The following is a 140,890-nucleotide window of genomic DNA, read 5'->3' as shown; positions in this document are numbered from 1 at the left end:
CACAACGTAACACAGGCAACTATAATGCACAAATGTACTCGCATACATACAAAATTAAGCTCTGTAAAGAGAATATAAAAAGGTGCGAGCAAAAACTTTCGAATGGTCTTGTCAGTCGCAAATAATCAGAGTTCGAGATGTGTAGCGGAAGAGACAATTATTTGTTTGTGTGTGTAACGCGTATGTGTGTGTGCTCGCGCGCGAAGGCGCGTGTGTCCTGTAAATATGAAGAAGAGGCGAGAGTCGCAGTCGTCTAACCAGAGAAGCGTGCGACTCGCTCACGGCTCGGCACCGCAGTACCGCGGCACAAAACATATAGTCACGACTTACGCGCCGTCATAAAACAAATGCCGCCCAAGCTCTTGGTGTGCAGCGGGTGAGCGCCCATACACAATTCAGCGCGCAGTTGTGACCTATAACACAAACGTACCGCACAGGTAAAAATGCACAGTACGACGCGCATATAATATTTATTACTTGCAACCTACGATACTAGAGTCTTTAGTCTGTAAAGAATCCGTTGTATCAAGTACGAAAACAACCAAGACGAAAGTAGTCGATTAGTTCGATCGTTGGAAAAAAAAGCAAAATAAACTGGTAGAAGTTTGGAAAATATCGGCGTTGAAAATGAAAGCAATCGGACACTTAAGGGTAGCAGCAGCCGATAGGTTGCCTTCGCAACTAGGTATGAATAATTTATTAGAATTATTGCAGCTCCCGAGGAGGAAATGAAATATTTGCAAACATCGATCAAAGTCATGCTTCGCTTAAAACCTAATTGACAGCGCGCGCGCTCGAGCACGCGGACCTGTTTATATGGGTAAAAGTTGAAAGCAGCAATGCGCGTATACTCCTTTTTTCTCTTTCTCACTCGTGTGCCGTGTGCAGCAGTGTAATCTGAAGGAGAGCGCTTTTGGTAAAAGAGATCAACGCTTTAAGTTATGTTGGCACGTAGTCGTGTGTGTGAGAGAGAGAGATTTGGAGGGAGGTCGAGGTAGCAGCAGCAGCAAGAACGAGGGAGACAGGCAAAGAGACTGTGTATGTGTGTGTGTGTGGAGCAGCTCGATTCCAAAAGCTGAAGAATATCAGCAAACGACGCGTGTGCTGCTGTTAGCTGTAGCAGTGAAAACAGCCTAGCCAGAGCCAAGCCAGGTCGTATTTCAATCAGTTTATCTACTTGTCGACGCGTGTGGTCGCTTGTGCACTGCTCTCTTGAGCACGCCCGCCAGAGCCTCATGCAAAACGAGCAAGCGAGCGAGTGAGCGAGCAAGCGAGAAAAAACGACCCCGAGAGAGAGACAGACAGAGAGCGAGAGAGAGAGAGAGAGAGAGAGAGCAAAAGAGAGAAAGAGCAATGCACAGGGCGACAACGAGGATGTGTCCCGCTCCTTTTCACAGCCGTAAAACTATATTCACTCGGTCGCGTAAAAGCAGCCCAAGCCCTCGATGGCGATAACTCAACGAGCATTGCGTTTCTCAATTAACTATATATATATTCACACGTGTGTGCACACACCAACACACGTACACATATAGATGCTCGTTTGCAACTCTCACCTCTCTCGCTCGCTCGCTCGCTCTAACGTAATTTCATATAAATCAGAGTCCCGTCGGATAAGTGGGAACGAGCCAGGCGACAACTACATGCGCCCGCCTGCAGCACCTATATACATATACTTGCGCACACCTATATAGCACATATACATATGGAGACACGTGTGTAAGCTTGCCTTTCTGCGACAATGTAAACTGTGCACGCAGCCTTGCGAAAGCTCCTTCCTCCACGATCCTTCTTGGCACGCGCACGCGAGATCTCGGCTTGCCTGGCCCATGCCACCCGAGGCTTGTATATATGCCTGTATATATCTAGCAACGTTTCTGCCTATGAACTTCATCGCAATAATGCTCGCCCCCCGAGAATTAACGACTAGCTGTTTTGTTGCTATCACCCCGAAACGCGACTCGCAGCGCCTGCTTGTATAGGTACTGCGTGTATGCGTTTCGACCCTTTATTAGTTCACAATTTCGTACCATGTACTTTGGCCGGAGATAGCAGTTCCAGCAAAAGTGCAATTCCAGACAAATTTGTCGCAGCTCTTTTACACTCTTCTTTTTTGCTTTTAACCGGATCGTATTATTGCCACCTACAATGTAAATCTAGTATTGCCCGCATTTTTATTGATTTATCAAACAAATTTTATTTTAGCAATTCCAAAAACTACGAAAAAATTTGAGGATAAAATTGGAGTGATAATAAATACTGACGCAATCAAGTTGGTGGATACTACTCAATTATTATTTAAAAAGGAGTGAATCCGCTGAAAAAAATTACTCTTATCATCGAGAAAGTGCAATCATAGGGTGCTAAATACTATCAGTTATTAAGGTCATTTTAACATTACAAAATATATAGTACGCGGAGAAACCTAAAAATTAAACATTTTTTAGTAAAAGTGTGACATCTTTGACTTATAACGATAGTAAAAATTACCAAAAAATAAGAAAAATTACGATAATAATAGTAAATGTTGTCATAAGTCAAAGATGTTATACTTTTACTATATAATTAGCGATTTTTCCTATAAAAGTTTCTCCGTACTATAGTAGTGAAAATGAAAAGCTGTGGCAAGTATAAAATGGCCTCTAAAAAGGAAATAACACGCGTATCGACCGTTAACAATGCGCTTCGTTGGCTCGAGAGAGGGAGAGCGAGAGAGAGAAAAAAAGCTGCAAAAGTCAAAAGGCTAGCCTGTAAACATATAATGCTATATACACACATTCGCACACATGGAGGCAAGACAGGCTCTGTATATTTGCAACTCAGCGCTTTGTCCACGGCTAAAAATGTTTGATACAAGGGAAATAACGTACAGTGTAATTTACGACGCGTAATAAAGCGGCCCGTATTTACATTCTATATTGCGAGGCACGAACAACGAGCCTCGTACTTATACACAGACAGAAAACAGCTCGGCTCGAGCGAAGAGCCGTATATGCGGTATGGGTCGTACAGGTATAGGTACGCGCAGCTCACGCACATGTAGAGAAGTAAGTGCAATCCTATACGTTGCACCGCCACGATGTGTCTATTGTATCGCATTCGCCGCCGCCGCCGCCGCCGTTCGGAGAGCAGCGCACGCATAAAACTCGCGCACAGCCCCGAGATCGGCACAATCTATGTTTTCAAGGGCCCTTAACCTACAAACAAGCTGAAAAGCTGTAGCTCGAAAAATCGTAAATAGCCTGTACGTACTACGTAGATCGCTATCGAGCCCCGCGCGCGAGTGCATAGAATTTCGACTCGTCGTCGTCGTCGTCCTTTGCATTTCATCAAGCTTCGCGAGCGCTTGTATCATATAGGCCGCAAAAGACTCGAATCGAATGGAAAAAGTTCCGAGGCTCTCGGGGATCGGGCGAAAAAAAAAAAATAATGTGGCAGAAAATGCGTGCCGCGCCCGTAAATAATCAGTTCGATTTGGCCTTTCGACGACAGCCGCGCGCGCGTACCCCTCTCATATGTACTTATATACCTGTGCCCCCTGCGGTTCAACTCTCAACTTTGCGTAATTCACCCTGTCGAATTAAAATGTTCCTTGCCTCGAAAGAGCATGTAGTCGAGCGAGCCGCGCGCATGTTAATATGCGTGTATATAAAGCATACCTATACGTACGTAAGAGAGCTCTGGGGCCGCGATCGGGATGGGTCCAGACGCCGCCGCCGCAGCCACAGCCACGGCCGGTCGTTTATTAATTTCTCGCTCGATACGAGCTATATAAGATGCGAGCCAGCGCAGAAAAAATGTAATGATTATTAATGACTTATATCGGCTACGACGACAGTATTTTGGCTAGAAGCTTAAATTCATTACACAGATGAAGATGTTACTTTGCGCGAACGAGCCATTTAATCGATTTGCCACGAAGCGCGCTTTAAATCAAATCGCATGTCCAAACAGCTGTTCGTGGAAACAAGGTGTTAAAAGCTACCAGCCTATCGATATGCTCGTTTATATACACGACATATAGTTTCAGGGAAAATGTACCTGCGTAAAGCCAAGCTCGCTGGCTCGCCTCTCTACACGTTATTAATGATTACCCAAATCTGACAACCGGTAAGTTGAGATAGAAATTTTATGGAAAAATTTGAATGTTACGTCGAAAATTACGGTTGTATTTTTTCACTTATCCGTGTATTCTCGCGCTCGTCGTCGTCGTCGTCGCCCGTTACGAGGTCCACGCTTGTGCGAGAGGCAGGCGTGTGCGTATAGCGGCGACGTTTTTTCGCTCGATTTAGTCGATTTTGCCTGAAAAGGTACCGCGCGCCGAATTCCACGTTTCGCGTAATTACACATATTTTACAATATTACAAAGAGATATACATGTCAACGTATCGGTCAGTGTATCAATTTAAAAGAAATTTATAAACGATACGGATAAACGAGGTTATTTCGAAAAATTCAAAAGATTTCAGGCCTCGCGAGCATCCTTTCGATGAAGTCATGAGAATTAATTAAAAACTGTATAACGTAACGTGGACTAATAAAAGTGCTAATCTGCTGGCTCGTAAATAATTTTTTTTTGCCAAAAATGTCGTCTGGCTCTTATGGCGGGAGGCAGCCAGCGCCGATAGTAGTATTGCCTTACAACAAAAGCACATTTTGACGACGATGGTAGCAGCCGAGTATTTATCTCGAGCGAAAAAATCGCAGAAGCAATAAATAAATTAATCGCGTCGCGAATTAGCTATATCGAGATTTCCCATACCAATAAATAACGCACGGCTGGCCGAGCGTATATGCGCGCACCCACACGCGCGTATACGACTCGACTGTCGCAGGCCACGTACATGTGTATAATACACGCACAGATGCAGCCGAAGCAAATGTGTAAAAACCATTTACGGCGATTGACGCTGAATTATAGTATCGACAAAAATCCGAAAAACAGCTAAGCACGTATACGGTGCCAAAGATGCGAGAGAACGAAAGGAAGAAAAACAAAAAAGGCAAGCAACTGCCGCTGCGAGATAAGAGGCAATCGCGGGCGCAAATTTTTTTGCCGGAGCAGCGAATAAATATCCATAAGTGGATAGAACATTAAGAATGAGCCGGGAGAGAGAAAGAGGCAACGAAAAGGAGAAAAACTCGCTATTAAAGTGGCCGATACGGCTCGTCGAGCAGGAGCGAGCTGCAGCAGCAGCTGGTCGCGCGCGAGCCGAGCTTATATGCGCAAGGGTAGCGATTGAAAAAGCGTGTTGTCCGTACACACGGAATCATGTGTATATATAGTCGGAGTCGTCGAGCTCGATAGCCGTCATCGTTAAGTCTCTCTCTCTTTCGAGCGAGAGAGAGAGAGCTGAAGCGCAGTTTGCAGATATGGGCAAGGATCACTCGCGCGACTGCATAAGAATTGGCTACGCGGATGACGAAGCTCGAGGAGAGCAGCGCGTGGTCGCACATCATAGCTATAACTTACGCGCCTACCTTACGTGTGCTGCTCGAGAGGAGCCTCCAGCCAATGTATATAGGCCTATAGCTCTCTCTCTCTCTCTCTTTCTCTCTCACGTTCTATGCATGTATATATAGTTGGCCGCTTCTCACCGACGGCCCGTTCCCGAGCGTCGTTCGCTCGCTCGCTCTGCTTACCCGCGCGCCCGCACCGATCCATAATTTACCGCTCATGACGCCCGCGCGTGCACGGCCGTTTGACGCTCTAATTTATGTGTTTTTAAAGACACCACGGGCTATATCGACGCTCCTGCAGGTATAAAGGCTTACACGGCTGCTGCTGCTGCTGCTGCCGACTCCGTTGCTGCCGCTGCTGCACGCAAAAACCATTCAATTTCCAAGGCGCGCGCTATGCTACTTTAGAGCGCTCGGGCTGATTTTCGCCACTGACGCGCGCAAGATCGCACGATATATTTTACGACGCGTAACTCCTACCTCGTATAATTCTGCAATAATATCATTTGCAGCTCGGGAGAAAATCTGGAAAACGAGCCGAGTGCGCGGTGGCGCAGCTGGCAAAACCGGTCGCCCCTGGGACACGTCTATTGGAGGCGACGCCGATCTCTCCGCGCTCTATACGGATGCGGATGAGCGCGAGGACGAGCCGAGCAGTAGTCGATCGATGCTTACAAGTTACATATTGCGGCTATATGTGCGGGGCTAGTCCACGCATTCACGCATTCACGCATTAGTCGTCGTCGTCGTCGTCGCGCTGTGAGAGCGACACGCGAGTTCGCGAGATAGCCATCTCTATAAACGGATTCCCTGATCGGTCAATTTGCATTTTTAATGGCACGCCTGTGTCCAAGGCTCCCGCGTATAACTTCCGTGCGATTTTACGTCATGAAGCCAACCAACGGGCTATTTCGTGCTCTGACCACCACGGCTTTCGCACTCTTATAACTATCTCGACGCACGCACATCTCCTCTCGGCTATGGAACACACGTATCTCTGAGAATACGTCCAGCTTGTCTGGCTGATTTTCTCGACTTTGCGACGAATTAATATGTGCCATGAGAGCTAAATCGTGCAGCAGTGAATATGTTTCTCTGCATAGCGTGTATTCGGTATAATGTATATGCTGCAGCCGACGAGCCTTTCCGTAAACGAGTAATCTTTCGTTCTTTGCGCGCGTTCGCTTAGCCGGGGATCAAGTGTCAAACCCGTTTTTCAAGAAACGCCAAAGACAATCGTTATGGACAATTTTATTGTTTATCGAGCTTCGCGAGGCATTTGACGATCCGAGAAGGCGATAGTGGTGTAGAGGGAACGTTTGAAGAAAAATTGCCATTTTTTGCGCCTGCGATTAATCCAGCTCGAGCTAACAAGAAACGTATAACAAGATTATCGGATTTGCTAGTTTAAAATCCGATATAATTAGCGACTACTGTTTTTGAATAAAATTGTTGAAACTAATTTGGAGGATCGGTTTCTCGGAAAACGAGTTTCACGTTCGAGCTCGATATATGTATGAATATACTCGGGCTATGATCACTCACGTCCCAATAGTGGCATCATATCAACTTGATTCATGAACGAGATTATACGTGTTTCTTTTAATCGATCGGATTTGTTGCTGCTTTGTTGACTCACACTCTTCCAATTAATTCCGTGTTTACAGAGATCAAGGCAGATTCTGTCTGCTAATCGAACTGCCGAGGCAATGGTAACAAAGCCATTAAAAGGTAAACGACTCGAGATCGGACCGAGAATGGTAATTAGTCCCGGCGCTAAGTCGGATTGCGATATATAAATTCGACCCTAGGACGTGCTTGCGTGCGTGCATACACGCGCGGACGACGATTCCCGATTCGATATATATGAAAGATTCGGCGCGCGTATATAAACATAATTGCCGGAGTAGACAAATAAAGGAACACGGGGCGCTTTATTGCCAACGACACTTTAACGGGGATAAATTAACTCCGAGTGCGGATAATTTAAAGCTGCCATGAAAAAAGTAGCGGGAGACCTTTAACTGTATAAAAATCATGCTTTTATAGATAGCTGATCATACGTAGGACTTTTTTAATATGTACAAAAAACTTTTGCACGACTGTAAGTGCTGATGGTAGAGCATCGACTCTTTTTTCTTCTTCTTCTTCTTCTTCTTGTCCAATTTTATTCTTGCCATAACTCAAGTCCGTAATAATGAGATGACTCTTAAACCGCAACTAACATATTATTCGGGCGCGTGAGCCTGCGTAAGAGTGCGTCTATATATATACGGCGACCGTACGAGTTTGGAAGCATGTAAGCGCGCAGGCATGAAACGACGACGACGACGACGAGGACGAAAAGCCGGTTGCTCGCTCGCTTACTTGCGCCGCTCATGCTGATGCTGCTGTTGCTGCTGCTGCCGTTGCTGCACTCAATGGCCAAGGTTATAAATGTGCGTGCAGCCGCCTTGTAAGCCCGTATCAATGGATATGAGGCTCGAGCGCGCGACCAAACGATATTTATCTATAGTTATATTGTGCATGCTATATGTCGCGTATTTATCATCTCAAAAGAAACGGATAAAAGTTGCTCGCGTAAAAATGAATGATGGAGTATTTATTCAGAAACGTCGCGCGCCTGCCTCGACAGTCGGCGACAGATTCGCTCGACGTATCGGGCCCGGAGCTTTGTCTCGCGCCTCTTTGCCGACCGCGTACGAGCATATGCGCGCGCGGCACGTCGCGCATTCAACTGCTATCATCGCTGCATACAAATGTCCTATCGTTGTTCCTGTATGAGCAATTCTACTATGATCTTTGGTCAAATTTAAGGCCTAAAATTGCGTTTCAACATTTTTCCTTCGATGCCTGTAATGAACTTTCATAATTGTGCATTAATGGTACCGGAACATGAAAAATACGTAGCAATCGAAATAGGTTTTTCTTTCTTGCATTAACTAAAAGGGGCGTTTTTCGCGAAAATTACCATGTATTCTTCTTCGAGTGTGCTTGAATTGTCGTAATCAATCGATCTTTTGCTTTTGATTTGCAAACATACGTGCCAACATAATTTTTCGATGTAAAATGTCGTATCAGTGACTCCCGGGTCAATTGGGTTACTCGGTTACAAGTCAAACTTACCAACCAACCAATGTAATTTTTTTATTAAAAATATCTCATCAGTGACTACTGGGACGTTTGGGTTATTTGGATTACCTGGGCTAATCTGCGAAAAATGCCCTGTTGAACGGTTTCAAGCCAAACATACCTATACCAACATAATCTTTCGATGAAAAATGTCGTATCAGTGGCTCCTGGATCAATCCGAAAGAAGAAAAACGTTGGTTTTCCGCATGCTACACATGAAACAATTACGGTAAAGTCATAATTATTCTCTTTCTTTGGCTATATCTCGCTAAAATCTAGAAACCCCTCTTCGGAAAATGTCTACATCAGGAAAATTTCCGGTCTCTTTGATCTTGACTTATGAGAAAAATCTTACAAATGAAGTTTTTGAGATAATCGACTTAATAGTTTTTCCTGGTGTATTTCCCGAGAAAAATGTGAAAATTTGAGAAATTCAACCTAACCCTCGGAAAACAAAATGCCATATATACCTCAACCTTTTTCTATAATAAATAAAAATAAAAGAAAAATATACTAATTTTCTGAAACAACGTGAGCAGCAGTGATTTATAGGTATTTTTCACTAGTTATAAGTTTTCACGACGCAAAAAGTTTTAATTATAGTTACTTTTGCCATTTTATTATTCAGATTTTCATTATGTATTGATAACAAATTTGTTAGTCAGGTTACAAGGTAATTTTTAAAATTAATTACTTACACGTGCCTTGTCACTATTTGGCTACTTTAATTTTCCACACTTCAATGTTAATGTTATGATACATAAATATCACGTATCGTCACCCGATCTTTGAGCCGTCTTTAAAGTAGCTATATTGAAATACTGAACGAGCATCGAATGACTAATGCATAGGCGCCAGGCAGAAGATAAAAAAAATCGCCCTGGGAAGTTATTGTTTACATTAGTTATGATCTGTTCCACAATCAACAATATATCAAACTTTTCAAGTCCACTTGATCTATACACGTGCCAATGCGGCAACGAAACAGTTTTTTTTGCTTAATGAACATCGAACAAAAACGCAACAACGGGCAACGTGCGCGACGCGAGTCTTTTATATTTATATTTTATTTTTTATATTTTTTATAAGTCGATGACTGTGTTGCGGCCTTTTTAACCATTTATAATACGTGGTAAAATTTACATTTTTATTGAAAAGTTTAAATCGAGGGAGGGGCGTGGCTGTACCCGACCACCAGGGGGGCCGCCGAATTTGCTGTTTTCCCACAATTTTTGGGAGCAACTCGCGATTCTCAACCTTTTCAAATTATAAATTATTACGTTTGTTTTACGTGAATTCTGGAACATTTAAAAAATTGCCTTTTATTTCATCGAATCTCATAATTAATTTCATATGAGCATATAAGAGCAGAGAAAAATTTCTTGCTATGTACACTTCGCAGTAGGGGCTAATTTGTAAAGATTCCTTATCGAAAGCGGGCATGAACACTGGCTCGATCAATTGAAATGCCATTACACTTTTTTCAGACATTGAATCTTTTGATTCACTTTTATGGCGGAATATTTGTACATGAAAACGTATGACATTATTGATACTTGTAATAATATTCAAGTACAGTTAATAAAATGATAAATACATAAAAATGAGTGTCCACGTGCTTGTTTGGATTTCTCGTAGCAATCAAATCTGCATAAATCTTGTCATCGGGAAAAGAAGTCCTCAATAAGGAATCGTAGAAGGACAGACATAAAAATTCAAAAGCCTAGCTCGAGCTTTATTTTACTATCGCATCGGTAAGAAATGAAAAAAGAAAAAAATATATCCGCAAATATGTATGTGAATTATAAACGTGGACACGGCAATAATAGAATTTATGCATTTTGCTTGCGTAGCGTTTCGGCAAATCACCTTTTTAGCGCGCACAGCAGTTAATAATATGCAGTTTTAACATGTTTGTCTTTCATATAATTAGTTGAATCGATTCAAGCCATAAATATGAATTCCTGTGCATCATTTTATGCCAAGCGGCTCTTCTCAAATACATATTTCTACGAAATATATGAATCAATTAAAAATTCTCATAAGCATATGTTAAACATCATCTTTTGTACATTTAGAAATGGTCTCATGGGATCGCTACGTAGGTAGAAATAGGTAGCGGCTATTTTTTTTTTTTTTTTGCTCCTATTGACTATAAAGTGTTAATCAGGGGTCGCGGTTTACGCAGAGTCTGGGCCACGAGCATATAGTAACGCAAAATCGAGTGCCAGGCGAAGTCTCTACGAGTCTGTGAGGAATAAAATAAACCCGAAAAAATCGCTCGGACTGGCAAGAGCGATCCGAAATCTCCATAAGATCGATGATATTATGCGAGCAGAGTAATGAAAGACGGGAGATGAATAATGACAATAATTGAGTAGCTATAGCTACTTCATCGAGGATTTCGTACCGATCGCTCGTCTTGCCGAGCCGATTACCATACTAAATCGAAATTTGTGGGATTGGCCGGTTTGATGGTTCTCGCTAATCCCAATCGTAAAACTTTCAGCAGACCACATAGCCGCGTGCGCCAACCCAGCTCGACGCAATACCGAAAATGTGCCATAATTTTCCGAAAAGAGCGTCGAGTTAAGCAGTAAGCGATGCAGTAAAGATGGAAAACAGTTAGGAGCGCGTAGGCCAGAAACAGTTTGTTTACAGTTCAAATTTGGAGAATCGCGAGAAAAACAATGCAGTTGAGCAAGCGCAGCCCCTCAATTAGGGCGACCACAAGAGCGCGAAAGTCATTTAGCTTTTGTCCGCAGCTCTTGGCTCCTATCAGTCAGGTCTTTTGTGGTTATTTAAGGAAGTCTGCGCCGGTAAAAGTGCTATTTACAATAACATGGCGATAGACGTATAAAAGTTGCATTCAGGAAGCCGCGAGTCGTAACGCACACTGCGCGCCGCTGGCTTTTCGGCAAGCTCGCTGCAACTGCTGCGAGCTGATTGTAAGTTTTTGCGCTTGGCAAAGTGTATCTCCTCGAGTTCTTGCGTTTCAGGCGTATATATATGAATGCACGCGTATACACTCCGAAAAGCAGTAATAACGCAATACAGTTAACAACCCGGGCTTTTTCGGAGAGCCAATTAAAAGACGAAACGTCAAATTACCCTGTAAGGTTATGACTGCTCTTTCTCTCTCTCTCTCGCTCGAGAGAGAAGCCTGCAACATTGTTGTATAAGCGCAAAGAGAGCAACTTTTTAGCTATTTTTTTCCTCGGACTCGGCCGGCAATGGCAGCAATAGCAGAAGAAGCGAAGAAGTTGCTCCTCTTTCATGCCACACCGCGTTGCAGTCTCGTTCCCATGGTTCTTCCGAATCTCTTCCACCCGCTTACATGTATATGTTCATATGATGCTCCAGCTTATCGTATTCTGTTATATTTCTTTCTTTCTCTATCTGGCTCCCTCTCGGTTTGTCTCTCTCTCTTTCTCTCTCTCTCTCTCCCTTTCGAAAAGGTACTCTTGAAATTTTTACGCCTCCGTAAAGTTGATGCGAAAGGCCCTAGGGCTGTCGTATATTTTGTATTCTGAGTAGGCATACGACCGAAAATGTATCGGAAGTCAAACTGCACGGGAGGCTTCGCTGCGAGACGGCATAAGGGAAAAAGTAACGCGCGTACCAACAAACATGGTTTTTTTTTTCCTTCAAGAATGCTGCTTTATGCGCGGACTCGTAAAACTTATTGACTGTAATTAGAAGCTCTGATGAACACATTGCAAAATATCGCGTGTCTTGCCTCAATTCGCGCCTGTTACAACATTTTTATTATACCGAGATTTAGCTTCTATAATTTTGGCTTATTTATTAAAAAGAATTTCTACGACGTTTTATTATACTTAGTACTCTATTTGAGAATAATTAATTTGCTCAATAAATCGGCTCGCCCCTCGGGCCAATTATCTTCTGTTTTGAAATTATTTTAAAAAAATGTATACGATTTCAGGATTTAATCAAATAAAGAAGGTGTGACGTTTTGTCGTTAAATAAATCAATTTGTTCTTGAATCAATAAATTCTTTCGCCTATGTAGCTTGTCAGCACCAGTATATAAAAATCCAAAACATAACTAATAAGATCAGTCATTCTCGGAAACTTTAAATATAATGCTTCGCGGTTGTATTTGATGTACGAATCGACTGGCTGCGATGGCATACTCTCAGTGCGTCGAGCAAAATTTTGCCAGTAATTCATCATTAGCAGCAGATTTCATGGCTTCACAGAACTAAAACATTTATTACGCCGGTATAAATATTGGCATAAAGGCTCGATCAATATAAAAGACATAAATTTATCGGAACATCCTAATTGTCGAGCGGGTAAGAATAAACTTGTTGTTCTAAATGCCAGACGATGACAGCACGCAAAGACGTTGTTGGACGCGTCAAGTACGACAAACGAGTTGGCCCGTTTCAGTGCTTTTATGCGCTCATCTGCGTGTTATACTCGCTCAAACACACGTATAAAGTGAATAGAAGAGAAGCTCCGTGGCTTATTAACAACTTACGGAAGCTAAAAAGTATAATAGCTTTAAATATATATTCCGACGAGCATTAGCTGATTAATACATATTATATATTCGGTAAGAATTATTGGTACCTCGTAGCTCGGAGCATGTTGCATTATAGGCGTGTTAAAGTATCATTCGAAAGCGCTAGGCTCGGTCGTGGGCAAGCCGAAGCCCGGTCGTATAGACACTAAGTGGTAAATGACATGAAATCGAGGACTCGCTTACGAGCATTTATGTAAATGGTCTTTGCCAAAATATCATCGATTCACCTGCACGTAAACGCGCTTTTCAATGACCAGCTATTATTAATTTATACTTACCAGCGCCAAAATAGCCGCCTGGCACAATATGATACGCATTACGAATCGTCAGCATGATGCTCCGAGCATGACTCTAATAAAAAAAACTGCCTCAGAGGCATCTAGGCTGTAGCATTTCTCTTTCTGTTTTTTCCTTCCTTTTTTTTACAAGCCAGAAGGCTCGATATACGATTATTTAATTGGCGAGCTTGTGAACTAGGGGCACCTTAGCACTCGAGAAGAACAGAAGAGACGAGCGGAGAAAATCACATAGCGACTTTCGGGAGTTTGGCATTTTTTATTGGCGTGCAAGAGACGTGTCAAGGACTAAAAGTCTCGACTCTGTGAGAGCGTGGGTGAGTCGAGTTCTCCTGGAATACACTTAGGGCCGAGGCGCGTCCGTGCCTGGCTTTGCCGCAGATCACAGAGGGCGTGGGCGAAATAGACAAATTTTTAAATCACCCAAGTGCTATATATGCGGAGGAGCTGCCGTTCTCAAGCGAAACAACTAATCTGCCGGACTCCCTGCGCTTTAACGCCTTGAGCTATGATTCCGTCGGTCGAGCTTTATGCACTTGTTCGTGTTTAGAAAAAAAAATTTTTTGTCTCGGCAACTCGTTCGTCCTTTTTTTATTGGGCCTCGAGGCTTAGACAAAAGTAGACCAAAATTGAGAAGCAAATAGAGGCATGAAGATTATTTGGTGCAAGAATAAGTCCAGTGCCAAACGTCACTCATAATAACCAAGTAGCATAAGGTATGCCTACAGAACAATCTGGTTCCGGACTTTCCGAATGATATATCCAGACATTAAATCTGACTTGAGATTTTTGAGTCTCGAAAATCAGTTTTCGAGCGTAGCAGTGACGATAAAGAATAAAATGCATAATTCATTTTTGTTACAATTATGGGTGTATAATAATTATGAAATTCTTCTGTCAAGCAACATGATTTAGGAAGTAGGGTCGGAAACTGTTCAAGCTTCTTGTATTGAAACTATATAGAAAACAACCGACCGATTTCTTTTTTTGTCGTGATTAATCGAATACATCGGGAAGGTGCCTTTTTACGGTCTATATTTTGGTAATAAATCGATATCGTGCTGTAAACAGCCGGAAGCCATAATTGTGCAAAAAAGCCTTACAACATTTATTATTATTTTTGATTAGCGCACTCTCAAAGTTGAAGAAACAAGATTGTAGACAATAAATCATGTCACAAGGAAAAAAATATCTACACGTATTTGTCACTTGAAATTTTGTTTATTAACAACAATGAAATCTTTGGTACATCAGTGAATCGAGTGTTTTTTTTAGTTAAAGGGAATTTGTTGTTGATGAAAAGAATTTTTGGTGCGATTGGGCCATTGGCAACTGTATTCGGTCGTTTAAAGCGCGCTAGACTATTCGTTTAGTCTATGGTAATAATAGAGTTTCACGGAATCGACGATCAAACTTTAATAACGTATTGATCAGCGACGTCTTATTATATTTTTCATTTAGGGTGTGCTTGAACGTTGAGTTTAGCTATATAAAGCCGTATCAATAGCAGCAGCAGTAGTAGTAGTAGTAGTAGTGGCATTGGCAATCGGGGGAGAAGGGTTCATGCCATACCGAGTAGCAGTTGATTTGACCGGTCGAAAAGCAAACCACAGATTAGAAGCGTTTATCCTGCACTTGTATATTACGAGAAACGGAGGAGCAAGGAAAAGAAAGAAAAGCAATCAGCGTCTAGGATATTTCCGAGAAGCTATACACTACGCTGATCCTTCTCATTGCTCTCTAAAATCGCACTGCACTTAAAAGTCGTTTCTGACCCCCGGTTTCTGGCTCGAGCTTCCACTGCAGTATAGCATTTATTCTTGCACACTCGTATATAATATATAAATACGTACACGCACACGGCTCAACTCGTGTGTACACACGTATATTATACGGAGCAGTGGTAGTCGTGGCAGTAAATGGTAGCTGTGGTGTAGGAGTACGCCGCCATGCGCTGGGGCCACTACTCTCGGTATGTATCGCACAAAAAAAAAAAACCAAGCCGAGCGTAGAAAAAAGGGCACGAGGCTGTTACGTACGCAATCTATAAATTCAGTGCGCGCGGATAATGCGGCGGCGATTTTCTGTATAGGCCCGACTCTCGCACACGTTTGTTTCATTCGGCTCGATTCTATACCCGAGGCGACCGATTTCAGTCCTCTCTCTATACTCGTCGAATTCGAGTCTCGGCCGAATTGTTCTTGTTGCGCGCCAAATTGCTCGTCGATTTAACACAATTAAATGCGAGCTGCGGGCCGCGCTAGAATGGAACGAGGTGGCTATAATGGAAGGGTAGCTCTACTAGAAATCAAAGCTCGAGCTGTGCGTTGAGTGACAGCTTCTCTTATCCACGCGATTTTTGCGCATTTTTCTCATCGCTCGATCCTTGACCGACTCGCTCTCACTCTCTCACTCACTTACTTGGCCGCAGTAACTTTCTGCACGGGCAAAACACTTAAAATCATCGTCCCTGTGCAGTCGTCTCCTCTCTGGGATATTTCGGTGTTCCATCGATGCCGCAGAGCTACGCACGCGGCGGTGTACACGGTCGCGCTGCCGCCGGTCGCATCGCCATCAGCTTCTCTGAACGGTATTCTCGTCGAAAGGCTAAGCTGTAATTTGAAAAAACTTCCAAACAACTTGATCTTAGTCAAATTGAAGCAATCTTCTTTACCGGGAAAGACGAAATCGTCCGAGAAAGATTTGGGCGCAGCTCGCATTAAGGGAGGAAAGTTTTTATTGCAGAACTACATTACTCTTTTCCGAGCCGCTAAGCCCGGGCCTTACGCCGCGCGCGGCTACGAGAATCGCCGGCCGGGGTCCGGGGGGATAAGACGCGTCCGAAGCAGCGCGAAAAACTCCGAGACAGCATTATAAAGTGAGGCAGTAGTAAGAAGCCAGGGGCGTGTCGGCGGCCCACGCTGTATCCATTTAGTGTTCAATCGAGCATTCAAGAGGGAAGGCCTGAGCCCATAAAAGAGCAATGCATCCGTAAATTAAAAGGGAAGCACTCGTTCGTCCGAGCGTCAATGAGAAGAGGCAGTACGCGAAAAAGCCGAAGGATACGATGTATTATGCGAGACACTATCGCGGGCGGAGGCCCGGCCAGCAGAGCAGAGGCTGCTGCAAACGCACACACGCGCGCAGCCGCGATCCTCCACAAAAGGTAGCAAAGCGTCGTAGTCACCCTCGTTCCTTCATTGAGCCACGACAATGAGCCTACAAAGCCATCACAAAAGAAAATCTTCGAAACTCGTTTGGCATTTTGAAATTATTTTTCCGGATCAGCGGAGGCAGCAGCGCGCAGCACGCAGCAGTGGCCCTGCTGCTCGTGGCTGGACAAAGCGCGACCGAGGGAGATCAGGCGCGGCTCGTTAAAGCGATCTCGCCGAGGACCGACGCCTCTAAAGTGCCTCGCCAATACAAGCATGAACAGCAGCAGCAGCAGCAGCAGCAGCAGCAGCAGTTCAAATGATCCTTTAACAGCTTAAACCGCAATGCTCGCGCCCCCTCCCCTTCCCCCCTGACCCCCTACTATATACACGCACACTATGTGCGTATAAATACTCGTCGAGGCGCACACGGACGAAAGCTGCTCCGCTCTGCGGCTATATCAAACAGGAAACAACATCGTTTTTCTCGCTTGCTGCTTCTGAATTGACAGCAACACACTGGCCTCGATCTTCTGCCTCGCATGCCTCTATATGCTCGAGAAATATATTTGCACCTTTTCCAAGACTGGTCCATGCGTGCCCGTACACGTGTAAACACAATGAAAATGTGCGTAGGAGCCAAAGAAACGCACCAAAATAGCTATTGAAGCTAAACGAATAAAGGCGTACAAGAGGTATTTGCAACACCAGTAGTAGACGACAATACACAATACTCGCGTCATTTTTTCCACAAACGTTTCTCAGAGAGCGTGCCAGCGGTGTGCCGAGTTTTTGAGCCCCTGACGCCTGTGCGAGCCTTAAAAAAGCCAGCGCAAGCCCCCGTGAATGAATAGAATAGAGGAACATTCGATCGAGGCGTCGAGCTCTCGTGGCCTCTTCAAAAGGAATTAATATATCGTTCTGTTAAGTGAGAGAGAGCGTATAGTAGTAGGCCGCGCCGGTGGTCCATGCGTAGCTGCAGCAGCAGCAGCGCCCAGGCTACGCACTCTCGCGACGATCGACGCGACTCGATATGCCTCGACTATCGCTTACACGAGAGCTGCTGCCCATTGTGCGCTCGAGGAGTATCTATATAATAAAGGTATACAGGTAGCGATACATTACGCGATCGAATTACCGAGGCCTCTTGGAGCTTGAATATTTCGAGTGGCCGAGTCGAGCAGTTTCGAGCCAATTGCAGCTTTTATCCGCGACAACGAGCCACTGCTGCGGTGCTGCTCGACGCACCGACTCGAATTATACGGGCTCTCGAGCTGTTGGCTGCTTTTATTGCGCGCGCATATGCCCGTACGTGCGCACAACTTTATGCACTCTAAAAACCTCTCGTGTTTACCAATTTGAGATGCGTTGCCCGCAATGCCACCTCCTCCGCAGCGCGATGCTGTATGGCATGCCGCTGCTGCTGCTGCTGCTTTAGGAACCGCAGGTACAGGCGAATGCGTTTTTGGCGTTTATGGCGTACTTTGCGCGCGACACCTGACAATTACCCTGCTGCACGCAGCCAGTGTACATGTGCGCAGAGACATAAAACTCGGAGCTGCAAAAATGAGCCTCGCTGCGATTCCCCAAAATTCACCTGGTCAGTGGCTCGCTCGAGCGATGCTTCACTATCATTAGGGCGAAATTTGGAAAATCGTTAAATCGAAATTGTGCCCGAAACTGAGCTCGGCTCTGCGAGCGCCAGCTTCTGCGAGCGCAAAGTGCCTCGGTACGCGCGCGACACCGACTGCGCTGAAAAGCTCCAGCAGCAGCAGCAGCAGCGACTATCTATATACTGCGCGAGGGTACTTTTTTTTCGTCAGCATTCCCATTCTTTAAGTTGAACAAGTAAACTGCGGTAAATGCCAGGTGTGAACTCAAGAGCGTGTATAGACATTCGGCCGTGTCTATATGGGAGGCGTCGTTATTTGGCATTCCAAATAAGTAGCACACATAATGCGCGTTCGCGACCACTGACGCTTTACGAATTTTTATTTCGGCCAGAGGTGACCGGAGCGATTTGGTGGAGCGCGTTTTGCGGCGAGGAGCGACGGGCCGCACGAGCGCCCAACAATATCCAGATGACTAAGTGAATGCGTTCCAATTAATTTGATTGGATTGAAAAGGGTGTAGAAGAGAAAGAGACAGAAGAGACGTGACTCGGCTGAGAGGGTGGACGAGATTCTCGCTCGCGCATATCGCAATATGAATAGAGCTGAATAGATTCGCCGTACACAGAGCGCAGGCCGTGTGTCAAAGAATTTTTCAAGGGCTTCGAGTTTGACATCTAACCGACAAAGGACTGCTCCACGCGACTTGCCATTTCCATTGAGCGGAATAATATACACCCGCACGCGCATACGGCTAAATAAACTCGCAAGAAGGAAGAGTACGTCTGCGAAATAAAAAAAAAAAGAAAAGTCCACGAAGGAAGAATAAAAAGAATGAGATACAGAGAACGAAAGAAAGAAAGGAAGAGAAAAAAAGACAGAGAGCGAGAGAGAAAGAAAGAAAGAAAGAGAGACAGTGAGACAGTGAGAGAGCGAGAAAGAAAGAAGGAAAGAGGAAGGTGCCGTCCGTGGTTGTTGAGCGAGCGAGCTGCGAGCGAGCCAACAGGGAGGGAAGGAGGAAAGGAGCAGCGCGACGCGCGGCGGGGAAAGGGAGGGATGCAGAGAAAGAGAAACCCCTATAATAGTCGGCGTCTTTATGATTAGCATTGCTCGCGCAGGCCGATGAATATGATTGTTGTTCGCACACAGAATTGGTTATATATGGTATATGGCCGCGCGTGTATGCTATGTGTGCGTGACTGTGTGTATATGCATGAAGCGCAGGACGACTCGACGACGACTCCAAAGAGAGAGAGAGAGCCGAGGCCGCAATATGTATTAAATACCTTTTTGGACTTGTATACACTCGTCGCAGCAGGATCACCAGGCTCGAGCTATGCCAGGCACGTGCTTGTTCTCTCCCAGCTTATGTACGTATATTTATTATGTAATATTGCGCTCCACGCATTTCAAACATGTAAAAATGGACTTATATAGCCGCGTGCATCGCTCTTGCTTGCGGCTGCTCTCCCAGCGACGACCTCTTGCAACGACGCGATCTTTCTTTCTCTCTCTCACACACACACACACAAGCAAAGTCCTCAGCGCGTCGTCCTTTGACATTTTTTATCCGAGCCATGCGCGTGTACTCTCTGCGCCGAGTCTACGAAACGCAGCAATGCGCGCGGCTGAAAATAAAAGCTTCGCTATTTCGATATTCCAAACTTCCGAATCAGTGAATCCAACGGGCCCCGATCGCGACCGAATTAACCGCAGCTCGAGTTAATCGATCCCCTACCGGCTATTCGAAATTCTATCTCGCTCGTTCGAGTGTCATTTTCCAAACTCATTAGTGGCCGTAAGCTTTTCGATTGACGGAAGAGCAAATAATTACGACGATCAGCACTTGTGTGTGTGTGTGTTATAATTTACTGATCCTCGATGAAATGCGTCAATGTAGAGCAAAGCATGTAAAGTAGCATTAAGCCCGTCCACGTGTCTACTCATACTTGCCATTGAAATTTTGAAATTTCGATTCTTCCAGCTGTCATTATAATTGGCTATTCAAGAGTCAGTCAGGTACCGGGCCATCCATTTAAGCGCCTGCCATATAAACGCGTAGGCTCGCGCGCATCCAATTTAAATGCGCATTATATCGAATCTATGAGTATTTTTGAATCATAAATGAATTTGTATACACGAAGAGCACTTGGAGGAAGGTATAAGTAGTGCATAAAAGCTTTGGGTTCTATATCCGCACAACAAAGAAGCCTCTGCGATCGAGGAAAGAAAGTGTCGAGGGTGTAATACACGCTAAAAAGTAAATTGCCATTTTTCAAAATGTTTGTCTAGTACCAAGCGACGAGCTGTTGTAGCGAAGCAACCGACTCGACAGAGAGCGGTTCCGAGAAAATCCGCTGAATAGTCGCAAGCTTGGAAAATTCATCGTACACGTTACGTACGCCAAGCGAGAACGAGGGAGGCACAATGGAGGATGAAGCGAAAAAAAGAGAAGAGAAAAAGAATTTAATGCAAAGAGCCGTATATGTATAAGTGGAAAAATATTTTTACCCCAGCGGGCCTTTACCTCATAAATCGGTGGCATTAATACGCTCGAACGTGGCTCGCACTCGCAATTTATTAGACGAAATTGATCGCGAGCGTTCGATGCTATAACGAAGGCGAAGATAAGGGAGAGTATGCACACGTCCGAAGAGCGCAAAAAGTCGACGCGAAAGTGTCGATGCCGTATGCATTGTGAATGCAGATTTCTTCATACATGGCTGCAGCTCTATACGGCTATATGGAGCTCTGACAGGGGACCACCCAAAATATAATACGCACGAAATGCGCCGTGTCTCGAAACGCGTTCTTTCGCTCTCTCTCTCTCTGTCTCTCTCTTTTCGTCTCTTTAGCACGGTGACAAACTTTTTTTCATCGCTTCGCGCTCACGTGCACGCGTCCGCGGATTCTCTTTATGTGTCGCGCGCGCGCGCGGGCGGCTGCCTTGTCTGCATTTTCAAATGCTCCATTGCAACTATACGTATACGCCGTGTAGCTTCATTCTGCTTGGCTCGCGTCAGAATTCACAAAGCCCTTCACGCCTCGCGCGCCTGCAATAATTCGCACGAGTTGGCCTTTCTTCGTCCTTCTCTCATCATCTTCTTCTCGTGCTACGGCGGCGGCGGCGGCGCAGCTCCGCTCCATGTGCAGTGCGCGCACACGCTTATAAATGAGCAGCTCGCGACGTGGCTCTTTACACTTAATATTACAGATGTAGCCGTGGCCTAACTGCTTGCAATAAATTCAAGACCTCGGGCCTATTTGTTTCGAGCGCGGCCACGAGTGCTACGCGCGTCTCGCCACTTGCGAGCCCTGCAGCCACTCGATCGTGCGTCCGCGCGCGCGCCAGTGCATACTGCGCTGCTGCCATATGACACACGCTCGACTTGAATAATTTCCGGCCGCGCAGCTCGGTTCGTATCGCGCCGCGTCGATAGAATCAATCGCGACGAAGCTTCGTTCGAGGAAACGATTTTGCAACTCTACTGCGAGTTGCAGGACGCTGTATCAGAGGTATATAATATATGGGCGAGTCGCAGTGGCGCTCTTAGTCGCGCGCAAACTAATTCTTGCCGATTCGTAAGTCGGACGCTGTAAGATCGATCGGTCGATCGGATATTTTCACCTTTTCAACGAAGCACAGTGGCGCGCGATTGCCCAACCGAATCTGAGTGTAAGCCGGGTCAGATATAGCCGCGAGCTCGAGCGCCCATGATACGCGCGTTACCCACATACTAATGTAATATTACACGGTCGTGCGCGTAAACACGTGTAAACACATCGTTCGCACGACTATACGTGTAATCCAATTTGAACAAATGGGATTAATTCTTCGAATATAATGAACTCGTAGTTGATTACCCGGTAGATAATCTATAAATTTTCAAGTGACGCCGCCGGTAAAGAGCTTGCCGACACGTTCGAAGAAAGTACTTGCTTGATTTATAGCCCAAGTGTGAAATACTTGGCTGTATTAATTTTTCAAGCGTGTAAGTAAGTAAGCGCTAGATAGGCTATGGTCGTATACGAGATGGAAGTGCAGGGATGAATAGCGTAAAATTGCGCGCTCGCGATCCGGCCGAAGGAAATTGAAAAAATAAAGCAATAAAGAAGGTGGCAAAAGCGCGAGCAGCGGAGGCATTGTTTCCTTTCGTGCTGCTCCAGGCACAGGCACGGCTGCTAAGCTGCGTGCTGCAGTGTCTGTTTTTTCGGAACACCTCTCTCGCTCTCTCACTTTCAAAAAAAGCAACGCAGCAAGCGACAGAGAGAGAGAGAGAGAGATATTGAGAAAGCCGAGAGAGACCGAGAGGAGGAGCGCGCGCGGTATCGTCTTGGTTTTAGTCTTGTATAGACTACTCGATTACCGGAGCGCGTGCAAGAATGACCCGTTCTCCTTTTGGCTCGCTGCCTTTTTTTTCCTTCCTCCTCCTCGCCGTGCGGACTTGTTGGCGCACGCAAGTGCAGCACACACACACATATGTATAAACGTATACGGGCTCTCTCGCCCACTCGAGTCCCTATCTCGGCAACTAACCTATATGCCATGTTTCGACATGGTTACATGGAACGCGCGAAGCAGCGGTCGGGTGTAGCCGCGACAAGATAGCCGCGCGCACATCGCCGGAGCCTATATGGCTCTCTCTCTTTCTTTCTTTCTTGCTCTCTCTCTCTCTCTCTCTCTCTCTTTCTCTCTCTGAGAGCTGCACTCGGAGCTGCTCCGAGCGATCCAGACCGCACACAAAGACGCGCGCGCGAGATCGGAGGCTCCCACGAGGGGCCCCGAACTCGACTCGGTCGATCGCGAGAGTCCCGCAGCCGTTGCGTCCAGTGGTGGTGACCGTCGCGGTACGCACTCTCGCACGAGCTCACGTATACCCTACCTATACCGTGATATCATTATGAGACACAGCGCAGTTTACGAGTCTGCTTCGGACGCAAGAGATTTTCGCGATCTGCCTCGCTCATTGTGTCCAGTCGAACGGATCGGCGAAATTTCGGCCTCGTGACAATCCGCTCGCGCCTCGGCCGCCCGCTCGCAGGCTTCTTTTTATCCCGATGATCGTCGACGATGCCTCTCGAGTCTCGCAGCCCCTCGTACGACCGGCGACTCCTTTTTTGATGTTTGTCCAGCCTTATGCACTTCGTCAATCGCGTAACCAAAATCTTGCTAATGAGTGGCTGCTGCACGCGGCATTCGGACCCGAGTTACATTTGCGACAAGGCAATCTTTATTAATTGGACGCACATGTTGCTCGCGCGTGCCTGTCATGCGGCTCCCGATCTTGCCAACTCGAGGCTCGAGTGTATATAGGACGGACTGCGTATAGCGATGTACCGCAGGTCCCGCAAAGGCAGCCAGAGCTCGTTCCAGGAAACACGGCTTTCTATACCAGAGCCGATACGTTACGTCTGCGCGCGATATAACCAGTTTGCGCGCCGATAGCGGAGCGAATTGATCACCTTTATTAATGAATCGTTTTGTGTTAACTTGAGTAATACACAATGATTCGAGGTTCGTGCAACACACGGCGCGTAGCAGATCGTTGGACGCGCCGCGGCCCTGTCAGAGTCGCCACCGCCACCGCCACCGACGCCGCGCCATCCGATCCTACAACCGAATGTCCTGCGAACGGATCGATGATTGATTGGCCCGAGATGAAAATCATTTTTGTTCGTAAATGCCGATCTAATGGCGCGCTCATCGCGAGCTATTTCAATCATTTCGGGTACACGCGCCTTACTTCGAGTAGATATAATATTACGAGGATATCTGTTCCGATATACGCGAGCGACCATTACATTACAGCGAATTATGCCCCGTGTGTGTGTGTCCAACTATTTGGCCGGTGTATCGGTGCGGCGGCGGCGGCGGCGGCGGCGGCAGCTCTGACACGGCCCGCACAAAATATTCATTGTCACAATGGCTCGCATAATCTCGTGAATCATCCGCGTGCGGTCGGAGCGCGCTAAACATTTACTCGTCGCGGCAATGACTGAGCCAAACCAACAAATAAACCGAGACGAATTTCGCCTGGTAACGCGTATTATTATCGATTTTTCATTTAATGTAACGCGCGTACATCAGAATTTTTAGTCTTAAAAAATGGCCCGATTTCGATTGATCGAGTGGAAGTCGCATCCGACTATCTGACGCATATTAGAATCGGTTTTTTTTTATTCTCTCTCGCCTGCCAGCCAGTCATTCGAAGCAATCCGGCGTACCTTTTTTCCGTATTATGCGCGTCGCGATAGGAACACCCAAAGCGCGCCAGCTCGCTCCGGCCATGCGTCGTAAGAGTATATAGCTCGCGCGCGCGAAGGAGAAGATGAGAGATACCGACCAAGATCAAACTTCCTGCGGAGTACTACACGCGCGCGGTATATATATACAAGAGAGCGCACACAGGACGCCGCGCGCGCCTGCATACATGAATATATAGTCTATAGGCGATACGAGCTCGACAATTATCCGCGCGCAGATGCAGTCGAATAGACAAACGCAGACGTGTGCGCGGACTGCACATGCGATGCGGTGCTGCCTGCATACATTATCCATACGCGAGAATATAATACGCATAGGTATATATGTACGTGTGTATGCTCGTTCGCGCGCACAACTATAACGGGAGAAGAAAGTCTAAGGAGTGGCAGCCGCTGCCGCTGCATCGCATCACGCGCGCGCGAGTTTCTCGGTTCGGGGTAACAACGAGAGAATCGGCTCGCGAGAGCAGCACCGCATCAACAGCAACGGCAGCACTAGAGCTCAAATAAGTATTACCTCTCACTTTTATCGCCGCGCGCGCGAGCGGGGCATGGGCGGTTTATATGTATATACATATAGTAGGCGCTGCTCGCGCGCTGCAGATAATTCAAAAAGTCCGGACGCCCCCGCAGCAGCAGCAGCGCATGAAACATGATTGTCAGTTAATGGATCCAGTGCTTACCTTACGCATTACGGAGCAAGTTTTTACTGCGCATTTCGCCTTCGTTTCTTCGTTCGTCCGTTTCAACTCTTGCCCCCTTCCCATCGCAGCTCGATGATCCTACTCTCCCGCAGAGTCTCATCTTAGTTTTTCCAACTTGTAAGTATAACGGATTCGCGTGCCGAGCGAGTAGGTACCTATACTCGATATAAATAGACCGAAAGCGAAAAGGCCCGCTCGACCCAGTTGCTCGATGAGTAGCTCGCCTCGCGATTAATATACATAAAACGATAGTTTATTTCAAAAGTCTAGACATTTTCATTTCCGCGTCTGCCGCTCGTCCTTTGATCGATCAACGCTACCGATCTCGTCGGATTCGGAAAGCCCGCGCGCAATCAATCGCAAAGCTATGATAAATCAAGTGGCCGTAGTAAGTTGCCGATTCTCACATCAATCAGCGCGAGCTGAGCTGCTCCCTTCGTATATATGTATATATGTGAAAATTGAAAAAGAAAAGTAAGCGCAAGAAAAAAAGTATATCGCGAGACGAAGATGGGATTACCGCGAGCGAGTCTCGGTGCGAGCAAGCCCCTCCGCCCCCGTCCCCGTTAAAGAGCTGCGCGGAACACACAACAACACAGAGAGGCCGAAGCGAGGTTTGAGCCGCGCGCGCATCGGCTTGCTCGCTCCGTAATATGTATATACACGGACGGACGGTTCCCACATGCGTGATGCTCGCTTAATTGATCGATCGATTACGGAATCTCATAGGGATCTTTGGCAGCGACTTTTGGCCAGCTTTTTGGCGCTCTAAGCCTCTGTTCTTACGGACAGCAGCAGCAGCGAGTAGCTCAGGTTTTATATATATACTTGCATCGATAAATATATACACACGCACGAAGATATTCCAAGGATCGTAACACGGGCCGCACACGACTACCATCGCACACGTGAGACTTACATCGGACGGGGGGCGATCGTTGCGGGGCCCGGCCGCCGCGCGTATCATCCGCACGAGCGTACCTCAGTTATGCATCCGCGCGATATGTGCCCGCGCGCTATATATATACGTATAACGTGTATTATACGCAACGCGAGAAGCGAGAAACGAACGATGCGCGCAACAAGAGCCGATTCAAGAACCGAATACTTTTCGAGATTATGACGTCAGGTTGCCGCTTGTTATATAGCTGCAGCGCGAGACTTGAAGCTCGTGCTATGTGCGGGCTGTTATATGCACGCTCGTGCCACCGCTGCGCCGCCGCCGTCGCTCTTCCAATGCACCGCGCTCGCACCTTGAACTCGCGCGATACTTTCTTAGGAGGAATCTTTTTTTCTCCTTCGACGCACAAAATACCAACGGCAACTCAATCAGTATATTGGACGTTTAAAGCACTCAGCCCAAGCAGCGACTCGACAGCTCGATCGACTCTAAAATATAATAAAGCTTCGTGTGCGAGTCTTCTTGGACGGTGCATAATCGGCAACTTCAATTTTCTTTGATCGAAAAAATGTACGTGTCCGCAGTGAATATTTGATTTATGTCGAAAATAGTGTTGGACAATTTTTGTAATTTATTACAATTCCAATCGAGTTCTTTGATTGTTGAGTCAAGGATTAGCCAGCCAATGTATGCGGAAATCGTGTTTTCGTTCTAGTTCGTAGATCTTAAAGAAGTAGCGATGTTTATCTTGGGTGCGAATAAAATATACATAATCTACTCTCGTGAGCTGGTAGAGATAGAGATAGAGAGAAAAAGAGAACTGCAACTGCGATCAAAAATTAAGTGCACCAAGTGTGAACGAAAACATTTTGGAGCGAACGAGCGAGTTGAGCTTTCAAAGTAAGCCTTAATTCTCGAATGTTGTTTATACATCGATAAGTCTTATCCAAAGTATTTTTAATTTGTATGCAGCTCGAAGATTCGAACAATCTACTAAAAAGATGTTGAATCGTAATAGAACAAATAACGAGAAAGTAAAAGTAAAGGAGTAAAAAAGTAAACGGGTAAAAAAAGGGAAAGAGAGATCAAGTGATCGAGCAAAAAAAAGGGAGAAAAAAAAACAGATGAATACAAGCCGCTTCGTCGTCTCCGAGGATCGCCCGGAGAGACTTTTGGCGACTTTCATTCTTCTACAGGTAATTTGATACCTCACTCGCTAAAACGAGTGTGGTGTGGCCAAGAAACATTGGATTGGAATTTTTTCATTTTCTTTTTGTTCAGCTAAAAAAGCCTGCTTGCCCTTGTTGCTGCTTCATCTTTTCTGAAAAGTCTTGCAATGATTTCTCCTGTTGGGACTCACGCACCTTGAATTAAAATCTAGCTTACTTTTGATTGAACCTTGTCTCTTATGTATGATTCTTTGACGAATTTTTTCTCCTTTTACACATTTTTTATATACCTGTTTGCGCCGTCAGAAGACAGAAAGTGTCAATAACTTATAATTTGCAAATAATCTGAATCAGCTCCAGCTTTTTTCAAAGGAAACCCACTTGCTTGCGTAATTTTCATCGATACAGATAAAGCTTGGCAAATGATGACGTATTTATTTCACCGATGCGTATATCGTAAAAATTTATATGTATGTGTATCGTATTTCTGGAGACTTTTCAACTAAAAATGATTGGTGTGATGCAGGACGATATGATTTCTTTATACTTATCCTTCTCAGCTATCGGGGAAATATAAAAAAAATTAAAAATGTTTCATAAACAAATATTATTTTGAATATTCAAAAAAGTTTATTTAAACGTCAACTACACGTTTATAATCGTTATTAATGCTCGTAAATAACCCTAGTTGAAATTCGTCAAATAGTTCCCACGAACCAAAATAGTGCGTGTATGATACCTGAGCAATTCTCGATTATCATGTATAAAATATGCATACTAAATTAATATTCATGCATTCTATTATAAGCTAATCCTCTAATTTATTGCTACTTTGTCTGTGAATGTCATCGAAGACATCATGTCATACATCGAACGTACATAACGTTTGCTTTTATTAATATATTTTATTACATGCGATTATATTATACACAAAAATGATATACAAATAAAAAAATACTTTTTTTGTTAGAGTTTCAATATTCAAATAAAATATTGATTGATAGATATAGAGGTAATTTGATGAGACAATCAAATAAAAATCTTATCTATAATTGCAAGTTCACGCCTATTCACCTTATATTTTTTGAGTTTTGATAAAAATAGGTACGAATGCGCAATTGGATATACCGCAGTTTAAAATGTCGGTAAACATTATTTACTAGTCATTTTTAATATCAATGACAGATCCATTCAATAAATATTCATTAAAAAATCTGTTGTGTAATATTTAATATATGTAAAAACTTACATCTGTAGTAGTCACTGAATAAATGAAGTGCGAACTGAATTATTTTTTGAATATTCATCAACACAAAACTTTACAAATTTTGCATGAAACGATCATATGTTGATATTTTAAAATCGGTAATGTTTGATAAAAAAGAGAAGGACAGCAGGAACCAGGTCCATAATTTTAAATAAAATATTTCATAAGTTGCTTATTATTAATGATTGTTAACTTTGAATTCTTCATGGAAAAATATATTTTGATATTAATTGTGTAGTTGGTAGATGCTACTTATCATTAAATTAACATTTCTTCAGATACATTCACACTTACTGTCTATGATGAATAATTCATGCATAATGTTAAATTTGCATCATAATAGTGAAATATTGAAAACAAAATCGAAATTAACTTTCATTTGTAAATACGGAAAGTAGAGATATGTCGATATTCCAGTAGAGTTTTAATTTTGTGCGCAAAACATACCCGACACTTATACGTAGGCATTTTGCACGCTGGGTGTTAACGCAGTTGAACTCATAAACGAGAAAGCAGCACGAAAACTACGCGCGTGGGTATATTATTGATAGGAGCAGTAGACTTGAGGCTGTTTTGACCCCTGACCCTCTTTTCTATCCAAGTCTAGCTTTATCGATGGCTTTTTGTACTTGAAAGCTCGCCCACGTTTGTTTGCGCATAATTACAACCAAAGTAAAATTATGAATGCGTGGGCACATCCTCTTCTCAATTTGATTATATGTATGAACAAAGCGTACCCGTAATATTTTATTTCATATACCTATTCACACTGAGATGAGAGTAGTTACTTACCCGATGGTTGCTTTCTTCTTGATGGTTTTATTATCTTAATTTAACAACAGCATCTTAAGAAATTTCTTAGTGTACGTTACTCGCTCACTGGTTTTTTCTTCAATTAAGGAAATAGTTTGAAATTAACAAAAATTAAGTTGAAATAGTCAAGTTATTGTGTTATCGTCTAATAAGCCTACGCTTACATTTTGTAATGATCATTTTTAATAAGGGTTTTTAATTTTAATTTTATGGATATTTTAAGAAAAAGCTCAATTTTAATTATAGTGAGGTAACAGAAAATTTCAACGCAGTATAATGAATTTAAATTGCAGCGTTAAAGTATTGTATAAAAAATGGAATTAATTTGTTCATTAAAAACTTTTGTTCATTTTTAAATTATTCAGTAAAATAAGTATAGATAATATTAAGTATAAGCATAGAAAAAATACTAATAAAAAAACAAAAAAATTCAGTACAGTTGTCTCAGCAAATTTGAATCATTTTAACAAATTAATTGGGTTCGCTGAAATAAAAGAACTTAATTGTCTGCGAGAATCAAGCTTAAAAATTTGACTACGTCTCTTGCGTTTATATATTTGTAGCTTTTATCTTAATTCCAATCTTTTGAGATTTTAGTCACTTCTGAAAACAATTTTGTGACCTGCAATGGCCGTTATAGACAATTTGGAGAGAAGGCGTGAAAAGCTTCAGATCTGATAAAGATTGTGACATGAGCAGCTCAGCTAAATATATTTATGTAATTACTGTCGTGTATGTGTGTGAGGTAGCCTACCACCTATATCGTAGTTATTTCCAGACAAAATTTATTGCTTAATACTGTATCAAATCAGTATTCATAAAAAACTCGTTGAGCCATTTAATTTTTATTTATTTTTCCAATCTATCTAAAAAAAATCTTATCTGATCATTTGACATAAAATTGATACACTTCGACTTACGTGAGTGAATTTGCTGTAAACTGTAACATACTTTGAAAAATGAGTTACTTAAAAATTACATTGTAATTTTGTCAATATTTCATGTAATCTTACCAGTTTTATTTACCTCTCGAATCGATATCGGTCGTAAAAATTAGTTGAACGCGCTCCTGAAATTTTTCATTCATGAAAAGCTATTATAATAGCGCGCAGTGATATTAGTAAATGTTGTAGTAGCATATCGCTATACCAGAGTTGAGTACTCCTTCTTCTAAACATAGACGTTAAAAATTTCAAGAAGTCGCATTCTCCTTGGAGCATATTTATCACAAAATAAAGCGTGGATATAGTAGTCTCGATAAAGTGTCATCAGTTTAGTACGTGCAACAGAATGGCGTGAGATTAAGAGAGGGAGCGAGAGAGAAAAAGAAAATAAGATGAGAAGGCATGGTGCGACTGAAAGAAATTCGGAGGATCGCTGAGTAATTTGTCGCGTGCGACCACCTCGAGGAATGTTCAAATGAATTACTCCTGCAAAAGTGCGAAAGACAGAGAGAGAGAAAGAGAGAGAGAGAGAGAGAGAAAGAAAGAGGGAAGGAGAGAAAGAAAAGAGGGACTGATGTGCGATCAGTGCAGTGAGAACTCTATCGGTACATGACATCTTGTTGGCGAATCTATGGGGACCTGACAACGGCAGCAACCGAGCCTACGAGAAGTTAAATCTTTCTTTCTTTTGCTCCTTGTGTATAAAGGCTATGCAGATTAAGAGACCGCACATTTCAATATGTATAAGATTACGAACAGTTGTGTGAGAGCCTTTACTTGCCGACAGGACTACCCTGGTAGGTTTATTTGTCAATCTGCGAAGCTAATAGATTCATCTTTCTCTTGTGCTCCTCAAAAAGTAATCGCGTGAGACCAACGCACGAACATTGCCTGCACCGAAATCCCCAACTGCAATATCGCACGAAAACCCTTACCCTAACTTTTATTATGTCCTTCCTGTTCTAAAACCACCTCTGAAACTATTACGACCTACTTAATCAATATTCATTTTTTGTTTAGCATTATATGCTTATTCACTCATTTAATAAATTTAATTTTCACACTTTATGCACGGGAACTCTAAACTGTGTACTACAGTACTCCAAGCAAATTTACTACAATAATATGCAAGTAAAATAGAATTTTTTTGTGAAAATATAAAAAAAAAATATACAAATCCATTGGCATTCGATTTGAATTGATTCTTCATTAAACTGTTTCAGTTATTTTCAAATGTTACGTTTGATTTTTGGAATATGACAATTGTCTGGCAAATGTGATAACTTAGGGCAAATGTAATCATATAAAGAATGTGGGAGCTGATTTCGAAGAATAAAATGGCTATGTTACATGTAGTCATCTCATTGTAACATTCTTATCGTCGGTTATAAGTGATAACGCCCAAAGCATGGTTAAGCAAAACCCATTCATTATAATTTCAAATTGTTCATTATGATGATGATGATAATAATGGCATCTTAAAAAACATATGGAATGGTCGTGCCATAGTATAGCTAATATTAGAATCATCAAGTACATCCGCAAAACATTCGTAGAACAAAAAGAATATTTTAAACATACTAGTAACTTACGGACTCACAAGTGCGTTTTAATGCTTCATAGTTTCTATTTTAGCTACAGGTGTCGCTTTTTTCCATCGGTTATCAAATGTTTATCTCTGACCAATTAAAGATAAAAATAAAAACGTAAACAAAAAATTATTATTTCATTTTCAAATAAGTTTGAAATACGGTAAAAGCTAAGGCCACCGTGAGAGATGTTTACGTATTTAATAAGAGATGCATTTGACATTCGTTCCTAATAATAAAAACTGTCAAAAATTTCGTCGACTTCAAATAGAAGTAGGAATACATAAATGTATTGACGGAACACACGTGCCGTGGGTCATAAAATCGAAAGACATTACTGAAAAGTAGTCGCCGTCGATTTCATTACTTCTGTTCTGCGAATCCTTTCGAAAGGGTTTTCGAAACTTTTTCTTTCTTCAAAACGAGACAAGAAAAGCAAGCTAATGCTAAAAAAGAACTCTTTGGATTGCAATTTGTATAGATTTCTATACAATACCCACCCTTCATATTATGTTCCTTTATATTATCTAAATGGAATTTCAAAATTCATTCATTATAGGAAATATTGTGAATTATGAGTCGTATTTTGAAACTAACTAAAAGCCGTTCGAGTAGTTTACAAGACCCTTAATATTCCTTAAGCTGTGACGCAGGATGGTTTATCAATAAAATTATCTGTTTTAGCAGTTCTGACGTCTAGTTTTGACGTTTGGACGAGAAAAAATTATTTTTTATTAGCCATCAAGCATTGCCCATATGCTAATCAAAAAGTTGCGACTTTTTAACTCTTGCAGTGAATCAAGTAATTAAATTCGATTTTAAACATTTTTCATATGATTTTCAAGAGATTTTGAAACAATAATAAAATAGTATTTATTTGCACGAAAAAAATTTACCACTCTTTTTCACGTTTGCATATTGAAAGAAATGAAGTTTCTTTTGAAATTCATGATCTGGCGCGTTAAAAATAAAGAAACTCGATAAAACTGTAAAAAGTACGTATAGGTTGATGTCTACTCCGTATTGCCTGTTTGTGTTTGAATTCTATATGAATTAAACCACCGAAATATCACTTCAGTGCATCCATTTGACATGCTTATTGGCGTATTATTAACTCGTTCCAAAGAAAATTCATAATTTGGTCGTTTAGCCGCGTAAAATATTGAAGCTTCTCACCGATCAAGCTGCTTCAAAGAAAAAAAAGAAAAGAGTAAAGTGTACAATGAGTGACGAAAAGAATGCATTGAGTATTCAAAAGCACAAGAAATTGCAGGCGTTTTATTGTGCGGCATTATAGGATGACAAATCAAACGAAAGCTTGAGCTAAGTGATACGTAAGCTATGGCAGAGTTCTGATTCCGGAATAAACGAGGAATACGCATTTTTGGCAGGTAGGAAGGTTATAAGTTCGGGTGAGTTTATGAAAGGCGCGAGCGCGCTGATGCGTGCCTGAGCCTGCATGATACGGCATCACAGGGGTCCTGCGGAATAGTCACTAGCGTGCGCGAGACCTCCTGTCGAGAGCCGTCGACGGGAATCCTACAACAAATGTCACATAATTGTCGGTGCAGCTTTTCACCCACGCGTCCACACTTGCTTATTAAGCAACTTTGAAAGAATTCCTTCCTTTTTTTTTTATTCAACAATATTATAGCTATCAATGTTATCTGCTGCTATTCTACGGAAAGTACCAAAACCTGAGACGCATAAACAAATGAAGAATTTTTCATCCTTCTTTGCTGCGTGACTAATGCTGACGTCATTAGTTTGAATTCAATTTTGAATAATTTTTAGGTACAAATATAATTTCATTCTCTTGAATCATAATCATCGATCATTGAAAATTTTTTTATACATTTTAAACGAAGCTTCACTTGTTAAATTCCAATTATTTAATGAAAGAATATATAATAATAATATTTTACATATTTTTAATTGTTATTATTGTAACCTTATTATAAGAATATTTCATTTGGTGCCAAGTTAAAATTCAGAAATATTCACGATAGAGTATTCCAAAAAGGTGAAGACAAATGCTTGGGCCCGAAGAGTATTCAAAATACAACCTCCATGCTCGTTGGGTTTTACTTAGTAACTCGCAATATCTCCCTCGCTCCTTTTTTTCTCCCCTTTTTCTCTCATCGGGTAAATGCAATGAAGCTTGAACGCAGATAACCTAATCTCAACGGATGTGCAAATGCTCGCAGCAAGCGGTGGAGGAGCTCCTTTTTATTTTGATATTATTATATGGCTCTTTTTTTCTGTATACCTCTTTGACCATGTTGTGCCAAGCTGATAGCGAGCAACGATAATTTAGAGACTGATTCACGCCCTGTCACCACGGAATGTCCAGATTAATTAAAATAACACGGCGTTTTTTGTTTCCCCGAGGCTCCTACTATTTCGTTTTCTCTCCTCTTTGGCTCTCTTTCGTTCCTCGAACACGATTCCCTCACCTCTAGACACTGCAGTCAAGACCAATCGTTAATCTACCCCACCTCAGCAAGATGTTAGACCGCATTATCAGCCAGCAGATAATGTATTATTTAAGGTCTAATAATTTGCTATTGCCAGAACAGTTATCATTTTATGTCGCCATTTTGCCATTGAGCATGAACTTATGAAGTTAATGTAAATTACTTCATACACTCGGTTAATCGTCGTGAGTTTTAAACTACTTCGGATGATCAGCTTCTCGAGTTTTTAACTTCAATTACAATACAATTATATATCATACAACAATATTATATTCATAAATAGGGTACTCGCTGACTATTTTTAAATTGAATTATTTAATTATTGCACTCATAAATAAGGATACTGGCGTTTAGGTATAAAAAAAATTGTTAGACCAAAAACCTCACGAAATAATTCTATACTCGTTAATGAAGTTATCGTGCACTCATTCATAATAAGCACAATTTTCCATAATTAAGATTTTAGCATCGGATTGATTTTTGAAAATTCTCCCTTATTTACGAATGAGAAATTTTCTCTGGCTAGGCTTATTTAAAATTCCAGGATACACGTGTTATTCATGAATTTAAAAAATCTCGAACTTCGTATTGCATAGCTGTAACATATTACATTTTCATCGAGACGTATCTTTCAAGCTTACGAGCTTTTCTTCGAAAGTGAGACTTGAATCTGTTCGACGTAGAAGCTAGTTAATCTTTCGACTCGGAGAACTAAACGGCGTACATGCTCGGCAATTATTCCGGTTAGCTCCCATTCTAACCTTATTACGATAGCCATTGTATTCGCTGTAAGAGCATGAAGGTAAAATAATTCGAGGCAAAGCTCGCTGCAATTATATGCGGAACGAAACTTCTTTGGCGTGAAATTTTTAATCATAAAAAAGGACCTCAACCTACACGTGCAAAATACGCGCAAAAAACTCATTTTAACCATTTGTTGGAGGTAGTAAGGACTCGCATTTGAAAAATTTTCTCTCAAATTATACCGGATCTTTTTATAAGGCTTTTAACCTAATGCTCTTTGTAAAGAAAAAAGTTGCGAACTCGTAATATCAGAAATAAAATATCCAAACTGTTTTTCTGCCACTTGTGTATGCACTTGAAACTATTAACTCATTCTCCTCATTTCTGTTGTCTATAAATTATTTATTATTATTATTCTTACATATGTTAGAGATATTTTTATACTTAAAGGCTTTAAAGCTATGAAAAAATTTTTTTTCTATACTTCGTGTATTTCAAATTTTCGCTTTTTACGTGAAATTGCATAAATAGGAATTAAAACTTTTACTATAAACTTGAAATGTGAAATTATGAAGTCGTGAAATTATTATTTCTTGTATAAAAGCGGACAAAAGTGAAGTAAAAAGATAAACATTAAAACTTCTCGTTCCTTGTTAAAAGGTGACGAGTGTATCGTAATTAGACATAAAGTTGTGCATTGGAAAAGATAAGAGAATCGAGGAAGAGGCCATTGAAAAGTTTCTCGCTCAAATACAGCTTTTGCTGAGGCGAAAGACATGCGTGTAGAGATCACGTTGAAAGCTTGGATTGTAGCTATATATACGCGCGTTGATATCGTATCTGTGGGCGGAACATGCGTGTGGTCTTTTATACAGTGTCTTCTCGTCTTTATGCAGAATCAAGCGCTCTTTGGAAAATCCCCTACCTCCTTCGATAAATAATACTACCATCGGGAGCATTCTACAATCTTTCAGCGTCCCCACGCCCAACTATTTACAGATAGCTCTACGAGACGCGCATTTGTGAACCGAAGCACTTCCCTCTCGCTAATCAAGACTAGACGCACTTTTTTTAATTTCTTGCCCCTTTCTTCTGCCTTGATATTTTATTACTTACTGCTAATCTAGGACTCTTAGCGCCAAAATATTCTATTCCATTGACGTGCACGTACGTATTTCATAGATACAGATACAACATACTTATTACTGAACATCTTTAACAGTACTAAACAAGTATTAGTTTACGCATTCGAAAAGGTAACATTGACTTTATCAAAAAGATTTTGTATTCATAACTTCTATGTATTAAATTTTTTAAAACATTCGTCATATCAATTCCAAAGTAAGAATGTCTAATTCTCATCTGTTGTAATGGCACCTTAGATATGCATGTACATGTGCCCGTTGAAATTTATATTTATACGTAGAAAAAAAAGCAGATTGAAAAAGTATGAAAGAGCATGGGCAATGTTTTAGTATCTCCTACCGAGTTTATCGTTCGAAATACTTGTAAAGTAAGCAACGATGTGCGAGAAAGAAACAAGAAGTAAAAATAAAAACCAATAAGCGGCGTAAAGGTATAAAATAAGAAGTTTTTATCCGCTGGAGGTAGGGATGGAAAAAAAGAAGGAAAAAAAGACTGCAAAAGGTTGGCCAAAAAGAAAGAGAGTCAAAGGTAACCCTAATCGTGTTATGGTATCATGTCCGCAAACACCTAGGCGGTTAGTTCTTTGTAACACAATATGCGTGTTCTGCTGGCATCAAAGTTTGATGCATAGTTACACACGTACGCACGTACATGCATTCGTACACACTATATGTGTACGCATGCGAGTGCAAACTCCAGCTTTAAGAAGTACAGATAAATTATTAATTTAATGTGGATGGAACGAAATAGATAAATCTTTTGTGCTTACGTCAAAAGGTTTTCTTGTTTCTTCGATTTACTATGGGAATTATCTAATTATATTTATTCGATCGGAGATAGTTTTTTGGTGTTTTGATGTCAATTTCACCGATAGAAATGTAAAATAATGAGTTTATAAATAGGAGGAATCTTATTTCATAGAGAAATCAAACAAGGAATTTACCAGTTTATTATGTAATGTTTGCTTTATTTCTATTTTCTTATATATTACTTATCACGCTCGTACATATACAAATGCGTATATATAAATATAAATAAAAAATATATGTACATAAAATTATAATTTTGAATGATAGAGAAAAAGACAATGTCAATGAGTGAGAATCAGTGCAGCAGTTTCGATTCACCTCTTTGATAATAAATAAAAGTAATAATATGATGATGACGATACAAAAATAATATGCAATTCATATGCTGATGCAACGAAGGATGAAATGTTTTTACACACTAACTTATTAAAAATACATACATATCACGTGATATATTCGTAATTCGTAACATTCACACTCTTAATTACACGCTTCTATCGATAAGCTCAAATCTACACACGTGTGCCTTTTAAAGCCGTCGAGATGATAACAGAAAACGTCCGAGGATAAAACTAGCTATTTATGGTGTTCCTGAGATGAAAGTTCAACAACATGACTTCAGTAAAGTTAAGAGTATTATACAGCGTCTCAAAAGAAAAATATTTAATCGGCAATAAATTTCAAGTTTTTTACAAAGCGGGTTTCGAATCTATACGTCGTTTCTTCGTCGTTTATTCGAGTGTTTGCAGAACACCTCCAGTTAGTAAAAAAAATCTTTTATTTTTACCTGATCCACCCATCAATTCATAATCTAAATAGTAGCAACACGAAAAATAAATTCCAATCAATTTTCGGCATGATCCTTATTCATTAAAATTTTTAATTTATTTATCACAATAATCTTTTTAGAATGTAACTAAGATATTACTTTTTTTTTTTATAAAAATACATTTCTGATGCGTTTGCAAAATCACTCGGCAACGTATAAACAACCGATAAACGATATTAAACTAACAAGTCGATTGTCGTCAAACGAAATTCCCTAAGAATTTTCTAGGATGTTTCCTGCAGCAGACTACCTGTTGAGACTGGGACTGTGATTACCGTAGGTGACAAGAGCCTCGGCGAGGCTGGCGGCGATGTGTTTGTCATGACACCTAAATTGTGAGTGAGCGAGTGCCTCCTTAGATCGCAATTACGTCTGAATACTTTGCCGCAGGATCCACAGTGATACGGCTTGATATCGGTGTGGGTCAGCAGATGCGTCTTGAGATTACTACGTTGATTAAAGCTACGAGCACACACTGGGCATTTATGTGGCGACTCCTCCATGTGTAAAATTTTGTGCACAGCTAAGGTGCGACTTTGGCAAAATCCTTTGCCACATTCACTGCACTTGAACGGTTTCTCTTTGCTGTGAATGTACCTAAATTCGTGAAAAGTATATTTTTTACTCGCAATTTGAACTATTTTCTTGATTTATCATCATTATTTATTCGATCTACAAAATGCTTTCTTTAATTAGTATAGGGTTATGAGTATAAGATGAATTTTCATGTATCAAAAATCATGTAAAAAATATTCAAATTTCTATAGCGTTGGGTTGAGTGAAACAAAAAAAATTTCTAGATAGATGCTATTTTATGAAAAATTTAAAAGATTTTAACATAGAAATATAAACACAACACGAATAGTAATAATTTACTCGAGAATAATGAAAGATGGCGAGGAGTTTGATTATCGATTGCCGAGCACTGTATCGTTGTACCGAAAGAACGAGTGAACGAGCGTGCAAAATTACCTGTGATCTCTGAGATGATCCTGCCGACGGAACGCTTTGCCGCAGATATCACAAGAGTAAGGTCGCTCATCGGTGTGCGTCCTCTCGTGAATCAGCAGATTGTAACTTTTCGTGAACTGTCGATTACAGAACTTGCAGATGAATTGCTTTTTCGGTCGGGCAGTTCTGCAGGCCCTTATGGGTTGCAGAGTGGGCGAGGTGGCCTCGCTGGGGGCCAGCTGACCGCCAACTGTCGGGCTCAACGCACCGAGAGCTAGACTCGTAGGCTGCAAGAGCAACTCGTGGCCAAAGATCACATTGCTGCCCGAAGTCGAGGCGGTCTCGTGTAAGAATTCCACCGCGGCCTCGTCGTCATCGAGCAGAGCGAGATCGTCCTCGGGATCGGCAGTGGCAGCGTCGGCAGCGGCGGCGGCGGCGACGAAATCGATCGGCTCGTCGTCCTCGACGGCCTGAGCGGCCGCGGGAGTCTGGAGCGCTTCGGCGCTGCTGGGCTTGGCACTGTTGGTCACCGCGTGCAGCCGATGCAGCGTGACGTAGGTCTCGAGGGCCTGGAGGTTCAGAGCGGCCGCCGCTGCGTGGCCGGGCGGCAGCAGGGCGGCCCTCTGCAAGGCGGCCAGCAGGGCCGTCTGCAAGCGCAGCGAGACGCTCTGCAGGGTGAGATTGGAGAAGGCCTGTGCCTGCTGCGAGCTACCGGCGACGGCGACGGGCTCGAGGTCCGTCGGCAGCTGCTGCTGCTGCTGCTGTGGCTCCGACTCCGTCGACGGATTCGCGACTTGACTACTGCTGTCTTGCTGCATGCTTGGGGAGCGGCGGCTAGAAAGCGGCAGCGTAGAGAACGGCAGATGCTGCGCGCCGGCATCGGAACGGCCCGCGTACAACACTGATCGGACTAGCGCGATGTTCCTGCTGCCAGAGCGCTTTTGCGACTGCAGACGGGCCCCGAGACTGGCGGCAGCCAGTGGAGCCACCTGGCGGCAGGTGGCCCCGGTCCGCGGGGACTGGCGGGGACCGACGGGGACCGCGGGAGGCCGCCGGAGAGACGGGCTGGCCAGCCAGCGCTCTGGGGCCTGCTCGCGCGCGCGAGAGAGCTGACCTGCAGCACAGCGGCTCCGTATACTGCTGCTCCCCGGCCGGCTAGTCGAGCTGTATGCGCCGAGCGAGGCTATTTTTTGGGCCGCGAAGCTCGTGAAACCACAACAATTTACGATAGCAATTAACGCGCAGTCTGTGCGCTCGTTGCCGCTCACGCTCACGCGGCTGCAGTGAAATTCACTGTAATGCGCGCGTACTGCCGAGTGAGTGCCGAGAGTGTATAGTGCCTATACGCCGAGGCCCGAGAAAAAGATGTGCGCGAGCGAGGGAGCGAGAGAACCGTTAGCGTTGCGAGGCTACCTGGTGGGAGTCGGTAAGAGGCGAGGCGCGCTGCGCTGCGCTGGCAGACGAAATAATATTATGAAGGTACTGTTCTCACGGTCCCAAGACGCCCGCGGGCCAACACGCGGCCCCGGCCCCACTCGCCCACGCGCCATGTTCGCTGCGCGCGCGAGAGAGAGAGAGAGAGCGAAAGAGCAAGAGAGAGAGACAGAGACGAAGCGAGCAACAGCCAAGAAAGAGACTGGACTGCTGCAGCGATACATACGCAGAGATGCATGTAGCGTAGCAGCTTTTAGTGCAGCACATACCTGCTCTGAAAGTCGGGTCAGGGGTCAGCTACAGCGAGGCTGCGCACCGAGTACACGCCGCTCGGCAGCGTCACCATATACACTGCGCACTCCGCTGCTGCCCCACCTTCTTTTTCTTCTTCGTCGTCGTCGTCGCCGTCGTCGTCGTCGTCTTCTACGCCGGCTTACTTATAATACCGAGCTTAAATATATACATACTCGATCATTTTTTTTTCTCGTCTTACTCTCTGCTTCTCTCGGTCTGCCCTTATCTTTCTTATTCTTTGCGTTCATCTTTGACTTTTCACTCGCAGCTTCTTCTTTTCTGTTTCTCCTTTTATCACATACTTCACTTCACCCGCATATACATGCGAGTACACGCGAGTATACCTTTGCCAATTCTTCAAGTGCAAGTCTCTCGAGGCATACGCGTAATAGCCTATTCCTCTCGTTCTCTTTTTCGCTCATTCTCTCTGTCTCTCTATCTCAATCTACGCTTTTTGCTCTCTTTTGCTTACTTTTCTTGCGTTAACTGACGAGCATGTTAATACTAAGATTGAGCTTTAATGTTTCCGGAGCATACACGCAACATCTTACCTTGTCTCTTCGACCTCTTTTTGTACAGGTGTGTTCATACATAAAATCATCTAAATCGGTAGAAATTATACAACCTTATCTTACACTTTTTTAAAACTACTCACCAATGCTAAAACAAGTACACGAATTTAAAAATCGATTTTTACGTTTAAGTAAAATATAATAATCGAACCCAAATATTTTATTCAATTCGATTCAATTTTAATTACAAAGTATTGAAGTTTTTTATCTAAAAATTCAATCTTCAATAGCTAAAGCTTATAAAATAAACATAATTTTGATAATAACGTCGTCGGACGTTATAATAAAAATAAAAAATCTAAACACATTTTTTCTTCTTGACACATCACTTTTTTCAGTTCAGTTTCAAGATATGATTAGTCATAATATTTTTCGAATTGTTTCTAAATGCACGAAGTTGAATATGATGAAGGAGAAAAAAGTTCCCACAGTAGCCTCTATTGGCTATATTAAAAGAATCGTCGGTACAGCTATATAAAAAATTAAAATACATATTGACCAATATGAGCTATGGCGCATTATCGCTATGAAGAAGCATCATTCGTTCTAAGAAATGACTGCCGTTTATTATTGGCGCCGGACACACGGTGTATTCAAAGATCGCACACGGCAAAGCAAGAAAAAAAAGGAAGTGTGTTTTAAAGCAAGGACTAGCTTGTCGAATCCGAATCATAATATTCACTACTATAAACTAGAACGAATGAAGCGAATAAAAGGGATAAGCTATTATAATAAAAAATTCAGCAAAATGTAGGCGGATTTTGAAAATCGTAAAAACGCGCGTGTCATAAATAAAATGAGGTAGGAATTTTCGAAGTTGGGGAGAAAATTTACTATTCATACGGAGACATTTGTAGTGCGCGGACTCTTTTCTAAAGTATTTTTTTGTACGGTAGTCGTGAGCGCGAGTGCAAACATTGCAAAAGCCAAATCCGGCGCTTGGTCTCCGCGGTACCGATCTCTGCGTGCGAGCGCCGTCTACGGCTCGTACAGCATCGTTACGGTAGTCAGCGGGGAGTCCACTTCTGGTCCGTTCGTGATTCTTAAGTGCCGATAGTTCTATAAAAATTTACTACCTTGACTACGTCGCGCTTTTGCGCTCTCCCTCTCTTTCTTTCGCCCTCCTTCTCTTCGTAAATAGGCTTTCCCGCGACGCTTTTTAAAATGACTAACTCTCACTGATTAGCGATATCATTTTTTATTAATTATTAATGGCTTTGTCATATTTTGCAATCTTCTCACACTGTTCCTGTGCTGTAGATTTCTAATTTGAAAAAAATCAATTTACATACAATTCTTGATGCTATTTTTAGAAAAAAATGCATGTTTGGGTAATTCTGTAATTGTAGTTTGGATTTAAAGATTTTCAAATTTTTTTAAGAAAATGATGAGGTCGAAGGGTCTCGACAGGAGATGTCCATATCATAAAGAAATGTCGCTCTTTTTGACTGTGCTATTTGATTTTTTACTTAAATGAAAAGATTAGTACACTAAGTATATCATCGTGCTTATCAACTATAAGAACGATAACGTCGACAAGGCCCCCATGGATTTGTTAAAGTACCTTTAGTAGCAGTAAAAAAAAATTTTTCCACAAATGAATGCAGAATTTACTATGTTTGCTTAGTCACGATTTGTCTTCTTCTTTTCAGGCATTAATATAATTTTTATTTACTACCATCTGAATATTTATTGTTATATCTAGAGTCATCAAAATCTTTTCTCGATATTTTCAGGAATAGGCGTTTATGACCTCGAAAATTTTGCTCACAAAGTATCTCAAGTATCATCGACAGCTACTACTTATTGCCCACGAGAGGGGAATTCAAAAAACTGAAATTTAGGAAGGAAAAATTGAGAGAGCTTTCGAACATTTGAATGTAGAGAAAAAACGTCTTTGTATGAATGACGATTTTTTGTCATCTTTTTCTCTGTAAAATTGATCTCTTTCCATCCTCGTTTTCATGCCTTTTGTATAGATGAGATTACTTTTTCCAGTTTTTAATAGAATTTTACTTTTTCATAAACTTCATTTACTCTATTGTAAAAATAAGAACAATATCATAATCAAGGGCCCATGGAACATTCAAAAGTATCTGTTCCATCCATCCAACAGTCAATTAAGGCCACACACCTATGTTAAATCCTGTTGATTAAAAACTTGTTATTCAAATTTTTTGTTTTTAATGTAAAATCATGTTTTTACAAATATTTTTACAACAAAAAACATGTTTCTCGTATCTTTCATCAATGGAATTAGTCCAGGATTCATCTTTGATATCTTATGATTTCAAAATCCTGTGCCACATGATTGTGAATAGAATTTTTATCCAATTAGATTTTTGAGATTTAACCATTTTTTTTGTACTTCTCTTTTGCGCTTATGAAAATTTGATATAAGTCTCCCCTTGATCAGTTGGCATACATGGGTTACTTGGGTTACTTAGGGTTACTTGAGGTTACTTGGGGTTACTTGGGTTACTTGGGTTACTTGGGGTTACTTGGGTTACTTCGGATTACTTGTGTTACTTGGGTTATCTGGGTTATATGGATTACTTAGGTTACTTGCCCGAAAATGCTCCCTTTGACCGGTACAAGTCAAACTAACATATCAACATTATTTTAGAAAGTAAAAATTTGTTATAAGTCTACCCTTGATCAGTTGGGTTACTTGGGTTACTTGGGTTATATGGGTTAATTGGGTTACATGGGTTACGTGGGTCATATGGGTTACTTGGGTTGTATGGGTTATTTGGGTTATTTGGGTTAATTGGGTTACTTGGGTTACTTGGGTTACTTGGGTTACTTGGGTTATATGGGTTATATGGGTTATATGGGTTACTTGGGTTAATTGGGTTACTTGGGTTACTAAGGTTACTTGGGTTACTTGGGTCATATGGGTTACTTGGGTTACATGGGTTACTTGGGTTTCTTGAGTTACTTGGGTTAATTGGGTTACTTGGGTTACTAAGGTTATATGGGTTACTTGGGTAATATGGGTTACTTGGGTCATATGGGTTACTTGGGTTTTATTGGTTATATGGGTTACTTGGGTCATATGGGTTACTTGGGTTACTTGGGTTACTTGGGTCATATGGGTTACTTGGGTTACTTGGGTTACTTGGGTTACTTGGGTTATATGGGTTACTTTGGTTATATGGGTTACATGGGTTATATGGGTTACTTGGGTTACTTGGGTTATGAGGGTTACTTGGGTCATATGGGTTACTTGGGTCATATGGGTTACTTGGGTTATATGGGTTACTTGGGTTAATTGGGTTACTTGGGTTACTAAGGTTACTTGGGTTAATTGGGTTACTTGGGTTACTTGGGTTATAAGGGTTACTTGGGTCATATGGGTTACTTGGGTTATGTGGGTTATGTGGGTTACTTGGGGGACTCGCCCAAAAATGCTCCCCTTCGACTGGTACTAGTCGAACTAACATATTACCATTATTTAGAAAGTAAAAAGTTGATATAAGTCCACCTCTGATCAGTTGGGTTATATGGGTTACTTGGCTTACTTGGCTTACTTGGCTTACTTTGGGTTACTTGGGTTACTTGGGGTTACTTGGGTTACTGAAGTTACTTGCTCAAAAATGCTCCGTTCAACTGGTACAGGCAAAACTAACATATCAATATCATTTCCGAAAATAAAAATTTGATGTAAGTTTTCCTCCGATCAGTTAGGTTACGCGGATTTTTTGAAGAGAAAATGGGAATATTTAGACAAATATGTTGAGTGCTGTCTAAAGAGGCCCGTTATAACCCTCTGGAAGACTCCATATGATTGTTTTGCACTTCCTTCTTAATGAATTCTGGATAGTCCTTGAAGACCAATCCGTTTTATAGTAAAGCAATCCTGATTTATAGAGGAATATATGAAATGTTCTGCTGCACTCGCCAAGGCAATTGACAACATACAAGCAGAGAATAACTATTATTTCGGATGTGTATTGTCGAGATTATTGGTTTTTAAAATCACAGTTACAGATGTTAATAGAATGATCAGATATTGAATTGAGTAAACCACTATTGTCTGATCTGTTAGATTATCTTGAGGATCGATTTACAGATTATTTTAATGTTCGTGGACTACGAGTAAATGCTGCTTAAGCAGCCTTTTACACCCGCAGTTCATGTTGGAATGGCTTAAAACTCTGAACGATGAAGCTCACAAAAAAGTTTATTACCTCGTGACAAGTCTCATGTCACAGGAACAAATGGACATAGAGGTACCCGAAGAAGCAGAAGATCCATATTACAGTTCCTAAATAGACCCCGACGGAAAAAAAATTGTTCAAGAAAGAGTAAAATTAGAAGTTATAACTACGATATTAATTTGTAAAATGTAGTAAAACGTCAAAAAATGTAAAATTACTTACGATTTCGGACAACCAATGCATTATAAAATGCATAAAATCAAATAATTTAATACTCTTTCACACTTTTTACATTTTCTTTAATATCCTATCCACGTGTTATTGCATCGACCGCAGTAAGTGATTTTTGTGAAAAAATGTATTGATTTTTATTAATAAATTAAGACAAATTATAAAAGATATGTATGTAAACCAAATTCAGTCATCTCAGTACTCTTAGTACATCTATGATGATTTTATAATGCTTTCTGCTGCATTAGAGCGAGTTGACTTTTTTTACAAAAATCACTCGCTGTGGTCAAAGCGATTTAGTTCGGGCTTGACCGTAATCTCAAATTCATAAGTAATGATTGTAACATTTAAGATTATTATTACAGAATTTTACCTTTTTTCCACTTTCTCTATGCATCTTTCATGAGCTTGAATTCATAGGGGTTTTCATTTCTTTAATGATCAGTAAACAAATTTAATAAACTGTAATAAAGAGTAAAAAAGTGTAGAAAAACGTATCACGTGTCCGAAATCGTTAGTAATCTTACATTTTTTTACACTTTTTAACTTTTTATTACAGTTCACAACATTATTATGCTCTTTATTTGAAAAAAAATTTCCGCTGGGGAAAATTATGATTTTTATGATAATTAACTCAGTAACTGATAATTAATAACTGATTGATTCAGTTACCAGTTACCAGTTTAACAATTGATAACTTAATCATTCATTTGTTAATTTATCTGTAGTAACTTACAAGTAAATCAACCAGTTTTCTGTTATTTATCTGGTAAATAATAACTAATTCAATCAATTGTAAGTTAATAATTGAGTAAATATTAACTGAATCATTAGTTATCAGTTCTTTAATTATTAACTTATAACGGAATTATTCAGTTATCGGTTTACTATAAATTCAATTAAATAATCTATCTACTAACTGAAACACTGCTTCATTATTTCTGCGAGTTTTTTAGTATATTTAACTTCTTTTTTCTTTTGGGTTTTCTGGCGTTATAATTTTTTTCAAAAATGCACCGTACTCTCGTAACTTTCAGAGCTAATTGTTGAAGCTGCAGCACTAGGGTTGCGTACACTTCTTCAGAACATGAATGGTTCTGTTCAGGACCTTTGGTGAAATGATTGAACCGCAAAACGACTAAATCGACAAAACAATAAAAATTAACCTATAAGCAGTCTCATTTCAGATATCCTTCACAAAATTAGTTAAACAGACGTACCGATCACCAGTATCGACTCGAAGCAGATAGCAGTTATATGTTTCAAAGGGGAAACATAAGCACGAAGTCGTTCAACTCGAGCCAATACTAGTGATCGGTCCAATAGTTTTATGAACGTCGAGAACGATCTCAGAAATTAGACTGATATTAGTCGTCCATGTCAATAAATTAAATAAAAGCGTACCAAAATGCATTCCAATGTATCGACCAAAAATTTTTTCAGTCATGAAACCTGATATGAGTTTTCATTTATTACAATAAATTCACGATGAATTACTGAAATTGAGGTTTCTTAGCTAATTGCATAAAAAGATAAAAAATAGTGATCATAAACATAATCAACGTCACTTTGAAACTTGAAAAGTATGATTCTAAATTTTAAAATTGAAATAAATTGAATAATTAAATAAAATGAACAGACAATAATTTTTCAAGTAATGTTTGTACAAAACAGGCAAAATACTGCAAACATTTTTAAATACACATTTTATAACAATTAAAGTATTACAATTGATAATAAAGTGTTATATAGATATCTAACATTCCAAAAGGTACTTCAATCAATTCAGAATATTTCTATATGCAAGGCAACTTACTGCTCATCATATACGAATGTACTTATAAACGAACGAAGATTCATAAATTATTTTATAAAAAAAAGAAGATAAAGCATTTCCAATTACAGTTTTTGGTTGGAAACAGCCGCAGGCACCAAAGACAGTAGGGGGTCTAGCTGAATGGCGACTATGTCTCATTCGCAAACGTTCAACTATGTGCAGAGATCATTGTACATTTTATAAAGATATACGATTTGAAGACTTTGAGATATTATATTGTTCTAATTAACGAGTAATAATTAAGTAGCGAATTATAACATGGAGAATGGAAAAAACTTAACTACGAATTTACAAAATTAATAATATATAATAATAATATAAAATGATTATTCTTATGGCAAAAGGTAATATTTCATGTATGAAATTCATAATTTAATTCGCAAAAATAAGTACATGTGAGTCCACAAAAAAAATCTTCAAAAAATTTAAATAATCGTAATTACATTGAAAACTGTTACAAAGTTTGTGGTATGATTTTCAACCCAAATATCATTCTCATATTAGACTATACACGCAGCAGCTCGTGTGGTCTACCTCATATCGATTCAAAAAACATGAAACATAGAGATCTAAAGCAAAATACAGTGAAAGACACAATAAGAGAGAGAAAGAGAGGAGAAAGAAAGAGAGAGCGAGAAATGGCGATTCTAGACAACAACAGCAACAAAAGATACACCATCCGTGCTCTGCGTTCGGCACATCGCAGGTCAAAGGTATGGATTGAGTGCAGAGGTCATTTAATAATACTCTGACCATAATGTGTGCTTGGATTTACTAGCGTGGCTGAATTTCAACTAATGAAAGAACGACAAAATGCATAAATTGCTATTTCACGGTTGCTACGGGTCAACTTTTTATGAATTTCATCTACGGCTGTTTTACGCCGACGTTCCTAAATGAAATATAAAATAAATACGTTGACTTGGTATTTGCAAATAACTCAAATAAGGGCAGGTGAACTGCAAAATAGTAAACGATGCAGTGTAATTAACTAATGATGTCTTCAATGGTGCGATGTTGAGAAAAAAAACCAAAAAAATTGAGTTTAGCGACTGGAAATCAATTTATTCGAATTATTAATTCAAACAAGTAGCAGCAAATATTATAAATTATATATTACGTATTAAAAATTGCTATAAAAAAGAAATATGTTTATTGCAGGGAGAATTTTTAATTTAGTATCGACGACAATAGTATATCTTGTTTTCATGTCTTGAAAATGCGATTACTCGTTATTTAATTCGATTCGCCAAAAGTAGGGAAATGTCGATGAAAAAAATAATAAGCGTATACTCTTGGAAATAGTTGCATAATTACTAACACAACAACAATACAATACCCAGATTTATGCACGCATATGTATCATGTATTATAAATACATTTTGATTTCATCTCGTTTAATCCTTTTATTCCATTCGTTTAATTTTTTTCAATTCTTTTTTACCTTTCTCATTCTCTCGCTTTTTTTCATGCAGCGAGACTACGATGACGACGTAGGCGGCGGCACCAACGATGAGGGTGTCACGATACCCTGCTGTGACCTGATGGCCTCATCTAGGCTTGAATGAGCACCGAATCCACCTGTAATTATGTTTTACCTTTCTTTATCTCACACTCTTACATATAAACTCTCAACACACTAACATTTCGCTTTCATTCACTCTTATATTCTTTATATTCTTTTGCTCTTTCTTCATTCCTTTAACTCTTGCCTTATATTCATCAATTACCTTTTACTGTACGTTTTTCTTTTTTTTTTCAAAGAACAAATGTTACTCATATTGGTGTTCGAATAAAAATTTTCAACGCTTCGTCAAAAATAGAATTTTCTAATGAAGAATTGATCCTATACAAATAGATTAGAAAATTTAACCAAGTTTTTAAAATCTTTTTAATAATGATGAATTTTTTAGTGAGTTATGTTTATTTATTAGTGAGGAATTTACATTAATTTTAATTACTTTAAATTTCCAATTGCGAATTAATTAAATTTTTTTCGGTATATACTTGGAATAGAGGCCTAGGAAATGTATAAAAATGATTGTTTCTCAAATCAAATCCAACCATTATTTAAATACCCCATTTTCATGTAAATTAAACATTTTTTGAATAGATTCTGCATTAAAAATGAAGTAGTCGGTATAATACATTTTTACGACTACAAAAAAAAATGTATCTAACATGATCGAAAACAATATAAAGTACTGTGACAAATAAATTCATGCCATTTTCAAAAAGTTTATCAGATAAGTAGAATTTATAGTCGTACATGATCTGGCAAAATATTTCTGCATGATTATGGTTATATGGGCTATTCCACAACAGGTGTTGCAAGCTCAAAAAATGAAGTTGAAAGTAACCATTTACTCTTCAAGAACACAATGAAAAATGAAAATCCTGAAAGGCACAGCCCCCTAGGTCCAACCCTTATGGATCTACAGGGGCTCAAAGTTGGATTTTCATGGTATGAGGATATTCTGCTTCTTACTCTGCTTTTCTGGGTGGACATAAGAAAAAATTTTTAAACCATGTATTTTCATGTAAAATTTGATGTAGAATTCAAATCTGTACTCAGATGAGACATTAATAACCTCAAAACCCCTTGAAATAGAAAGTATGGTGTAATAGGACACAAATGTAAAAAAAAAAATATGTTCGTATACCTCAAATCAGCCCATATTGTAATATGTTCATCGATACACCAAAATACAACTTCTGATAAAGTTTGGTAACTGAGTCTCTAATAGAGACAATTTGGTAGCTAGCAAAGAGGCAAAAAACATGGAAAATGAGGAAAAAGCCATGTTTTTTGGGCTTTCAAAAGCTACATAATGATCTGTAATGAAGACTCAGTTACCAAACTTTATCAGAAGTTGTATTTTGTTGTATCGATGAACATATTACAATATGGGCTGATTTGAGGTATACGAACATATTTTTTTTTTTACATTTGTGTCCTATTACACCATACTTTCTATTTCAAGGGGTTTTGAGGTTATTAATGTCTCATCTGAGTACAGATTTGAATTCTACATCAAATTTCACATGAAAAAACATGGTTTAAAAATTTTTTCTTATGTCCACCCAGAAAAGCAGAGTAAGAAGCAGAATATCCTCATACCATGAAAATCCAACTTTGAGCCCCTGTAGATCCATAAGGGTTGGACCTAGGAGGCTGTGCCCTTCAGGATTTTCATTTTTCATTGTGTTCTTGAAGAGTAAATGGTTACTTTCAACTTCATTTTTTGGGCCTGCAACACCTGTTGTGGAATAGCCCATATATTCTTAAACTTTGCCATTCGGACATCTTTTGATTACTATTGTGGTACCTTTTAAATGATTTAAAGAATGAATCGATGATTAATCACTCGATTTAGTTGTGTGTCGATCGCATCAAATGAAATTGTTTCGTCATTGCAGTGGCAAGCTTTACTGACCTATAGATTTAAGCTGCTTAGAATTTTGCAGTGAAAGTAGCATAAAATTTGAAAAAGACAAAAATAAAGTTAGCCTTATGTTTACAATAGATATGTACACACTTTGAAATAATCGGAGATGAAATCTTCTCAAGTTCAAAATAAGGGGAGGAAAAGTTGGGGCCTCTGATGATTGTAGCCGTAGTAACGACCAATGCGTGGGAGCGTGTGTTTCTGACTGCGATCGCAATCGCTACGATTTCGGTAGTTTGCCAATTTATGACGGCTTAAGCACTGCTCTTGCAGGGGAAACGCTTGATCAATAACGCGCGCGCGCGCACACACACACACACACATATACAAACGCACAGAGGTAACAAAGGTCTTTATGGCGATCCTTCCTCTTTTTTATTCTGCTTTTCTTCTGTTTTTTAGCTTTTTAATTTTTTTTTGTTTTGCTAGTTTTGATGTCTGGAAAGAAAGAGCATGGGTAAAAAGGCCAGGGCAACGGCAGCAGCCAGAGAATATAAATCACAAGCAGGGCGAATAATTACATGGTCCTTCTCTCACCCGGTTGCAGTTACTCTCGCTCTTTCAGAACTCTAAGTTTGTGCATCACGGAGGCAAAAGACAATTTGCCCAGCGGGACGCCACCATAAGGTCAGTCTAACATCAGTATGTGTAAAAGAAAGAGAAAAAATTCAGTTGATGCCTGGATGGGCTCGCGCGCGCATGTAGCCGCCAGCGAATTCGAGGCAGTTTTTTTTAAAATTGACAGCTCCGAGCATCCGTCAAATACCAGCCGTTTTTCGTATTAATGTATAAATACATGCGGATGCTTAGCTGTCATTAGTTACGACTGCCACCTTTATGCCGCTTTTTAATCCGAGACAGTATTACTGAAGTCTCGGGCCACCGTTATACTTTTATGCAAATTTCTTTCAATGCATGATTAGCATGCAATAGGAGAATGAAAAAACTAATTATCGATATGCAGTCGGGGGCTCTGCGCCTATAAACGGATCCCAGCGGGTGACCACGACATTTCATTTCCACATTTTTCGATGCACCTGCATCCTTTTATTATGCTCTACTATTGCCATGCTTTGTTGAAGTAATTTATGAGTAACGAATTGCAAATTTTTCAAATAAGAACCATCTCGCATAAATGAACATTTTATGATTGTCGCTCAAGTGATATCGTTTAATAACTTCATTCTTAATAATTAAAGAGGTAAGTATAGTTATTGTTTATTTTCATACAGATTTTCATTTTCATACATTTTAATTATAAAAATTTTTGCTACAAAGTTATCTGTGAATTTAATTCCTTTGTGCTGTTTTTATTATCCACCCATAGCAATAATTTAAAGTCACAAGATACATTGACTTAATACATAATACTAAAGTTTAAATGCTTTCAATCAATAATCAATTGTGGAAATAGTATATTTTGCACCTAGGGAGTGAAAAACTGGAAAGTCTCTTCTTTTTTCGCTACATAGGTGCAAATACAATTTTTTGTGAATCCCCCAGCCTAAAGTAACATTTTGGTTTTGCTCACCGGGAGTAAAATGTTACTTTAGGTTGGGGTGACACAAAAAGGATAATTCGCTCTTTTAGTATTAGTAGGTTAACTGGTATTGAATAATATTCACACAAATTGGTTTTTGTCCGAATTTGAAAGCGATTTGAACCCAAATTTCAAGGATTATCGAGTGCTCTTAATCTGATATTAGATTTGAGAAAATCATAACTCTTTATTCAAATTGGTTATCTCGAAAGGGGTGCAAAATAATTATATTGAAAATTTGTTAAAACTACATAAAATGAGTATATTATGTCTGCATATCGATACAAAATAGAAAATATAAAAAAAATACACGTATGAAGGGTTGAATAGTTGTTTTATAATGCAAACCATCTTTAATCCGTGAAACTTACCGTGTACAGAAAGGGTCAGGGTAAAAATTATAATTGTAAGAATTTTGAAATTTTTTGAATGCATGATCAAATTGCAAAAATAACTGATGGAGTCGATCCGGGGAAATTAAAATCCCCTGTATATTAAATATACTGTGGGTTTAGGTAAATTATTAAAGACTACTAGTTTTGGCAGGGAAATTTTAAAAAATCGTACCAGTGATCGCTTAAAAATACAGGGACAGGGAATAATACAGGACAATCGCAAGCATGTGTCAATACATCCTTAAATTTGACATAAAGGGAAACCCCCTTTCGTTGCCTCGAGACAATGTTTTACATACATTTGATATCGTAAGAATTTAACTATTAGTTTTGACATTAGGTTTTGTTATCGCAGCTCTAAAGGACAGATATTAATAAGTATACTTATTTATCGTAAAAAGCAAGAATGCTTAGTAATAAGATTATTTGATGGTGTTTGAAAAGAAAAAATTTGAATAAATGCTAGCGCGTCAGGAAAGGAAGAAATGAAAAGAAAAAATGAAGTGACTAAGATGACGAAAGATCATAATAAATACGTTGATGCGTCAAGAAAGAAAGTGCGGTAAAAAGGTCCTTTCGAAGTCCTTTATGCCGCTTTAATCTTTCTTTGAGAGTATTCGTGTACTTTGTCAATAGAGGACTCACACGTGTATGTATGTACTCATATGTGTATCATGAAGACAAAAAAGACTGGCATTGCGATGGTGGCGAGAGCCGAGGGCCCAAAGGGTGAGAGAGGGAGGTGGGGAAGGGGGGGGAGGGAGGCAGTGGCGCAGCACGACACTTTATTTCTGATACATCGGTGCTCTCGCACGCAAAAGGGAGAAAAAAGAGTCGCGGCCAATACATAGCAATACAGTGCGCGCTGCGCGACGCAAGGCAAAATATGTATTATAAAGATTAATCGACGTGAAAAAGCCGCTGTACGAGCGGAGAACGTTGTTAGGTACAAAGTGCGCCGCCCGTCGAGTCGCGAGAGCGTATATTACCCATACACCGCGCTCTGCGCTCGCCGAGTTCTGGGACACGATCGCACAACACCGATCCTGCTTCTAAAATTTCTTTTTCTCCTTCGTTTTTCATTTTTCTTTTCTTTCTTTGTTGCTTTTGTTTTATTTTCTTTCCTTTTTCCATTTGCATCGCTGTAAGTATGTTTCTCTCTCTCTCTCTCTCTCTCTCTCTCTCTCTGTCCTTACTGATTTGACTTACGACGACGAGGCGTATGCACTCGCACGGCACGTTACCGCATTGGCACGGCCGGCCGTTGTCTCAGTGACAATTCGTTCACGCACTCGAGTAAATTACTGCATTCGTAAATTGAACGCTTATCAAGTTTTAAACATGGTCGAATGAGAATATGCTGAAACAGTAGCAATTGGAAGGTAAAAGCCGTTTTAGCTCGATTGAATCAATTATCAAGGCTAATAATTTATCGGCACGAAATATAGAATCGAAAGCACACGCGACTCTGCCAAGGTGGCGGATTTATAATATATATTTGATTCACGTGTTAATGGGCTGTTTATATTGCCCGACTAGTGCCACTGTGCGCGATGTAAGAGAATTTCAAAGTTATTTTCATGGCTCTATTGCAAAAGAAGAGGAAGCGAGTCGCGCACACAAGTGTTACAAGTAGCGACAGTCGGGCGCGATAATACCCGGCTGAACACGCGCGTGCCTTCGATTCGTAAATCTTGTCTCTTTTCTTGGCTCGCAGCGCACACAGCGAGGCACACAGTCTCGCTTTTTTCATACTTAATTTAATGCTTCTTGATTTATGCAATCCGACGCGCATCGAGTCGACAGGGGGTGCCTCTCGCGCTCTCGGACTCGCCGCAGCGACAACTTGCCAACTCCTAAAAGCTCTCTTCGTGCCACTTGCCGCTTATACAAGCGCAGCTGTCATGCGCGTCGACTCGCGCGCCACTGGCCTTCTGCACTTTTTTCCATTGTTCGTGAGCGATTTTACTTTTAAAAGTCCGTGCGAATGTTAGCGCCGAGCAGCACGTCCGATGCTCCATTTATAAACTCGCCAGGTTATCAAAACTCGGCGGGGACTCCTCGCTCGTCCTATCTGTAGCCCCGTTGATTTGAACCTTTTTGCAGTTCTCCAAGATAACTTCATACACCTAAATATCCTTTAATTCGTGATCAATCTTGGTTTGTTCACTTTTTTTATTGGTTCTTTATGCTTCGTACGAGCGAACACAGAATGAAAACCCATAAGCCGTGTTTACAAACTAAGAACAACTTTTTCTTGGTGTCAAAATAATAACAGTGATAGTAGCTCCTCCGAGTTAAATTTAGTTTAAAATGAAATTAAAATATACCATTAATCATAATCTCAGACGAATTTCTCCAAGTTTTGAGTAAATATATTTATAAAGTATCGTGAGTAAAGCTGTACGTAGTTAGTTAATGTTATTTTATTATCGTGAATTAATGTACTGATCCAAACTTTGTATACACTCGAAAGCTCTTTTAATCATTCATACATGCGTTGCTAGGTGGAAAGAATTTTATGTACTATAAACTTCGTTTTAACTCATCTTCCTTTTACTTTTCTTTTCTCTACCTGTGTTTATTATTGCTTTCAGTTACAAACACACACTTTTTTATGTGATATTTGGTTGCTTTAGGCTATTTTTTTGCTGGTGAGCTCTCCAATTTACTATAATTCGTTTGCAGAATCGCAAGGATGAATTAGCTTTCTTTCCATGCAAGTGACCTCAGAACATTAAAGAGGAGTAATAGTGTGTCAAATATGAAAAGGATCGGTCAAGTGAGCTTTGAACAACAGTGGTCACTGTCATCGATCTTTTTTTTAATTGTGCAAAAAAATGTGCTGTAGGTAACTTATTTTTGGATATTTTAAACTGATAATTTTACTAGATAATCATAAAATAATCATCTATCACGCGTATAATTTATAAATGAATTCAATTTGCTAAGTGTTAAAAAAAATATTACTCTCTGAAAACATTTAGAACCTTTCATGAAGTTATTTTGTGTAAAAAAAACGCGATTGCTTACAAGAGCTCATTAGCATCGCGTGTTGAAATCGCTTCAACGCGTAAAAAGCTTTCGATAAAATTTATTACGGGCTTGAACTTGACAAGCATTGCGCAGTCTTCTAGGCTGTTTAATAAAGCGCAAATTGCTGACCCAAAACTATACCTTCATATGAAAAAATGTATGAAATAACAAATGTCATGCTCTGGCGCATCAAATTGCAATGGCTGGCGCTTAGACAAGCAAACGATCGACTACGTATGTACCGCAGCAGCTTCGCGAGTAATCAAAGAAAACAAAAGAAAGGGCGATGGGCGAAAAAGGCAGGCCTCGACGCGCATTACATGTGTTGCGGGCGTACGTGTATTTATGGTCGTTGTGCGTGCGCGCCCGGGCAGTATACAGGATTGTTGCAGCGGCAGCATCGAGAGCGCTTGGACATTGAAGAGTTTAAAGGCAAATAGCGAGGTGCGCGCGCTTGAGCCGAAGCGGATCGCCTTGATGCGCACTCTCGTGAGTTCTCTCTTTCTGCATGGGAGCGGAACATTGAGCAACAACAATAAGTTGGTCGTCGACGTGTCTCGCGGCGATGGTGGCGGTGGCGGTGGCGGCGGCGGCGGAGGAAGTCGCCCGAGGGTCCTCCCATGACCTGGGACCGAGCGACGCGGATCGAGCAAGGCCCCCCTGACAATGCCGCGGCTATCTTTCTCTCTCTCTCTCTTTCTCTCTCTCGAGCTGGCAAAGAGGCAGAAAACGTTTCCCTCTGATATCTCGCGATTGCAGCCGGCCATCGCGTCGGCTAACTTAATTGGCTGTCGTCGCTCCACGGATGCCCGTTGCTACCACTACTTGCAGCTTCGGTGCACACACGCTCCGCGCGCAGAGAGTCTCGAGCAAGCGCGGCTCACTGTGAGAAAGGGTGGGAGTCGCTCTTCCGATCGTCTTTCTCTCTCTCTCACTCGCGCAACTCTCCGACTCCCTCGCGATAAATTACGAGAGAGAGAGAGAGCGAAGGAGATTGCGCGCGACCACGAGTGGGAGTCGCAAGGCCCGGAGCGAGTGCAGCTATATTCCCCAAGTAAGCAGCGCACTTAGATTCGTAATGGCGGGTTGGAGGTCACGTAATCGCGCGCTCGCGAGAGTGAGCGCGGGGGGTGCGATCCGGGGGTGGCGCTCTCCGTGGGAACAGCCCTACCGAGCGGCGACCGAGCGGCCGATCTCGCGACCGCCCACCCTTTTATTAGGCTCGCGATGCCGACTACCCTGCCGCCGACTGCGCCTCTCGATCGGCTCCCTCGACTCTCCCTCGTCGCCGATCATCCTCGAATCAATTATCTTTGTTTATCTCGAGCTGACGCACCCGCGCGAGTCGATCATCGTCTACTTTTCGCATCCTGCGCCCGCTGCACTCCTTCCTTCATTTTCTTCTTCTTCTTCGTTCGTCTGCTTCTTATCCTTCGTCTTCTTCTTCTGTGAACTTTCACTCATCGTTTACGCTCGCATACCAAAGTGTGCAGGCGCGCATCATTGTTCCACGTACCGATATCGCAATTTTTTCCCTCCTGCCCTTTTTTTATGTTTTCTCTCCATCGCCTCCGTGCGCCCCGAAAGCTTCGTAACATTAACCAAGGATGATTCCTTCGTTACCTCTTTTTCAACCGCATCGTTGTGATTGATTTCTTGGCAACATTAATCATCGATATTTGCATCGTTACATCGAAAAATGTCCCACTGCTGCCGATCAGTCAAAAAGCCGTGTGTCATACGTGCGACAAAGGCTGATTTATATTTTTCACGACTGCGGGAATGCTCGTAAGATTTTCTGAAATTCTCTCTCTCGAGCTGCTGCAAGCTTATTCCTGCTGGTAACGATGTGGACTAATGATATAGCTGTAATGAGTAGAGCTGTAAAAAAAGCCGATAATTATGTGCTGGCGCTTGAAAGGATGACTGGCCACAGTGGCAATAAGCAGCAGCAGCAGCAGCAGCGCGCGAGACTTTTTATAGCAGTTGTATAGGGTCATAATCGTGGGACTGGAAAAGACGAACGAGCTGCGGCTTTGGGAGCGCAGTAGCGCCCCTAGCAACGATTGCGATTTCTTATATTTTTACGTCATGCTTGTCAAGCAGGCTGATTTTTCACGAGAAACAACGTAGTTAAAAGAGTCTCGTAGCAGCATCAACACGGCCAGCAGCGAAGAAATCGTCGCGCTTAAGAGAGAGAGCAAAGTGCAGCCAAGAGCAGCGATCAGTCTGCGAAAGAAGAAGGCGATTTAAGAGGCCAAAGAAGCGAAAGAAGAAAGAGTCGCGTCCACGTCCAGTATCTCACGGGCTGCATCGAAAGAGAGGCTAAAACAAGTACGTGGTGAGCGAGTGAGTGAGGGAGAGAAAGAGAGAGAGAGAGAGCGAGGGCCCAGGACGGACAAATCGATCAGCCGGCGCGCGCCACTCCAATTAAGCACCCTCGCAGTTCCCACGCAACACGAGATACTGCACACGCGCTCGACTCGCGACTATATCCAGCTTCATGGTCCTCTCGTACTCGCAGCATTGTATATATACAGTGCGCTGTTCACTCGCTCTTGCACACGCACGCATACACACACAAGTACTACCTGCGCGAGCTGCAACAGCGGCTCCCGGCCCTTTTTACAAGTCTCGCGAGCCTTGCGTGCCTTCCCGAAGGCGTCGCCACCAGTTGGGATTTCGTCGCAGCAATAGCTCCCATTATCCGCGTACTTATAAATAAGTAGAGCTCTCGCTGTATATGGCAGCCCGAAATTGCAGCCGAGAGATCGCGATATAAGGGATGGAGACGATGGGAGTCGTTGCCGAGCCCCCGTGCCTACAACACGACGGCTAAGGAAATGAGCCGTGCACGAGCGATCCTATTATCCCGAGGATCGTTCCTTGGACTTTGCGCAGGCCAGATATACGAGAAGCGACATCGGGCGTCGCACAGCCCATAGCTCGAGCCACTCGGTCGGTAATGGATGTCTCTATATGCAACATTCGTCGCACTCGTTAGTACTTTGTATATGTATGTATTGTATATGTGCGCGACAGCATCTCCCCGAGACTGTAGGCTTTTGTGCGTACACACAAGTATGTAGGCCCGCAGAGTCTAGCGAGCGGCAGGCAAGGCCCTACTACTCGGCGCGAGTAATGATCCTATCGCTAATTTTTCATTATGACTGCATACGTATTTTCTTGCGCTCTATAAGCATCACGGACTGCTCCACCTCTTGCGAGCGCGTCTTTGCGGGGCGAATTACTTGTTGCTCGCAGACTGCCGACTGCTTGTGTTTCAGCGCATATCGGAGAATATACACGCGCATATCTGCGCGTGCGAATTGCGGGTAACACCCTGGCGCCGACTTGTATTTCTTTTAACGCGCTTTCGCATTCTCCTCCCGCTTGACTCCTCTCTCTCTCTCTCTCTCTCTCTCTCTGCCCTAATGAAATTTATCCCGGCGCTGCTTGATCTGGCCTATACGCCGCGCGCGACTCACCAACATCGTTTACCTCTAATAATAGCATTTTTATCTAGACCTCCCTAAAACGAGACTGTTCCATTTGAATTTTCTGTGCATACACAGCTTACTGCGCGAACGAGCTTCGATAAACATTTTTATACTCGAGCAATGAGTCTTTTACATGAAACATTATGGATTTAAAAAACTCGAGACTAGAAAAGCTCAATTTATTACCAAATTATTTAAAAGTATGTTGAACCTTTTCTACATATTCATCAATAATCCTTGCTCTGTCGATATGGCATATATTGAAAGAAACAATTGTCAAACTCGTAAGTAATAAGAAATATTCAGAATACGAAATTACTAAAAATGAGTACCAAAAAAATAATATCAACAAACTAAATATCAATACTATACAGTTGTTTCAATCGGTGAGCTTTTACGCAAAAAAAGTGTATTGAAAATTATTTTTAAATTTAATTATGAGGAAATTGACTTTAATCAATATTTTCAAAGTTGAGTTATCGTGGAACTAAATGTTATATAACTCAAACATTATTCCACAATTTTTAATCAAAAATATTCAAGAAGCAACTATCTACTTCAAAAGTTTCAAGAAGATATCGATTAAAGGAGCACATAAAAAATGCAGACCGCAAAAAAATTGGTTCATTTTCGGGGCCACGGCTAAGCTTTTGGGGACACGCTAAACACGAGAGAAGAAAAGATCTGTGCAACTATGCTCTTACCCTGATATTATATAAGTAAAAAACGAGGGTAATGGCGTAGGCGAGGATCGAGAGTGCAGTGCGGGAGAAACCGACTCGAAATAGGAGGACGGAGTTCACGCGTGTGCAGCGCGCACAACTCCTGGAATTCGAATCGAGCTCGCGAGCACATAAGAGCGGGTCTGTGCAACTTAGTCTCGTTGTGTACGTGGTTGTGCGAGACCGAGGTCACACATATACGCCTTTATTATACCAACGACTCCCAAGCCATAAGTGTATATAGCCCCATATATATATAATACACATATAATACACATATAGCATACGTAGCATGTGTAGCCGTGTGGACGGTCGGCGTGACCCCTGAGATAAGCCTTTTACGCCCTAATGAAAGGGTACGCGTGCAGCGTTTGTATGCGCGCGCGCGCGAGTCGGAATTTGAGGGAGTCAAGATCTTCGCTATTCTCCCACAGAGCTCGCCCACACATGTGCATACGCGCAGGCGCACGCATATACACACCGCAGTCACTCGCTCACACAACACACACACACACACACACACATACGCCCGCGCGTGTATACGTGTATGGGGATATTATACGATGCGTTCGGTCAATCTAATCGGATACGCCAACTAATTCTCTCTTCCTCGTGCATTGGCGCGTCGTTACTTTTTCATCGCTCTTTTTTTTTCATTTATTCGCGATTAAGGCCTAGCTTTGGGCAAGAGCCTGCCATTGAAGCTACCACCGAGCATTATTCGACTTATGAAGAGCAATTCCAAAGAAAAGCTCGGAAACGCTCTGCGTTGGCTTAATTGTCAAAATGAATAATAACTATTAGCTTCACTGACGATAATTTTTTTTATTTAAAGGGCACAACTGTATGGAATACGACGATTGAACATTTTTTGATAAAAATTTGTTGAGGGCATATTCTAGACATTTTAGCAATTGGTGTTAGAACAATTAAAAATTATATTAGCAAGTCAACCAAAAAACTTTCGATTCCGAGTTATAAATCAAACTTTTTAGAAAGTAATAAATCATTCAACGTGCTCCATTCACAGAAATTGTTGAATCCATTTAAAAAAATGTCATTTATATATTATTTGATTTTTTCATATCCGATTTTAACACGCGTATGTCGCCTTGAGTAACATTAAATTGAACGATCACATTTCAAGCAATCGCTTCATAAATTATGATTTTTCCAGTTTTATCTACATTTTTAATACTTGTAGAAGCTTCATAAATTTCATTCGAAGGTTGTATTGATCTCAAGTAGCTAATTTGCTGGATTACTTGACTTTCTTCGAGCAGTCGTAAAACTTGGCACAAATCACATCGAGCTGACAACTAAACTGCTCGATAAAAGCAATAAGATTTTGTTTGCTTTTAATTAGTTCAAGCTTTAATGCAAATATAATAAAAGTTAATGAAATTTTGTACAAGGGAAATTCATGGTTCAAAGATCTTGCAACTTGCCTTACTGTTTACCTCTCGATCGTCGTTAAAATTCGCCATACATTTGTGTTGAGTGTGGAATAAATTGGCAGTAAAAACCGACCCCAGTCAATCTCGATCGTTCAATACTTTGCAATAAAATTGCAGGAAAAAAGTTCCACGCAATTTTTTGGGTATTTGCACGTACCTTTTAAAAATTATTGTGTTTACAGAATTATCTTCATTATCAAGCCGATAATCATTTAACACTGGTTTTATTTTTTTTTAAGAACTGCTCGTGGATTTCCAAATTTCATCATGAGGCCATACACATTTTGTACTTATATACTCTTACTTAACACGATTATTGATCTCAAATAATTCGTATTTGAATATTGAAAAGTGTAAAATATTATTTTCCAACTAATGTTTTCATTTGAGGCTAAAAAAACTCATATTTTAGACCATGAAAAATATTTTATTTTATAACTTAACTTTATCAAATGATCATCAAATGACAGTAAGTCGAAACCTTGATAAAATTGACAAACGACAAAACTTTATCCCTCGACCTTTCAGCTACAGATGTTTATTTAGATTCCTCATATGAATTGAAATACAATAATCATGAGGAAAATAAATATCCCCCTCACAAAATGTTTTGCGAGGAAAATATTATACTTTAATAATCAATTAATTCGACCAAGGATAATCCAATATGATTTTTATGATTACAACAACATTCTTACATCTGTCTTGATGATCTTAACGCATAACATATTAACTCATTCTTAAATTATGATTTTTAATCATGAAACAAAATTTCAGATTGGTGGAGGATTTTTAAACATTAAAAATTTTTGCTTACTATTTTTATCTATAACTTTATTATTACTCTGATGTAAAAGAATCATCCATTCCAAAACGGGATATTTTTTTCTTTCATCGAGAAAAAAATGATAAGGAAAAATCCCCAGGAACATTAAGATTGTTAAAATAACCATGAAAATTGTACTAATCGATTATTCCACCATTTTTCTAATGTATAAAAATAATCGTAGATATACATGACAATGGTATCATAGTACGCGGTAAGTAGAGAGTACAGAAGAGTATATAGAGGTGCGGCACTTAACACATACAAAAACTACTGCGGATGTCAAGATTTTTGTACGCGTGGATATCGCGTTGCGTAAACGGTGAGTTTTCTCAGACTTCAGCAAGATAAATATAAAGATGAGCGCTTGAGTTAGGAAGCGATTACCTTTCCACCTTTTGAAGCGAGTCATCAGCACAGCAGGTAAAAGGAAGCGAGAGCAAAAGCGAAATCGCTTCGGGATACCGAGAACCCCGACCCATTCATTATTGTAATTAAAACCTTTCCTGGCGACTCGACTAACTTAAGAAGCTCGTGCATCCCTTGTAAATCCCAACCGTGTAGATGTATGGGAGTAACAACAAATCTGCCATCCGCCTATTTTCAAGCCAAGCAGAAATAATATTCTTTGCCAACACCTCTATGCATATAAGATTTACTACATACCTGGATACCTCTATAATACTGTACGGCAAATAAGTGTTAAACTCGATAACAAAAATGTCTTTGGTATTACGCGATCTTACATCAACTGCTTGAATTTTAAAGAAACTTGATAAAAGGTATTCCTAAAACTAACACATGTTTGGAGAGTAATTACTCTTAAGTTTTATGTATTAATCTTCTACACTGCTATTTTTTACCGAGAATCTCATATTTTTATTTACAATTTTGAAACACTTCAGTAGCATGTTAAAGTGTGCATTAATTATTTAATTTTTTATTCAACGAGGTCTCCTATACTTCTGATCAATTATAAATATATTTTTTAATAAATCTTGTGGTTTATTTGATATATTTAAGACATTCAATATTCTTGTACGAATAGTTATTCGCATCTAATTTTTATTAATTGATAAAAGTTAAATCGAATAAATGGATTTTCTCAGAAAATTTATTAAAATTAAGACTCAATGTTGAAAATTTGATACTCTCTATATCTGAAGGTTTAAGAAATCAATTTTTCTCATCTATTTTCTCATCTAGTATATTATTATTAATGTGTCTCTCACTACATAAATTCGATGCTTTCGAGACAAGACGAAGACCAAATGAGCGAACAGAAAACAATAACAAAAACAATAACGATATGTCAAGTATTGCACGTAGTAAACGCTCAATTATGTTTTATAAAATGTAATAAAAATAAGAATATTATTTAAAGTACGCCATGAACTTAGCTGATTAATTCAAATTTTATGATTTTATCAATCCTCACATAAGACTTTCTATTTGTGAAATAGATTAAAATAATTTCAAGTCTTTTAGAACGTGACCACGTTTTTTTTATAAGCCTCTTGTTTTTTTATTTACTGTCTTAAACATAATTTAATTTTCAAAGTACGTAGTATACAAATAACAATCCCTGTAAGAATTTTTCACTTTTGATGCTTATTCTCAATAATCTAAGTTAATTTAAAAATTAGGTAAGCGGAAAATATTGATTTTGATAAAGTAAAAGTTTTCTTTTTATTTCAACCACATATTATATTTATATGATCGTACTATGTTAATATATACCTAGCATAAATTTATAATTATATTATAATAATATAATTATAAATCATGTATGTATATTGTATATTGTATGAATATAAATATAATAATCAATTACAATGATAAAAAATAAATGATCATAACATAATCGTTCAACGATGAAAACATTTATATTTAAAACTATAGAATGCGTAAAAATCTCAATAAATAGATCTCGACTAGGACTCAAAACTTGTAGTTATCTTCCTTGCACCTTATAGCTTTTGGTTTTGCAAATACATATACGATTTACAAATGAATTAAATCAAATAATACTTCAAATAAACCTTACTCTAGACAACGTTTTAAGAGTGAATACGAATACATTTTTATCTCTAGTACTTCAATTTTATACTATGAATTTTCTATATTAGTTCGTCGGCTGCGATTTAGATATCGAGTACATAGCTATTGCAAAGAATTGAATTCAAGATGCAATATATCATTTTTTTAAATAATAGATTTATACGTAATATTTTCGTTTTATTTCAATCTGTACCACTGGGTTACGTTAAAGTATTTGTTCATAATCCAGAGTATTACAGCCAACGATTTATGTATTATATTTCGACTAATACAACGTTTCTTATTACTTTAAACGTAAGTAAATATTTTTTAAATAGCACAATTGCAACAATGAAAGATATTCCATAGGCAGAGTAAGATTTCTCCAAACATCTTCGCAAGGTCTCTCAAAGCTAATGAAGGTCTCTGCGAAGATGTTTTGCCAAAAGTTCATTAGACGTCTCAGAAAATGAAATTTTAAGAAGTTAATTTTTACCCTGCCTCAGACACATATTTAAAACTTAGAAAGTAACACGTACACAACGATTGACAAAACGTCTGTCACCGAGTTCGTAATATTTACAATACAGTAATCACAAAAATGTTCTCGAGTAAACATTTGAGCTTTTACACTATTTACAACTATTTGAAAAGACTTAGATTTGAAATTTTGACAAACATGGAAATTAGTTAACGTCGCATAATTTCATCGATCGTAAATCCTTTCTTGAGTGGCGACGATGATTGAGCTATTTTATTTTTCCTGGAGTTCTGATGGCGTTGATTTTCAAGGACCCGCAAGTCTTGTGGAGCATCTGGATGACTGGACAGATGAGCTTTGAGATTGCTTCGTTGGTTGAAACTGCGCGGGCAAACTGGGCATTTGTGAGGTGACTCCTCCAAGTGGAGAATTTTGTGCACAGCCAAGGTTCGACTTTGACAAAAGCCTTTGCCACAATCCACGCATTTAAAGGGCTTCTCTTTACTGTGTATATATCTGGAGAATAAAAAATATGACTTAAAAGCTGAGCAAAATTTTGAAGTATTCAGCCGCGTTCGTACTCGGTGCGTAAAACGAATCAAACTTACCGATGATCCCTGAGATGATCTTGTCTTCGAAATGCCTTGCCGCAGATATCGCAGGAGTAAGGTCGCTCGTCGGTGTGCGTCCTCTCGTGAATCAGCAGATTGTAACTTTTCGTGAACTGACGTTTGCAGAACCTGCAGATGAATTGCTTTTTCGGTCTTTGGCCAGGTGCTCGTCGGGCGAGAAACGCTGGTGGCGTTGGAGCCAGGTTGGCCACGACAGGCACGTTCATGCCAAGGCGTAGATGTTGCATCTGCGAGTAGGTAGGGAAAGACGGGACGTTTGTTGGACAGCAGCCGCGACTAGCAATGAGCGCGCTCGTGTTTCGAACCCATTGCTCGAATCTGGCTGTCGCTTCTTGATGATGCTGCTGGTAGCGAACGGTCCAGTCCAGTCGGCTGCGCTGCTCCATGTTGAGTTTGGAAGGCGGCGTGACAGGAGGTGTCAGGGGCTCCATTTAAATGAAAAATAAACGAGACGAGAGCGTCCGGAGATGACTGATCATCTGCGAGATCGAACGAGCGCCGTCGAGGATGGTCTTGTACAATACAATCACACAAAACCAGTAGCAGCGGCACGTGAGAATCTTGAAAACTCGAAAATCAATTCACACTCGTATTATTCACACGTACACTTGGGTCGAGCGATGCTCACACGATGTTCACTGCAACGGAATAACTCCGATACTGAATTATGAAACTGTTTTAGTAGATCAGTCGATGGATCGGCGCCCGAGCAGCTCAAACGGACTTGCGCGGAAGCCCCTCCTACGAGAAAAATGCCATTGGCCCTGCCAGTATCCAAGAGGCGGGGCTTACTACCGAGCTGAAGCTCGGCGCTTGTCGCTACTCGCTGCTACCTGCAACATAGCTTCTGGAAAAATTATTTCGTCTCTGCATCCGCGCGTCTTTTGTCTACACAGCTGATGATTAACATATAGAAAGTATATTTATATTTCTTCATCGCCACATCGATTAATCAAATTTGACACACTTTTTTTGAATCTTGCGGCTAGAAATTAATAGAAATTAAATGGTATATAAAAGGTGTTATGAAGATAAAATAATCCGTTCGTTCTTTCAAATGGAAACAGATAGTAAAGCCTTTGGAACAAAGAATGTTTACGAGCAGCTCGAAGAATTCGTATCTGCATAACTCTGAACTCTTTTGAAAGTAATCGATGCAATGGACTGATTTTTATTAATCAAAAGATTAATGTGAACATAAAAAAAAAATATGTTTCACTTGGTCAGCCTTTAAACTCTATCCAATAAGTTCAATTCTTAAATTCAAATAACGTCATAGTACTTTTTAACAAAGTAGACTAGATATCTGCATCGCCGTTGATCCTTGGAGCATCGAAGATTTCATATGCATGCGATATAAATATACTGATATAACACAAGGTGTCAGCTGGCAAGTAAAATTCGCCGTATATAAACGATCGGGCAGTTGAGTAATCGTGCGTCGCCGTAATAAGAATAGCAAGTATCAATGTACAAGATCAAAGGGCCGCACGCGCGCCTTTATACACATATATATTCATATTATATATAGTGAATCAGTTTTCTGCTATGTAACTCCTATCGTATATTTGCTCGGGCTCGACGTCGACGAGGATGTATCCGACTCTAAACATCTGCTTATCGCTCGTGCAATTTTTCGCTCACCGTCTGCACGAGAGCAAAGGATATCAAAAGCAAAGCAATTCTACGCGCTTTGCTTTGGCCGATGAAAGAGTCATCTTTGCCGCGAGTGCAGATCTCAAAGCTCAAATATTATCAAACTTATGTCGTAGAAAAAAAAAATTATTTCCGTTTAAAATCGAATATTTTAATTTTATTTCAAAGTATCAAAAAACTGAGTATCTATAAAAGTTATTCAATGAATGTTACAATCACCGCTATGTGTTTAGTGAATTTTCCACTTCTGAGGTCAATTAAATTATAGCGAATATAATAATTCCGAGTGGGATTCAAGTACAACGGCGGTAAGGGCAAACATAAGTATTATTACTTATATGAAAGAAGAAGCATATCGGTGTTACGTCAGGTGTTGAATTTATCAGTGCACGAAGTATTGCCGGCACGGCAGGGACGAGATAAACTCGCTCACCAATAGCGTATAAACATCCGCTTCGGCTCCGACTGAAAAACAATACGGTTTTTGTACGTACGAACAAATACTTGTGCTACATATTAAATGACAGGCCTGAAATATTCGCTCGGGCACGTCACGACGGGTTGGGCTTGGCAAAAGTTCGGATGTCATATTATACAGCTCAACGATGTATCGACATAGTAGCGAGTACGGGCGAACGTCGAATTTGCGTAGCTCCAGTGTATCGTCGTTTGATTATCTCGCTATAGTATAGAAGTACGCGTCGACGCGAACTGGAAAGGACGCGCCGAGCGAGCGGAGAGTTTGCAGTTTTGCCCGAGGCAGCGAAAAGAGTCGAATAACTCATTTTCCTCGAGCCCCATCATAGAGCGTCGGGGGTTGGGCGGACGTTACGCAGCCTACACGCGCGCTACAGAGCGAAATTCAAAGTGCGCCCCACACGACTCCTCGGTCGAGGTCTGCTGCCGTTGCTGCCGTGTGCTCGCGCCCAAAGCTCCGAACCTGGGAGCGCTCCCGGCTCGAGCGCGCTACCTACCTACGACGACTACCACCAGCTCGCCGAGCCACTACCCCTTTTGACTTTGCGTGCGTGCCAAGGCACGCGGAGCAGCTCGCAAGCCCCGGCGCACTCGTGTGGGTGGGCGCTCGCTCCCCCGTGATACGCGCCAGCTCTAGAATACATCCGGCTTCCTTTGTCGCGTACGCGCGCTGCCGATGATGCTGCCGTTGCCGCTGTATAGCTGCTGCGCGGCGCAAAAAGCTCTCTCCTCTGGCTGCCTTTGCGCCACGGGCGCACAGAACTCCATTATCTCGCCGCCGCCGCTTCCGCTCCCGCTCCTGCTGCTGTCGCTGCTTCTGCCAATGCTGCTGCTGCCTCGCTTCCATCTCGAAACATGAAACGCGTTTGCGAGCTGGCTCACTCGCTCTTCCACACAGATTGCCTCTTTAGAGAAACGCGCAAGCAATTACCTAGCCAGGAATATTATCGAGCCTTGTGTACCGAGTGACGTTTCTCTCTATGCGCTTGCCACATTTATATAACATAAAATGTATAACGTCGCAATGTGTTTTTTAACTGGAAAAAACTGCGCTACTCTTGACGAAACACTCGGATGCCTTATTTGTGCTTTTTTTTTGCCTAATAACGTTTTACCAACGCACTCAAAGTGAAACGTGCCCTTTTTTAAATCAGCAACCGCAGCTCTATACAAGCTTGGACATTTTTTCATTGCTCTACATTTTCAATTTTATTTTACAAAAATATTTGTTTTTAGTATACACTGTATTTACAGTTCAATTTTTTCCGAGTAAAACATCGAACACATTGATGTGAACCTTTTTCAAAGGCAGATTTGAAAAGTTCTCATTGCAATAAAATCTTTTAAAATATTGCCATGCTTGAGATATAATCAAGAGACTAGTAGATGAAAACGAGACTGCATTATGTCGAGAAGTGTTAGAAACGTTTCTCGGGGGTCGTGCTGATTGATAAAATAATGACAGTTCTGTGGGCTTCTGGAGAGCTGCAGCATTGCCGTTCAGAAATTCAACAACCAAGTAGCACAGATGCGTTATCGAACTTTTGAGAGCATATGTCACACAAAAAACATACTGAACTTTCAAGAATCTACATTTTTTGCAGACTTCTTTTCAATTTCTTTTCATCCCATAGCTAGAAAGTTTTAAACTTTTCTGTGAATTAAACTACTGTATAATTGTTTAAATAACGCTGCAGTAAAGAAAATTGTAAATAAGAAGTACGTGCCAAGTGCAACTAAACACATTTCATCTTTGTGCGTAAATTATTATGTAAGCAACTACGGTCTTGAACCTTCGTTTTGATATTCTTGACAGATACTTCACTAGACTCATTGAAGAACAATTTTTTTATATAGTGTAAATCTTTATACAAAGGCAAGTTATTTTGTTTAGCAATGTTTGAGACTCATAAGAAGGTGGATATTTTACTGACACAAAATTGTACGAGGTGTTTACAGGGCCTCTTACAACAGTGTTATGCATAAGCTGTTATTTTAATTCACTCGTGAATCATTTTCATGATAATTTACGATGCTCACTAAAGCCTATGGAAAAATGAATGAAAAAAGTATCAGGCTTGCCCAATCAGCCTTTCACAGAGCACATTTACGTGAAAGTTCATTATCTGTAGACTTTTGAATAATTTAAAGCATATTTTTTAACTAATCGCAAAAAAGGTTTACCGATACCTACCTTCTATCAAAGTATGTATCTAATATTTACCCGTTTGAGATAATAAGTGATCAAAGTAAGTATTTGAATGAATACCTACATGCATGTATGTAAACGGTTTCATCTAAGCTAGATAGAGCCTATCCACATTTTGATGATTTTGACACATCTGTGTTCTCGATACAAACACCTATACGTGCACGTGGAAGAGCTGCTTTTTGTTCATTTCATCCAAGTACGAATAAGCGTTGGTACCAAAAACATGAAGCAGCTGACGATGAATATTTATAAATCGATAGAACAAAGCCTCGATGTGCGACTGGAAAATGATGACGACCATGTTGCGCTTGATTTTACTCGTTTGTCAACGGATTTTTTTTGTAATCGCTCGATGATCGAATCGATGATCGATGCAAGTGGCTGTTCAATTATTACGAAGCCCTTGAGGTCTGCGTCGTGTAAAGCTAACCGCTAACAGATGCCCGAGCCTATGTACACTGTATACGCACGCGGGTGCCAGCCGACGGATTCCCGGTACGCCAGAAGCAGCTTCTGTCACCAAAAAACAAGCCGCAATGTAGCACACTTTAACATATTTCACGTCGAAATTTATGAAAAGGAGATAAGTGAATAGGTGATAGTGATGATGGGCAGGAACGATAGCTTGAACAATCAAACGCTGAGAAAATGTTTGTTTGTCGCGAGATTGTAATGCAGCTAAATAAACTATCCTTCCGCTTTCGGCTTATCAATTTTTCTCACTTTCACTATTGATCACATTCTTTCAAGCGCATTCGCACCTATCGGTACGTATGTTAATTCGTATTTCAATGATTACAATAATGAAGAGCGATAAGTACTATCTCATTGTGTGATAAAAAATCTCCAGCGTAATTCTTACATTTTATTTTTAAATAATTTACTCATGAAAAAAAGTTCTACACAGCTTCTAGACGAAAACAGCATATTTTTCTTGCTATACACTATACCCAACTTTCTCTTCCTTCGGTTACTGATAAAATGTGGCTCTATAGAAGTAAAATATCGTGGTGTACACTATGAAACTCATAGTAGGGGCGTAAAAACATTTTGTGAGGTGATGCATCTTCAAAATTTTTCGAATACATCATTTACTATAATTCTAGATGACACCTGTTTCCTGGAATTTAATAAGGTAAGACTATAAAGAAAACTATTATACAAGAATCACTCAAGCGCAGTCAATGGTGTGAATATAATTACTCGGATGCTACTGAAATCCCAATGAAACAATTAAAAAAAATTGTATGGAGATCCTTATACCTAGACGTTGTTTAGGTAGGTAGCACACAGAGTATGTTTGATCTATGTATCACAAGTTCAAATCAATAAGTTACCAATCTTTAATACAAGATTAACGTAATTTCCTATTCATACATTGTTTCGAATATAATAATTACTTCCTGGTATTTTTCAGGATTAAAAAGAATAGATGCATGTGCAGATGCCAAGTCGCTCACTTGTAGAATGTAAAACATGATGAATTATTAAGAAATATTTTTAAAAAGGTCAAGAAAGTTGAACTGATTGAGTCGATATCAACATGTGCATATGACACGATGGTCAAAAGTTAGAAATCAAGTTGTGGTTTAGAACATGTTTGGAAGGATTATATGGACATACTTCCATTGTCGCAATTGCCAGACCAACGAGTCGCAAGGAGAGCCACGCGCTACTCTCGTCGTACATTTTATGCGTAAAAAGTTACGACTCAAGATATCTCGGGGCGCGGCACGAGCTTTGATGTTGGAGAAGGTACACAAAAAGGCCAACCTGTACACGGAACACGATTATACATATCGCTCGAATGTGTCGAGGAAACACCTCGGCTCCTTTCAAAATCTTTGCGCGCTCATATTTTGCTCGCAATTTACATAACTTGGAGCTCGATGCTCCGGCCTAAACCAAACACCGGAACAAGCGTCAATTTTTCTCTAAATCGACCCTCTCTCTCTCTCTTTCTTCCGAGTGTATATAGTCGAGTTCCGACAGAAATACGTGCTTGTTTGAATAATATCAGCGCTGCTGTTGACTACTGCTGTTGTAAGCCTCGTGCGGCGAGCCGTCGTCACATTTTTCCTCATACATCACTCAAACTTTCTTTGTATTGTTCTACGTGTCTACTTAGCGTTTTAATACCTACTAGAATTCCGGCGAGCGTCTTCACACCTCTTAAGCTCCTAATATTTTGTAGCTCATCAATCAAAGGCGTTGCAAGTGTCACATAAAATAAGCTAATATAAGGTGAAATAACAGTATTCCGTATGCATTAGTTATTATACTATATTACATTAAAAATGAATAAAGATGACTGAATCTTGGGAAGAAATAGGATCAATTTTTTTGATGTAGTAACGAGTAGTCTTCTATCAAAGAACTGTGCTACTTGAGTAGGTGTTCGTGCGCGTGTCGACGTGTGCGTCGGTAAATCATAATAAACATATCCCGATTGAGATAAGATATCGTAGAGTACGCGAGACTGCTGCTGCTGCTGCCTGAGCAGCCGGCAAATTTCAATCAACGAGCCGACCAACAATCGCGCGAGCACTTCTCGAGTCTACACTAAGGTATAAACACCAAGGTATACCTACACATACGTCATCGCTATCTTGTTCTTAGTTTCCGGTGCGTCAGACGCGTGTATAACTCAGAGTTGAGACGATCGAGGCTCGACTAAATTATCCTCGAATCCATTGCATAAGGCTGTTATACCATATAGTAATATTATCGATAGCTCGCGTGTCGCTCGTATCGATTAAATTGGTTGGTTCGATCGAAAAGCCTGAACACGCAGTATTTGATCCTTTAAATTCATAAAAATTTTCGGAAAAAGTCAGGCCTAGTTTACGCGAGGGCTAATTTTTATGATCGCTAAATCGTATAAAGGAAAGTTAAATTAATCCAATTTGATGAATCTTCGAATAAAAATTATATAGAAGAAGTAGTAGTAGTATTATGTCGACTAGAAAGGGAATAATAAAAGTGATTCACGAGCCCTAGGTAAGTATCGTTCACAATGCAGATATAGACGTTTCATTTTCGAAGCTGCATCAACCTTTCAAGTACCGACATACAAGCGTGTCGAATGAAAATATTTATTCCAAGCAAATAAAACGAAATTTAACAAAAGTATAAAGAAGTTTAAATAAAAGTTCTGAAAATGGAATGATTCTCGAGCTTGTGTTACGCGAAAGTTGTATGCATATCGACCAAAAGTCGAGTAGTTCCGGTCATTTTTTGTTAAGTAAAGAATCGCTTCAATTTCCTTACATTATAATACTTTTTTTATTTGGCTTAAAAAAACAGCAAAAAGGCTGAAAAAAAAACGTTTGTGCAATTTTGAGATATGCGTTTCTGAATGGATACTGAATATCCGTGACACAAGAATACATTTTTTCGGATGAGAAATTTTTTTTAACGAGTTCTTACGCCCTAATGATTACAAAGAAAATCGTGTTGAAATGCTATAAATTATGTTTTAATCAAATTTATTCAATTACATTTCTATGTCGTCAATTTATTCAGTATGAGCGAAGCGTTGTTTAATTAGCATATATATTTAATAAAAAATAGCCACAGTTTCTTTCTCGTTTTTGTAGACATAACTTTTCTTTGTTGTGAGATTCATGTATTATAGATTCACAAAATCCAACGTAAATTGAACTATAATGTTAAAAAGAAAAAAATAGCTGGAGTAGACGGGTTTTTTTTATATCAGATGAAAATTCCTGTAAGGAGCGAACGACACTGAGAATGAGCACGTCGTGGAGAAATAAGTAATTCTATGTGACTTATGATATTCTAATAAAATCCAGGCGGTGCTACCGGACAGACAAGGTAGACTCTAGACAATTGCTTAATTAAACAAACCACAAGATTGACAAAGCATCGGACCTCGTGACTATTTTCTCTCTAAGAATGTAGCACTTGCTACCGTGTGGATTACATGTGGAGATCGAGAAATGTCGAGTCCTATTACTTCTTTCTATCATTGCATCGACATGCTTCCTCGCTAACCAAAGAAACAGGTATATATATGTTTGTAGGCGTTAATGATCTTGAGCTCCCGGTCTTGATCATTTGTCATACTCTTAATCCTCGGAAATGTTTGTATTTCCCAATGACAATGATTTCTTGTATGCTTCACGATGAATAGCATGTGAAAAAGTGGGTGTGGCCTTCGATCTAATAAAAATTTTAATTAGCGTGTGTACGCGTGAAAACATAAGAAGTCTCATACGCCGGCGTCGCGTGGCTCTTCTTTTCTCGAATTTCAGTGCAAATTACCTAATCTTTTCCCGTTCAATTTGCATACCATTTTGCTAGTCTCTTGACTTTATTGGTATTCTTTGCTTTTTCCGATGCCCAGGTTAATCCAAATTTTTAATTATTTACAGCTCAAGAATTGACTATTTATTTATGTAAGTGGAAAAAGGCTAGTTACGCATGCACGAGTTAACCGATATTCATAATAGAAATGATAGAAGCATTTTCTAATTCAAAGTCATGAGAGTTGTGCCTTTTATACCAAGTTTTTTTTAGCACTTGAGCTAATTCACATACAAGAATGCACGAAATGTTTGAAGATATTCATGTATAGTTCAAATCCAACAGTTTGATCGTATATAGAATTTTATTACATAAATGCTAATTTTGCCGTATATATTAGAAATACGTGATACTTTATTCAGCTCTAGGTTGACATTCAGTTCAACACTTGTTTTCACTTGCTTTTCATCTATGTCTATTTACAGCTTTTGCCAATATTTTCATAAATCACGGCAATTGAGGACGTTTTTTATTGCTGCGCTTTCTCTTCCTCCAACTACTGTTCACACCTGAATTTCACATTTTCGTACATCGTACAAACTTCCTAGAACATCAATCGAATCGTTTTAATTGAAAAATTATAATGTTTTAAAATGAAGTCAATAACTCTAGACGAATTCAAATGATGTGAAACCAAATATCCAAATCCATCGATGGGTCCCTTGACTCACTGCAGAGAAATGTATCTTTGGAACTCGTGCTAACTTCTGTAAATGTATTGAAACTGCAGCCCAAGAGCGCCTAGAATACAGAGACTTGTATGAAAACCTTTGGATCCATAGGGTTGGTAGAAAGGAGATAATCAATATATCAAGAACGAGATAAAGCTAGGATAATCGCCCTTGATCCAGTTGGTCTTTGCGTCGCTTAGATCTTTTAATTGTCATTTCGACTCTCATGAGCAACGATTTGCAAAATCCTCCAAGATTCTCTGCAGCTAATTATAAAAATTAAATTTATTTATTGTATTTTTCTTATGACACGATTGAATTTCAATTTACTCATAAGAAATAGCATGGAATTAATCCAAAATTGAGAGCGTCACAAGCTATGCAGATCACTGAGTGAACATTAATTTTGTCTCAGAGTGATGGAGGGCGTATAAGCATTAAGTGTAGGAAATTCTGGCGATCTATCCGGCAGAATTAAAGTCCACTTGGTGTAAAAGATAATTGTCATTTTTTTAATTTCTAAGAATTGGTAAATTTATTTTTCTGATCGATCCTAGCTTAAATTGTATTAAAAATATCAAAGACCAAATTATTACTCCTTAACCCTTTAACACCTGAAATGACCATTTTTGGACAACATTTATAGCGATGAATTACACCGACTAAAAATTGTTTTAAAAACTTTTCAGATATCATTTCTTACGTAAAATTTAATGTAATTTTCGAACCTGGGGTCAGAATTTTCAAAAATTTATTTAATAAAAAGTTATAAACAATTTTGTAAAATAAAACATGACATTTCAAGAAAATAATCTCGTTTAACTCAAATTTCAACACTTAAAGAAGGTTCGCTCGTGCGTCTCACGCATATAGATTTGGTCAATGGCATGTATACTTTATTGTAAAATCGTTCCAAAAATTCTGAAAAAAATCAGGCGTGTTCTTTGATCAATTCCAAACACTTTTTGTTCTATAACTTTTTCTCGTACAGTCGATGGTAATCGAGTAAAAAATTGTCACATACAAGTCTTCGGGAGTCATATTTATGATCGCCATATTGAATTTCATAATTATAACTATTTTACAGTAAAGTATACATGCCATTGACCAAATCTATTTGCGTGAGACGCACGAGAGAACTGTTTATAACTTTTTATTAAAAATAAATTTTTGAAAATTCTGACCCCAGATTCGAAAAGTACATTAAATTTTACGTTAGAAATGATATCTGAAAAGTTTTTTAAACAATTTTTAATCGATGTTATTCGTCGCTATAAATGTTGTCCAGAAATGGTCACTTCAGGCGTTAAAGCGTTAAATATAATTTTTCCATGCGATAATATCTGCAGAGGGCTACGTATACAGGCCGGTTTGAACACTAAGTGGACATTAATTCCGTCGGGTACACTGAAACGTGTATAAGTATAGGGAACTCCAGCATTCCACTCGACAGAATTAAAGTCCATTAATTGAACATCAGTCGGTTAATTTTTTTATCATGCAGAGATATTTTGATTTATGTATAATTTTTAATAACATTTTGTGATACATTAATTACGTAAAAACTTTTTAAGTTTAAGTGCGAATTTTGTAAATACGACCATTAGTCGTCAAGAAACAGTCCGTGCAGAATCATTTAAGCAATTTCAGAATTTGGAGTCAAATTTAAATGCGTGAAACAACTTTTACCAAACATAACCTATAATAGGACGCAGAATTGTATCGTTTCGATTTCGGAATTCGGAGCAGTGTGTACACTGTACACTGCGAGAGCAACAGTCTGCTGGATTGTATACTTTATGCATGCATGAGTATATATAGATATAGTAATGTACCTTTAACCTTATACGTCGACTGTCGAGTTACTATAACAGTGAATGCGGAATGGCGTCTCGGAGCTCGCGTGTGTGCGCTTTAAACATGTAATGTAGCAGTAAGCTGAATACGGAGTCGATACCTATACCATAGGCTTGTATAGTTATATCATAGTTGTGATGCGGTCTTGTTTATAAATGTTTTTCACTTCAGAACAAACAATCTTGACTTGAAAAACAACATTTTGCCATAATTTTTTGTCCTGTTATCGTTAATTTTTGTATTTTCTCAATTATGGATGTGGATAGCGAAGAAAATGTGCAATATAGTAAACACGATAAAGAAAATGAAAATACATCACAAGTAAGCTGTTCTAATAACCTAACAAATCTTCATTCAAATTTTTTCCTCTAATAACTATTACTTTTGTATCATAAACAATATTTTTGTCAAAATTTCTGAATGCATAATACAATTTTTTATAAACTTTTTAAATTAATTTTTCAATTTATCGTAGGATAATGCTGAAGTTCCTTCTGAAGAAGTCAGTACTTCAGAAGAGGAGTGCGAGGAGTCTCTCAATCAATCAACTCCAAATCAATCGATGGTGAGAAATGATGAACCTTTAACATCGGAAGAGCTCATCAACACATGTAAATGGGAGCTAAATCAGTTAGCATGGGCTCGAATGAGCATTTACCCATTTTGGCCATGCATGGTAACGCATGACCCAAACTCGTTACTGACTTACAAGAAAGTTTCAAGTAAGAAAATTAAAATTTTTTTTTTCAAATCACACAATGATCTAATAATAATTTTTATCATTATTTTTACAAGCTGTTGGAAAAATGAAAAGTCTTATGATACATGTTCACTTTTTTAATGATCATGGTAGACATAGTTGGATCCCATCACATCACATGATTCCTTTTTTGGGTATAGAAGACTTCCGTAACAAAGCTAACCAAATTACCAATGACGTACGCAAAAAAGAACCGAAATTTGCATCAGCATTAACTATTAAACCAAATATATTTCCTACATGGCAAAAAGCAGTGGCTGAAGCTATGGATGTTTTATATGAACTTGATTTGTCATCTACTGAAATATTTAAAGCAAAATTAAAAGACATGACTAATAAGGTTTCCAAAAGTGATGAGAAAACAAGCAATAAAAGAAAACGAAAAGATGAAAGTATTAAAAGTGTTAAGAAGGTAGATATAGTAGATAGGTAAAAAATAAGTCAAAAATATTTTTACAAGTTCACAAATAGTTTGAACAAGCTCATATTTGCAGGTAAAAGTTAGTTTGTCATCTTGTGATACCTTAGACCAAGTAGATTCAGAAACCAATCAAAATGATGACGATGAAAGTTTGAGTCTAGAACCTAAATCTCCATTAAGTGATGATGCTCGTTCAGAAAATATGAAAAAACAAAAACGAATCGCAAAAATGATCAATAAATTGCAGCCCCCAGATTTTGAAGTTTATTATGATAGGAATTATTTTATAATTAAACAACAGAATAGTGAAGCAACAGAAGCAGATATTAAAAAATATTTGAAAAACTCTTGGGACCAAATGTCATCTGAAGAAAAATTCAAATATCGTGCCCCGTACAAAGTTGATAAATAATCATTAGTCACTGAACTAGCAAAAGTTATTTAAACATTACATAAAACTGAATGTGCCTAAAGTAAAGCTAGAATTGTAAAAATATTAATTTGTATATTTTTAATGCATTTGGTTCAACTTATAATTGTTGAAACCTGCTATCGATCAATTTTTTAATTAATCAATTTATTGGTCATTTTAAGTTGATTATTTGTGTGCTCAAAAATTATCTAGATTCTTTCTACTATCAATAAGTTCTTCCTAAAAATGAAATGATTAACATAATTTTTAATGTGCTATGTTAAGAATGATTTAAGTATATATAATCAAATGAATGGAAATGTGAATCTAATGAATTTGTTTACTTAACATTAGTAAATACCTATTACCTGAAACTATGATTTTTTAATGTGAATTATTGTAATTATTATATTATTTTTGAAAAAATTGTTTCATAATGTATTCTGATAAAAATAAACAAGACTTGATTTATTGGAAATTTTCGATTTCTTTATCCAGTTAAAAGCTATCTCATTAGAGTCTAGTGATGAAATAATAACAATATTTTTCTGAAGAATCTTCTGGACTACACTATAAACAATCAATTGAATCAATTGATCAATTGAAAATTTTTTAATTATTTCAAAGGGTATATTGTCCAAAAAATGATATTCAATTGAAAATAAATGACAACTACATGTTTATTTAATGATCGTAAACATTATATATATATATTATTATATATATATATATTTATACATATGACATATTTTCAAGTATATTTTCCTACAATTAATCGTTTTTGTATGTATACATGATTATTTGAATTTTTGAAATTACATACATCATTTTCCTATTTACAAGGTGTAGCAATCATTTCTGATAAATTGTTTACTGCAACAAAATTATCGGAAAGATTTCAACACCATAATGTATCAATTTTTTGGCGGTATCTCTTTACAAATTAAATGTCTTTCATATGACTGCAGCGTATGAAGATGCGTTGGCATAAAACATGTAATGAATTAGTCTAAAGTGGTTTGAGTTTAGCAAAATCAATTTCTGCATAGGTGAATCCTTCTTGAGCAGGAGAAGGCGAAACTGGAGGTGCACTAGATACCTCTGGCAAATCAAGCTTGGCATAATGCAATAATATTGCACCTGGTTGCAATTTTTCGTAGCCTTCATTGTCCACAGGACAAGGTGTTGGAGTCGTAACTGGGGTCGGATTGATCTTGGATGAATCTTCAACAATTTTAGGTGAAGTGGGTTTTACAGGTTGTACAGGTTTGAATCCTGAAGCTGTTGGGGTCATCGAGGCTGTAACTAAATGTGGCTTCGATACAGTCAAGTCTGACAATCTTTTTGTAATCGGGTTCAATGTAAAAGTAGTAAGCTCTTTTGACGTAATCGATTGATTCGCAGTTGTTCGCAGAGGCTCTTTAGCAACTGGGCTGACGGGTTTATTTGAAGTGCTACAAGCTGGCAGAGTAGCTTGATACTCGAGCTTTCGAGTAACGACAATTGGCCTGTGACAAAAATAAATTTTATTTCAGGCATCGTTCATTTTGATAATCAGATCAGCCATTATTAATGTATGTAATTGATTTACCTTGTGAATGACGTGGTTGTGGTGCAAAAGTCATCGTGCATTTTTTTCGATATTGGGCAACCATCGACACCCGGTAACGGGCTTGGTGCCGAAATTTTTCTGCTTTGTGAAGAAGGAATAACAACAACAGTGTCTGAAGTAGCATTGGTATTGCTACTGGACGTATTTCTCTGTTTCGTTACATTTTCAAGTTTATCCTCAGGAATCAAAGAACTGTTAGGAATGAGAGGAGATATCGTGGCAGATGAGCTAGTAGGTGTAATTTCGGGAGTCGAAACAGGTGTGAGGGTAGACATTGTCTCAATTGGACTGCTATTTGACAAGGGCAGATGAAAATTGGCTGTGCTCATCGATTTGCCAGCTGATTTAATGGCAATTGGCAAAGAACATTTTTTCTTGCGGTTTCCATATTGATTCTGGTTATGCTTATTTTTGTTTGCACTCATGTTCATGTAATCTTGATCTTTGTCCGACTTTCCTTTGAAATTCATTTCAACGTAACCATCGGGTGCTCGTCGAGGTTGCGGTAAGTCTACTGGGGCCGTTCTCATACCACCAGGTGGTCCATTCATATCCATATAATCGTACTGACTAAATGATGATATTTGATCAGGACTCGGTTTGGACTGAGACCAGCTTTCAGGAGCACTTTCCATTTGCATATTCGGTGACTCTGATTCCTTAACAGGCTTTAAAACTGTTGATGCCTGTGTTATCAATGGCTTGTGATTTGTAACTATGCCCATTGAATGACTCTGGTTTTGATTATGGTTGGCAGTGGCAAAATTGTTGTTGTTGTTGACATTATTGTTTTTGCTGACGCTCATGTTATTATTGTTTGTCCGATTCATCTATATGATCGAATAAATTGATTTAATAAAAACATTTGCAAATGAAAATGGAATGTCAACAATATTCATCAATTAAATTAATAAACTAACTAAATGCTCATGAATATATTAATGGTAGAAACCCGGTTAAAGATACGAAAAGAAAATACTTTATATTATTAATTGTCAAGAATTTGGGAAATTTTCAATCGTGAATGTTTAACTTTAATTTACTGGCTTGAATTATACCCAAATAATAATAATATTAATAAAAATATAAGTGAGCCAAATGCCAAACCTTAGATGCGCCGTTCATACTGACATACGAGGCAGTGATTGATTTTGGTGGTTGTCCAGGAGACATGTCGATGTAGGAACCGGCACTAGTGGCAGTTGGGTACGCTTGCGAGTGCGACTGTGAAAAAGACGAAGACAGAGTCGGTGGATGCATTGGTCCACCCTTCGGTCGACTAAAGTCCATCTCCATGAGGTCCTCCATGCGGTCGGCAGAGGCTGGGTAGACCGCGCTATGTCCCCAAGAATTGGATAAAAGTGGAGCAGAGTTGGATTTGCTCGTAATGTTCTGAGTGTTCTCAATTCCAGGCATAAGCGGGGCCGTGACAACATTCAAGCGAGCAATTTCTGGTTTTCTGGCGCGACTTCCTACCGAAAAGGCGCGCACCCTCATCGACTCTTGCTGGGCTATCTCGAATCTGTTTTGCGGAAAACTTTCGTTTAATTATTGCAAAAAGTCTGCCAGTTGCTCGATCGGGCTTTCAAAAGTTTACACGCGAAGGTGAGCGACCTGGTCAAATAGCTCGTTGGAGCAAACAAACCTGTTCTTGCGATGCCGATTGGCAGGCTCCGGCCTCGATCCAACGGAGTAAGCTCTCGTCGGCCTAGACTCCTCCTGCGTGTCGTCGATAGGCGATAGAAAGCTCGGCACCTTTTCCAGGTGATACTCGGCGAAGCGCAAGTCGGTGCTGGGCGTTCCCGAGGTCACGGAGCCACTGCTGCCGTCGTCTGAGAAGTGGCCGTTCGCACGGTGATGAGCACCGATGGGATCCATGTCGACGTAACTCGTGTCGCCGAGAGGTGCCATCGGTACGTATCCTTCGTGCGAGTCGTCGACCAAGGAAGAGGTTCGCGAGTGCGAGTGTCCACCCGTCGCCGGGCTCATGGGCATGTACACGCTCTGGCCGGGACTCGAGCCGCTCGGGCTGAACATCTCGACGTAGGAACTTTGCTGTGGAGAGAGAGAGAGAGAGGATCGAATTCACGTTCAAGTCGGACCGTGGAGAAAGGGACAATGAAAAAGTTGGCGAGTTAAAAATGTCAACTGACTTGCGATGGCGAGCAAGATTTGAAACTAGAAGAATATTTGTGCGGCTGGCTACTGGCTTGTGACCAGGGCACGTAGTCGTCGCCCATTTCCTCGAGTATGGCCGGCTCGTCGGGTGTCAAGGAGTGACCGTACTTGCTGGGATGATGAGCACCGACGACGTCCATGGCCTGCTCGCAGGAGGCCTCGTCCATCGAGAGCGACGAGCCAGTGGAGTCGGTCGAGCAAGCGGCCGACACGGTGCTCAGAGGTAGGGAGCCGACGACGGGCGGCGAGCCGGACATGAGCTTCGTGTGCGTGGAAAGCGGCCTGCTGCTAGCCGTCGTCGTCGCCGTCGAGGAGCCCGCGCCCGAGCTGCCGCCCACCAGCGTAGAGATGGTGCTGTTGCTGCGCTCGTGTCCGGCTATCACCGTCGTGATGAAGTTGCCGCTCTTGTTGGTCGTACTGTCGGCGCTTTGGCCCTCGCCGCTCGTCGTCCCGTGACCTCTCGAGGGCAAGCTGTCGCACCTGTCGCGCGCCACTGGCTCACCTGAAATCCCAAGAAAACACCTTTCAAATACAGAGCAAACTTTTCCTAAAAATACTAGTGTTCTTTTTATTGCGCGAGGATGCACTTTTTTCGAGTATATATTCAGTTGCAGCCACCGACCACGCGTACATCGAGCAGCCCGTAAAGCCATAGTTGACGCTGCTCACCATAGCTAGCGGATAGAGATTAGCTTGAGAATATCGCTCGGGTTACTTGAGAGTGGCATAATCGAATTAATTTTATTGCATCTACCGTAAGCATTTAGAACCATGTTACGCGATTATTACCGAGACTTCTCTCGTTAAAAATTACCACGTATCATGCACATGGAGAATATTCATATGACAAAGCTTAAGCCGATTCAAATTTCAATTTACAGATTAGCTACACTGTGTACCATTATGTAGTAGTATACGAAATGATTCTTTATAAGTTATCGATTTGGACAATTATGTACAATATTTATTTCAACTTAAATTCAATTCAGCAAATATCTTTGATGTTTATGTCGTATTTTTGTGATAATTTAGCACATTGATCGATAAAACATCAAGCTAGATTTGCATTTGAATTATCCTAATAAGGAATCATTTTTATTCGGGTTATCGTGTACTCATATATGAACGATGATTTATTATTGAGTATAAAAAAAAGTTTTTCGAGAGAAACAATTAAAAACGTTTTTTCTTCGTCAAATACATGTCCAGTTTTTTTCTATTCAATTAAAGAAACCGATATTCAAAAGATATGGACAATTTTTTCAAGAATTATCTGAAATTTCTATTGTATCTTCTTTTTACTAGATTCCATTTGGACTATAATTTTATTTTTCTACTGATCAACACATAAGATTGTTCGTAAAATATGTTGTACACAGTAAATCTCAGAAGACGCCGTGAAAAGTGTTCATTTTTACTAGCATCCCCCCTGTCGTGCTTCCTCCCCCTCAACATTCATTTAATGATTCATAATTTATCTAGGCATTTAATTTTTAATCTATTTCAGGTTAATTTTTACTACATTACAATTATTTTAAAGGTTTAAATACTAATTGAAAAAACGTAGCAGTTTTATACCTATTAAACATGCGAGAAAAAGCAAGAGATACTTCAAAAATAAATATGATAAATCATAGAGTTTTACAGAAATGAGAAAAATGAAAAGTGAGTGTTGAAGATTGAATAATCGAATGAAAAGCTTGAAGCCTTTAACACAGATCTTTCACATAATTACATCTCATGGAAAGCAGCAACATATGGGAGTTATGACAAAGTTCAGTGTCATTTAAACAAATTGAAAAAAATAACCATTATATCATATTGAAAAGCGTAAATCATGGTCTATTCAGGAAATTGCTAATGCTTTTGATACAACTAAAACTATAAACATTAATGCTAGAATTAGCAGTAGCAGTAGCATTAATCATGGCATCTGCAACATTTATAGAAAAAGCGCACAAACAATCATATAGTAACACATGAAATGAATGGCTATAAAACTAGTACTAATAGTAAACTAGTATTAGAATCAAATATATGTAAAAAATATTTATACATGGCCATTTTTTGATTTATAAGTCTCTTAATATATTTATCAACATACTCTTAATGAATGTCGTAATTTTATGTGGTATTATTATAAGTAGATTATTAAAGATGTAGGAATCTATGATTTCAAATTTACAGATGATTTCAGAACTCTTAAAAGAGTGTATCTGGATCCTTTTCAATGATTCAAGTAAAATATTTATCTTAAGATTGCATGTGAATTTTGTTCTTTTTTATTTTATCATTTTCATTGCTACATTTAAAAAATGCTTGATTTTGAAAAGATTATGTAATAGGATTAGCTTGATATAAAAACTATTAAGTTGTTAAAAACTTGTTACTTTTAAATTTCCAAAATTCTCATTTATTAATTTCTTTTTTTACTTCATTTCTAAATAAACAAATCTTTCTTTGGTAACTATATAAAATTTAAGATTGAAGATTTATAAGCATAAAATAATAGATTGGCATTTTTGATGTCCATACAGAGTTTAGAAAATTAAATGAACATTGAAATGAAAGAATGGAAAATAAAAGCATATAGCTGATGAGACAAAACAGACCCATATATGTATTGGGAGAAGAAGTGGTTTGAGATGGACTGCACTCAGAAGAGGCAAATGCAGTAATGATCTGGTCTTGGACAATTTCCACTTGATCCTTGTATTCCTTCTTTTCTTCTGTAATGTCCGTAACTCTTTTTTAGTAACTGGTAAGTTTACTTTTAGTTTTGATTGCACATTTTTCATTATTTTTTGCTCGTTTTAGTTTCATTATTACGTTCATAACTTACTAAAAGCAACTTTATTAATGAATAAAGAATAAGAATGTGTTTCTTTTATGAAGAGTAATGTATGGTAATAATACAGAGGAATTTTTGAACTAATAAAATAGATCATCAAGACTAAGTATTTAACATTGAAAATATGCAAGAGCTATACATAAAATAAAACAACTTTTCCAAATTATAATGATGTGCTTTCACAATTTATTTTCTATTACAATGATGAAAATGTGTCAGCAAAATATTATAAAATGATGATCAAAAATTGTTCCATGAAAATGGTGAGTAATAATAATATTGTAATACAATGTAAAAATGATTGCTAGTTGCTGGTTATTATGCATTATATAAATAAATTTATAATATGTAAAATGTAGATATATATGAGGATATGAAAACTTACCCACAGGTGATGAGTTTTGCAGTTTCTGTGTGGTATGTCTTCTTTGAAGTACTGATATTGGTTTGCTTGCTTCATTAGCAGATGAACTTCTCATTCTTTGTTTAGGACCTTCTTCCGATTCTATTTGTTCATACATCATAGCGCTAACAGTAGAATGCATAGCTTTACATATATTAAAGTCTTCAGTTTCCATCCAAATTTCTCCACCGCCAGTAACAGCAGAACGTCCAACTTCTAAGTAGAATACTTTACCCATGCAACCACATCTTCTTATTTGTTTTAACTAGTGCAAATATAAGAAAATTGTTATATTTTTGATACACAGTTATCTAATGCCCAAAATTACAAAAAAAATATTGAATACTTACATAGAATAGAGTACTTACAGGAAATTCCAGGGTATTTTCCTTCTTAACTTCTTTTAAAATAACAGCTTCTTTAGTGAGACAAAGTCTAAAGTATCCAGCTCCACCTAATTTATCACCAAGACCTTTATTTTGTAAATGAACTGTCCAAACATGAGCTAAAGCAAAGAAGAAAGTTATAATTTATAAATGTATGTTTACAAAGTTTATGAAAATACAAATAAATGTACCAAATATTGGTTTAGGTGGTTCTCCATCTACAACATTACCATTTTGTATTCTGAGTAGTTGATACAACCATAAATCAAGTTCTTTCTGACTTTCGAGAACAAGACAAAAGCAATCATCTTTGGTATACAATGCAATGACAAACTTGTGTTTGGTATCCCAGCGCTTATTGATATTGAAGCAGCTTTTTACAGTGATGCTGCGCTTGGGAGGGCACTTAGTTTCAAATTTCTTTTTGCTATCATAGTACTCAAGGCAGGCTGGGTGCCCAACAGATTCATTTCGAAGAACAAAATATTTCTTTTTAAGAGTTTTTAATTTTTTAAGGTGTCCCTCAAGAACGATATCACCAGAAGACTGGCACATGGGACTGGTAGAAAACATGATGGAAGGTGTTGCGTTTAGATTACTTTGAACATGAGGACGAACGAGCACGATTGGTGCGTTCGTCCTAATTGAACTGTATAAGCCAGCAATTTTGGAAAAGTGGAAGTTTGCGATGAAGTAGCTTTAAATGACCTTGTAACTGCTGCTTTAAGAACATGCATGAGGACGAGAGAGTGGCTTCAAGAGCCAATAAGAGGTCTGACTCGCATGTCTTGCAGATAAGGGCCACGTCAACGGTGGCAAAATTTGCGATGCGTCGTTGGTTGCGTGTAGTGGTGGTCCTCAGATGCAACACGTAGCGAGTTTACAGCAGCTTGCGCTGTCACTTGGTTGCAGTTGTCAGTTTGGTGAATGCACACGCTGCAAATTCGAGTTTTAACGACGACAAACGGGCCCGTAGAGCCGACTCCAGCCGGTGCCGACGTCAGCCAAAAGCAAGCGCGAAGCTCCGGGTCTTAGAATGGTCTCGCGACTCTATTCGAAGATACTTATCGGAAATAGATACGTCGAAAATACGTTGTAATTTTGTTCTCGTAGCAGCGTAACAGTGAAAGAATAGCGATAGGCGCGTAACAGACTCACTAATCAGCGAGGGCCGTCGCTTATACGGATCACGGACAACGGAGCAGTAGCGTCGTTGGGCTGGGTCGAGAGCCGTTGGCTCTGTTCCAGGAGCTGCTGGTGTTGTTGTTGCTGATCTGCCGTTCACAGCTGGCCGCAGCCCTGGAGGCTGCTCCGACGCGTCGCCACAAATAATGTCTCGAGTCCCCGCGCTCGCAGTCGAGATCACATGCGGAACACTGACGAGCTGACGATATCTCTGGTCGGGTCACGGAAAGGCGCCTATATTACGTTTTTGTGTGTCCATCTTGGAAAGGTCGTGTGTACAACGCTGACTACGATGCACACTAGGTACTCAGTACACAGTACACAGAGAGCAGAGAGTGCATATATACGTGTGTATGTACGCTGCTATTATACCTACGCTGAAAAAGCAGCTTCGCAGTTGTAAACAACCTTTGCGCAGGCGTCGAATCTCAGCTTGTATGCCTGTATGCGTGTGTATTTATGTTCGAGTACGTATACCGACACACAGTTTGCGCACTCAACACAATGACAAACTGACTAGAGACGACGCTCACGGCTAGAATAGGCATGTACGAATGTATATATATGTGTAGCACTATATATACGTAGTTGTTTTGTAGGCGAGTTAGTCGAGCCAAGGCCCGACCCCCGAGTCCAGACTACACGATAAATCGGAGTAGCGGTAATGCGCCGTGCTGGGTTGTTTTGTCCGACGATGCGGACTGCGAAGCTCAGTGCTCGGCCGCGGTCAGCTCGAACTGCACGTAAATACGTAGCGATGTTTGCGACGAGACTGTTACAGTGGCCCAGCTTTCGAGGCCCCCAGCCGCGTCTTTGGCTTTGGAGCTCAACTGTCACACTGCACTCTCGGTCGCAAGTGCAACCGAGTCGTACGCAGCTTTTACTAATACTGCGTCTCTTCTTTAAAGCGCACCGACTCGCACAAGCGCGCACAGATGTTTTTGCGAGCTAAATACGTATAGATCAAGTAGGTAGTCGTCGCATTCGCAGCAGTCGCTAGTGCGCTCGAAAGCTGCAGAGAGCGAGGAGCGCGAGCACGCTCTAGTCTCGTGAATGGGGATACTTTTATTCATACCTCGATTCGCGTACAACATGGGCGTGTATGCGTAAGAGGTTTTGCAAAAGCCGCGGCGACAACAACACCGCATCTCTGTATACCCTCTCTCTGCACTGTGCCGACTACCGAGACTCCGTTGCTTGCCATTACTTTTTAAGCACGAGTCTCGGATCCGACTTTCTTGCCACTTTCCTTATCTTGCAAGTATGTGTCAATATTGATCGAGTCGATTTTATTAAATTTCATGATCGCTCGGAGCTTACTATCAGGACACCATAATTATTGAAATGCAGAAGATTGCGCTCTAAACGCGTTATCGGTATTACTGATTATATTCAATAAATAGTAAACAAGTCCATGTATTGTGTGAAAAGACAATTAGTTTTATTTTTTTTTCTGCGCTTTTCATTTTATCCATGATAGTTCAAACTAACTGTTTTCATTGAACCAGATAAAAGGTGTAACTGAAATTACCGAAAATTCGTTGAACTTATCTCAGCAGTAAAATGGTTTAATAAAAATCATAATTCACCAAGATTTACTTTTTTTAGTAAGTTTATTCAATTAAACACAAATGACATACAATGTATTACATAAAAAAATATATCTAAAATAATATTTTTCAACTTGACTATAACTTATACTAGACAGGAAAATAACTCAAAAAAGTACTGTTTCAGATAATTTTTTTTCTTTTCTTTTTTTGAGAAATTATTTTTAGAATTATTCAAATTCAGAATATTTCTCTTTGTCTCTTTGCAAATTAATCTATTTGAAATAAACGCAGTATTCCATATGTTATAAAACATATCATTATAATTCTTCAATTAACAAATTTGTAAATCTTAGTTTTACAAACAAAGTATCTAGTCTTTTACTTTTAAATATAACTTTCGTGTTTTGGAAATTAATCACTCCACGAGAAAAATATTAAACGACGTAATTAACTTAAAAGAAATTTTTATGCATCAAGTACTTATGAAATGTTGTTAAGTCAAGTACTTATGAAAAAAAAATTGACATTACAAATAATACAACAAGTTATTTAAATCAGCATGTGGCTCTAATTTCACACTTTGACCTACTAAATATGCAAGCTTATGAGCATACTGACAAGGTGCAGGTACTCTAATTGTGCCTGGCCAATTATAGTATAAATGACATAGTTTAAAAGTAAATCGCTGCATATGGTCAGTTTTTACTTCGGCTCCATCATGCAAAACAATATAATGTGTTGGTGTCACTGTACCTTGCCGAACGACCTGTGGTACTAAATAAAAATCGTACAAGTGGCGTCGAGTGATGTTGGTGTCAACCATGGTTCCTGGTGGTGGATTTTCAAGATTTCCTCCTCTTTTCTATAGCACATAAGATAGTTTTTATATTTAAAAAGGAAATATAGTTTTAAAGAAAAGAAAATTTATGTACCAACCTTCTCAAATATACGAGTGTTAACTCTTTTTTGCACAATGATGACACTTAACTTTGGCTTATAGGCTGGATCAATCATGGAACAAGTTTGCAAAAACTGTTTCACTTCATATCTCATAACCATGTCTAATTGACCATCTCCAACTCCATCACGATAAATAAATATTTTATCAGGAAACTGCCCATTACGCTTTGAAAATACAATATTTCATTGTGTTAAAATATATGCTAAGACTCAGTAAAAAAATGATAATAAAAATAAAAAGTAAAGAAGCTTGTTATCTGCAATAATATCCAACATGTGGTCTAAAATTTCATCTTTGTTTTTGAACAATTAAAAAAACCAGTGTAGCAACACTAGCAATAAATTTTGATCCCCTTTGAGGTTTAGAGTTTTATAATTACCAATTTTTACCAAAATAGTATAACAAATAACAAGTAAAATAAAACAATAAAAACTTACTTCTTTGTATACTTTTATTGATGATAGTAAACATTGCTTCAGTAAATCAATAAGTTCTTGATTTTGTCCTTGCATGCAGACTCTGCTATGCCAAGTGGTTAACAAACGATCTAAACTTGCTACAAAAGCAGCAACACTACCTCTGGAACCATGACCAATTCCTGCATGATGTACATCAATTCCACAAATCATAGCATTTGCCTAAAAACAATATGTAAATTATGAAAAATGTTTACAAAATAAATACAAAATTAATGTTACTTACAAATGGGTTCTTCAAGGCCCATAAAGCTCCACCTAGTTTACAGTTCATTTGTAGGGCAATTTTTGCTACAACACTTCTCAACTTATCAGGTTTTGAAATGGTTCTAGATATGATGACTTGCGATGGCACAGGTAGTTCAACACAACATATCCTTTAAAAAAGTACACTTTACAACTGCAGAAACAAGTTTAGATAGAATGAATAAAATGTATACTATACTTTTTGACTGCGGAGTATTTGTCTTGACGCATAGTAGGAAAAATGATAACAACCATCTCAAGAGTATTTTTGCTAAGTATTTCACGAAGTTTAGAAACATAAGTTTCTAAATTATCATCTCGAAGGAAATTTGTAATAGGCTCTCCTATTCTGATATTTATTTTTTGACAAATTCCTTTTAGAGTTTCAACAAAATCATCACAGTTTCTTTTGTTTCGTTGGGTACATATAATGGCCCATTTTTGCATGTTAGGCTGAAAATGTAATAAGTAGTAAAGAAAAATATACATTAAAAATGCAATAAAATTGAAATTAATTAAAAACCTACTGTTCTCAAAACTTTACTACTAGTGGCTGCTTTGCCCCAATCAGCATTATCAGATCTTGTTGAATAATTATTTCCAAACATTATTTCCTCCGACTCTAACACTCTTCCTTGAAAGTCTATTATGTTACTCTCTAATTCCAGTCCCCAATTAGATAATATTTTCTTTACATTTTCATTTCCATTCACCTGTTCAATAAATTTTTTTATAATCTGTCTTCTGTGATCAGGAGACACTTTAGTTATATTCGATAAATCTTTTGTAATAGTAAAATCATTTCTTATGCTGTCAGTCATCCCAGCCAAAAAGCAAAGTTCTGGAATTAATAAACAAATCCTCTCAACAGTCTGAAAGTAAAATAACAGAATCAAATTAAAATCTCATTACAGTATAAATGAAAATCAACAACAAAAGCTGTTCTCACCTCCCCATTTTGAGCTTTTTCTTTAGCTCTGTGAACTAACAGTGGTTGTTTCAAGTCTTTAATTTCAATATTGTAATGTTGTTTATAATAATCTACTAAAGACATTTCTTGTTCTCCTTTTTGAAACTTCAAAGTAGGATTACTGCTCCAATCGATATCATCAATTTTATAAGTTCTGTTGTTGTAACGAGTAAGAACAGAAGCTCCAATCATTTCATTTGCAACAGCTTTCTTAAAATCATTGGGATTTCTTTTGTACATGTCAGTCCTGCAATGCAATCATTAATAAAATATTGCTAACAAGGAAAGTATTGAGTAATGGAGTAATTATTAGGATACTAACATTAAATCTCTTACAGTGTCTAATCTCATAACTCTATGAATAGCATCTAAATTAAGTTTTAATCCACCTTCAAATTCATTAATTGATGTGATATATCCAGGCCAAACTTCAAGACGATGCTGTGGGACTTGATGAGCTGCTTCAGGATGGAAAACATTCCTGCCTATCCGTACTAAAGTTAAGGCTTCCATTACCCGATTCATTAAAGTGTTGAAAAATGAAATATTATCTTTCATAGCTTGTTTTTGTTTGAATATAATTTTCAAAGCAACCGTAGAATTATCAATAGGATGAATGGAATTAAGTAAGGTAATCTGAAAAAAATGAAAATTATTAATAAGATAAATAAAAAGGTGAGAATATTAAATCTTACATCTTCTGGTAATTTCACTGGTAGATATAGTAAGGCTCCATCAAATGTTTTCACATTGCCTAATTCATTGGTATGCTGGTTTAAAAGTTTAAACCTAAGATTCCGTGAGTCAATATCTGGAGAAAACTTCACTTCATACTGAAACATGCCTTTGCTCTTATCGACTTTGACATCTATAAAGTTTGCCGAAAGTGGAATTCTGAAATTAATTAAAAAAAACAATTTTATTTATAAGAAACAAATGTTTTAATATTAGTCAATACAGACTTTTTTCCTGACTCTCCATGGCGAGAAACTACTTCTGGTTCTGAAGCAGCAGATTCTTCCATAGATAAAGAGGATAGTTTTCCTAAAACGCCACTTGTTTCACCTGATGTTTCTAAAGAAGTTCTGAAAAGTAATAATTACAATTGCATGAGATATTTTGTTAAAAATTAACTTGATTGTTCTAAATTAAATGCAATAAAATTTAAAAATAATCATGATTATCTAACTTCTTTTTTAAACCCAGTGCAATAGAGCCTCTGCCTTGAGCAATTGTTGATGTAGAAATTGTTGCGGTGGATGTTAACGAGGCTGTAGTAGACGCAACGGGAGATGAATCGGAATCAGAAGTTGTAGCTCTTTTTTTAAGTTTTTCTAGCAATCCACCTCTGCCTAAACTTCGTGAAACAAAAACCTTAGGACTTTCTTCACTTCCTTGTTGTAGTGATTTTTTTTCTTCCTCTAATTTTTCCTGTTCTTTTGCTTCTTCTTCTTTTGCTTTTTGTTCTTCTAATTTTTTTTTCTTTAAAAGGTTTAAGAGATTCCCTCTTCCGAGTCCTCTTCCTCCTTCAGCCATTTTGAGCTGTGAACTTGTCAACTGTAAAAGATTTTGACAATTAATATTTTTTTAAAACTAAGTAGTTTAATAAAGCTTTAATATATTTCAAAGATAATAGTGAGTTTCTTATGGAAACAATTATTTATACCTTTGTTTATTTCAAAATGTTATGATACAATACCTTTCTCTAGTCCTGAACAACATTATAAAGATTAAATAACAGAACAATAAATTAAAAGAAACATGTATTGTACAAATCTTAGACTATAGGGTTGGAATGTTTGTTAATATTAAACCATAGAATTTTCTTCATTTAACTAGTCAAGTTTAAAAAGTTATAGGGTCATGCTCTAAGGTATAGTGCACTTTTAATTTATCTTACACAGATACTTCAAAATGTCGTATTTTTTCAGCATTTGTTGTGAAGTAAATTTGAAGTAAATCTTACGATCACGAGCTAATTTGCGTCTTGTAACAAGGAGTAAATTAAAAAAAAATTACTAGGAAATATGACAAAAATATTACTTGAAAAACGAGAAAATCGATTGAATCGTTAAAAAGATATTGAATTAATCAGAACAATAAGATTTTGAAAGAGTACCCGCAGAATAAAACGGCAAAGTTTGTCGATGCGAACTCAATAACAAAGCAACATTCGACAGTCGAAATTCCCGGAAACCGCTTCTTCTCGGCTCTTAAAACACTATCGAGGACCGTGTCATAAATACACAGTTATACAAAATACTTGGGAAAATGGCGAACAACTATCGGAATAATCGGGAAATATGTTGCTCTGTGTATCTATATATTATAAACACCATTCCTTAATTCCTTAATTACATGGAGATGCAAACATCGACGGATTCTTATCGTCACAAAATATTTAGTTCCAATGAATCTTCTTGTAACGTTTCGCGCAAAAACACTAAGCAGTTTAAAACAAAGAGTGTAATTGAAAAGGATATATTAAGATGTCTGCAGTGGTAATCACAAAAATGAGATCGATCTCAAAGTAAAGCAATGGACCACACGAACTGAGCAACGATTTTGAAAGTCGACATTTCTGAATATGGGTTTGATTAGAAAAAATGATTCACAATAGGTTCACCAAAGAAATAATTGCTAAAAAAACAAGTGAATTGCTTTGAATCGAGTACCGAGCAGAGAAGAAAGACAACTTTTCTTACGTCAAGCGAATTTGAGACGTGAAATCCTTTGTTAAACTTTATATTTTTAAAATGCGCGATTAGGTGTCGAATTTTGATAGTTGAAAATAAACTGCAATGATAGTAAAAGTTTGAACTTACAAGTCAGTATTATATCAGGACGAAGACTGTAGCGAGTGCACTGGGGTTCTCGACTGAAGTAAACGATCGAGCTTCGACCGGCGTTTGTTCGGCACACGTCAATACAAAAATCACTGCTGCGACTAACGAGGCGCGCGCTCAGAAGTCCACTCGTGCTGTGCGAGTTGCGAGCGAACATACACTGGCGCGTCCGCGTGCCGTTTCGCTTCCCCCTCCTACATCACGTGCGCGAGTCCTAGACTTGTGCGACATTCGTATCAGTAGCTTTGCAATACACAATGAGCAATGCGATTCGTACACGTTAGATATATTTTTATGCCTCTTCTTATGGGGCAGAAAATTGAAAACAGTATAGCATTGGGTGACCTTTACCGCGTACAACGGTCATGAGGGTAGCGACTCAACAGTTATTCATATTTACGTTTGATTTTGAAAAAGAATTGACCGATGACCAGCACCAACTCGCAGAATTCAAATATTATTCTTGTATGTATCTATACAAAATGCAATCTTGAATAATATTTATAGTCCTTTGATAATTAATAATAATGAATTCTTCTTTTCATCACTAATTTTTACCATTTATTTTTTCAATTGAGATCATGAATCGGCACTTTATAGCGATCGATTTTTTGACTATTTTAGAGTATCCAAAAGATCCAAATTTGTAGGTATTTTCTTAAATATGCCATATAACATTATTAGGTAACATCGTCTAGTTTTCGGTCTCTTAAAAAAAGTTTATTATACACTTTGGTTGCTTTGGATAGGCGACTAACAGAACGCAACTTTTTTATTTAACTATACCATTGAGTAAAGAACTTTTTTATATTCTTAATGAGTATATTTACCGCGCGGGAAATTGATTAGAATTTTAAACACAGAAATATAATACAAAATTATTAATAGTTTAGTTGTCGGGCATTAATGATTTTTATCGATGTTATTATGTTATGAATTATGACTCACCATTTATAAAAATCATTAGTTATTAAACCTGTTTGCATTTATAAAACTTGATAGATGTTTTTAATTCAGTGACTGACCATTACGAGGCGGTCAGAAACTAGCGTGTTAATTCAATCTATCTGAACATGTTATGTTTTGGCTATAGGAAGATTAATTATACAATTTCTTGGGTGTACGTCATTTATTTTTGAGAATAAAACAAAATAATGTCAATTGCTCACCCTGGTGGCTTAGGTTAAAACTCGAATTGTTCATGTGTCTTAATATTAATATCAAATTTTAACCATCTGTATTCTGTACTCTCATTCTGTTCATTCATTTTGAAGTGATAGTACGTATATTGAATGCCAGTGCTCTTATATGTATGGGTACTAGCTAGACTAGACTATACACCTTGAGTGCTTTGGAGAATTGGAGGTAGGAAGCGAGTAGGGACAGGTTAACGGTTGTTGAGGAAAGGTGTTTTAAGATTGGATTGGAAAGTTGCACTAGACGCTTCGGAATTAACTGACATCAATTCGAGACTGCTTTTATTTTAGTAAATTGTGAACTGTCGAACACCATAACACCTTCAACCCTGCAACATCTATTTTCGGTCCATAAAAAGTATTACTTTTGAGTCGGAGATTTCAAAGTAGTTACGTGTATATATTTTAAAGTGAATCTTGAGTACATATTCATTTTTTATCAAAATCAGTTAGAACGAAATGAGTACATGCAACAAATAATTAAATTTTAATACACATTACGTCAAGAACTAAATAAAAACTTCAAACCCATAGAAAGCTGAATTACTGTTTCATTTTTACCTTTAGACAACTTCGAAATTTTGAACTTCACATTATTCAAACAGAGAAGTAAACACTAGTCATTTAATTTATTCAATATAATAGTTCTGGATTTTAAATTCAAAGTTTTTTGTCCTTTGATTATTTGTATAGTTATGGAGACTCTGGAAGACAGTCTTAAATGTAGAATATGTGGAAAAATTCCTGGAGAACCAATTGATATTTATAATTCATCTACAAATTATAAGGACATAATGAATACTATTTTACCTATTTGGGTAAGTATTTTTACCTTGTCTATTGAGTTTTATTTTGATAGTATAATAACAAATTGCAATTATTAATAAGATAAATACAATTGTCATTATAGATTCAAAATAAAATTCAACAATACCTATGGCCCTTTTATTACAATTAAAATTTATCTTAGCATGTTAAAACTTCAAAATAAGTATTAAATTTCAAATTGTAATTTTGTAGGTGCATAATAGTGATGTACTACCAAAAAAATTATGCCCCCCATGTTGTCTCAAGTTAGAACATTTTTATGCTTTCTATCAACTTTGCACTAAAACTGATGAAGATTTTAAAAGTCAATTGTCATGGATGAAGACTAGCCCTAAAAAAGAAACCATTACGATGGTAAAAATGGTTCCTTTCAAAGTTAAAGCTACATCTCATGAAAATAATGATCCTGAAAATTCTTCAAAAAAAGTTAATCGAATTAAATTAGATCAATTGGTATTTCCTGTCTCTACAACACAAGATTCACATAAAATAAGTCCTATTGTATCATGTTCTCGTTGTCGCTGTACTTGTACTCCATCCCAAGTATCTAAGTTAACTAAAAATAATTCAAAAGAAAATCACTGCATTACAATACCAACAAATAAAACTAAACAGTATGACTCAAATTCAAAAATAAACAATTCAACTAATAGTTCCACATCAGAAAATTCAGGAGTTAGTTTAAGACCAAGAAAAACTAGATCACCTGATGTAAAAATATCAAAAAATAAGAAGTCTTTCAATTTGAAATCAAGGTTGAAAAACAACCGATCTATTCTAAGCAATTCATCATTAGTAAAATCTGTAGATAAAGTAAAAACTAAGTTAAGTCCATCTGCAGATACTATATGCGTTAGATTAGACAATTGTGATTATTTAGTAAATTCTTACAAACAAAATTTAACAAAAACATCTGAGAGCATAGAAAATAGTTGTGAGTCAACAAGATCTCTCGATAAGTCAAAGTTGTGCTCGCAATTAAAGGAAACGTCTTCAAAAGTAGTCAATAAAAGTGATAATCTTAAATTACGCAGTTCCAAGTTTTCAAGTAATTTGAAAGAAGATGATGAAGTTATAGTTATATGTGATACCTATTCACGTAAAGAAAAAGATGCTGACCAGTGTAAAAGAAGGAAAATTCCAAAACCTTCAAATGCTAAATCGTTAACTGGCCTAAAATTTGTATGTGAAGCATGTGATAAAAGTTTTGTTAAAGAAGAGTTATTAAAATTGCATAAATTACATGAATGTTGTAAAAATTGAATATTTTATATTATGTAGTATTAAATAATTGAAAATAAATAATAAATTTTACTTATTTAAATAACTATAACCAATGGTAAATAGATTTTACTTATTAAAATATTATTATTTTATCCTCAGAAGTGTTTCAACTCTTTGAGTTTAATTTTGAATGAAGATTAATGTTTAGCTCAAGTTACTACAATTGTTTACATAATTCAGTTTAACTGATTTTTAGTTGATAAAATTTGTTTATTTTGAACTTATAATTTATAAGGTAAAGTTATCTAATAAGTAAATATTGCACAATTTTAAAGTTCTATTGTAAACTATTAAAATAAATATTTATACAGACATAAATAGATTTGTGTACTAGACATATACACTCTTGGAAATTTGACTACACTTTTATGTACACATCCACTCATCTATCTGGGTAAGATTATTGGGATAGAAACAATTATTCTGTTAAGTTTTGTAATAAATTCTATTTTTGTGTATTCAATTCATAATTTCTTATTTTTCTTTATTCTTCATTATTAAATAATTATATGTAACAGTAATTAAATAGACCAAGCAGATATAAAAATGAATCAAAATAAAAATCAATTCATTTTTACACTGAAAATTTGTAATAATAAATGTCAATAATTATTCTGACAAATAGCAGCAATACAGTCATGGGAGCTTCAACTCTTATACTGTGTGGAGATATTGTCATTTTTATGCCTACCCCATATAGATTTTCCATGGGAAGCATTTGTCATATCACTTCAACCAAGAAGTGACAAGCTTTAGATTATCCAAAGCTTGTGTCCTAAGTAAAAAATGTTTAGGACTTCATAGCTATCCTTTTTCTTAATTTTTCATTGTTAAGAAAAAAGTTTTATGTGTATTGCAATTGAAAAACTTGGTACATGCTACCGGCGCACATGAAAGCCTTTAGTTCCATCTGGTCCTGTTGGCGTTCTCATGACATTAGGATTACTATAATTATTCTGTACTAATGCTTTTGCTTGAATCCTATTAATATCTGCTGAAGCATTTTCTTCTGGGCTTTTTTCTTCACCTAATATTCGTTTTCTTGCTTCTGCATATTCTTGTTCTCTCTGAAATAGTTTTTAATTAGCTTTCAAAAATAACTATAAAAAATTTCATATAGAAAAAATGTATATAAAAACCTGTTTCAAAGACTTGATTGGTTGCTTTGGTTTATCACCATTTATTGGTGAGACATCATCTTGTGGATTTCTTTCAGGTCTCTTCAGTATTTTGACAATAGTCTTTGAAGGGAACTGAGACTGAACTCTCCCAGAATCATTTCCGGAGATGATAATTTTTGAGTCCGAACTATTATGGCTACTGCAAAACACATTTTAATTTAAAATCCTAAAGTAAGAAAAAATAATTATTAAATAAAAATTCACCTTCTATCCTCAAGCCCATTGACAGGATTTAGATTCATTACTTGAAGTTTTTTATCTAGTACCTGAAGAAATAATATTTATAGAAGGAAATTCAACAGAAATATTAAATTTTCAAGTGGTAACCACAGTAAATAAAAAAATTTCGTACTCACAGATTAAGAAAAGATAAAAATAAATAAAATAATTAAGTTGGGAAGAAATAAAAGGCGAGGTTAAGTATGTTACGCGACCAGATGAATCGCTGAGGAAAACTTACCCCAGATTCTTCCATTTCTTCCCAACTTTCAAAGACATCGTCAACAGATGACATCATGAAACTCACTTTGTTTAAACTTGCAGAAGTCTTTTTGATGATAAGCGACCTGTCGTTAGAGAATGTTTTTTTTTCGAATTGAATCCGAAGACACAAGTAAAAAAGTATTAGGATACGACACTTTCTGCAACACGCTTGAACAGTCTTCGTTTGTCCCTGAACGAGCAAGTCAAGTCTCAAACTTTCAGATCTTGCTATTCGCTCTTTGGTATATACGATGACAGTCACTCTTTCAGTTACACGTCTATTGCCTCACTTACAATAATACCGTAGTGATTAGATACATTTACCTATACTTAAATATCGCATTTGTGTCTTGTAGCAGTGAATGATGAAAATTTGCAAAACGGCGGGAGACGAGATTAAGAGCAGAATAAAAGTTTGACGGAGTTTGGCGAAATGCGTGAAAATTTGACATTTTAATATGTCTCGCTGAAACATATTATGAAAACGTAAAAATGCTTAACATTAATTCTTTTATTTAATAACATTTTTCAACAATTTCAAAGGATTGATACAATTTCACATAAATATAGATCAAACAAGTATGTAAACATTTTTTTACAGTGTTTGAAATAATTGATAGTGGATCATATGTAAATATTATACTGTCAACAGTAAGCATTTAATTCGCTAGCAAAATTTCTGCGTACATATTCTAAATAACAGTTAATTTTTTGGGGAGTTGTAATTTATTTGCGCAAATAATACATGGCACAAATATATGGTTGCCATACATCGCTACTCTACCAAGAGCTGTCTACATAGGCAAATAATATCAAAATGCAGTATTTACATTTATTGTATCATATATCACATTGATGAAAAATAATTATCCACTCGAACTAATCGTGCTTTTATTTATACAAAATAATCAATTATTTAAATTTTTCAAATATATAACAGTTTATTTAAACATTCCTGTAGGTTTTGTAATAAATTGGGCGATAGTGATGTACAAACAATAGTTGCAGTTTTATTGCAGGATACCTTCACACTTCCGCCGATTGTGCATACCATAGATACTCAGTTACTAAATGGTGCTTTATCATTCATAATCATATCGTACGTGTTTAATAATTCGAAAAAATAATAAAATTATTATACATTTTTGCAACTGTATTGGGTAAAATGACTATGATGTGTTAACTGAATAATATTTAATTTCATACTGACATAAAATACCGTTATGCGCATTTACTGCGTGCACAGTGAAATTTCATTGTAAAATATAACTACAAGTTTTGTCCAACAACAAGCAGTACACATGACATGTTCGAGTTTAAATTCTGTTGTGCTTGTGCCCGTCAAAAATATGTGTTTTTGCCCTGCAACGAAGTCAAACAATTATTTATCTTCGATATAACTAGTACCTATTAACAGGCCAATATTGATAGTTTAACAGAATTTAATTTATTTCTAGTGGAATAAGAGGCTGTGCTTTGCAAAATGAAACCTATTCAGTGGTAATAAAATGCATTCATAAGTTTTATAATCTATTTTACACTAAATAGTCTGCTAAATCAGTTTTTAATTTATTACTTTTATGAAATTTTTACAGGTTTTCTTGTTCAACTAATTTTAACGTCAAAAACTATTTTGAATTTGAGGAAGTTTATGATCATCCACTAAAACCTGTCACTGTGATGGTATGTTAAGTTTCACTTATTCTTTTTAATTTTTCAATTTTTTCAATTATTGTTATTGATTTCTTTTCATCAATTTTTAGACAATAGATGGTCAATGTAATTCAAAACGTGGTAATATATGGAGTGCAACAGGTACAAATTCTTCAACTAGAACACCAACTCCTACACAAATAACTCCAAATATTAGCTCTGTAGGAGATCCTCTTGTCAATCATTCTTCACTTGATGGTTTAGATCCTCTTACTCAATTTGTTAGAGAAGAAATGGATCCTCTTTCAAAAATTGCTGCAGATGAGGTAGCTATTAAGTTTTTAAAATTATCAAAAAAAAAATACAATTTAATTAGTAATATTAATGGTTCCAAATGTATTCAATTTAGTGGGATTATTTACCAAATTCATCGTTACCTAATAAAAAAATAAAAGATCAACTAAGTGATTTAATTGAACCATGGTCTTCTTGTAAAATCAATGTTTTGAATAAATATACCACATTAGAAAAATTATCTATGGTTACAAGTTTTTTACCAGGAGGAGAAAAAGTTGTAATGAAAGTCCAACCTAATGGGTTACCAATTGATAAAATTAAGACCAGATTAGGACAGTTAGATAATTTTGACGATGGTTCCATTCGACAAATGCATGGTTTAACACAGCAAGAATATGTAGCTCGCATTGAACAGCTAAATAATGAACTTGTTAAAGCTTGGAATACAGATCAGAGAGTGAAGGCTCTAAAAATAGTTATACAGGTAAATCAATGTACATTTATACTTACTTGTTAATGGATTTTTTTACAACAATTTTTAAATATTATTCTTATAGTGTGCTAAACTGTTAGTGGATACATCAGTTATATCATTTTATCCAAGTAAATATGTTTTGATAACAGATATTTTAGACACATTTGGGAAATTAGTTTATGAAAGACTAAAAGAAAAAGCAAAGTATTAAAACTAAGCATTTTCATTTAAAAACCATTAAAACCAATTCAACAATGACAATTGATTTTTAATTTTCAGGCAGGAAAGTAAAACTTTACCAACTTTTTTCACCCCTGAAATGGTTTCAGAAAATGCTAAAGAAACTTGTCAAAATTGGTTTTATAAGATTGCTTCAATCAGGGAACTTGTACCTCGGCTTTATGTAGAAATGGCCATAATGAAATCATACAACTTTTTAACCACAAGGTAAGGAATAAATTTGAATTGAAATGACAGTTGTAAAATAAATTTTCACAAATTTTGATTTAATTGTTTCAATGAACAGCGAATTTAGTACAATTTTGAATCGAATCACTAAAATGATCAGAGGAATTGGAGATCCATTAGTAGCTATATATGCCCGATGTTATTTATGTAGAGTAGGTCTCTCATTGCAAACTTCGGATTTTACTTTTGTAAAAGAAAATTTCTATGACTTTTTATTTACGTACAAAAAATTGTTTTCGCCATTAATTAAAAGTAAAGTGTCAAAACAGAATGTCTGTCTAAATTTATACTTAAATTTATATACACCAGCATTAGATTGGATTTTGCAAGTATTGGTTGCAACTGCATCTGAAGATCTTTTAAACGAAGTCTTGAGCAAGTGCAAAGCTCAACAGAATAAGTAAAGGAAATTTTATACTGATTTTTTTTATTAATAATAGGTCTCTAATATTTGTTTAAATTTTAGTGCATTATTGTTAAATACAATTTTAACATCATTTAAACCAAACTATGTAGTTCCACGGTATATGGAATTCATAAATTTGATAGAAATGAGCCAAGATCATGGTATATTATACAATTTTCTAGTCTTTCATTAAATTTTTATGTTAAGATAAATTAAATATTTATGTACTGTTAATTAGATTATCCTCAATATCATCTATATAGAAGTTTGGGAGAATGTTTAATACAAAAAACTCTTCCCAAACAGGATAGTCAAAATATTTTGAATATTGTTTGGAATTACATGAAAAATTTAAAAGATTCTACAAGATTTATGCATGTCATGGAAATTTGGATACAATTTGCATCAATTAATTTTTCGGTAACTATAGTTCAAATAACTCTTCAATAGTTTATTTTTATTATGGTAATCGATATCATAAAATATTATATAACTAATAGCATATAATAAACATTTTTCGTCTGGTAATTTAATTCTTAAAATTAATCTTTGACAAATGAAACTTTTTACTTTACTATAGGCAACTGAAATAAATTTGTTTCTTGGTGAGATTATAAACCATCTTGGACCAAATCGATCTTTTGAATACTTTTATTCACAATTACAGAATATAACAGAAAAGTTAGTCAATGCGACTCAAGATTTCGATGTTTTACTTACAATGGTGAGTAATCATTATCAAACCATGAGTTTAAAATTAACTTTTTTGTTTACATTATTCTAGGATAATTTTTTACCACTGATAGATCTTTTTCAAAAGGAAAATATCAAAGTTGATGTCTGCAAAAATATTATTGAGGGTCTGAGTAAACAAAGTAATCCAATTACAGACCCAATAGTTATAAATGCCATCATGTTTATCCTAAGAATCATTCATGATTCAGTCAGGTATAATTTATGACAATTATAAACTTGTATTTATACATAAATTAATATTAATAACCTGTACTCTAAATTTCTCATTTAAACACAGTGCACTCACAGTAGCAGATGAAAAGAAACAAATTAGTTTTTTGATATGCAATATTATCCAAAAAATAGATCATGGACGAGATTTTGAAAAACAATTGAATTTTTATGTGGAAGCAAGAGCTGCTTTTCAGAATCTTGATGTCGTCCATATTCAATTAGTTCAAGTAAATTATTCAATATTATCTGAATAAATCATTATTGATTTTTCGATTTTATAAATAATTTAATATTCATTTAATTCAGTGTGCAAATAGACTATCAATCGATACTAGAAAAATTGTTAAAGGACACCATACAAGAAGAACGTCTTCTTTCGTACAAGCTTGTGCTGCATTTTGTTACATTACCATTCCTTCAGTAACGTCAATCTATACAAAACTTAAACTTTATTTATTGTCAGGTCAAGTAGCTATACTAAATCAATGTTATGGTCAAGGTATGTTTTTCATAAAGTTAATATACTGCTACCCAAAAAACTAAAACTTTTATTGTATGAAATAGCCGATGCATGTTTCAAAGCGGCTATCAATATGATTTCGGAAATGCCGAAAACCATGGATATTGAAGGTTGCAAGATGAATTCGGAGCCATACTTGTACTCATATATATCGAATTTTTTATCTACATTGCTTGTTATTCCGGTAAAAGTTTTCAAGTTTCTTTTTTTAATTTGAAATAAGAAACGATAAGATAGAATAATTTCAATTTATTTTTACAGGATAATCCTGACAATGGAGTTTTATATCTAATAAGAGGTCTCCTAAATGTAGTTCAACGTTATTTTGATGATAATAGTACATATAAATCACATCTGTATTTAAAAGTATTAGATTTATTATCAATTTCAACTAGAGACGTTTACCCCTATCATATAAATAAAGTGAATATTTTTTATAATCAATTCGGATTTTTTTCATCTTCAAAGATATTAATTTGAAAAAAATTTTAATAGGTTGATTCCAATGATAAGCTCTATGGATCAGATGAAAAGTTTATCAATGAAATAAATAAAATAAGTTCAAAGGTCTTGGAAGAATTATTGAATCATTTGGGATATTTGAGTGCATCTGATCAAACCGACAAACATTCTATTTTGGCGCATGACATTTTTGTTTGCATTATTTTAAGAGCTGATTTAACGAAGCCATGGTTATTAGATTTAGCCATAAATTTATGGGATTCCACAAAATTACTTGGTAACTGCGACTCAAAAATAAAAGTAAGTTTGATTTTATTAATAAAAGTAACAAGAAATAACGTAAATAAATAGAAATGATAAATTTTTATACATGATTTTTTTTCGAATTGTTGCAGTTTAAAACATTAGAATACATTAAAAAAATGAGTCAATTGCCACAATATCGCCATTTCAATATATTGATAAAAAAATTATCACAGTAATTGTAACATTAAGTTTTAATTGAAGATTTTAATTAATTCTCACGAAAAAATTATGAAAATTAACAAAGAACTGTGTTAAATTTTTATTTCATAAAATTGAATAAATTTATATTAATAAGTTTTGTACATATTTAATACGATTTCTCGTAACGAATTTTAAATAATAAATTATCAACAGAAAATAAAAAATATATTATTTTATTTTGTTCATAACATGTATTTTAATTATAATTTAATTCAAGAGTATTCATTTTGAGTTTTCGCTTTTGCACCGTGAACTTTAGTTTGCTGCTCTTCAAAACAAAACATATTTTTTCAGATCGTATGAATTTATCTATTTAAAAGGTGACTTTTTCACCTACAAATGCTATAGATCCTTGGCAAAAAATTTTTAAAGGCTTTTGCTCTACTAGATAATAAATCACCCTACGCTTAGTTTGATCCAATGGGCATCAGGGACCATTTAGAAAATTATTTTCTCTCCAACTGAAAACTTTTGCAATTTTTTATCTCGAAAAGGAACGAAAAAACAAAAACAAAAAATCGTAATATTTTAAAAATACGTCTGATTTTTGTCAAGTTCAATTTTCAAAACGATTTATCGTCCAGTTTCAGAGTCCCAAACATGACGATTTACTTACAGATTTCAGGGATCTCGGAAAAAAGTGAATCACAGAGAGAAAAATCGTTAATACTGTTACAGTGCTGAACGCTTAAGTCTCAGTTTAGAATTTAAATTACCATTTTTCAGATTTTGTCAAAAGTGAACGTACTACTTAACAGTGTTCCTTGATATATTTTTTATTTTGAATGAAAAAATTATTTCAATTTATGGAACGAAGTTTAAGACACACATACGTATAATTTTTAAATATATATATTATAAATCTATTTATGCCAATGAACAATAACAAAGAAGTCTTTTCATCTTATTTATCAATATTATTTTGTATTGGAAGACTTTTCATCACATTCTAGAGTACATAGGTATATTTAATTTAAAGACAGTTATTTATTCTTTGAGTACTGCACGTAAACTGTCAAGAAATATGTCTGCGTGCTGTTGAGTAAAAGTGAGTGCGGGACGTAGCCGAATTGCTTTGTCACCGCAACCCCCAGCTTGAATACCTATAAGTTAAAAGAAAATTTTACATCAAAAACTCATTTAAAAATAACTTTTTTGATGCTCGATTGACCGACGACGAAAAAAAAAAAAAAACAATCCAACTTTCATCTAATTTGTAAATTTTCAAGTTATAATTTGTGAAATGTTAAGAACCGATACCTTTTTTGAGTAACTTCTTGATAGTTGCATCCCTGAGCTCAGAACTAGCGCAGTTGAAAGCGATAAAAGTTCCTCTGCCGCGAGAAGAATTAATGGAGCTGGACAATTCATTTTCCAATTGCTTCAGTTGACCAAGCGTGTAATCGCCAACTTGAGTCACTCGGTCCAGCAATTTTTCTCGTAAAATAACTTCGACGACTGCCTCGAGGAGTATCAATTTGCTTGGATCGCCCATCCAAGTGTTGAAAACGCGATAAGACTGTTTTGGTCTGCTCACGCGGATGACATAGAATAGAGAGACGAAGATCAATGAAAAATTGATGGTCGAATAGAGGAAATACGAGTTACTCACTTCAATTCTTCGATATGATAATATCCTCCGAGTTGCATTTTTTTACTGAACGTCACTACGTGCGGTGGCTTCTCAAGATCAAAGTGCTCGTGACACCACATCTTTCCAGTCGGGCCTCCACCAGTCTGGACCTCGTCGATCAACAGGGCAGCCCCGTGCTAACGACACAAAGACAGAAGTGTAAGAGTCACACGATACGCGAGTCCATATAGTATAGCCGCACGAACCTTTTTGACGAGTTTTTGGAGCTTCTGAAAGAATTCAGGCGACGCGTGATTGTCGCCACCTTCGGCTTGGATCGGCTCGACGATGACACCGGCCACCGGGATTTCTTTCTCTTTCGAGTAGCGCACAAACAATTCGTCGACCTGCAAAAAAAAAAAAACAGACAAGATCGTTATCGATCGAGCATCGCAGCTACGATCTCAACGATAGGTGGTGCAAACGCACTTTGGCCAAGCATCGCTCGTCTTCCTGTCGATTTTCTCGCTCGTTGCTCTCGAGAGGATACTTGTAGCGCGGAAACGGAGCGATCGGCCAGTCGAAGGCGGGCACGTCGATTTTGTGAATGTACTTGCTGTGCGTGGTCGACAGAGAGCCCAAGGTCCTGCCGTGAAAAGCACCTGAAACGCCAATAGTATCGCGGTGTGAGCATCGCCGCAGTGCTTTTCTTCGTCGCGGTCAGAGGAGGAGGCGGCTCAAGGACTCGCCCTGGATACATTGTGCGTACCTTCGAAGGACATGATGGAGTAGCGAGGCGAGCCGGGAGCTTGGTTCACCATGCAAGACTCCATTTCTTGCTTGGAAAACGGTGCGCCGTGCCTTTGTTTTTCAGCGTACCACAAAAAGATATTCTTAAAGCTGTTCTCGTTGGAGCACGAACCGCACATCATGGTAGTTATATGCGAGAAACCAGGTGGGGCTACCTTTGAAGTGGAACGAGAATAAAATTACAAGTGTATATGAATTAGTTCAAGTGTTGCAATTTTTCTATACGCACCCCTTTGCGCAGCAAAATGCTCTTGAGTTTCTCAGGCCAGTCTCGATTCGGAAAAACGCCAAGGGCCGGCCTGTTAGCGATCATTTTCTGTCGAGGAAATTTTTACGATTCTTAAATGTTAGAAATTGCTCGCATCGATCGAGGAGCTATGTGGAAATTAATTTTGCAATCGGCTGTGTGCGTACTTGATTGTGTGGATCGGTGAGCGCCTTCAGCATGGCCGGATGATTGTAGCCCAAGGGCATCGACGAGATCTGCATGTAGACGTCGAGCAGCAGGTTGCCGTCCACGTCGGCCAAGTAGTTGCCGGCCGACTTTTCGTAATCGGCGAACAGCTGAACCGAACCGGCCTGCTGGATGTCGTTGAGCTCCCGGTAAAGTTGCTGCGACTGAGGCCCGGGTATGCTGCAGTGCACCGACGGGCCCGACGGCTCTTCCGGCGCCACGGCATGCGCCAGACTCGCCATACATCTTTTTGCCGATGGTCTCCTTCTCCCTGCTGCTGTTGCAAAATCTTTTTACTCATTTATACTCATTATCAATATTTTTATCGAGCTTCTTAATTGTATAAATAGCTCTGTAGCCAATCTCGCGAAAAAAATTGTGTAAACATGTTAGAAAATTGTTTGGAACCTCTGTTGCGGAAGCGTTAAGGAATTTGTTAAAAAATTTTGCCAAAATGTCGAAAAATATATTAGTATGAGTATAATTTTGAAATTATACTTCCAGGCTATTAACATATTTTTCGCGACTTTCAAACATCCTGGCTTATTTAAATAAAATTAATTTATGCATATTTTATTTTCTAAATTTATCCAGAAATGCTGTTCCTCAAAGTTATTTGTAGCTAACTTGTAATAATCATACGATAGATTTAGCTCTCACAGCTTGAATTTCAAGCTATTAAGACTTAGCCAATATCATTTTAATATGAATATCGAATAGCGAGTTTTATTGCTCTCGTATTGAATCGCGTCTGTATTGTTTACGTAAAATGCATGTAAGTTAACATTTGAATTAAAAGTAAATATTTAAATACTCTCGGCAGATACTGCTGATTACACAAGTATATTTATCTAAATTTTAAAACGTAGTTTTAAGCTGCCAGATTTACATGTACCGATCGAGCGTGTCTTTCATGCGAAATAAATGATTCGAGCCAACAAAGGCCAGCGATTCTCGATTTTAGTACGATAAACCAAAGTGAATGGAGATATATATTTTTTTGCCTTGATAACGAACTGAGATTTTAAAATACATAGAGGCGCATGCCATACAGTAGTCAGTGTTGGTGTGATCTTCCCCAGTGTGCGACACTGCAATGTAAATTGAACGATTGGTTTAAACTGACCCTCGTTACGAGCAATTGGACGCGATATAAAGCGAATGAAACTAGGTATGGTCAACGGAGCTCTTCAATCTGTCGTATATATGCCAACATAGTTTGTATGTAGTAGAAGCCTGAGCGTCGTATATTTTTTTCTGAATTTCGTTCGTTGTCATTCAAATGGTCTTGACCTTGCTTTTACTTTTTTAATACTTCGAATTCACCGGTGACTCTATTACAAGTATCCAGCAGCAGTGCATTTTTGTCGATTCAATCATTACATTTGCATTTTCAAGAATCTCTCTGCTTTCTTTTACTTAAACCTTAATGAATGTTACAGTTCAGAAGTTACGAATGTAATTTATTAATTTATTGACAAATTGTTAAAAATAAAAAAATAACATTTTTCGGAAGGAAAATCACATTTTCCATCGTTAGAATGCGCGCGTGTTGCATTACAGCTGATTGCCAGGACATGGAGCTTTCTGCCGAGAGGGAGGGAGTACAGGAGAGCGCGTGAAAAATCAATATTTGCAAGCTTCGAGACAAGAGCTTTTGGCCTTGTTTACACACATAAACAGACGAAAATGTTGTGATTTTTTTTTAAAAGGACAAACCTCGAAAACGCGAAGCCAAAATCGTCTGGACTCCTTTCCTCAACATACTGATGTCCGACGTTGTTTTTCAAAGGACCGATACTATCTCCAAGCGGAGCGAGTGGGACGATGGCCGCTCGTTAATGTGTAGCTCTATCAATTACACCCGATTATTATTATTATTATTATCTTTGCGAAGGGTGCGAGCGCTGCGAACAACTCAAACAATATAATGCACTGTTGGGAGGAGGATCGGAGCGGGCCTTCGTCGAGGCTCGTCACTCCTCGTTTTGTCCAGACTGCTCTCAATGTTGCGCTTGCTGCACGACGCGAGGCATGCATTTACGCCGAATCTAAAACTTTTGCCCCTCCTTCACGTCGCTCCTGCGTATAACGGTATCATATGTTGGTTTCGACCTATCAACGTTTGCCGACCGCTATTTAATTTCTTCTTTTTATTTTTTTTTTTTTTGCTTTTTTTCAAACAACATTCACGAACGGCAATATTGAATGAACGACAACACCTTCCGAAGATCGCGTAAAAATTACTTCAGCACCTGTGGTTTAATTGCACTAACACGATAATGTTTAGTCTTCGTATCGATGCTAATTGTTATAATAATTTGGTTCTATTTCATCCATTGTTAATTATTCTCAATAATGAACTGGAACAATCTCTGCGCAACTTTCAACTATTTGTGCTGTAAATTCAAATTATATTTATTTTATGTTAAGACAATTATTAATGATTTGTTCTCGTTATTGAATTAGTATATTCACGAGTAATGACGATTTAAAAAAATTGCCCTTTGTTGATGGTTCATTGTGTATCAAAAATATAAAATAATAATATTTCACCTACAACTAGACACTGTTAACATTCGTTTATTAAAAAAGCCACTTTTATTGATGTATTTCGTACAACGATTCAAGTGTTCAACATTTCATGTTAAGATGAAAAGTATAACCACATATGTTGTCTTAATTGAAGTATGTAATTTTCCCCTATTACGCCATCAATCACCTTTACAAGTAATTTGTCGTCCCCTGTCAGTTCTTTTATCGATCGATAAAATGATACATTTTTTTCTTAATTTTAACAATATTTTCATCATACTTTTTTATTTAGTTAGTGCAGTGAGTTTTTTTGGGTAATTGGTTCGATTATGCACTAAGTTTGCTGTAATCTAGTAACGCAAAGAAATGATTATAGAGATTCAATATATCTCGCAATCTCAAATTTTACCATTTAAAAATTGTATATTATTGTGAAGCTTATAGAGATAAGATTATAACTTTCTCGTTATAGACTATGGTCTCCTTAACATATTGCTAAAGTTAATCGAACGATTGAAAACATTTTTTTAAATTCTGTTTATTTTATGGATTAGATTGATAAATTTTTCGTAATTAAAGTAAGTACATTTTCAGACAAATCTCATGATCGTGGCACGATTTAAACATATATATGTGTTGACAGATGCAGACACTAAGCTGTTATTTGTTGCCACGCGGCTATTGCATACAACTTTACATTTCTTATCTTTGATGAAATTTAGATTGTTTAACCATCAATTATGAGTCTATTTAAGGTTCAAATCACATTTCTTTATTTTATTTTACATAATGCTCATTAGAGAATTGTACAATGTGAGAGCATGATGAGGCCAATTAGGAGACGAGGAAATTGTACAAATTCATTTTCTGAAATATCCATGAAATATTTTTCTAAACAACTCTGTGAAGAAGGAATACGATAAAAATATATACCGTCGAGCCATTACAGAAAATGTTATAGGTAGATATATTTCAAAAATCGTGTTACAAAAGGTTCGTGTCAGATTTTGATCTATTATTATATAGATGAAATTATTATCAGTCAGTTAAAGCGCCTGCGAGTGGACAACCCACAATCGTTTCATCTGCAAATATGGTTCGACTCGGGCATTGATGACAGGCTCATTATCGCTGAGCTTCTGATTGCGCTTTTACACAATTTTTGCTTTAAAATACGACGGGAATAAATGATTGATCTGCATGCGCCAGTCATAAATCGCTGATCGTTTGGGTATAAAAGCCGCAGTTGAGAGCCGATATAGTATTCTTAAAGTGGTAATTGAAATGATGTCGAAAAAAATGTTGTCCCGCTATTCGTCAATATTATACTTAAATATTGTAAGTAATTGGATCAATTTCCAAGAGGCCGGTAAAAGGCAGTGCTGCATTTGCAATAGTATTCGATCGCCCGTGCGGTCAGCGCCTCGACTCTGCGGCACGTAGGTGTTGTGCTGCTTATAAAAGCGGTATCAATTATATATACACATAATGCATGACTCGTATCGTACGCGAGCACTTCCGTACTAGCGCAGTTCTTTCTGCAATCTGTTGGGCCGCAATGGTAAATGTGTTCGGAGTCGGCTCAGCGCTCGGTCTTTGCTGCTCGCTGCCTGCACACATTGAATCAGCCAGCTCGGGCTACTTACACAGACGTTGCTCTGTCCATTGATCATTTAGCTCCCCGTAACAGTCGGTGAAATCCTTTAGGCCGCTCAGTGTATACGCTATTTAATCATAATAATCATAATACCGCGTACGAAACGTCGTCGTTCGTGTTCTTCGCTCGAGTATTGTTTGTTGAAAATTGACCAAGAAAAATGTGTAATCGTCGAGCAATCGACAATACTGTTTGTATATGACTTGTGTTTATTTGCCTCAAATACGATACAATGAAAAATGCGCTGCTTTCATTTGAGACAAGATAACTTTTGAAAGTTCCAAGTGAGTGACACCCATCTATACATGTACAAGTTCCTCTTAATGTTGTTATCTCGCTTTTTCCATTTTGCTTAGTATAAGTCTTGAATTATTTCTAAACTGTTTGACAATTTCATAAAAATGTATCACTTATTAAAAGTTGATGAACAATTTTTAGCTCTTAACTTATAATTAACTTTTACTTCAATATTTTCTGCAAATTATGTTTTCAATTGAAACAATTATTTACTAAACCTATGTGTGTTGTTGTTTGACACTAATCTCATTTATTTTAGACTCATTTTTTTGCAGCATTATTATGAAAATTGTACATACTTTTCAAGTATTTTTTATTGCAGAGACTAAAAAGTCCACTCTACATGCAGTATCACTAATGCTGAAAAATGGAATAAAAGATTGTACTTAAATTACTGTACTTATTCTTGAATAATTTTTAGTTACAAGTCACAACGCAAAAATGTCTGTTTTTCCATTTAATGAAAAACAAATTCAACAATTGGTAAGTTTATTGTATTTTGTAGAATTATTCATTTGCTCTGTGTTTTCATATCTAACTTCATCTAAACATTTTTTTAGAGCACCAGCATTGCCAAAGCTGTAAATCCTTCAGAAACTCGAGTTAAAGAAAAACATGTGCGCAGTATCCTTTATATTAATATGAGTTTATATTTTACAAACATTTAATATTGTTCCTTAACGTAAAATAATTATAGTTGCAATCATTGGTACGTATAAAGAGAAAGGTGCTACAATATTTTGGACATACATTTTACGCCAGCAGTTACAAGAACATAGAATTGTGGCATGGAAATTTTGTCATGTTTTACACAAAGTTTTAAGAGAAGGACACCCCAGAGTCATAAATGACTCACAACGCCATAGAGGAAAATTAGAGGATATCGGTAAACTCTGGCAGCATTTGAAAGATGAATATGGACGGTTAATACACTTATATATAAAGTTACTCATAACAAAATTAGATTTTCATAGACGTAACCCACGAATGCCTGGTAATCTTCAAGTTACTAGTGAAGAACTTGAGGCAATAGGTGAAAATGATATAAATATTTAGTAAGTACTAATATCCTACTATTCTTTTTTTCAACTTACAATGGACTTATTTACTTTTAATAATAATTGATAGTTTTCAAATGACTGTTGAGATGTTTGATTATATGGATGATATTATAAATCTGCAACAAGCTGGTAAATATTATATTATAAAGAATATTAATCTTAAAAAAAATTTTAAATTATAATTTAATATTTTTAGTCTTTGGTTCGCTTGTCCTACCACGCTCTAATTCAATGACGCCATGTGGACAATGTAGACTTGCTCCTCTAATACCTTGCGTTCAAGATGCATCAAAATTGTATGATTATTGTGTAAAAATGTTATTTAAACTTCACAGTGCGCTACCAGCTGATACTTTAACAGGTCACAGAGAGAGATTTCTTAAACAGTTTCGAGATTTGAAAGATTTTTACAATACTGTGATGCATATGCATTATTTCAAGCATTTAATTACCATACCATCATTACCAGATGTAAGAACTTTATATAATATTTTGAACTAATAATTAATAGAATTTTAAAATAATGAATATTTAATAGACATTTAATTTTCATTCAAATTAAAAATTTTTTTTAGAATCCACCAAATTTTTTGATACAATCAGAGTTGAGAACTTATGTAACTCCTGTGGTAATTTTACCCCCTGAAGAGCCTATTGACACTGAAGGTACTTTAATAGATACATCAGATACTTCATCACTGGCAGGAGATCAAAATGGTTCAACTAACAATGGGTCTATATCACCAGATGCTTTAGTGGAACGGTCAGTATATTTTCAAATATGATGTTGAGCTTGAATTTTGAAAAGATTAAAAGATATTAATTTAAAATATTCAGGGATAATCTGATCAAACATTTTCATCAAGAAAATGCCAGACAACGACAAGAGTTACAACATTTGATGACTGAAAATCAACAAGTAGTAGGAGATTTAAGAAGTCGCATACTGGAATTAGAGGCAATTCTTTCAACAAAAGTATGTATAAGGATAACAAGAAGTGGAGATTTTCAATAGTATTCTTAATACTATATTGAAATTGTTTGTGTAGGGTAATGAAATGTTACAAGAGAAGAAAAATGCTGAAAATTTTGAAAAACAAAAAGAAGAAATGATGATTCAACTCAAGTCAGCTGAAGGTATAATTGTTTTAATAAATATAAATTATCAATTAAAATACTATATTAACTTCAAAGTAATATATTTTCAATATAAAGTACTTGATGTTTATGTTAAATTTCAGATAGGGGAAAACTACTGGAGGAAAAATTCGAAAAATTAAAAATTATATATACCAAATTGCGTGAAGAACATATTACATTAATAAGAAAAGTATGTGTTAAAAAAATAAACAATTTTAATTCAATTATTACCTAATTACTTATTTCTAGAAAGCTGATGTAGATAAACTTCTTGGAAGTACAACATTAAAATTAGACCAGTCTAATAGAAAAGTTCTAGAAGTTGAACAATCCTTAGAGGAACTAAAACAAGGCCAAGTTTCCGTTGAACAAGAAGCACAAAGAGTTTCTCAGGCGAGAACAGACTTGGAAAAAGTTAGGAAAGAATTTGATGAAGTTAAAAGTGAAAATTTGGTAAATTTTAAATATATTATCCATCCATTTGTTGTAGATGAAACTTTTATTTTTTGTTCTTCATATTTTAGAGCCTTTTATCAAAAATAGATTTTATGACTTCTCAAAAAGCCGCTGCTGAAGGAGATTTACAAGATTTGACTTCTCAAAAAGAAGAGTTAGAAATGAAAATCGTAACATTAAAAACAGAATCCGAACGTTCTCTAATTCAAGCAAGAGCTGATTCTGAATCATTAATGAAAGAATTACTTTGTATGTAAATCTATCAAAATGCTTAAAAAATTAATCAGATTTATTTTATATAATATATAATAAATTTTATATAATTTATTATAGTAAAGTGTCTCATGGAAGCCGAGGCAATTTTACAAAACGTTATGCATGTTATTGATAATCCTGCTGTATCAGCGGTCACTTGTACTCTCGAATATCTTGGAAGTCTAGTAAAACCAACTGACGAAGCATTAATTGAACTAAACTCTACATATAGAAACTTCATAAATAATCAACTGCTAAGAAAAGAAATTATCCATAGTGCAATCCATACTGCATATACTCTTGCCACTTATATAATGTTGGTTAAATTTACATCAAATACTTCAAAAGATATTAGTATTGGAGATCGTAAGTTTTTCTAGTTTTGTACTTGCATATGTGAATAAAAATGCTCTAATATTTCATTAAATGTTTATGAAATTTAATTTAAATCTTAAACTTTTAAATAAAACTTATAAGATTGATTTTTTAGGATTAACGGATGAGTGTAAACAACTTGGATCACAAGGCTTAATTATGTTCACTTACATGAAAGAAACATCACCATCAACAGAAGAACAAATAAAATTTGTCAGAAAACAATTAGCAAAAATTGCAGAACTATCTGACACTTTACTGGAGACTCAAGGTAATGCTGAAGTAATCGGCGATCTAGTAGAAGATGAATTGATGAGCATGGATAAGGCTATCGAAGAAGCTGCTTTGAAAATTCAGGTATGCAATACCCCATACGTGATTAAACAAGAAGCTTTACTAGTTTATGCTAAAAAATTCATCAATATCAAAAGGAAATTGCTTAGTTTCTAACTCACAGAAAAAATACTTAAATATCTATAAAAGAATATAAAATAAATTCGTTTAAAAATCTCGTATCGTTGTGCTAACATGCTAAGAGACTTAAAATGCCTTCATTAGTGAAAAATCAATATAGATAATTTTAAAATTATACTTTTTTTTTCAGGAAATGTTAGATAGATCTCGCGCTGCTGACTCTGGAGTTAAATTGGAGGTCAATGGAAAAATTTTAGATTCATGCACAGAATTAATGAAAAGCATTAGAAATTTGGTGAAAAAATCCAGATCTTTACAAATGGAAATAGTAGCCCAAGGAAAAGGGACAGCTTCAGCTACAGAATTTTATAAAAGAAATCATCAATGGTCAGAGGGTTTAATTTCAGCAGCTAAAGCTATAGCAATGGGAGCTAATTTTTTACTGTATGTAAATCAAAAATTTACTGAAATTGTATTATTATCTTGCAGAATGTTGAGTTTAAATTACAATTTTTATTTTTTTCAGAGAAGCTGCTGATAAGGTAGTGTCTGGTAATGGAAAATTTGAACAACTTGTTGTAGCTTCTCAAGGTATTGCAGCTTCAACTGCCCAACTGGTTGTTGCTAGTAGAGTTAAAGCTGAAAGAAACAGTACAAACCTAAATGCATTATCAGAAGCTTCTCGATTGGTTACACAAGCAACAGGAAGTGTTGTTGCAACTGCTAAGAGTTGTAATCAACTTATTGAAGATAATGGTAAAGTTCAATACCCTCGAATATTTCTTAAATTAGTAAAATTCACGAAATTTAAGAATTGATCAATAATTTCATAAGAAAAATGTTGTAGAAACTGATATATATCAAAATACTTCTCAAAAATACTCATTATTAAAATATTTTTTTACAGAAGATATGGATTTTTCTGGATTAAGTTTGCATCAAGCCAAGAGGCTAGAAATGGAAGCCCAGGTGAGGGTTCTAGAACTGGAACAAGCTTTGGAATCCGAAAGATTGAAATTATCGGCTTTACGAAGACACCATTACCAAATGGCTGGTGAATATGAAAGTTAGGTGCATATTCAAATATTTTTTAATTATCGATATACATTATTACCCACTACTTAAGACATTTTTCTTTTTGTATCAACCAAATTTGTGGTTTTTCGATTATTTCTATTGAAAAGTGGGTTCTCATTATTTTTTGGAGCCTTTACAATCAACAAATTGACAGTTAAATTAGAATCAAATTATGAATATGTTATAAATAATTTGTACAACTCTCACTATTTTTATAAAAATGACGCACTGCGGTTTTCCTCTTTGGATAATTTTGTGGATTGACCTCCAATTTTTATTTTTCTGAACGCACTCTTATCAATTCCCGTGATTCTTAAATAACTGTTATATAGAATTGACAGTAGAATATAAAATGTCATTCGATCGGTTACCTGCTATATGAAATCTTAGCACACTTGATTTACCTATGACAAAGATTATAACTTTCTTATGCAAAAATACTTTTTTGTAAAAAAGATATATAACAAAATATTGAGTGAAAAATATAGACTTGTGGATGTGTTCAATACAAATCTTCGAACCGATTGTGCTACAAAATATTAAAATATCTATTTTTAAAAGCTTACGAAAATATCGATGTATAAAACCTAATTGTTGTTATCCTCAAGATTATTTATTTTTGCATATTTTGATAAAAATTAGTATATACATATTTTGATAGTGTATTTGTGTCGCGATGAATTAGTTCTAAACATTTAAACCGACGATTTTTGACTTTTCAAAAACAAATTTAGATGTTTGAACCCTGTAATGATGGCTCATGGTGATTATAAATAAGTCTTTGCTTTATCTAAAACAAATATTTATTTGACTGCACATCACAAATTATACATTCTATTAGTTTAGAATAAAGAGTTAGTACTTGCAATATCTTTTTAATAGTGTTTTTAAAGTTACTTATTTCAAAGGAGTGCCTTTCATGTCATTTGAAACTGAACAAAAGTGCTATTAGCGTTTTCGCAACCTAATTTTTGAATGCATAAAAAAATTAAATCGAATTATAAGAAAAGTTGAACGAATTCCGAACGTGTATTTTCACAAAGTACATTTACAAATACTAAATATATATACTATTATATATAACTAATTTATAGTAAAAAAGTTCTACTTATAACTTTTTTCAATGATTTTTCACGGAGCCGTCAACGAAAAATGTATAGTACGAGTCTCAGAGAACATAACATTATAAAGTTTTCACTTTGACTACAGCATCTTTTTGATAAATCTTCGTATTAATAATTATGTGAACTAAAATGTATCAATCAATAGTAATTTAGTAAACAAACCAATTTTATTATTTCAATCTATTTTATAATTGATTATACAGTATAACAATATATACATACTGTTTGTGTTGTGAATGTGTTTATATTTATTGTTTCATTTTGACTTAAAAATTAATTTTATGCAGAATCATCTACCAAGCCCAATAGTTCAACATAAACTTAATTTGTATATATAGTTTTGATAAATAATGCACTGAAATTTTTGAGTTGAAGAACTGTTTCTCGAGATAGTGTAAAATTTGATAATTTGAGTATAAGAAATGATTTGAGGGTATCTCGAGTAAGGGTATTTACACAGATTTTTGCTTTTTTATCTATATAAAATATTCCAGAATTTTAATTTATATTTATCCTTTATTAAGAATAATAGATCTATTTACAACTACTATTTTCAGTTTAAATACAAGTTACACTAAAGCAACATCGTCTTTCATATATATAATATATATATGTTTTTTAATTATTAAACATATGTTCAATTCCTTGGAAGAACTAGATAATACAATCGTTTTAGACCTACAAATGCTTAAAATCATGGCGGCAGGAACTGGATTATAATTAAATATGTACACCAAATTCTGTTTGTTCAGTTTTAAAATTATAAAAATGATCGTGAATGATTGTTGAAACATTTTCTACGTTTAATTCATTAACTGTGTTTCGTAAAAATATTTTAAATTCAAAATCTAGAGCTACGAAACATTATCATTGCAATTTTATGTAAATATTTTCATCTTATATTATTTTATCACATTCAGTACCGATTATAGATTTTTACTCGAATTATTTAAAGTATCAGCTTATAACATTTGTTATTATTTTTTCTAATAATTTATGTTGATGAAGGTAAATGTGTTCTCGTAAATCTGACATTTTGAGTTGTAAAAATAGTTTCTTTCATACTATCATAGTCGCAAGTCGAACGAAATATTTACTTTCTGCTGTAAGATTTACGAAGTAGTATACTACGTACTCGAACCACAAAAAAGCCCCAAGGCACGTATAATTACACGCAAGGACGCTTATTTGGACTCGGCGATTTTACATACCAAAACTGATTTACTGTGAGCTGAGGAGACAAATCCTTATGTATGATAGAGGATCCTCTCGGAAAGTTCTCTCGCAACTTTGAGATTACAACGTTGATTTATCTCGTCAGACCAAGCCTCACCCGCCACCGATCGGTAATAGAAAATAGCCGAATCTCGTAAACAAAGCTGACTTATATCAGTAAGCTGTAATGAAGGTGAGGCATGTAAAATCACCCTAGCCAAAGGGAAGTGTAATTAGCGGTCAAAGCTAATTAACGAGTGCTTAAGGTATTGTTATTAGGCGATCTAAGTACGTATTGTACTAAGTTCGTGCTGATTATTTTAGCTTTCGACGAAGATATACATTTTTGGGCTTAAATTTCGGTTGAAATAGACACTTTTCTAAAAAGTCAATGAAAATAATATTTACAATAAAGGAAGTAAAAAATAATATTTTACATCACGCGTATACATATGCGATGTAAGACTTATTTAAATGTACATCCTAAGGTACTTAATTCACTATAATCACGAAGCAAAGAATGATCCATTTTCCATGACAACATAACTGTCACAACAATAAAAAATAAAAGTGCGCTAATAGAACCATGGTTGATCTTTTACCTATTTTTTGCTACTAACACTGTATTTTCATCACATCTAATTTTATGGACTTTTACTTTTATTACAGATTCAATAACAAACACATTCATACTTTAATTAAAAATTACAATAGACACTAGAATGCCTACTTTTTCCTGTAATTGGGTTTATGCACCAAATTATTATGAATGTTAGTAGAGTAATTTTTCCCAGCAGTTTTATTGCAGGAGAAAACATTTGATTATTGTGAAATAATGTACTTGGCAATATTTAATTATTGTGAATGTGTAATTCAACACCATATACTTTTGGCAGGAACCTTTTCATCATTGTTTCTAGCTTTGCATTAGGATATTTTTGTGTTGCATATACCCATTCAAAGATTTTCTCTGAAGAATTTAATAATTTTGTTTCAATCGTTAGACAATGTCGCAAACGCATGCGTAAGGCATCGTCGGCATTTTCCCATCTACTAGAATAGTAAGTCTTCGTTTTTATTTTGAACATAATAGTTCAAAACTAGCCGTTGACAACATTGAGGATTTTAATATACATAGGCCTCATTGAGAAATTTGATTGATAAATTAATTTAGCTAAAGAAAAATTGCATAGTTTCAAACTATAGAAAACTAATCAAATTTCCATTTGACAATTTCAGCCTGATAATTTATAATTTATCAATTTTTAGATATTTCCTTCGGCATTCACGGCTCTCAGTATTCGTATCCAATATACATGTGCTACCATCAATTATTCCCAACAATTTTGAGTCGACTTGAGTCGATATAATCTAAAAATATAAAACACATCATTTACGGGAATGAATCAAAATTGACTGCGTAACTAATTATGTTCACCTTTTAGAGACTAGTTTGATCGCCAACAAGCCTCATACACAAAAATACAATTATCGTGAGCGTTTACCGGAGATGTATAAAAAAATTAGCCTTCATTGAGTATCTCCAGTAACAGGCGCTTAAGGCTGTCAAGCCCAGTAAGAAAACCACAATCCGGACCCTGATGAAGGGTAGCATTGGAACAGCTGGCTGCTGAAGTACTATGACCATGCGAAAAAGACGTGTGAGCAAAATCGATTATGCGCACATCGACTAGAGAGTCGTCTAAAGTACTTTTCTGCCCAATATTAGCAGTAGCAGATGTGCTTGAAGTGACTTTGACTTTTAATCGTTTTGAAATACTGGTACAAACGTCATCTTCATCGTCGTCATCATCATCATCTTCTTCTTCATCGTCATCGTCATTGCCATGCTCATTTTTTTGAACGGGCCTATGATGTCTACAATGAAGCTGCAATTTCTGATTATGCTTTAATCCAGTACGTTCAGATAGTCGACTGATATCAAGATCAGAACTCGTATCTTCGGAGTTGATGACCAACCCGTGTCGCGAACCACCGCAGCAAAATTCGTCGCCACTTGCGCCATGACTACTGTTACTGCTACTACTGCTACTACTGCTACTGCTGTTGCTGTTGCCATAAAGCATCCAGTTATCCGTGTGATGGTGGCTCAGGTGATCCGACATAATACCGTGCACAGAATGATGGTCCATGAATACGGTCTCCTCGTTAACAGGATAAAATCCAAGGGGATTTTTAGCACCACGGGCTGCTGCCTCACCGAAGCCCCGGTGCAAGGTAGCTTGACTAACTTCTTCGTGGCTGGACAAATTGTAGTCCGCCGAGCTGTTGCTGGTGTCTGCGTCGTAACAGCAGTGATCCGAGTGCGTTACCAAAGGCTCAGCTACTCCCAGCGATGTGTCGTGATGCTCCGTGTACGCGTCTACTTGGTAGCCTTCGTACACCACTAATAAAGAGCTGCAAATATCTTTTATAAATGCATTTTCAAATATACAAATTAAATATTAAGTACGTAGAGGAAATGAAAAAATAAAATAAATGGACGAACGTAAAAGTTTTAATAAACGCACCAGGAATAAAACCGGTAACTGCTTTGTCTTTCGATAGCACGGCGCAATTGTTCTAGTTTTGTTATGACTTTTTCAATTATAGAAGTTCTCAAAGAATAGCCATTGTGAAAAAATCTGTAAAGCGCTGCTTTGAAACCTTCCTCGTTTAGTTCTCTGCCGTAATATTTATCTCGTTTTATATAGTGATCCGTGTCTGCTTGATAAACCTGCCAAAGAAAATTATTGCTTATTTTAGTTAATGAAATATTGTTTTCGAGATAATTCAGTAAATTCGTACCTGCATTCCACACAAACGTACTCCTAGCGAAGCCGAGGTACTTGCAGCGCACTTGGCTATCTGCTTGCTTCGTTTTTCGGCTGTTGCATCGTCGCCGTGCTGCCTCGTCCCCATTTTCAGGTCCAATATGCAGGGTTGTGAATAACATGACGTTATATTTTCTAGTAATAGGAAATCTGCAAAGCAAAAGAAAAACACATTTGCATACGATCATATTAAATAACTAGGTCTCATGTGAATAATAACAACGTAGGCACATACATTGTTTATTTGCCGTTAAATCCAAATGCATTGATGATTTTGAAACATCTATCGAACTGTTTTTCCGATGAATTTTCATTCTGAACAATAATAAAAGAGCATGATCTAAGTTCGATACATTTTTTATTTTGTATTAAAAGAATATAATTAATACGATTATTGTTGAATCATAAGAAATTGTGGCAAGTTATTAATGACGCATACCTCAAAACATCGTCTCGTTTTCGTTTTGTAGAGGATTTACCGCTGTGTCTTATTTCTTGATCTCTGAAGTTTGGACTGTAGCGCTTTTCCAACTTGACTTCACCGCTGTTGGACGCCTGCATAATTCCTGCAACAATGCATTGAATAAGTAAGAGCATGCGCAGATTTTTAAGATTCAATGAGTACAGTGTAGTGTTATACTGTATATCATTATAAATGTATATTCAAGTTGCAATCAACAACTTCTAAATCGCAGCCAACAATTCATACAACTTGATAACTTTATATTTCGTTTAAATAGCGACAATAGTTACTGTTTTTCATTTTAATTGTAATTATTCTTTATCGGAATTATGTATAAATCCTGAAATTCAGACAGAATGTTCTGCGAAATTGTTACACAAAATGAAGTGATTTTAACTACAACAAAAATGTGATTATTATTTTAAAGTTATAATTTTATGATTAGTTGTATTTAATAAAATTCAATTAGAATAAGACATCGTAGAAACAAAAGATCGGTTTTAAACGCCTACTCAAAAAACTAACAGTTACTGATTTTCATTTGTGATTTAGATTTTGAAAAATATCAATGTAGTTGTTTAATTCCTTGATGAAGAAAAATTTTTCTAGTTTCATGTAATGGAATTCGAAAGAATTGTGTATATTCACGATATTAAAAAAGTAATTAGATTATTTCATTTAATTGATATTTTTAATCAATTTTTTTTTTACAAATGAAATAAACATTAAAAACGGACAATTTTCTATTGTCATCAATTCATGTAACAATTTCTAAAACAATTTTGACTGAAACCACACAATTTTAGATCTGTATAATAGTTACATATTACTATTATACGTGTTTGATAAATTTAGGGTTAATCTGTATAATAAACAGTAAATTAATATTATTAATAACAAAAATAATATTATGGTAACTAATACTTTTTCCTGGATAAAGAAAAATTCTGAGTATGAGAGAGACAGACAGATAATAATGTAAGTCATATATTCGAGAAGCTTTCGCCCCCGAAGCGGAATATATATTGATGATCAGCAACAAAATACAAACCCCGAGCACTGGCCAAGGAGAAGCAAATGGAATGTGTTCAGGGCACTAGTGAGTCTGCGAGCAAGCCATGCCTCGTTTCCTAGACACGTATCCTTGTGACAAATTGGCTCTGGGGTTACTTGAAAGAAAACGTAGTATTTCTAGACAATCATGAAACATCAAGCGCGATTTGATGTATTTTCATTGTTCATCGTCGTCATCGTCATCATCATAATTACCGGTTATAATAAATAAAAAAAATTGTTTACCCAAGTCTTATCCTACAAGCGCAAATTTCAGTTTACTTAAATTCAAATTACTGTCATGGTATTTATGTACCTAGTCTTGCCTCTTCCAGAAATACTATTTTTTTGTTTTGCATAGTATGTAACGAATGATTTTAACAGGTCAAAAAAATCATTTTCTAATTTCAATGGTACGGTAACGTAACTAATTTGGAATTATATTGAAACTGTCGTCGTCTCAATTTTAATTTGTTAAGCGAATTTTTACTAAACGTTCCCGACATTCAAACATTGAATGAAACAATGAATAATACCAAAATAATACTTTATATTTAACATTTCCAACAAGTTAGAACAAAAAATTGCATTAAATTATAATTATTGACGTGAAAGGTATTTTACAGTTTACATTAATGCAAAAAGTATTATTTTTATGGCAGTATGTTTATTAATACTCTTATGGTTATCTCTTATATTTTTTCGCATTAGTAGATTACGCAATGAATGCGAAAAGTAAGTGTTTTCATGAGCGTAACATTTGTCGTCATTACTACGCTCCGGCCCGACAGAAGCACGAATTGAAACATCTACTCTTCGCACTCATTGTTTATATTATTTTTAATCGTGTGGAAAGTTCGTATTTCTTGGTCTATTATATCATTTGAACAAGCTACAGCCACATCTTCGGGATCTTTCTTTTACTTTCAAAGCTTAATGCAGATCTCGAAAAGTGAACTTTCTACACTGTTTCAAAATATTCCTGTCTTCTACGTAAAAAAAAAAGAAACTTCGTTAATATAGGCGTTTGAAAAAACACTCGAAGAAAATATAAAATTTACAACGATATACAATTATAAATTTATTGAAAAAATATAAAATTTAAAGTTTTATTTAATTTGCAAAAAATATTTTTACTGAAATATGGAAAGACGCAGTAGCAACAAAATTAAATCTTTAAAACAGTTTGATAACCTGCTAACGCCGGGAACGCAACGATTTTAGTACTTTTTTTAGCCTTTAATAACTAGTTCAGCTTATTCTAATTTGAACTCATAATTAGTTTTCGATTTTCATAAAAACACTCCACCAACGTTCTTAGTTTCAAATTATATTTCATAAAATCGTAATAATTTTTTCTAATTAAAAAAGAAAACAAAAAAAAAGTAGTAAACATGTTACGTTACATGACACCAAAACAATTTACGTACGCACCGAAGCATGCCTCATCACACTCAAACATGAAAAATAAGAAAAATATTTATAGTTGAATCGAATAAAAAAAGTATGAAAAAGTTACCGATAACAGTTGAAATTTTAATGAGTAAATGGCAGGACTTGTATTTTAAATAAAGTCTCATGGGTTTCTGTCCTTACTTAAGGGTCATGATTATGCACTTACGCGGTACCAGTCAATGATACACATCACATTAAAAGATAAACTTGTATCAAAGATAATATATTATTTATATAAAATGTTTATAAATATGATTGAATGTGTTACCATAAGTGTTTAAAAATCGACGTGTTAAACAAGAGCTCGATTAGAATATGATGTAAGATAGTAAAGCTTACCTTTAAATTTAGGGACAAACATTTGTATATCTTGCGGAATGTTCCTATAAAAGTCGAGTTCCCTGCAGTTCAACGGCTTGCAGATAGTATTCTGGTTGAGCAGCAGAAGACGAGTATGACCTCCGACCTAGTCGTGCAGAAACAAAGAGTCGAGCGTGAATAAGGATAGTCAGTGGTAACGTATAGGTACACTGCAACTGATAGCCAAACGTCGATCCGTCAAATTTAATTCATCATATACCTGCAGATTCACTTTTGCTTGCAATACTTTACTCAACCATCGTCTCAAGCTTTCGAATTTCTTTCGAGCGGCTGTGACAGCAGTGATCACATGTGCTAGATGTATAATAAGTACTTAAAACCACAACACTGACCGATTACCGAGACAACAGCTGTAGGCTACTACGATGCGCGAGCAGACGACAGATGCAAAAAACAGCGAGAAAGAGAGATATAAATTAAAGAACTTGTAACCTTTAATGTTATTAAACAAGCTCGCTGTAAGTGAAAAAAGATCTGGATTCGGTAACGTCGCGTTGGTCAATCTAGGTATTACACGAGCATGAAAAAGGGCATAAATTAAACGGAACCAACTAACCTGGTTACTGAGCGGATGAAGTGCGACTTCCTCATCGAGGTCTTTGTGGCTGGACGTGGAGGTGGAAGAATGCGTCGTTGCTGAGGCTGAAGATGTAGCGGGTCTGCCGTGGCAGTGCTTATCGGGCTCTCCCATGCCCCAGGTAATTGTTGTCGCGCGTACCATACCCCGTTTACACAGAGTAGAGAAATATCAGGTGTGGCGGCTATGTTGTGCTCTTGGTCGGGGCGAGCAGGAACTGTTGAACGTTACGGGCCAGCCACCCTGGCACTCGGTGTCAGCTCGGTGTCTCAGGGGGAGGCCCAGTTGCGCCCTCGAATCCCGATGCAAGCCGCGGCAGATCGTTGGCTGCAGCGTAGCCTTGGCTGCGCGTCCGACGACGTATAAGGACGAAAAGTCTCGGCCGAGCGGCCCTCGCAACAGAGAAAGAGGGGGGCAAAAGGGAGAGTGAGAGTAAACGAGCCAGCCGAGCGCAGCAGGAGTAACTACTCAACTCCGATCGAGGCACACACCAAAACGAAAGGATCTCAGATTTGTTTTGGTCGTCGGCTGCGATCGATTGTTTTGCTGCTGCTGTCGATGCACACTGATATGGGACGCTCGTAGTCTCGAGGCTGCTCGTGCAGAAGCTCGTGATAAGCGTGCGTGGACTGGTCTAGCTTCTCTGGCTTACACCTATACACACAGTGGTATATACGTACGTACACACATGCACGCGCTCGCACGCGGGCCTATATATCGTGCGCGACGATGCACGATCAAGGCGACAAAAAAGAAGGCGAAAAATCAGCACGCGTGCACGAACGTGTATCGGGCACACTCGACTAGAGCAGAGTTGCTGCACACGCACAAAAGCGCAGCGCGCAGACAATATTGCAATTTAATCGCTCTGCTCTGTGTGCCTATACGTGCGAGGTGCGCGTTGCGTGGAATCGCACAACGCAGACTGCCCGATCGAGCAGTTTCCAGCGGTCTATATGCGTCTTTCACAAACCATATATGATATTGCGAATTATATACGACGCAGCAGTAGCAACAACTGTCGACGCTTGACACATGAGTTGTCTGCTGCTACTGCTGTTGCTTTCTCTGCTCTGCTCCGACGGGACTTGCGCGATTGCGATTATGTATTGGCCAGATACGAGACGCAGACGAGTCCGACGCGCAGAGTTTCGATTCGCAACGACTCGCCAGTGAGCCAGTGAGCCTCCACACTTTCGTAGCTATATTGTTAGTATAGTCGTGACTCGTTATTCGACGACTCGGCTTGAAACTCCGAAAGTAAATTGCTGCTGCTACTGCTTCTGCGCTTCCAACTGCTAACTCGAAAGTCTAATCTACCAAGTGGTGGCACACAAATATTAAATAGCCCAATAAATTGCAACTTCGGTCTCTCGCCTATTCGCGTACACAACGCTCAATTTTTATGCATGTGCCTACACACTTGTAGTTGTATTATGTCGTTATTTACCCACCAAGTGAGGCAGGATGAATGCTGTTACAATTTATAATGCTAGGCTCATACTTCACACACGTATAGCCAAGAAAATTGTTCACTTAGATAATTTTACCATCTATATTGATATCGATTTTTTACTAATGTAATGGGTCTTGGGTACGAATCGTTCGGGTCAGTTGTCCTCCATCATTGTTAAGGTGTTATTAACTGAAGTGACTCTTTGTTGCTCTGTCATTTTATGCAAATTCCTGGCACTTTTTTCGTCCGTATTCAAACGGAACTCCGTTTTACCATGTCAAACGTAATAGGCAAAGGCTCGTAGCTCTTCTCAGCTCTTATAAGCATACACTTCTTTATTATTTCCAGCTAGCTCTTGGGTATGTGGGCTCCGAGGATTATGTCATTCAGGCGCGTGGACTATGACTCCTCGAGAGCCGAGCTCATAACTAATTATAGTAACATGTATGCAGTGGTACCTATATTATGTGTACATACATACGCGATGGTTACAGGTGCACCTCGACAAAACACTCGTTAGTAGTGGCTTTGCGATACTTGCGTCAACTGTCATAAAGTCGCCTGGATTGGTCGAATTAGCCTCTACTTGAATCGTACTTACGTGCAGCAGCTATTGAAATTTGTATAGTCGGCCTATCGTATTGTACGTTCTCAGCATGGACTTGCTGAGCAGCGTGCACGCTTTGTTGTGCCAATTCGGATCTCGCCGTCGCATGCATACAACCGACTCATCGGACTTCTTTACCGTAATGTACTGATTCGATTGACTGCATGCACGCGAACTATATATAGCTCGCACAAAGTACGCAGATGTATGCTGCATACTTATGGCCTGGATCGGGCGAATTTCGCTCAACTTTACGAGCCGTAAGCGCCATCTATAACTATCATGCTTCGCGTCGATTTAAATGATAAATAATTTTGCACCCGCATAAAACGGTAACGATGATATAACAATGATTTACATTCACTTTTGAAGAAATAAGAATATAATCCAAGACTTTTACTGAGCCCCGTCAATTTCGAATAAGAAAATATTTTTGCGATTCCATGGCTCAGAATCTGAATGGTCGATGGATTGTTTTGACGAACAATTTTCCCGAAGTAACTAAAGAAAAAGTATAACGAGGCAATTTTTATAAATAATTTATAGAATTTCAACCATTTAATTATTTATTTATGTATAACCATTTCACAATGTATAGAATTAAAACAAAAACAAATGTGAAGTCAATCAATTACACGGATACTAAGTAAAATTACTGCAAAGCAGTACCAAAAAACTTCGAGGGTGTACAATATCATCTTGAAAATTTAAAAATTTTCTGTCTTGGCATATTGCTAGAAGATCAATTTTTTCTATTGGGTGTTCTGTAAAGAAGATATTGCCATTGTTCTTGTAAAAAGTAGTGAAAAATTAATTGAAAATTTTAAAATTCAACATGCCAACTTACATCTCAGTTGAAGTAGACGTATTGCTGTCAGATGATCCGGGTAATTCAAAGTCAATGAAATTTTCACCTAAAAATTAATTTTTACAGTTTTTTATTATTTTGGAAAACAAATTTTAGAGGCTCTTGGAACTTAATAACGAAACACCCTATTTAGAAGAACCTCCGAGATAATTAAAAAAATCACTTTCTTTTTTATCAATAAATAATCTTTGCGATTTTTTATCTCAAAAAGGCGGCTTTATCAAAAAAATGCTCGAAACTTTTAAGTCTAATAATCAGTCAAAAGATACGTCAGTATTTTCTTTAAATTTTTAAAAGCTTTTATCATTCTTTTACAGAGTCAGCCACTGTAGAAAGCGCGTCAAATTTGGATCTTAACGATAGAGATTTCTAAACATTTTTGTTCCTTTTTTGAATGAAAAATCGCAACGATTTTTAGTAGAAAATAAAATCATTTTCAAAATGTTCCATCATTTAATCAAATTATGCACTGAGGGCTTTTTTATTAACATTAGGAGGCTAAAAAATTTTTTGGTAAAGAACTGTACAACTGTGATGCAAAGGTTGGAAGGTATCCTCGTAAGTAAAACGAAGGGATGAAATTACAATAAACTTTTTGATTGGAAAATAAACAATTAAATTGAAAACTAAATTTGATTTGTAAAAAAAATCAAGGTCAATACGAGATTTAAAATATTTAAGTCCTTCAGTCGTTTCACACAATAATCCCACCCTCATTTTTCATTCTGTTAATATATAATATTTATAAAAGTATTACTCACCAGTATTTTGCGTGAGAGATGACAAAATCCAGGCATAATTATTTGAACTTTGATTGCAGTTCATTGTCAAATTAGAGTCAGAAGTAGTTTCAATATTTTCCTCGTGAATTGTAGAACTATTATCATCAAATTCTGATAATCTTCCAAGATTCTCGGCATTAGAAGTTGATTGTTTATTAAAATATGGATTTGATCTAAAAATTATCAAATGATATTATTCAATAATTTTATTCATAGAATAAATATCGATAGAATAAATATTATATAAAGACACTTGCAAAAAATTAATATTTTTTTTTTTTAATTTCACAAGTAAAACACGATATTATTTATTTTAAAATAATACCTATTAGATAAATCTATTAGAAATACTTTCACAGAAACATTAGACCCAGGGTAAAATAAAAAATGATAGAAGGTTTCGAATACATTTTACAAATACACAGTCAAAATTGTGGGAAATGTTTTTAAAAAATGTTGAAGTTAGCTTTCGATACTTTCGATTACGACACAATTACTTCAATAAAATTTTTTAAAAAAATTAAAATTCGGTGAATACTTTAACAATTGTTTTTGAGAGGTTGGTATTGGAATAATTTATAGTTTCATCACTAAAAGGTAAATGTAGTTATAATATTATATTACAGCCTTAGGTGGAAAAAACGGAGAAGTCTCAGAGCACTTATAATTAGTAGACCGAGACAAAGACGAGGCCGATAAAAGGTGCTGGAGCCTTTTTTTGCTGCCTAGACTAGTATGATATTTTTTCGTTTAATGCAACAACCTATTTAAGTCGATATGGAAAAAATTTTTATAATATTAACATAAGAATTGAATCAGGTATTTTTCAAAAAAAAAACCCTAAATAATCAATCGACCATAAGTATGCGATTGTACCAATAACTAGATACGATCTAATATTTGACCACTTTTATTCAAGTCATGTAAAAATTTGGAGAGGTTTTAAAAGGATTCCAATAATATATTCTAGTTAATTATTATACAATGTACTTTTTGCCAAGTTTTTTTTAATAATGTAATATAATATATAATATCAAAAAACGGTCGCGTATTAGCGCAAAGTGATATTTCTTACGACCAATTATATTTAAAATCACGGAGTTTATTTTTGTCCGAAATTCTTTGCAATTCATGCAAATCTGGGGGTATTCTTCAAGTTTCTCATGATTTTACAAAAAATTATTGAGTACTAGATAGTCCGGACGTTAGAAGGATTTTTGTATCCTAATGACTCGGATCAGTATAAGTGATAGTTTTGGATGAATTTGGTACCGCTGAATTCGAAATATAACGCTATTTTTACGACAAGCGATCAGATAAATAATTATCAAAAAATTAAATATTTATAAGTCTTTCATCAGTGGTGTGCAGTTATTTTAAATGCTTGATTTTATAAGTTTGTAGTGTTATTATTTTAAGTTATTCTCGTAAAAAAATTTTTGAAAAATCATCAATAGTACAATATAATTATAAATTTGGTTAAAAAAAAAGAAAATATAAGTTGTTTCTAATATTTATGCCTGTATCTACTTTCCTAGTGAAGATAGAACATTTTTTAAGTTCTTTGAGTTGTTTTAAGTTCTGTTTGTAAAGAAGAAAAAAAATTGAACTATTTCAATGCGTACATTTTTACGAAGCATAATGTAGTGTATACAAGGAGAACGTGGCACGGTAGTTGGTTTACTTGGCAGATAGAGCGCGACTCGCGCTCCTCGATTTAATTATTAATAATATCATAATATTGTAGAAAATAACTTCAAATTGGACAGAAATCTGTGAGTAGATATTTAAAAGAGATACATTAGTTTAAAGCGCAAAGCCGAGAATTCACTTTATACTGAGATCGATCTTCGTTAAAGGTCGAAACCGCTCCTAGTGGTGAACTTAAAAAAATCATTTTCTAAATCTCTAGGTTTGGCACCAACACTCTATGAACCCATCATAATATTCATTTAAAAGAAAAATGTTTGAATAGCGGTAAATTTGAGATAAAAATTTGTGTCTCAAACTACTAAATGAATAACAGCAAATTTGAAAAATTATGAAAAATATCATGAACATTTCATAATAAAAGTATTAATATTTTATCATACGAAAAAAATATTTTAAAGTTAAAAAATTTGATCTTACATCTACCCCAAAAATGAAACATAATAGGGAATAATTACTGCAATCATCAAAGTAAGTTTAAAATAAATATTTTACCTTTCATCGGGCAAATCATAGGAGTTCACATTATCCGGTAATAGTTGCATACTTCTCAGTAATTCGTCGAGAGATTCGCTTTTTTTTAAAGAATTTCTAGTATCGCAATTATGTGATGGCAAATTTGAAGAGTTATTCCTTTGATTTGATTTATTATCTAAAGTAACTGAAAAATAAAAATATTCATATACTTGGAGTCACCTACTTTTTGCATTGAAATAATAAACTATAACTCACGAGTTGGTACTCTTAAATCGGGTATTTGCATTGAATTTAATTCTTGATCAACATTATTTTTATCACTTTTTATCGAAGTTGATCGAGTAGTAGGCTGAAATTCGGATTCTTCAATGGATTTGTTAGAGATACTATGTCGATCATTACTTGAATGTGAATCTTCGTGGTCTTGAGGAGATAAACTCCAATTAAAAGGCATCTATCCACACAAAATATATTTTTACATGAAACATTTTAAGTGCAAATTATACCGTTTTTTATGATAAAATCTTACTGCATTAGTGTACTGCATGTCAAGTGATTCAATTGAATCACAATCAGAATATCTCAGAATAGGATATTGTGGGTTTAGAAGTTCATGAGTTCTTCGACTTTGCAAAGTTGTTCTACCTTGCATTTGCATCACATGATGAAATTCATTCTCTAATCCATCGAGATTCCTTGCTCTTAAAAAAATATGTACAAATAAAAATTTTATTTCACTGGTAGCAATTTAATCATTAAAAAATAAAAAATGTTGTGGCACCTATTTTCATTTTCTGGCATCCTAAAATTTTCTTTAACATTAAAGTTGTGCTCACTTTGTAACCATGGCATTCTTGAAGATTCTATATCATTTTCACCTGTTTTAAGTAATAAAAAGGACATTTTAAAATATTCTTAATCATAGTATTTATTATAAACCAAAGTCTAACCAGACATGGCTTCATTTTCAATATCTTTTTCATCAGCAGAATTATTATGCAGTGAAGTTACATTTATGTTGGCTGTTGCATTTTCCTCCTCACTTATTTCCTATAAGAAATTATAAAATTATAATTTTTACAAAATATTGAACAAAATTGCAAATGAAAATTATTTATTTACATCACAGTCACTACTGCTGCAGCTGGAGGGAGCATTATCTTCCAAGTTGGAAGCTTGGTTAGATGAATTGATAGATTTAATGCATTGATTATTTAAAGATTCTGTTATACTCCCATTATTTATATCTGATTTTTTGATTTTATAATCAACAAATTCTTCCAGTGTAAATGATCCAAAGTTATTTGTTACTTCATTATTCATTTTCAATTCATTATTGATTTTAGTTTCTGGTATTGTTCTGAAATATCACATAATAGGAATTTATAATACTTGGGATGAGTAGAAAGCAAAATAAAATTTACCTAGGCAAATTTGTATATGTAAATTTCAGTGGACACATGTTATGTTCTCCAATTGCTGATTCATTTAATTGTTTTGGCTGATCAAATACTGAAGCTGTTGAAGAGTTTGAACTCTCTAATGAAGAGTTCCTGTGACTTCTTATTGATTTTTGAATAAGTTCTGTGCTCAATTTCTATAAAAGTGAAAAGGAAATTTTTTCATTCATTAAATATGAAATTACAGAAGCAAAAATGTGTGTTATTAAAAAAACTAACTTGTTTAAGATCATCAATTTGTGTTTTGTATTGATTTTGAATTGTCAATAACTGATTTATGTACCACTGTTGATCCCGACATTTTTGATAAAAATTAGGAGGGCGAACCTGAAACCTAAAAATTATTCAATAATTATAATCATGAATTATTGATTTAATAGAATTAAAAACTTTAACTCCATACTTCAAAATCAATGTATCTTGTTCTGTATTTAAATAACCTTCAGGGCCAAGTGAATCTAATTTAAAAAATCTGTTGTAACCCCAACATTCTCCTACATCAAACTCAGAGGCAAATTCTCTTATAATATTTTTGTTTGATTCTGGAGAACCTTGATAAACCATTTCAACTCTATACTCATACCTGTAAAAAAAAATCTTAATAATAGTTATTTTTGTTACCAGAATGATTTTTAAAACTAAACATACTTGGAAGTTTCAGGTAAACCAGCGCTTAACTCTAGAAATACAGATAAGAAATTTCCTCTAACTGCCCCATTACCATCAGGATAAACTTTTAGCCTCCAGCATAGTCCATTAACATGTAGTGGAGAAGAATAAACAGGATCTGCTTTTATTTGAAGTTTAGAGAAATTTCGAATAATAAATGTTCCGTTATCAAATTCTGGCACAATTTCACTAAATTCAAAAGTATTAACTCAATTAATCTATAAAAAAAAGTTTTAATAAAAACAAAAATTAGTGGTGAAAATACCTAGGAAAATCAGATGGCACAGTTGCTGTCACAAAGCTAATCATTGGCTTTTGATGAGATTGATTTATTATATGTATTATTTCTGCACTCTGTGAAATCAGTTCAGACTTTGTGCTGGAATTTAACTGCTGATCAATGTTCTTTAAAAGAGCCTCTAATTCTTCAGTTTCATGTGATAATACATTTTTTTGACCCGTTAAAGTAGAAAGTTTTGCTTTTAGTTGTGAATCTAAACGGGCTATTATTAGCTCAACTGCATTTCTAATTTCTCTTACTTTTTCATCTTTTGCTGTTCTAATAGATTTAACATTTCTTTCCTGAGTAGCATAAGGTTGTATTAATTTAACGTTATAATTATCAGTTCAAAAATCAAGGATAGAAACTTACTACTTCTTGGATTTGCATATTCAACTCCAGTGACCTACGTTTTAATAGAGCTATTCCAGCTTTTATCTGAGATAAATGACGCTCGTGTATGTCATCTAATGGTTTGAAAGTATGTCCAGAATGTTTACATCCCCATAAAGCACATTGATGACACATAGACGTCATACAAGTCAAGCAATAAACAGATAACTTTTCATGGTGAGTCAAACATCTAAATAAAATCATTAATTGTACTATAGAATATTGTTTATAAAAATGTTTTTCAAATTTTTAAAAAATTTCTTACTGATCCTTTTTAGAGTCTTTGAATTTTGAATTACTATTACCAATAAACTGCAGAGTATCAAGTTGTTGGGTTACTTCTTCAACCCATCGACAATTAACTAAATCATTAAGATGTAGAGGTGATCGACAGTGAGGACATTGAGGTCTTTGCTCGGTAATCCAGCGTTTTATGCAAACGAAACAACACAATTTACTACAATGAGGACACAAGTGAGCATCTCTCAATTTTTCCATACAAATAAAACAACGGAAAACTTCAGTCAACGTCTGAAATAATTATAGATAATTTATTAAAGAAAATTAAAAAAAAACCATTATTTTTGCAATTTATAATAGGGTTAACAAACCTCGACACTACTATCATCAGCATTTTTTGCTATTGTCACAGATTCCCTTTTAGACATGACGACTTGCTTTGAATGTTCATCAATTGTGTCAACAATTACGAACGGATTTTTCATTTTGTTAGTGTAATGAATCGTATAAGCTTCATTTGATGAAGTATTATTCTTCAATTGAGGATCATCAGTCTCTTGGTATCAAAGCTACATCACACAATAATCGTCATAATAAAAATTGTAGGTTTTTGTCACCAAAGTAACGATTTGATGATTTATTTAAAATTAAAAATAGCAAATCCTCGGGTCTCAAATGGTGATACAAGATTAAAATATTTATATTTACATAGGAACATAGAATTAAGACGTATACACATTACACACAACAGACGTACTCAGAGTTCGCGCTCAGCTGCTCTGCTGATTGGGCGTCTGTAATGGTGCATAGGACATTGGACAAACAAACATAGCAAATTATGATGAGTGTATTTTATACGGATTCATCTTAGCGCATAACACGATAAAATGATTTAATTTATATGCATATAATACGATTCCTTACAGTAATTTAATTTCGTACAAAAATTGTCGAATTCAACCTATCTTTTCGATAATCATGGAATAGAAGCGTCGTCAGAATTCAAAAACAACTTCAAATTCAGTTGACATGATCGAGCCGGCCCGTTCGCCTAGCTTACTTGCCATTGGTAGAGATTAGTAGCAACCTTTCAAACATTCACCTTACAAGTTTCAATATTAATCGCGAGACCACGAGATAAGTTGCAAATGATTAAACGAAGTTGTCTAATTTTACATGTAAGGGTGTGCAAAATTAAATTATTTTTTCATGAATATATCAAGTTAATTACGAGAATCATCAGAAAATTCCTAAAAATTACTTATGAGATAATTTAAGTAACGAATGTCGGTCGGTTATGCTTTTTCAATGGAACCAAGAATCGCAGATTTTTTTTCAGATTTTGGTAAAAAATATATCAGCATTAGTTTAATACATATTTATTGTAAATCATACTGCCATTAATCCTACTTTATTTTTTTGTAATCGCAGCATTGCTGAATGACTATAACATATTAACTCAGGGTTCAGAGATTGATATTTTTACACATTTTAATGGTACCTCATTGAAAAATAATTTATATTATTTTTAAAAAAGTCTACACTTTTTTATCCAGTATTAATAGGAATTAATATTGATTTTAGGAATTATATTAAATGAACTTAATGAAAACTAATTTTCATGTTATATAATGTTGGTAGAAAATATTTTTGTATACCTTTTATATTTAAAAAAGTGTATTTAAAAGGAAGCAACATTTAGTTTATAAAGAAATATTATATTTGAATACTATCAATAATTTAAAAAAATATGTACAATTATTTTGGTGTATGTAATATAACATAATTTACAGTTGTCTCATAGCTCTTGAAGAATATGATTGTCTGCATACATTTTCTTTCCAAGAGACTTTATAATATCTTTTATATACTTATTGAATAAAAATTGAAATAGTTTTAATTTGATACAAAATGAGCATATTATAATTTAATGAAAGAAGATACTCTTCAGGTGCTGCTCGCATAATCTCTTAACTTCTTCTGCAATCAAAGCAAACAATAAAAATCAAAAGATTTCTATATATTTTTTATTTTTAAAATTATATTACCATCAATTTCAATGATATTCGCATTTTTATTCTGCATAACAACATAAAATTCTCTCAAGTTGGATAACTTTCCTACTATCCAATAATCACTCATTGTTTTTATAATTATTTCACTGGTTTCATTTAATCTTGATGAAAATTTTTTCAATATTAGTATTTTTTATTAAGAATTGCATATGAACTTGATATGAACTTTTTACCTTTGCGAGTCAAAATTTATATCTGTAATGATTCTTAGAACCTCCGGTGTTGCATTAGTAAATAAAAAGCGCCTATTGTCGCCATGCATTGTACTTTTGTAAGCTAAATTTAATTTATTGAAATATAAATATTTGGTACCAGAATCTGTAGCCATTATTGCATGTTTAGAGCACTCTTCTGCTACTTCATTGACTAATGAAGTCAACTGAACTCCCAGAAATGCATCTAGGCTAGAGTAAAACAACGAATTGATCTTGTCTAAAACAGATAAAATCAAGCATCAAAAATCTAAAAAATATTTTAGCAAAACAATTTTAATTTAGAGAATAGCTTACTATTTACAAATAAACATACTGTTGCACTCAAAGTACGGTAAACTATTAAATATAATTGTGTAGGTTTTATCGAATGATAAATGAATACTTTAGGTAACTTTTTCACATCATTAACACTCGATGGCCCAGTAATGAATCTGTGAAAAAATTAAAATGCAAGTTTCTATTAGAATTGTATTTGTAATACGTTTATTAAAATTTGTATGATATTTAAACTTACTTTCCATAATGTGAGGTTGTAAATGGAGATATAGAATGGTTAGGCATTGATCCTCCTTCTAATTCTTTTTCTAAATAGTCTGGCAAAAGTGTATTGACTAAATAACTATAAACAACTTGCATACTTTCTGGTTCTAAGCCACTCCTTAAATTTATATTTACTATTCAGCATTTTATAAAAACAAATATTTTCAAATAAAAAAACTAAAATATCAATTACCAAACAAGTTGATCATTGTACAAAAAAGCTGTATACTGAATTTGTGGAAAAGTAGATTCAAGAAGATTCATGAAACATTGAACACGTAAAAAAGTGACTTTATCTAAAGGCAAAAATTGAAGTCCTTGAAAAACATCCACAATATCACAGTTATTCAGTTTTAGAGATGACAAATACTGCAAAATAATCATTTTCATTTATCAAATAAAGTTTACATCAAATGAAGAAACTTACTCTAGAATAAAAATGATCTAATTTGTGTCTAAGTAATGTGACAGATCCATAATCAGGTTCATTTAGTATGGTATTGAATGATCCCATAAATAATCGAAAAATATTATACATCTGCTTAGTGATAGATTGGCAAGTACTATTGAGAACTTCATCACTTTGATATTCCATATATTCATTACCATCTTTCTCTTTAGTAATATATGGTACTCCAATAATCTAAAGTCAAGTAAGAATTTAAAATGAAATTATTTTTTACTATTCAAATATTAAAAGCTTTTAAATTTTACCATAACCATCCAAAAATTTGGCTCTGGTTGATAATAAATTTGTCGAGTCTTATGGGTATGACAATAGTCACATGTTTGTCCAGGATTAAAAGACCTTTAAAGAAAATAATAAATATTTAAATGTCAGAATTAATCATTTCTATTACTAAATTCATCTTACTCAGTAAATTTAATTATTGCTTCAGTCAGTCCGATATTTCTTATTTGAGAATCAATATCCGTTTTTGGTGGATGATAATATAAAATTTTATTCTTTTCCTAAAAATGAATTATTTAAGTCAATCATTGACTGCGTTAGGTAGTTAATCAGACATACCTCTCCTTCTTTCTTAGCATAAGTGCTGTTAAAAATGTAAAAATGTTCTAAAGTAACTTCTGACTTTGACATTGTCACTTTTTTTTATTATAAACGAGAGGAGGATGATGAAAATCAAGGATAAAATCGAAAGTACACGAATGCTTACAAAATGTGAATTAACTATTATAATACAAGATATGTTAAAACATACGATGGACGAGATACAAATGATGCATGGTGTCGCCACCTGCAGTTGCAAAAATTTGACATTTCAAAAACGAATGCAGGTGTTCACATAAATGCAATCACGACATCCGACTAAACTCCCTACCTCCTGAAAATCGAATTGATATTAAAGCCAAGCCGTATTAGCTTCAAAAGTGGGACACCAAGTACAAAAAATTTTATCTGGATAACTATAACTATTGTCTGGATCTATATCGTATAATTTTGTGAGTACAAAAACAATATAGATGTTTGAAAAAGCGATTGGGATCTCTTTAATTATGACTAAAGAGGACATTTACACAATCATTTTTTATTGCACAATTGAATAGTTGCACAATTGAATCCCAATACTGTTTCGAAAAGAATTTTTTAAGGCTTTTTTCAAAACTTACCATTATTGTAAAATATTTTTTAAAAACTATATAAAATGAGAAAAAGTTAATTTTAAATATTCTAGTGAATATAATTTGTAATTTCCCTCAAATATTTTTCAAATTAATAAATCAAATTTTATTCAGTTGAGTTTTCCGAATTGCCCGATTTATCACCAAAAAAGTTCCGGATAAAAATGGTACCCCTTCATCATCTCACATAAGCTCTAGGAACTATTTTGACGAATACTTTTTATTAGTACCCAAGTCGTATCCCATATTTTACAACGAATTTTGACTTTTACCATACAGCTAAAATATTTCTTATCAATCTGTTACTGAGAGATTCTATGCTACTGAAAAAAGTACACACAAATGCATCCTCACCATTTTAGCAAACTTTCTTATTCGTAACAGAAACTAGTTTATATCGTGGGAAAATTATATTATAACATACATTTTTTTTGTTCAAAAACTGATCACGTATACGAATTTTCAAAATAGACTTTCCATCACGTATTTGGAAGTAATTTTCATATCAGTGAGTACCAATTCTCAGTAAAGTCGAATGATTGGGAAATATTTTATCTATAAACTTGAAAAACTTGTTCCAAGTGTCAGAAATGTCCACTTTATTAGAATTTTTTGGACCGTCTATTCACTGTTTGCAAAGGCCCGAAGTTGGAACTTTTTTCGACATTCATGATTACAGCAAATTTTCAAATGATTCCGAGTTCAGTATTATACACTATGTAATACAGTATAAATACTATAATATCGTGACTTAAACGAACAAGTATCAGACCGCTTTTTCGTTGAAAGCTGTCCAAATTAAAAAAAAAACGTACCCTAAAGTAATCTGAGCACTCGTGTGTCTCGTTTCGATAGAAAGAGACTCGAAAATCAAAATCTAATCGAGTTCGATCCGGACTTTCATCTCCAAAATTTTCACAGAGCTTTCTCTGAATATCAGCTACTGCCTACGAAATTTATGTCATGGCCTTGGTAAGGCTTTTTGTTTTTGGTATTTTTAACTAAAAGTGTTGAAAATTGAATTTTCAAAAATATGTTTTTGATCTTTGTGTTTTTTTTATATTTAATTTAATATATTTTTATTTTTATTTCTATTTTTTTTTTCAATTCCTCTTTTTAGACTATAGAGAGTTTGCGCAGAATTTTTAGCCAACGCCTTAAGATTATACTCAACATGCGTCTTAAAATCTGAGAAAGTCAGATTCACCACATTAAAAATATAATGAAATTTTCATTTTTACAGATTTTCTTCCCATACATTTCGATTTTTTTCATTACATTATCTCTGTGTAAACATGTTAGTGTACATAAAGTCATTTTAATAATAATGTTTTATTCTGAATTGAATGAATTATTGAAAAAAAATTTTTTTGCAGGCTAAATCTCAAACTTTCTTACCAGAGTGTTTGTTTGAAAGAGGACTAAATATGGGTAAGTTGCATTGTTCAAAGGATTTTATAAATATTATTAAATTTGATATTTAATGGATTACAATTTTATCAGATGCTTTACCAAGTCTTGCTGAAAAAAGAGATCCTCAATTGAATTGTGTTCAAGCTTGCATTTTGGAAAAAAAAAGAATTGTAAGTTAGAAAGCTATTATATAAAATTTTTTAAAACCTTCCACGTTAATTACATGTACGAAACAATTACATTAAAC

General features: G+C 36.8%; 13 protein-coding genes across 34 annotated transcripts; 4 read left to right on the top strand and 9 right to left on the bottom strand.

Moving 5' to 3' along the window:
• Positions 1 to 38,081: 38,081 nt before the first annotated feature.
• On the bottom strand, positions 38,082 to 39,626 carry LOC106649732 (protein sister of odd and bowel). The gene is made up of 2 exons (XM_014367320.1): positions 38,830 to 39,626; positions 38,082 to 38,454 (listed from the first exon to the last, which is right to left on the bottom strand). The coding sequence occupies exons 1-2, from the start codon at positions 39,624 to 39,626 to the stop codon at positions 38,082 to 38,084; spliced, it is 1,170 nt and encodes a 389-aa protein (XP_014222806.1).
• Positions 39,627 to 64,464: 24,838 nt separating this feature from the next.
• On the bottom strand, positions 64,465 to 66,064 carry LOC106649805 (protein odd-skipped). Its single transcript, XM_014367434.2, has 2 exons — positions 65,394 to 66,064; positions 64,465 to 65,301 (listed from the first exon to the last, which is right to left on the bottom strand). Exons 1-2 carry the CDS (start codon positions 65,846 to 65,848, stop codon positions 64,995 to 64,997), a joined length of 762 nt encoding a protein of 253 aa, XP_014222920.1. The 5' UTR covers positions 65,849 to 66,064; the 3' UTR covers positions 64,465 to 64,994.
• Positions 66,065 to 76,198: 10,134 nt separating this feature from the next.
• On the top strand, positions 76,199 to 78,586 carry LOC106649792 (histone-lysine N-methyltransferase NSD2-like). Of its 2 annotated transcripts, none has more exons than XM_014367415.2 (4): positions 76,199 to 76,940; positions 77,095 to 77,341; positions 77,415 to 77,808; positions 77,874 to 77,965. In XM_014367415.2, exons 1-4 carry the CDS (start codon positions 76,872 to 76,874, stop codon positions 77,875 to 77,877), a joined length of 714 nt encoding a protein of 237 aa, XP_014222901.1. In that variant the 5' UTR covers positions 76,199 to 76,871; the 3' UTR covers positions 77,878 to 77,965. The 2 variants fall into 2 exon arrangements, with proteins under 2 accessions (XP_014222901.1, XP_014222900.1); XM_014367414.2 differs by having other exon boundaries at positions 76,717 to 76,940; positions 77,415 to 77,791; positions 77,874 to 78,586.
• A 396-nt stretch (positions 78,587 to 78,982) lies between these two features.
• On the bottom strand, positions 78,983 to 88,348 carry LOC106649838 (insulin receptor substrate 1-B). 6 transcript variants are annotated; one of them, XM_014367487.2, is made up of 9 exons: positions 85,834 to 88,348; positions 85,607 to 85,761; positions 85,239 to 85,521; positions 84,615 to 84,731; positions 81,978 to 82,504; positions 81,470 to 81,879; positions 80,932 to 81,361; positions 79,804 to 80,654; positions 78,983 to 79,720 (listed from the first exon to the last, which is right to left on the bottom strand). In XM_014367487.2, the coding sequence occupies exons 1-9, from the start codon at positions 86,213 to 86,215 to the stop codon at positions 79,222 to 79,224; spliced, it is 3,654 nt and encodes a 1,217-aa protein (XP_014222973.1). In that variant the 5' UTR covers positions 86,216 to 88,348; the 3' UTR covers positions 78,983 to 79,221. The 6 variants fall into 6 exon arrangements, with proteins under 6 accessions (XP_014222973.1, XP_014222976.1, XP_014222974.1 ...); XM_014367490.2 differs by having other exon boundaries at positions 85,873 to 88,348; XM_014367488.2 differs by having other exon boundaries at positions 78,984 to 79,720; positions 80,932 to 81,346.
• Positions 88,349 to 88,561: 213 nt separating this feature from the next.
• On the bottom strand, positions 88,562 to 94,906 carry LOC106649839 (piwi-like protein Ago3). 2 transcript variants are annotated; one of them, XM_023461848.1, is made up of 12 exons: positions 94,828 to 94,906; positions 92,223 to 92,590; positions 91,996 to 92,118; positions 91,729 to 91,927; positions 91,356 to 91,669; positions 91,013 to 91,280; positions 90,591 to 90,935; positions 90,263 to 90,516; positions 90,044 to 90,194; positions 89,779 to 89,979; positions 89,317 to 89,505; positions 88,562 to 89,242 (listed from the first exon to the last, which is right to left on the bottom strand). In XM_023461848.1, exons 1-12 carry the CDS (start codon positions 94,828 to 94,830, stop codon positions 88,907 to 88,909), a joined length of 2,751 nt encoding a protein of 916 aa, XP_023317616.1. In that variant the 5' UTR covers positions 94,831 to 94,906; the 3' UTR covers positions 88,562 to 88,906. The 2 variants fall into 2 exon arrangements, with proteins under 2 accessions (XP_023317616.1, XP_014222980.1); XM_014367494.2 differs by lacking the exon at positions 94,828 to 94,906 and adding an exon at positions 93,859 to 94,048.
• Positions 94,907 to 94,990: 84 nt separating this feature from the next.
• Positions 94,991 to 97,151, top strand: LOC106649731 (the record flags this gene model as incomplete). Its single annotated transcript, XM_023461836.1, has 3 exons — positions 94,991 to 95,684; positions 95,769 to 95,893; positions 96,096 to 97,151. Coding segments are annotated over exons 2-3 (1,179 nt in total), but the record flags the coding sequence as incomplete, so codon positions are not given.
• Positions 97,152 to 97,645: 494 nt separating this feature from the next.
• Positions 97,646 to 99,223, bottom strand: LOC106649884 (SUZ domain-containing protein 1). Of its 6 annotated transcripts, none has more exons than XM_014367600.2 (4): positions 98,829 to 99,223; positions 98,573 to 98,634; positions 98,327 to 98,504; positions 97,646 to 98,254 (listed from the first exon to the last, which is right to left on the bottom strand). In XM_014367600.2, the coding sequence occupies exons 1-4, from the start codon at positions 98,883 to 98,885 to the stop codon at positions 98,066 to 98,068; spliced, it is 486 nt and encodes a 161-aa protein (XP_014223086.1). In that variant the 5' UTR covers positions 98,886 to 99,223; the 3' UTR covers positions 97,646 to 98,065. The 6 variants fall into 6 exon arrangements, with proteins under 6 accessions (XP_014223086.1, XP_014223085.1, XP_023317551.1 ...); XM_014367599.2 differs by having other exon boundaries at positions 98,327 to 98,507; positions 98,829 to 99,209; XM_023461783.1 differs by having other exon boundaries at positions 98,895 to 99,162.
• A 641-nt stretch (positions 99,224 to 99,864) lies between these two features.
• Positions 99,865 to 105,091, top strand: LOC106649883 (UPF0505 protein C16orf62 homolog). Its single transcript, XM_014367596.2, has 17 exons — positions 99,865 to 100,351; positions 100,447 to 100,534; positions 100,615 to 100,830; positions 100,914 to 101,285; positions 101,359 to 101,480; positions 101,556 to 101,723; positions 101,803 to 102,144; positions 102,211 to 102,311; positions 102,389 to 102,570; positions 102,731 to 102,874; positions 102,935 to 103,098; positions 103,184 to 103,346; positions 103,426 to 103,618; positions 103,684 to 103,823; positions 103,901 to 104,062; positions 104,135 to 104,401; positions 104,497 to 105,091. Exons 1-17 carry the CDS (start codon positions 100,335 to 100,337, stop codon positions 104,581 to 104,583), a joined length of 2,928 nt encoding a protein of 975 aa, XP_014223082.1. The 5' UTR covers positions 99,865 to 100,334; the 3' UTR covers positions 104,584 to 105,091.
• Positions 105,092 to 105,102: 11 nt separating this feature from the next.
• LOC106649779 (4-aminobutyrate aminotransferase, mitochondrial) lies at positions 105,103 to 109,712 on the bottom strand. Of its 3 annotated transcripts, none has more exons than XM_014367387.2 (9): positions 109,165 to 109,712; positions 107,406 to 107,734; positions 107,221 to 107,307; positions 106,951 to 107,146; positions 106,671 to 106,843; positions 106,448 to 106,588; positions 106,221 to 106,378; positions 105,869 to 106,137; positions 105,103 to 105,711 (listed from the first exon to the last, which is right to left on the bottom strand). In XM_014367387.2, the coding sequence occupies exons 1-9, from the start codon at positions 109,208 to 109,210 to the stop codon at positions 105,596 to 105,598; spliced, it is 1,515 nt and encodes a 504-aa protein (XP_014222873.1). In that variant the 5' UTR covers positions 109,211 to 109,712; the 3' UTR covers positions 105,103 to 105,595. The 3 variants fall into 3 exon arrangements, with proteins under 3 accessions (XP_014222873.1, XP_014222874.1, XP_023317550.1); XM_014367388.2 differs by having other exon boundaries at positions 107,406 to 107,722; positions 109,165 to 109,609; XM_023461782.1 differs by having other exon boundaries at positions 107,406 to 107,719; positions 109,165 to 109,608.
• Positions 109,713 to 111,268: 1,556 nt separating this feature from the next.
• On the top strand, positions 111,269 to 118,631 carry LOC106649843 (huntingtin-interacting protein 1). Of its 5 annotated transcripts, none has more exons than XM_014367499.2 (17): positions 111,269 to 111,921; positions 112,257 to 112,417; positions 112,495 to 112,558; positions 112,632 to 112,989; positions 113,063 to 113,124; positions 113,192 to 113,466; positions 113,571 to 113,758; positions 113,833 to 113,971; positions 114,045 to 114,132; positions 114,237 to 114,325; positions 114,385 to 114,588; positions 114,660 to 114,840; positions 114,925 to 115,212; positions 115,337 to 115,578; positions 115,826 to 116,079; positions 116,162 to 116,391; positions 116,546 to 118,631. In XM_014367499.2, exons 2-17 carry the CDS (start codon positions 112,376 to 112,378, stop codon positions 116,704 to 116,706), a joined length of 2,865 nt encoding a protein of 954 aa, XP_014222985.1. In that variant the 5' UTR covers positions 111,269 to 111,921; positions 112,257 to 112,375; the 3' UTR covers positions 116,707 to 118,631. The 5 variants fall into 5 exon arrangements, with proteins under 5 accessions (XP_014222985.1, XP_023317583.1, XP_014222984.1 ...); XM_023461815.1 differs by having other exon boundaries at positions 111,270 to 111,921; positions 112,356 to 112,417; positions 116,543 to 118,631; XM_014367498.2 differs by having other exon boundaries at positions 111,271 to 111,921; positions 116,543 to 118,631.
• Positions 117,304 to 128,357, bottom strand: LOC106649844 (inositol hexakisphosphate kinase 1). Of its 4 annotated transcripts, none has more exons than XR_001339312.2 (8): positions 125,794 to 128,357; positions 125,196 to 125,322; positions 122,325 to 122,451; positions 122,121 to 122,200; positions 121,860 to 122,035; positions 121,583 to 121,788; positions 120,490 to 121,469; positions 117,304 to 120,422 (listed from the first exon to the last, which is right to left on the bottom strand). XR_001339312.2 is itself a non-coding variant. In XM_023461817.1 (8 exons), the coding sequence occupies exons 4-8, from the start codon at positions 122,444 to 122,446 to the stop codon at positions 120,575 to 120,577; spliced, it is 1,479 nt and encodes a 492-aa protein (XP_023317585.1). In that variant the 5' UTR covers positions 122,447 to 122,451; positions 123,400 to 123,539; positions 125,196 to 125,322; positions 125,437 to 125,741; the 3' UTR covers positions 117,304 to 120,574. The 4 variants fall into 4 exon arrangements, 3 of the variants coding, with proteins under 3 accessions (XP_023317585.1, XP_014222986.1, XP_014222988.1); XM_023461817.1 differs by lacking the exon at positions 125,794 to 128,357 and adding exons at positions 123,400 to 123,539; positions 125,437 to 125,741 and having other exon boundaries at positions 117,304 to 121,469; XM_014367500.2 differs by having other exon boundaries at positions 117,304 to 121,469.
• A 68-nt stretch (positions 128,358 to 128,425) lies between these two features.
• On the bottom strand, positions 128,426 to 135,903 carry LOC106649880 (E3 ubiquitin-protein ligase TRIM37-like). The gene is made up of 17 exons (XM_014367593.2): positions 135,128 to 135,903; positions 134,782 to 135,047; positions 134,496 to 134,706; positions 134,109 to 134,425; positions 133,823 to 134,032; positions 133,578 to 133,757; positions 133,394 to 133,508; positions 133,139 to 133,311; positions 132,837 to 133,074; positions 132,665 to 132,764; positions 132,496 to 132,592; positions 132,244 to 132,415; positions 131,970 to 132,168; positions 131,733 to 131,898; positions 129,507 to 129,700; positions 128,725 to 128,791; positions 128,426 to 128,641 (listed from the first exon to the last, which is right to left on the bottom strand). The coding sequence occupies exons 1-17, from the start codon at positions 135,239 to 135,241 to the stop codon at positions 128,620 to 128,622; spliced, it is 2,841 nt and encodes a 946-aa protein (XP_014223079.1). The 5' UTR covers positions 135,242 to 135,903; the 3' UTR covers positions 128,426 to 128,619.
• A 614-nt stretch (positions 135,904 to 136,517) lies between these two features.
• Positions 136,518 to 138,930, bottom strand: LOC106649881 (vacuolar fusion protein CCZ1 homolog). Its single transcript, XM_014367594.2, has 10 exons — positions 138,617 to 138,930; positions 138,461 to 138,558; positions 138,301 to 138,394; positions 138,014 to 138,229; positions 137,780 to 137,955; positions 137,561 to 137,704; positions 137,341 to 137,477; positions 137,005 to 137,263; positions 136,805 to 136,932; positions 136,518 to 136,736 (listed from the first exon to the last, which is right to left on the bottom strand). The coding sequence occupies exons 1-10, from the start codon at positions 138,686 to 138,688 to the stop codon at positions 136,684 to 136,686; spliced, it is 1,377 nt and encodes a 458-aa protein (XP_014223080.1). The 5' UTR covers positions 138,689 to 138,930; the 3' UTR covers positions 136,518 to 136,683.
• Between the last annotated feature and the right edge of the window lie 1,960 nt (positions 138,931 to 140,890).

Source organism: Trichogramma pretiosum, unplaced genomic scaffold, assembly GCF_000599845.2.
Source record: "Trichogramma pretiosum strain Unisexual culture from Peru unplaced genomic scaffold, Tpre_2.0 scaffold12, whole genome shotgun sequence".
In the NCBI taxonomy this organism is placed as follows: domain Eukaryota; kingdom Metazoa; phylum Arthropoda; class Insecta; order Hymenoptera; family Trichogrammatidae; genus Trichogramma; species Trichogramma pretiosum.
This window is presented reverse-complemented; position numbering and strand designations above follow the sequence as displayed.

What these genes read in the sequence shown, in the direction of transcription:
- LOC106649732 (XM_014367320.1), bottom strand. Translation starts at nt 39,626, where the DNA reads ATGCAGCAAGACAGCAGTAGTCAAGTCGCGAATCCGTCGACGGAGTCG. An exon ending in GATCATCTCAGAGATCACAG is followed by an intron (nt 38,455 to 38,829) that starts GTAATTTTGCAC and finishes TCACGAATTTAG; the next exon opens with GTACATTCACAGCAAAGAGA.
- LOC106649805 (XM_014367434.2), bottom strand. Translation starts at nt 65,848, where the DNA reads ATGGAGCCCCTGACACCTCCTGTCACGCCGCCTTCCAAACTCAACATG. An exon ending in GATCATCTCAGGGATCATCG is followed by an intron (nt 65,302 to 65,393) that starts GTAAGTTTGATT and finishes TTTATTCTCCAG; the next exon opens with ATATATACACAGTAAAGAGA.
- LOC106649792 (XM_014367414.2), top strand. Translation starts at nt 76,872, where the DNA reads ATGGATGTGGATAGCGAAGAAAATGTGCAATATAGTAAACACGATAAA. An exon ending in GACTTACAAGAAAGTTTCAA is followed by an intron (nt 77,342 to 77,414) that starts GTAAGAAAATTA and finishes TATTTTTACAAG; the next exon opens with CTGTTGGAAAAATGAAAAGT. An exon ending in GTATTAAAAGTGTTAAGAAG is followed by an intron (nt 77,792 to 77,873) that starts GTAGATATAGTA and finishes TCATATTTGCAG; the next exon opens with GTAAAAGTTAGTTTGTCATC.
- LOC106649838 (XM_014367487.2), bottom strand. Translation starts at nt 86,215, where the DNA reads ATGTTTTCTACCAGTCCCATGTGCCAGTCTTCTGGTGATATCGTTCTT. An exon ending in ACCACCTAAACCAATATTTG is followed by an intron (nt 85,762 to 85,833) that starts GTACATTTATTT and finishes TCTTTGCTTTAG; the next exon opens with CTCATGTTTGGACAGTTCAT. An exon ending in AATCGGCATCGCAAGAACAG is followed by an intron (nt 81,362 to 81,469) that starts GTTTGTTTGCTC and finishes ATTAAACGAAAG; the next exon opens with TTTTCCGCAAAACAGATTCG.
- LOC106649839 (XM_023461848.1), bottom strand. An exon ending in CAGTGAAATTACCAGAAGAT is followed by an intron (nt 91,670 to 91,728) that starts GTAAGATTTAAT and finishes CATTTTTTTCAG; the next exon opens with ATTACCTTACTTAATTCCAT. An exon ending in AAATACTCCGCAGTCAAAAA is followed by an intron (nt 90,195 to 90,262) that starts GTATAGTATACA and finishes ACTTTTTTAAAG; the next exon opens with GATATGTTGTGTTGAACTAC.
- LOC106649884 (XM_014367599.2), bottom strand. Translation starts at nt 98,885, where the DNA reads ATGATGTCATCTGTTGACGATGTCTTTGAAAGTTGGGAAGAAATGGAA. An exon ending in AATGGGCTTGAGGATAGAAG is followed by an intron (nt 98,508 to 98,572) that starts GTGAATTTTTAT and finishes TGTGTTTTGCAG; the next exon opens with TAGCCATAATAGTTCGGACT. An exon ending in CAATCAAGTCTTTGAAACAG is followed by an intron (nt 98,255 to 98,326) that starts GTTTTTATATAC and finishes AAACTATTTCAG; the next exon opens with AGAGAACAAGAATATGCAGA.
- LOC106649883 (XM_014367596.2), top strand. An exon ending in TGCAAAGCTCAACAGAATAA is followed by an intron (nt 102,145 to 102,210) that starts GTAAAGGAAATT and finishes TTTAAATTTTAG; the next exon opens with TGCATTATTGTTAAATACAA. An exon ending in TCGATGTTTTACTTACAATG is followed by an intron (nt 102,875 to 102,934) that starts GTGAGTAATCAT and finishes ACATTATTCTAG; the next exon opens with GATAATTTTTTACCACTGAT.
- LOC106649779 (XM_014367387.2), bottom strand. Translation starts at nt 109,210, where the DNA reads ATGTTGAGGAAAGGAGTCCAGACGATTTTGGCTTCGCGTTTTCGAG. An exon ending in ACGAGCGATGCTTGGCCAAA is followed by an intron (nt 106,589 to 106,670) that starts GTGCGTTTGCAC and finishes TTTTTTTTGCAG; the next exon opens with GTCGACGAATTGTTTGTGCG. An exon ending in CAAGAAGTTACTCAAAAAAG is followed by an intron (nt 105,712 to 105,868) that starts GTATCGGTTCTT and finishes TTTAACTTATAG; the next exon opens with GTATTCAAGCTGGGGGTTGC.
- LOC106649843 (XM_023461815.1), top strand. Translation starts at nt 112,376, where the DNA reads ATGTCTGTTTTTCCATTTAATGAAAAACAAATTCAACAATTG. An exon ending in AAAAACAAATTCAACAATTG is followed by an intron (nt 112,418 to 112,494) that starts GTAAGTTTATTG and finishes ACATTTTTTTAG; the next exon opens with AGCACCAGCATTGCCAAAGC. An exon ending in TAAAGAAAAACATGTGCGCA is followed by an intron (nt 112,559 to 112,631) that starts GTATCCTTTATA and finishes AAATAATTATAG; the next exon opens with TTGCAATCATTGGTACGTAT.
- LOC106649844 (XM_014367500.2), bottom strand. Translation starts at nt 125,958, where the DNA reads ATGGTACGCGCGACAACAATTACCTGGGGCATGGGAGAGCCCGATAAG. An exon ending in AAACGAGACGATGTTTTGAG is followed by an intron (nt 122,201 to 122,324) that starts GTATGCGTCATT and finishes ATTATTGTTCAG; the next exon opens with AATGAAAATTCATCGGAAAA. An exon ending in TACGTTTGTGTGGAATGCAG is followed by an intron (nt 121,789 to 121,859) that starts GTACGAATTTAC and finishes TTTCTTTGGCAG; the next exon opens with GTTTATCAAGCAGACACGGA.
- LOC106649880 (XM_014367593.2), bottom strand. Translation starts at nt 135,241, where the DNA reads ATGAAAAATCCGTTCGTAATTGTTGACACAATTGATGAACATTCAAAG. An exon ending in GCAGCAGTAGTGACTGTGAT is followed by an intron (nt 132,765 to 132,836) that starts GTAAATAAATAA and finishes AATTTCTTATAG; the next exon opens with GAAATAAGTGAGGAGGAAAA. An exon ending in TGAAAATGAAGCCATGTCTG is followed by an intron (nt 132,593 to 132,664) that starts GTTAGACTTTGG and finishes TACTTAAAACAG; the next exon opens with GTGAAAATGATATAGAATCT.
- LOC106649881 (XM_014367594.2), bottom strand. Translation starts at nt 138,688, where the DNA reads ATGTCAAAGTCAGAAGTTACTTTAGAACATTTTTACATTTTTAACAGC. An exon ending in AGTATGTTTATTTGTAAATA is followed by an intron (nt 137,264 to 137,340) that starts GTAAGCTATTCT and finishes TATCTGTTTTAG; the next exon opens with ACAAGATCAATTCGTTGTTT. An exon ending in ATAAATTTTGACTCGCAAAG is followed by an intron (nt 136,933 to 137,004) that starts GTAAAAAGTTCA and finishes ATTTTCATCAAG; the next exon opens with ATTAAATGAAACCAGTGAAA.